Source organism: Hyperolius riggenbachi, chromosome 3, assembly GCF_040937935.1.
Source record: "Hyperolius riggenbachi isolate aHypRig1 chromosome 3, aHypRig1.pri, whole genome shotgun sequence".
NCBI lineage: Eukaryota > Metazoa > Chordata > Amphibia > Anura > Hyperoliidae > Hyperolius > Hyperolius riggenbachi.
The window spans coordinates 194,885,658-195,029,836 of NC_090648.1; the positions used below are offsets into that span (position 1 = coordinate 194,885,658).

At 43.0% G+C, this 144,179-nt stretch overlaps 2 protein-coding genes and 1 long non-coding RNA gene across 5 annotated transcripts in view; 2 read left to right on the forward strand and 1 right to left on the reverse strand.

The window, feature by feature from the left end:
* The first annotated feature begins 6,030 nt into the window (after positions 1-6,030).
* Positions 6,031-70,546, forward strand: TEX9 (testis expressed 9). 3 transcript variants are annotated; one of them, XM_068275498.1, is made up of 12 exons: positions 6,031-6,099; positions 11,497-11,588; positions 13,255-13,318; positions 16,489-16,568; positions 25,102-25,150; positions 26,051-26,136; positions 26,352-26,530; positions 30,146-30,228; positions 33,609-33,782; positions 44,000-44,134; positions 56,759-56,893; positions 69,826-70,546. In XM_068275498.1, the coding sequence occupies exons 1-12, from the start codon at positions 6,061-6,063 to the stop codon at positions 69,898-69,900; spliced, it is 1,191 nt and encodes a 396-aa protein (XP_068131599.1). In that variant the 5' UTR covers positions 6,031-6,060; the 3' UTR covers positions 69,901-70,546. The 3 variants fall into 3 exon arrangements, with proteins under 3 accessions (XP_068131599.1, XP_068131601.1, XP_068131600.1); XM_068275500.1 differs by lacking the exons at positions 6,031-6,099; positions 11,497-11,588 and adding an exon at positions 12,851-12,874; XM_068275499.1 differs by lacking the exons at positions 6,031-6,099; positions 11,497-11,588 and adding an exon at positions 12,886-12,955.
* Positions 70,547-77,377: 6,831 nt separating this feature from the next.
* Positions 77,378-119,919, reverse strand: MNS1 (meiosis specific nuclear structural 1). The gene is made up of 10 exons (XM_068275501.1): positions 119,808-119,919; positions 108,188-108,403; positions 105,087-105,214; positions 103,002-103,104; positions 97,396-97,625; positions 90,563-90,779; positions 89,044-89,151; positions 87,747-88,004; positions 83,454-83,579; positions 77,378-77,666 (listed from the first exon to the last, which is right to left on the reverse strand). Exons 1-10 carry the CDS (start codon positions 119,811-119,813, stop codon positions 77,559-77,561), a joined length of 1,500 nt encoding a protein of 499 aa, XP_068131602.1. The 5' UTR covers positions 119,814-119,919; the 3' UTR covers positions 77,378-77,558.
* A 175-nt stretch (positions 119,920-120,094) lies between these two features.
* The window catches only part of LOC137561266 (uncharacterized), a 31,604-nt gene continuing 7,519 nt past the window's right edge, over positions 120,095-144,179 (forward strand). The window contains exon 1 of the long non-coding RNA XR_011029958.1: positions 120,095-120,169. This is a non-coding gene — a long non-coding RNA (uncharacterized lncRNA). The remainder of the gene's footprint in view (positions 120,170-144,179) is intronic.

The following is a 144,179-nucleotide window of genomic DNA, read 5'->3' on the forward strand; positions in this document are numbered from 1 at the left end:
CCAGGTAGAAATTGCAGAAGCCCGAAAGTCGGGATTGGCCAGAACTTTAACCAATTCTGATATAAATTTGTCTGTAACTTCAGGACCAAGCTTTTCAAATTTTTTAAAGGAGCAGGACCCCTGACAAACAGTGTCATAATTTCTGGAAATTCCCCCCACAATAGGGATTGGTAATGGGGTTTGCATAATGTAAGGCTTGGTGGTGTATTCTCCACAGTCAGCATGCAACGCATGAGCTGGCGTGGAGGAGGTACACACACTAGCACCAGGAAACAGGCTATCCCTAGTATAGTGGAGGGGAGGACTGACTCCAATAGGAGATTGTGGCGCACAGAGCCGGTGCAGATCTGACAGCCACAAACAATGCTTTCGTTATAACGTCTCAGCGCAAAGTAGCGCTGAGCGCACAAACCAGAACTGAGGAGATCAGGACAGGTAGACAGAATGAACGCTTGCTAGCAAGCGGCTACTTAGCGACAGCAAGCGTCCAAAACCAGACAGACTGGAATGAGGCAGCCAATGCGCTGCGGCGATGGCGTGCCTCACAAAGACAGGACAGGACAGTCAGGAAACAGCAGGATTAAGATAGATGAACGTAAAACAGATAAATATACAATAAGTATGTTTTCCTAGCGTATTACAATTACAGCTATCAATGAAACTATTTGTAACGTCTGACTAACATATGTATATATCGGCAATGAACCGATATATGACATAAGCAGGAACGCTGACTAGGACTGGAGTAATACAGGGAACAGGACTCAGAAGGATTCGCTATCTCTTCGCAGAGATGAACGCAATCCACAAACGGTAACAGAACAGGATTCAGAAGGATTCGTTATCTCTTCGCAGAGATGAACGCAATCCACAAACGGTAACAGGACAGGATTCAGAAGGATTCGTTATCTCTTCGCAGAGATGAACGCAATCCACAAACAGAACCAGAAGCAGGGTAACTACCTCAGCACGGGTGGTCACGGTACGCGCAACCTACCAAAACGTGCTGGAAAGCTGACTAACTGCACACAGGATATAAACAGTTCGTGTACGTATACATCAGCGACACTGATGTATTAACGTAACACAAATACAAGGAAAATAATAAACGTGCTGGTATGCATATATATTGGCAATGAACCAATATATGATGCAAAGACCAGCAAAGTATCTTTATAACAAGAAACACGATCGGGGGCTAAAGCGACAGCAAGACTGGCTTACACTGAAGCTATGCAAACCCAAGGAAACCCTGCAGGAAGCAGATCTTTATACTGAGGTCATCCAATGGGAGCAGACATGCAGATTCCCACACAGGTGAATGATAATCAGTCACAAGCTGACAGCAGGGAAAGACAGACAAAGCTATGCAGTTTGCATGGAAATAGATCAGAACTGCCTGAGCTGCAGCACTACTACTTCCAGCAACAGCTGCTGCAGCAGCGATCATCACAGCTTTCTGGCTAAATTCGTGCAGCCATTACAGGAACAGAAATGACATTCCTGGGTTTTTTTTTTTCCTTTTTTTCTCTTTCCCTCCTTCCACCAAAAGGACACTAGCCTGCTGCCGAGTGTCCCTGGCTTCAAGCTGTGCTGATGGCCCATCCATCAGGTATAGTTGATAAACACCATGACAGAAGCAATCTAGTTGAGGAAAAATTAGACACTCTGGCTCCTTTCCCCAGCAGGGGAGCCAACATGTGGCTTGCTCCTGCAGGCTTCAAAAGACCCATCACCTAGGGATGACCTGCTGTCAATCCCAGATGTAGATCATATTCCATAAACTGCTACATGTGTCATATTTTCTGTATTGCCAGGCTGGCAGACCCTCCAAACTAACAGAGCATGTAGGGCCCTGTCTGGCGCTGGTTCTGAGAACATTTCAGAACATTCTGAGGTAAAGACTGCCAGTTAGGCAGTTCGAAAGTGCCCTGATGATACCACAGGGGTCCCAACCCTCATGTTTGGTATCAGGCTGCTGGGTAAATCGAGGCAGACCTGAAAATATTAGTAAATCTGCCCTGACCTGTACGGTTCTGTGAGATAGAGCCCATATATGGTTAAGACATGATTTCTGGTCCCCAGGACAAGGGGAGGACTCATCTCATGTTCTAAAGGGGTGTGTGGCCCCGCCCTCACTCCCTCCTACTGGATCAGGGGCATAAGAATGGCAGAGGAGACAAACTCAGTGTCCACCACCCTGAACCACCATCGTGATCTCATCTGTGCCTGCTTAAGGATATGCTGGCATCCACCTGGTCTGAACTCTGAACTTTGATTGAAACCAAGAACTTTACAAGTTTTCCCACTAAAGGACATCTTTCCAGGAACTAAGTATTTTTCTCCCTTCTTTTATTTTTCATACTGGCTATTACTGTCTTAATAATTGTTGATTTTAATAATTGTCTGTATATATTAATTATTTATATTGCTTTCAATAAACCGACGCTATCGTCAGTAGTTGTTCTAGCTACCCTATTATTCAGCACACACAGAACTGATCCCAGGTCTCTGAAGAGACGCTACTATTGTTTGTTGTTGGCTAGACAGAATACAGCGTGTTTTAACCGTTTTTATTTGTAGATCTAGGCTCAGACAGTCAACGGGCTCCTCTGTCCCATGGTAACAGAGGTGGTGGCAGATACCCTGAACTAGTGTTTAAAGTTGTAATTACAATACCCCACAGGCTCCCTTCTGGTTTGTCTGCGGCCAATTCCCAACGGTTCCTGCGCATTGACTGCGACCAGAGTTCGCACGATCCGTGTGCTGGCACCGTTTGGAAGGCCATTTGCGGTATGACCACTAGGGCATACTGTGACAACTCATATGCCGGGATACCCCTGCTTGCCACCAGCCAGATCCCCCCTCGCTTGCTTTCCCCACTCCCGACGCTGCCCCACTGCAGTGTAATAAAGTCAGTGGGAGAGAGACACACTCACCTCCCGAATGATCCAGGCTGTGCAGCCCTGTCTGCCCTGTAGTGATTGTCCTGCACTTCCTGCTAATCCGTTTGTGCTCTAGTGCCAGAATGGAGAAGCAGGAAGTGAGGGACAATGACTACAGGGCAGACAGATGGGAGCTGCACCACCTGGATCGTTCGGGAGGGGAGTGTGTCTCTCGCCCACTTACTTTATTACACTGCAGTGGGGCAATGCGCAGGGGGAGGAGCGAGCAAGGGGGTGATCTGGCTGGTGGCAGCCGCGGGGGGGGGGGGGGGGGTAGTTGGGGTATTGGTGGCGGGGGGCCCCCGGATAACTTTTGCCCCGGGGCCCCATCTTAGCTAGAACCAGCCCTGCGGACATAGGGGCTGCTCCCTTCTAGTTACGCTCCTGATCTTAGGCCTCTTTTCCAGGGCCACCAAGTGCCTTTTGGCTACAATTACATGTAACAATTTGTTACAAAAATACATGTAGCGGACACACAGTGGTGTTACGTGGCAGTGAAAAACCATCTCATGTCTGAGCACAGCTACTGCCTTCAGCTGCCCGTAGAAAAGAGACCTTATTGACCAAAGGCACAAATGTGGTAGCTGTGTCGGACTGGTAAGTGGAAAAACTGGGGAAATCCACCTGCTGGCCAAGCAGCAGTAATCAGGTGTTGCTGCTCACAGTGAAGACTTGCTACAGTTTCTATTGGGAGTGATAACACTGCTGCTTGACCAGCAGGTGGATTTCCTCACTTTTCCCACCTCCCAGTCCAACACTGTGTGATAGCCCTTGAATTTCATGGACACCGAAGAACAACAGGTTGAACTCGATGGACGTATGTCTTTTTTCAACCCAAATAACTATGCAACTATATGTAACCATGTAACTATAATGCCTAGTACACACCATGCAATTTCTTGTTAGATCAGCAGGTCAAAACAATAATTTCCAACATGTCCAATCTGCTTTTGATTGATAGAGGGATTCATTTTCAGATAACTGCTGCACAAAAGCGATAGAATAACAGTTCCATGTCCACTACTCTGGCTGCCTTACTTTGCTTTAGAGAGGCAAAGATCTGATGAACTTGATGGGAGACATAACGGGGTCTCTTCGGCTAGCCACACCCACTTTTACAACAAGCAGGCATCCATAAAGTCTTGAAGACAGAAGCAAAAGGTGAGGCCTTTTACCAGAACTACTAAGCTTTCAGCATCTGATGTTGTCTCTGAGCCAAAAGCCTGGTACACACCTCTAATTTTGATTGGCCAATTTTACCATCTCCATGTTGTATGAGGGCCAACAAGTTTAGTATGCTATGTCTAGGTAAACTCTCATACTACATGGAGGTGGTAAGTAAAATTGTTCATTGATTGGTAAATCAAAATTGAGTGTTTGTACAAGGCTTTAGAGGAGCAGCTCCACAGTTTTTGTAGCAGGTTTTGTTCAATCTGCCCCAGTCTGCTGTCTCTTTGCTGGTGTTAAAGGACAACTGCAGCAAGAGGGATGTTGAGGCTGCCATATTGATGTCCTTTTAAGCAATACCAGTTGACTAGTTATCCTGCTGACCCTCTGCCTTTAATACTTTTAAGGTAGCCATACACTGGTCGATGTGCCATTAGATCGACCAGCTGACAGATCCCTATCTGATCGAATCTGATCAGAGAGGGATCGTATGGCTGCCTTTACTGCAAACAGATTGTGAATCGATTTCAGCCTGAAACCGATTCACCATCTGCTGAGCTGCTCCTGCCGCCTGTCCCCCCCCCCCGTATACATTACCTGACGCTGGCTCCCGGGCATCTTCCCCGCATTGTACGGCTCTGTTCCGGATCCATTACGGCGCTTCCTGTGTTACTCCGTGACCAGGAAATTCAAATAGAGCGCCCTCTATTAGAACTTCCTGGTCACTGCAGTGACACAGGAAGCGCCGGGATGGATGGAGCCGGAACAGAGCCGTGCAGCACGGAGAAGACGCCCGGGAGCCAGCCTCAGGTAATGTATACCTGATCGGATCGGCCGCCGCTAGCGACGCGCACTTTACCGGCGGGCGATCGAGGGTAATTTCCCGCACGGCGCGATCGACGGACCGATCCGATTCCGGGAGGGAATCGGATCGGCGGCTGCGTTTAACGCGAACGATTGGCAGCAGATTCGATCCCAGGATCGAATCTGCTGTCGAAACGGCCGGGAATCGAGCCAGTGTATGGCTACCTTTAGCCGTGACCAAGCATGCAGCAGATTGTCAGATCTGACAAGATTAGCTGCATGCTTGTTTCTGGTGTTATTCAGACACTACTGCAGCCAAATACATCAGGTGGGCTGACAGGCAACTGGCTTTGCAAGTGAACCTGAGACGAGGGGGAATAAAAGTTTTATACATACCTGGGGCTTTCTCCAGCCCCCTCCGCGCAGATCGCTCCCACGCCAGCATCTAAATCCTCCGTGGCCGGTCAGCACTCTGGAGCCTGCGCAGTACTACAGCGTCGACGCTGAATGGTCCCAGCCGCGAGAGCAAAACGTGGAGCGCGCTTGGCCACACTCCGCCTGCGCCGACTGGCCCTGGAGAACGAGGCTGCTACCGGAGCATCTAGGAGGCTTTGGATACCAGCGTGGGAGCGATCTGTGTGGAGGGGGCTGGAGGAAGCTTTTATACTCCCTCGTCTCAGGTACACTTTAAAAAGAAATAAGTATGGCAGTCTCCATAGTCCTCTTGCTACAGTTGTCACCCATAATACCCTCACCCATAAGCACAACTGACACAGAACACTGAATGAAGTAGAGAATTAAACTAAAAATACACAGTGGGGGTGGGGGTGGGGGGTTACTTAGGTAAGCTACCAAAAGCAAATGGTATACACTTGTAATATTAATATTGTTATTCAAAAATCTGCTCAGCTGAGCTCACAGTTACATGACATCTATGTCTACTTATGTGAGCTTATATAGCTGTATAGTCCGTGTGGATTTCACACAAAAAAAAACATGCCCGATTCACAGAAGCGATTTATTAGTAAAATAAACAAAGAAATCATTCATGTCACCTTGCCGTGTGACAGTTTTCTCGCGAGATGCAGTTCTGCGTCAGTTGCTTGGCAACCAAACGCCGGCGCGTAAATGCAACATACGTACGATGGCGGACACCCGTAGACCTTCGCTGGCATCTCGTAAGGTGAGCGGCTCTGTCAGTGTATGCCCATGTGTTCTGTGTGATGTGGCCGAAGATGGCGCAGCCCGGTTCCGTATTTGCCTGTTCGCTTCAGCCAGGTGGTTCTTCCTCCCCGTTTGTTAAACGTATCTTATCTGTGACGTATGGTGGGATGAAGCGCGTACGGTAGCTCTGCTCAGTGGCGTAGCTAAGGAGTTGTGGGCCCCGATGCAAGTTTTACATTGGGGCCCCCAAGCACTCTATACATAGCAATTGATACGGCGCACCAAAACCTGCCAATGGCAACTACAGTGTCAGAGGTGCAAGAAGGGGATGGGGAATAGTTTGATAATAATTACCACTATTCAAAGTTTCTATAGAAGTGATTATTATGAGCACAGGACCACTAGAGAGCTAATACTGCAGTTGAAGAAGGGTCCTTCGGGGCCCCTCTGGCCCAAGGGCCCCGATGCGGTGGCTACCTCTGCAACCCCTATTCCTACGCCCCTGGCTCTGCTGTATAACTGCTTACAGATATACGCAATCTATCCAACTGGAAACATGCGGGGACCTACCCTCAACTGAATAGAAAAAAAAGACATTTTTGCAGAGATGACAACCTAGGTGGCTGTATTTATAAAATTGGTAATCAGCTGAACAATTCAAATCTTTACTTTTATAAGATCACAAAAAATCTGTATATTAGGGCTATGGCCCGCTGCATCGCTTTTTAACTGCGTTTTTGAATCCCAAAAGCGCTAGGCTAATTAAAGTCAATGCAGGGTAGCGGTAGCCCCTAGAGCAATTCCGAGGTGCCGACATAGTAAATGCAGAATTTGCAGCATTTTAAGAGTGATTTAATACAGTGATGGTCCAAAATAACTTTCCGGAAAATCACTGCAGAATCGCTTGTTTTTAAGTTGCAAAATCACTCTCAGTGTTTTGGGAGTGATATTGTGATCGCAAGTGGGCGTCCAGCTAGTTTATAATGGCATTTGAGGGCCACACAACCACACTGATCACCATTTTATGGACCTCTAGATAGCATTTCCCCTGATACAGTAATGGGCACCATAGGCTACATTGGAGAATAGTGATCTTGCCAATTTCCCTGGAACTCATATTTCATTATTTGAGATAATAGAACAAGGTCCAGGACTCTGGTTGCCATGGGCAACACATTCATGTTTGCGTTGAGAAGTGTCACAGAAAGCCGCTAGGATCTTTTGGAGCGTGTCTCGTTGAGGTGATTCATTGGGAAACCTCAGAGCGGAGCAGTGCTTTTCAGCGATGCTACCTTTGGGCGCAGCCAGCGCCGCCATAGACTGTAATGGGAATCAGTCTATAGCGGCGCTCAGTGAGAAAGGTCGGCTCCGTCAGAAGACCTTCGTGTTACACACTCAGCTGCTATGTTTGAATGTGCTCATTTAAGTTCAAATCATTGGTAAAATAAGTTTTAAATGAGCACATTCAAACATAGCAGCTGAGTGTGTAACACCAAGGTAGTATTCATTTAAATATGGAGGGAATAGCAAAAAACAGCATTGAACTGTGGAGGATTGCACGGCTGTTCATGCCGGCGTCCATGTTTTAGTAGTCCTTGATCTGAGGACAGGGAGTTTTTATTCATTTTCCACCAATAGAACCAGTAGTGCAGTATAAAAGGACGGAGCGCGCCAGTGACGTCAGCCCCTGATGAGTCTGACTAGACGAAACGCGTAGGGCGGAGCTACGGCCGGCGCGTCTGACGTCACTGCACTATGAAGTGGTAGAGTAACAGCACAGCGTGGAGGACGCGAGCCAGCGCAGACCAGGCGAAAGGGATAGTAGGAGAGAGACGGGACGCCGTTCACCCCATGCCCGGAGGCCAGGACAGATCTCGCTGCCGCCAGTATATTTGATGCACTATATCTCAAGAAGACATAAGTGAGTGCGCATTTATTGCGCGGGCTATTTCAATTTTTATGCAGTGTACACTATGATATTTTATGTGTTTATATTTTATGAGTCCGGAGAGTGATATTAAACTAAGAACTGAAGATTTTAAAGCGCCTGGAGCTTGTTTGTGAAAAATACGCTAGATCCACCTGGCTCTGAGGTGGTTGTGATTTGGTGAGCGCAATCGAAATTGGGAGTGGAATCACGAGTGCGGCACGAGCACACTTGTCACAGTGGTGATTGACTGTCTGTGGAACACTGTATGTTTATGGAATTACGCTATGTACTATCTGTCTATTGATTTATAGGAAAGTGGAGAGCGCAGTTCAACTACTTGACAATGAGCTGTTGTCAGTGGGTGGGCTGGTAGCCACTAGTATCCTGCTTGCCATTTGCACTCTATTTTACACCTGCATGGATTATCTCAAATGCATCAGCCGGTGAGACCTATGCTTCCTGTGTAAGCTGCTGCCTGATTCCTGAGGGAATTGCTTGTTACATGTGATTTGCTTGTGCATGGCTGCAACTCTACATTATCATCCAGGCTGCACAGAAATGTGGATTGAGGAGCACACTATCAGTATTGACTACTGTAGGGGGCTAGGGGGGGAAAAAGAGTTGAAAGTGAATGTTTACCAATTTAAAAATAAAAAAAGTCAGATACTCTCCTAAGGAGAGGGAAGGCTCGGTCCTAATGAGCCTTCCCTCTCCTCTCCTGGTGCCCTCGGTGCTGCGCTGGCTCCCCCGTTTGCGTCCGCCGCCGCAGGGACTTCGGAGGTCTTCGGGAGCACTTGGGCTTCCCGAAGACGGGCCGCTCCATACTACGTACGCGCGAGTGCGTCATAGAGGGCGCTCGCGCATGCGTAGTATGGAGCGGCCCGCCTTCAGTAAGGTAAGTATGTAACTTTTTTGTTTTTTTAAGGGCCCTTTCACACTTGCAGGGTAAACCTGCATTACGTTGTCCTAATCTGCCGCATGGTGCCGCTAAAGCAATGAATGGCGAGCCTTTCACACTTAATACGGTACTATGCGGTGCGCCGGAAGCTGCCGTGGCGATGCAAGGGCAGCAGCGCATTCCAGCTGTGGGTGCTTACCATACAGAGCCGCTTTTAACTTCTTAATGTCCGCCTCATGCCAATGGGCGTGAGAGGAGCGGCAGCCCCAGGACCGCATAACGCCAATCGGCGTGCGGTCCTGGGGGGGCATGATGGGCGTATTTTGCTTATCAGTCTCCCAGCAGCGATCGCCGCTAGGGACTGTTAGACGGCGAAAAAGCTGTCTAATACACCGTACATTGCTGCGGTCTAAACCCTATGATAGCCGATCGCGCTGATTGACTGGCAGGGGGAGGGAGGGCGGGGATTTGAAAAAAATAAACAAATAGGCATTTTTATTTTAAAAATTAATAAACCTCACAGCAGGGATCACAGTCCACCAAGAGAAAGCTCTGTTGGTGTGCAGAAAGGGGGGGGGGGTATCACTTGTGGCTGTGGGAGCGGCATGCGGCCGGACAGCGCTGACTGGCTGAATTACCAGGACTCATAGCAGAAGATCCGGGTGGTGGAGGACAGCGAGGGACTGATTAGCCTGAAGGGGGCTGCAGGAAGCCCCAGGTATGTATAAAACTTTACTTTTCATCCGTCTCAGGTACCCTTTAATTTGTAGTCACCAAACCAAATTTTAACAACATATCAAATTATTTGATTTCATCAGCAAAGGGAGTGCATACATTTGCATAAATCAGCATCAGTGCAGAATTATTTCCATCTCATTGACCATCTCTATTAGTAACACAGCTACACATCAGGCTTTATTCTTACAGCCTAGATGTTGTTTAGTATATATAAGAGATTCCTGTGTACACATATATACAGTCACAATCAGATATGTATATCTGACCTTAAAAATACGGAGACTGCTTTATTGAAGCAGCACAAATAACTAATTTTGATTGGTTTATTTCATTTTTGTGGACTAAGCACAGCTATTACTGTATATATACTGTATATATACATTATTTTTAATGACTATTATCTGAGAAATAGAACATTTTATCATATTTTCTATTTTAATTACAGTTACAAATTCATTAGGAGTCGGAGTCGGTGCATTTTTTCCCGACTCCGACTCCAGGCACCCAAAATTGCCCGACTCCACGACTCCGACTCCACAGCCCTGGTTTTAATGCACTGCACAGCAAATAAACAGCTGACATGCTAAGTGTGTACAATGCTTTCACACACGTCCATCTGGTTTGCTAGTGTGCTATGTCACAATGCTGCATTACATATTTTCTCATACAGCCGATACACAATGGACAGAACTCAATTCAAGTCTAAATTAATGTTTAGAGCACTGTTTACATTGTTAACAGAAGTCATTTTTTGGACTCTACAGGATATGGTTACCATGGCCCTTGTTCAATTAACTTTTTCTTCTAGGACAGGGGGGGGGCAGTCAAACTCCAATACAAAGTGGGCCGAAATTGTACACTGGGACCAAGTCGCGGTCCAACCTCAAGGTCTTCTAGCCACTTTTCTCCCTTATAAAATTCCCTGGTGTCTAATGGCCCCCCCTCCAACCCCCATACAGTTCCCTGGTGTCTAGATGCCTCTATGCTCCCCTATACAGTTCCCTGGTGTCTAGAGGCCCCCACGCTCCCCTATACAGTTCCCTGGTGTTTAGTGCTTTCCTGCTACCTCCCCCTTATGGCTTCCCTGGTGTTGTAGGGCTTCACCTCCAATATAGCTTCCCTGGTGGTCTAGAGTGGGCCAAATATAATGCAAAGTGGGGAAACCACTTGAGGGCCAAATTCAATGGCTCTGAGGGCCAGATTTGGCCCGCGGGCCGGAGTTTGACATGTATGTCCTCGGAGATCATTTTACATCTTTTCAAATTAGTTTTCAGCACATTGTTACTGAAAAAGTACAAAAAAGTACTATCAGAATTTTTTTTTGAATATTTTCTGGCTTGCTGGTGGCTTAAAAGCATTTGACATACGTTTAGAGTCATCTGCACTACGCCCTGGACCATGCACTTTGTGTAACCCCGCTAAACATTGAAGTTGGTTTTGTTTGTTTATTATTGTCATTGCTTTATACCATATAAGTTGAGAAATGTTGTCTTTACACCTATAAAGTTTTGTGTACTTTTTATATTCATGCTTTGTTTCTTATTTTTCTCAATAAAAAATGAAAGGTGAAAAAAAGGCATTTGACAAATTGTGAAAATGTCACCTAGGTGAAACCCCAGGAGAAAAAAATAAATAAATAGTATGTCTAATAACTGATTGGAAAAACACACTGCAACTGACAGAACAACACAGAATTGACATAAACAGCATTGGCACACATGCATTTGCACACACACATATATGTGTATCAGTCTTTTCCCAAATTTTTGATCAATGCCTTTATTTGGTAGAAATTAATGCAATATTCAAAAGGTTTTTTTTTTTTTTAACATTGTAAATATTTCTTTTAGGGACAGAAAACTAGCAACACTACTCAAGCAATAACTGGACCTGTTCAAAAAAATGCACAAGACCGTCTTTTAGCAAAAGAAGAGGAGTACAAGTATGGTTATATCTCACCTATGATGTGTTTTGTCATTTTTTGCATCTGTTTGTTGTGTAATATGCGGGAAATGTGCGGGTAAAGGCATAGTACCTTTTTATGTACTTTCTGTTCAATCAAAGTGTAACACATTAGTCATTACCCCTGATGTGCAGCGCGGTGGCGTAGTGGTTAGCGCTCTCGTCTTGCAGCGCTGGGTCCCCAATTTGAATTCCAGCTAGGTCAACATCTGCAAGGAGTTTGTATGTTCTCCCCATGTCTGCGTGGGTTTCCCCCGGGCACATCAGTTTCCTCCCACATTCAAAAAACCATACAGATAAGTTAATTGGCTTGCCCCTAAATTGGCCCTAGACTATGATACATACACTACATGATACATACATAGACATATGAGTATAGTAGGGATTAGATTGTGAGCCCCTCTGAGGGACAGTTAGTGACAAGTGACAATATACTCTGTACAGCGCTGCGTAATATGTCGGCGCTATATAAATACGTAAATAAATAAATGTGCAACCTGATTTTGTGCCAGGCCCCTTTAACACTAGGGTACTTGTTTTGCATTGCGTTACCCTTTCTGCAGGCAGGGTAACGCAACAGCAAAGAAAGTGTGTGACCCACCGCAAAGTCAGCAGCGTGTTATTGTGCGACTTCCTGCTAGTGGTTCTTTTTGGTTAAATGAATGTTTAACCGATGGCAATTTGTATGCTTGATTGTCTGGTGATTGAATGAATGTTTCTCGGATGTGAGATGTCTAAATTGGGGTGTTTTCTCTTCCACACGGATTTGCTTAAAAAAAAAATGGTACACAGGTTTGTATGATTTAATGTATTAAAATAAACATACTGATTTAAAAACTTGAACTCTAGTCAACAAGTTATATGCATTAGGTCCAATTGCTTTCCATAAGCATTAGGTACAATTACTTTTCATAAGTTATAATGGTTCTTGAAAGCCAGAATTTGTTAAGCAGTCCCTTGGATTACTATATTTCCTTTGTGGGAACCCTGTTTCTTATCCCAGAAGATTTAACACAGTACACTGGGCCTTCTTTCCTCCCACTTGATGTTATGAAGGTGCTTTGCTCTCTGTGGTTGCCAGATTTATCTGTTCAGGAAGCAGTTATCAATGATCATGTGACCCAAATTTAAACTGAAGTTTAATGCTAGGCACACTCCATACAATTTTCTGTTAGATTTACCTGCCAGATAGATAATTTCCAACATGTTGGAAATTATCTATATAACCATCTATCTGCCTAGCAATTAGGCATTGTTCTACTTAAGGTGCGTACACACGTCATATTGTTACAAACGATGGGTCCGTCAGACCCTACCGTGGGGCGGTCGTTCTGCTGAAAGTAGCACGTGAGTACAGGCTGTTGGCAGACTGATAAGACTGTTTTTGACTTATCCACCCGGCGGAGGGTCTGACGGACCCGTCGTTTGCAAAAGTACGGCTCGTGTACGCGCCTTAACAGAGATGTTAGATGTTAACACTCTGACTGTGTTCTCACTGTTTAAAAAACAAGTTCATTTTAAGAGTGAACATGGTTGTCCCAGAGTTCACCGCTGCCGAGTACTGTGACAACTGCCAGTCAATACAATTTTTTGGGTTTTATAAAAACGACCGTTAATGGTAACCTAACACATTTTTATTTACGCAGACGTCTAAATGCTGAATTGGAAGCAAAAACAGCTGAGCTAGTTCGTGAGGCTGAAGAAGTGATGGTGAGTAAGTTGGACCAGTGCTCATCTACGTCAACCGTAAAAGCTATATTTAAGAATATTGGAGCTGCTGTTGCTGACTTAAAGTAAAAATCATCTTTCGCTGTAAAGAGAGTCCCTTAGTTTATTTCTGTACAATGATCAACAGTTCATCTTCCTTACCTTGTTTTTGTGCATATAAAATAGAACCATTCTACAGTGTTAAAATTACTGTCAGAATTTGCTACCTAGTTCAATCATTTATGTTCACTTCCAGGGCTTTAGTACGTGTTAAATTGCGTACCGGCTAAGGCCTGCACACTCCCGGCACAAGGAGCATCCCAGACAGTGGAGGGTAACCAGTAACCACAGATTAACACTTTCAGTCATTTTCAAAATGTGATCTAAGGCCCCATTGATGTAGATGGAGTTGTGGATCACTGTTCTAGGGTAGGCAGTTAAACTTTGGCTTTCGCCTATGTTAATACTGCCAGAAACAATTGTAATTTTTTCAAATATGTGGACAAAGGAAATTCAAGTGACACTTTTTTTTTTTTTTTTACTGTGTGGCAGCAGTGCTCTGCATGCTGTACTGATCCCTACCTTCCAGTGTACAAAATATACCCAGAGTTCCATCTTCCAACATAGGTAATTGCTGTACAGAGGAGAAAGTAAGTTCCCAGCATCTCTAACTCCATCCTTAGGTTTACTGACAACAGTTTGGCGATAGGATTTCTATTTTTACACATATTGCAGTGGTATGAAACTCAGCATTTATTCTTTGCTTTAAAATATTTAAAGCAAATAAAAGGTACTACCAGAAAAAACACTGGTGGCAGAACTGCATTCAAACAGCACTTTCTTCAGTGGGAAGTTTATGCTGGGAACACATGATGCAATTTCCTGTCCGATCGACAGGTAATCTGACAGGAAGTTGTATCATGTGTACATGTCCAAACTGGTCCCGATCCATAAAGGGATCAGTTTTTTTATTATAAATTTGCAAAATAGATTCCTTTATCGATCAGGAACAGATCGAACAGGTCCGAAATAACCGTGTGATTCCCATCGATCGGACCAGAAGTTGCATTGTGTGTTCCCAACATTCGTGCCGTTGCCGACCTTGAGGAAGTGATTACAATAGTAGCTGAAAACAAACAAGATAATATAAACACTGATAGCAGATTAGCAGTGTCTTGGCTGAATACAAGCCAGAATTGTACACAGGAGAAGACACATTCTCCCTGGATATATTATAATATATAAATACTCTAGCTATGCAATAAATTACAATGGCAGCTTTCAGTGCCGATAAACTGTACTTTGGAAATTTGTAATTTCTAAACATATGATAATACTTGTGCACAAAAGCAAATATGATAACTGTATGGGTAATAAAATATAGGAAAGCATGTTTTTACTGAATGTTATGTCAGAGTTTAAACCACCTAACCACTTGGGGGTTTTTATCATTACGGACCAGAGCAATTTTCACCTGTCGCCACCCCTCCCTTTCATTAATAACTTTATCAGTACTTATCACATTGAAATGATCTATACCTTGTTTTTTTTCACCACAAATTAGGCTTTTTGTGGTTGATGTTTGTTTTCAGTAATTACTTTCTATTCATTTTAAAGGGAAAACAAGGGAAAAATGGAAAAAAAAATACTGTTTCTCCAATTCCATCCCCTATAGGTTTAAAATAAACAATACTATTTTTAACAAAGCCCACACATTTTATTAACCCATTTGTCGTGGTTATTACAACGTTTAAATTATGTCCCTGGTACAATGTATGGCGACAATATATTATTTTGAAATAAAGGTGTATTTTTTCTGTTCAGTGAGAACCCGAGGTGTGTTTAAAGAATGTTATCTGCATACAGAGGCTGGATCTGCTATACAGCCCAGCCTCTGTTGCTATCCCAAACCCCACTAAGGTCCCCCTGCACTCTGCAATCCCTCATAAATCACAGCCATGCTGTGAGGCTGTGTTTACATCTGTAGTGTCAGTCTCAGCTGCTCCCCCGCCTCCTGCATAGCTCCGGTCCCTGCCCCCGTCCCTTCCCTCCAATCAGCAGGGAGGGAAGGGATGCAGGCGGGGACTGGAGTTCTGCAGGAGGCGGGGAGAGCAGCAGACTGACACTACAGAGATAAACACAGCCAGCTCTGACAAGCTGTTTGTCAGCAGTGTGGCTGTGATTTATGAGGGATTGCAGAGTGCAGGGGGACCTTAGGGGGGTTTGGGATAGCAACAGAGGCTGGGCTGTATAGGCAGATCCAGCCTCTGTATGCAGATAATATTTTTCAAACCCACCTCGGGTTCTCTTTAAACAGAAGACCGGAAGCGCAACGCATACTCTACCAATAGAACCGTTAACATCCGTCTGCTCGAACGGATCCCTTTGATGTAGCACCAATTTTTCCAGACCGCTGAACCCAGCAGACTGGAAATGAAAGCTGAAGCCCTGCATTGGGAGAACGGAACGTTTCTTCAAACTAAAGAAGAAACGGACCATTCTAGGGCCAAAATCCTTTGGGGGTGGGAGTCTGGGGGGACATGAACTGGGCCATACCTGAGCCAGGGGGTGGGTGAGGAAGGGGGCTGCAGCCGTGCGAAAGGGTGAGGAAGGGTTAAAACTTACCCAGGCATCTTCTTTATTTCAGCTGGGCGGTAGAGAGGGTTTCTTCTAGGTTTCAGCCTTCTGTAGTTACATGACGCGTGTAGTCACATGACACAGAAGACAGAAGATGGAAGCCTGGAAGAAACCCTCTCTACCGCCCGGCTGCAATGAATAAGACGCCTGGGTACGTTTTTAACCCTCCCTCACCAGCCCGACTGCTGCACCCTCCTTCACCTGCTGGAGTAGTAAACGGAGTGAAAACTGATCCGATCGGCTGGTGATCAGATCCTTTTTCACGAATCTGTTTGCCAGTGTGCACCAAGCCATCTTGATCCAGTGAAGCAGAGACTGGATCCGCTTTACCGGATCTGTTTGGCTTTATAATACAGTTTGAACCGGCCATAATATACCCTCATGACATGCATAGTAAAACAGTCCCTAACTTAACTATTTAGGCATACAGGCAGTGTTGTTACAGGAAAGATCATTGGCTTCTCATTGAAGCCATGATCATTCCCTTACAAGCACTTTGATTTGCTCAGGGATGTTAACAGGTTTTCTTGTTCTAGAAAGAACAGCAACAACTCCTTTCACAACCAGCACTAACACAAGTTAAACTTTTTGATGAAGATGAGGATGATACTCTAAGGTACTTTTCTTTTCTGAATTTGACTTCTAAGTACAATTATGTAACCTTTGTGTTCATCTGCCCCTTTCACTTGATGTAGGATAAAGCAAAGGTACGAATGCGTGCCCAAACGATATCTAATATCTTGATTAGTTTTGACCAATATCACTCACTTTTGCAGTTTGCAATACAATTACCCAAGGAAAAGTCACATTCCCTTATCATGTTTTAATTTAGTCTAGTTTTTGTCTGGGAAAAAAATCTCACCTCCTATCTGAGCAACAGCAGGTCAGTGTGTGAAGAAACATCTTACATAAATTTTAATTTTTTAAGGGGTTGCTGTTTGTGTGTTAAAAAGCTTTCTTGTGCTTCATAACAGGGTTACCAATAGGAAGTCGGGGCAGTGGAGGGGATCTCCCCAATAGGAGACATGAACAAAATTAAAAATTAAGCTGTTCCAGCAATTTGCCAGTGTTATTTAAAGTGCACCTGAACTCTTGCACAGGACAGAAGGAAAACCTAGAGAAATGCACCCTGTATTTATTTGGAGAGTTTAGCCTGTCTAATTCCCCCTCATCTGTGTCTAAACACAAGTTGTAATGTGATACTTCACAGCTGTGTCAGCTGACTGCCACGGCAGAGAGGTTACCACCCTGAGGGGGCTACAGTTACTCCTTTACGCTGCTGCTAAGCAGAAGGGAATTTAAATCACCGCCACAACTTGTTTAAGAATCCCTACAAATTAAAGTTAACAAATCACTATTTTTGGTGCAACGGTCACCAAGACGCAGAACTGGAAGCAGTTTTCCTGGTGCAGTCAGTTCTCAGTCCTGCCTGGTCTAAATAGTATAAGTGTATGGGCCTATTTACATATTCACTGCTACATAGCAACCTGGAAGGAGACCTATGGACTTAAGAGATGTTCGTTAGTAGTATCATATTTATACTTAAATGTGTTTGGAATATTTTAAAATGAGGCCCTGATCAATAATGTAATTGTTTTATTAATTTTCCCACTTTGTAAGATGCATGTCATAATTTTCATTCCCAACATGTACAGTATGTACAGCTATTATACCGTGGTTGTACGAGAGTAATGGCTCATACACACGAGTTACGACTGTCGCCGCAACCACGTGGCACGCGCGTGTTGCGGTGACAGGTCCCCCGTGTGTATAACACGCGCGCCATGAACCGTCGCTAGTTAGAGCTGTCGCCAAGCAATTGGCGTGGCCAATCGCCGGCAACAGCTTTCGCCGCAACTGTCGCTAGTCCGCCGTGTGTATGCGGTCTAGCGACAGCAACCCACTTACCATGGACGGAGCTGCCGGCGGGGGGAGGAACCTTCGGTGACAGCTTCCGCCGCATCTCTGTCCCTCTGCGCCGTGTGTACGGCTGCTGCACAGAGGGACCTGGCGACGAGCTGTCGCTACTTTTTTTGGGGGGGGGGGGGGGGGTCTCTTGCTACATTTGTGTCTCGTGTGTATGAGGCTTTAAGGAGCACTGCGTTCTGATATTTTTGTGACATGCTTTGAAGATGTTCGCACTTCTTCTACAGTGCCTGTACACAAACTGTTTTTTAAGCGATCAATATTTGGTTCGATACCTTCTTACAATCCAAATATTAATGGTTGATTGAAACAAAATCGAGCAGTTGGTTACACACAAATTAAAGAGACTCTGAAGTCTATAAAAAAACATTTTTTTATTTCAATAATCTGTTTAATAGCTTAGCCCTAACTAAACTGCCACATCCCCGCGGCTATAAACTATCTAAATCCCCCCCTAACGCGCCCTCCCTCTCCCCTGCAAAATCCACGACTTTCTTGGTCGTGGATTTTGCTGCCCTAAGCGCTTCTGTGTGAGGCAGAGCTATGAGCTGCAGCCCTGCCTCACACGCGTCTATCAGTGGCAGATCTCCGCCTCTCCCCGCCCCTCTGTCTTCCTTCGCTGAGTGGGGCGGGGGAGAGGGCGGAGATCCACCGCTGACAGACGCGTTGGAGGCAGGGCTGCAGCTCAGAGTCCTGCCTCACACGGAAGCGCTCCCCGTAGTGTGCCCCGTGGAGTTTGGGGGTATTTAGATAGTTTACAGCCGCGGGGATGCAGCGGTTTAGTTAGGGCTAAGCTATTAAACAGACTACTGAGATAAAAAAACGTTTTTTAGTGACTTCAGAGTCTCTTTAATATCTGATAAATTTCAATTAAAAGTCGATTGAACCTGGACTTCATAGTAGTCATTCATTTAATGACAAAGTGATTGCCATTAGGCTTGGTTCACACATAAAAAGGTGTCCTGTAAGTTTTTGACAGTTAACATCAGTTTTGCTTGTGTTTCTATGTCTGTGTTCACATATAAATCTGTACATTTCAGGTCCAGTCCTGTCAGTTCTGTATCAGTTTTGTATGGGTTTCTATGGGTGTGTTCACATATAAAAGCTGTACATTTCCAGTACAGTCAAATTAAACTGATGGAAAACTGATACAAAACTAACAGGACAGTACTGGACCAGACCAAAAAATGTGCAGATTTATGTGTGAACCAGGCCTAACACAATCATTAGCATATACCTGTAAAGCCCCATCTACACGATACGATTCTTTGTGCGATTCGATTACGATTCTATTTACGATCCAATTAAATCTGACATGTCCGATCGGGATTCGATTCACTTCGATTTGCCATCCAATGGCGAATTGAATTGAATAGAATCGAATCGAATCCTGATCGGACATGTCAGATTTAATCGGATCGTAAATAGAATCGTAATCGAATCGCACAAAGAATCGTATCGTGTAGATGGGGTTTTAAACTGCTGATTGCATGTGCACACACCGAATACAAAGATTATACTGATTAAACTGATCACACACTTCTCAATGAGTTCTGCTACACATGAGCAAAGGTTCATACAGACACACTAGATGTATGTCGCCCTGCAGGGATTGTGACCCCAATCTCTCAGGCGAACTTGCTGTTTGACACTGTACAGATGCAATTATTATTATTTTATAGCACCAACATATTCTGCAGCGCTGTACAATGTGCAGAACATACAGCAACGGGGAACATAGATACATGCGTAGTTCAACATACTGTACAATCAGAAAACCTGTGACCAAAGTAACATACAACTGATGTGTAGTTTGAATAACATCACCAGTACTGATAGATCTTCATTTGATAAATTGCACAAAAACAGGAAACAAAAAAGGGAGTTCCCTGCCCTTGCTATCTTACAATCTAGGGGGTAGTGGGGTTGAGATACTGAGGGAAAAGACAAAGGAGTAAGCACATGAGGCAGTGAGCTTTAAAGGATACCTTAGTGCTGGTAAATTTAAAAAACTAGGGAACAGGCATGTGTAGGAAGCAGTCCTCATGTAACACCCCCCCCCCCCCCATTCTTATCTAAAGGCCTTTCAAAGCTACTTCCGGGTCGGCGAGTAGTGTGCAGCCGCTGCCCGGCGGTGCGCGTCCTTGATCATGCACCCGTGGCCGGGAGCACTTTGTGCTTGTGCACTACGTAGTTGTGACATCATGCACAGAGCCTTGGGCTGTGTGCACGAGATCAAGAACGTGCGTTGCCAGGCAGCGCCTGCACACTAATCACTGACCTGCCTGACCCGGAAGTAGCTTCGGGGGGACCTTTAGAAGATATCAGAAGGGGACGGAGGAGAACGGGGAGAGCAGTGGGCATAAGGAGTGATGTCTGTTTTTAAAATTTACCAGCACTTAAGTTAGCCTTTAAATTTTAGCTTTAACAAATTATAAGGTTGTCTGAAAAGGGTGTCTTGAGGATACATTTAAAAATTTCCAGGCTCAAAGCATGACGAATAGGCTGTGGTAAAGCGTTCCAAAGAAGAGTAGACATTCTTGAGAAGTCCTGGATGAGAGAGTGAGAGGAGGCAACCAAGCTGGATAACAAAAGGGTCTCTTGGGAGGAACAAAGGTTCCAGGATGGATGATATCTGGAGATGAATAAGGAAATGTATGGAGGGGATTGCCTATGTATAGCTTTGTTATGATAGTGCTAGAAGTTCGAACTGGATCCTTTGGGGGATTGATAGCCAATGGAGGAATTGGCAGAGGGGGAGGCATCAGAGCAGGGGGAACGGAGGTGGATTAGATGAGCAGCAGAGTTCAGTGACGCTAGCAATGTGTTCTGTTGCTAATTGGGGGTGGTTTGGGGGAGGGGAGCGACGGTGCAGCACAAGTGTGACGTCATGCAGGAGATAGGTACGTGGACAGAACAATGCCCTTGGCCTAATCGATCTGCTAGGTGGATCGATGATTAGAGATGGCTAGAACCTCCGATTTTTCAATTCGCAAACCTCAAACGCAAACTTCCGCAAAAGTTCAGTTTGCACGAACTTTCGTGAACCACAATAGACTTTAATGGGGAGGCGAACTTTGAAAACTAGAAACATTTATGCTGGCCAGAAAAGTGATGGAAAAGATGTTTCAAGGGGTCTAACATCTGAGTTTTTGCATGGATGAGTGGGATAGACGCCAAAAGTCCCGGGGAAAAATCTGGATTTGACGCACAGCAGCATTTTAAGGGCAGAAATCAGATTGCATGCTAAATTGGAGGCCTAAAGTGCTTTAAAACATCTTGCATGTGTATACATCAATCAGGGAGTGTAATTAGAGTACTGCTTCACACTGACACACCAAACCCACTGTGTAACGCACCGCAAACAGCTGTTTGTGTAGTGACGACCGTGCTGGACTGGTGCGCACCATGGCGAGAGTGCAATGATAGAACAACAGTGACTGTCCAGCTGATCGAATTTGGTCTGTCCACAATGAAGCAACGACCTTATTATCTTGGGTGTGTCCCCCCCCCCCCGCCCCGAGACACCCATAAAGCCGGCGGTCATTGCTTCATTGTGATACGCAAGCCCCTTCCCCGCGGCAAGGTAACGATCACGAAGGGGAATTGACACATGTATATGCCTTTTTGTTTTGTTGTTGCAGCTGCAGTGCAGCCGGAAAAATTAGGCAGGCATGTACACGCACCAGAAAAATTATTATAGCGGCCGCTGCTAGCAACGGCCTTAAAAATTCAGGAGTCCACCTGGTGTCCTGGACCCTGTAGGTGGTAGGTGTACCCTGGACCCTGTAGGTGTAGGGAGAAGGCAGTCAAGCGGCCTGCAGGCAGAGATGCTGTGTGGGGAGCAACTTAGTCTTGGGGCAGGCAGTCACAAGGCGTGCAGGCAGAGATGGTGTGTGTATGGACTGACTTAGTCTTCGGGCAGGCCTGACCGTGCTTTGCAGACCACGTGGTCAGATAGACCCTTGACCCAACTGACACCACTTGCCTTTCAACATCACGGTACAGTTTGGGTATCGCCTTATTTGAGAAATAATTGCGGCCTGGTTGCTTCCACTGCGGTGTGTGGCATTGCTTTTGTGTGCTGCTTTTCCTCAGGTGGTCATCCCATTGCAGTTTGTGTTTTGTCATCATGTGCCTTCGTAAGGAAGTTGTCCCTACTTGGGCTCAATTTTTGGTGGCAGGGAGTACAGATGGCATTTCTCTCATCTGAGGCAGACGCACGAAAAAAATTCCACAACGCTGAGCCCTGGGGTGATGGCACTTTGGTGGTGGCGGCCGACTGAGTGTTAAAGTGACTCTGTAACAAAAATTACAACGTTTTTTCTACCATCCTACAAGTTCCTAAACCTATTCTAATGTGTTCTGGCTTACTGCAGCTCTTTCTACTATAACCATCTCTGTAATAAATCAATGTATCTTTCCCCTGTCAGACTTGTCGGCCTGTGTCTGGAAGGCTGCCAAGTTCTTCAGTGTTGAACTGTTCCTCTATGCACACTCCAGTGTGTGTTTTATTTACATAAGCCAGCAGCTTCTCTGCTATCTTATCAGTGATAGAAGAGAGCTGGATAAAAATCCTCCTCTGGAGGCTGTGAAAGGAGCTGGTCTGTCACATACTGAGGAATTAACGACATAGGCAGAGCTGTCTGCAGGAAGCCTGTAATGTTCAGTGCATGAGAGAAGCTGGGGACAGAAGGTAAACACACACAAGTGATCTCTTGAGATTCAGAAGTAAGGCTGTATACAGCCTGCTTGTGTATGGATGTATTTTCTATGTGTGGACATATTGTACATCAACCTACTTCCTGTTTTGGTGGCCATTTTGTTTGTTTATAAACAAACTTGTTAAAACTATTTTTGACTACTTTTAATGCGGCGGGGAGCGGTGAAATTGTGACAGAGGGTAATAGGAGATGTCCCCTAACACACTGGTATGTTTACTTTTGTGCGATTTTAACAATACAGAATCTCTTTAAGTGTTTTCCTTCAAGCCTGGTGTGACAGACCCAACTCCAACTATAAACGCCTGCTTACATGAACTACAGCAATGGATGAATGACAACTGGCTGAAACTAAATGCAGACAAAACTGAAGTCCTTCTGATCGGAGGGCAGCGCATGACAACAAAACAACTTAACTTGCAGTCTTCACCACTGGGAATAGGAAGCACGGATCTACGCAGCTCTAATCATGTGCGTAGCCTGGGAGTTCTACTTGATGGGGATTTAAACTTTAGAACTCACATCTCTGCTGTGGTGAAATCATCCTATTTTCACCTTAAGAACATCGCAAAAATCAAGCACCTCATCCCCCCAGAAGATCTACCAACTTTAGTTCATGCCTTCATTACATCCCGACTGGACTACTGCAATGCTCTCTACACTGGCCTTCCAAAAAAGGACTTGTACCGCCTACAGCTGATACAGAACACTGCTGCCAGACTGTTAACCAACCAACCCCGTCACTGCCACATAACGCCAATCCTGCACTCCCTTCACTAGCTACCTATAGAATGGAGGGTTCTATTCAAGATCGGCCTACTGACATTTAAATCACTGAATAATCTGGGCCCTGGATATATGAAAGAAATGTTGCAGCTGCGTAGCAATCCCCGCATTCTCAGATCCACAGGTTCTAATAATCTAGTCATACCCAGAGTCCACTTGGAAACTGTTGGTCCCAGAGCCTTCTGTAATGCTGCCCCTAAGTTTTGGAACTCCTTACCTCAACAGATCAGGACAGCTCCATCTCTAGAGGTGTTTAAATCTAGACTGAAAACCCACCTGTTCAGTTTGGCATTTGCAGAAATATAACTTTTGTTGTGTGAATACTTCATCCTACTACAAATTACTGAATCTGAGAGAGCCTAAGCGCTTTGAGTCCTATTGGAGAAAAGTACTATAGAAATGTTATTGTATTGTATTGTGTAAGTGGGGTGCCAGAATCGGAGCAGGAGGAGGAAGATATGTCACGCTTCCATGCGGAAGCTGAGAAAGGTGAGGTGTTTTGTGTTAAATAGTCAACTACGTCCTGACAATCTTGGGGGTTGATGGCACACGCCTTCTGAACACTGTACTTTGGTCCAGGGCCGCACGACAGCACGACCTCGAACAGACCTGCCGGGTGGCCTGCCTCTGGCTCTGCCTGTTTTGCCCATATTGGGGGGATGAAGTGAAAGGTATGCACTGACTTGACTAATACAATGTGCAGTCACACAGGTGCAGTGAACAGGTATGCAGTGAGTGACTGGTATCAATACAATGTGCAGCTGTCACACACGCACACCCAGGTATCGTGAAAAAATGCAGTGACACTGTGTGCGCTCACGTAGGTAGGTGGGTGCACTGTAAAAAACAGGTAGGTATATGCAGTGATGGGTATTACAAATGTGCAGCTGCCTGGGTACCGTGAACAGGCACAGTGACTGGTGGTATTAAATATCACACTGCGTGCGCTCACGTAGGTAGGTGGGTGCACTGAACAGGTAGGTATATGCAGTGATGGGTATTACAAATGTGCAGCTGCCTGTCACACACACAGGTAGTAATCACTGAATGTGCTGGGCCTGGCAGTGGCACAGTAGGAAACAGTAGGAATTACCAAGGAGCCAAGTTCCAGCAGCTAAGACTGACAGGGCTGTATATGCAACACAAGTGTCTGTGGGAAACACACAAAAAGGAAAAAAAAATAATCACAAGAACAACATTAGCTCTCAAAAGAGCTGTTGAGGATGAGGAGTGCTTTTTAGCAATAAGGATCAGCAAGAAAGAGCACCCTAACAAGCCTAACTAAGCTTTCCCTAATGTCTCTACAGCAAGCTCTCCCTTCTCAATTAGTGCAGCCCCACGAGTGAGTGAAAAGGCTGACACTGCCTGCCTTTTATAAGGGGGGTGGGGCTCCAGGAGGGAGTGTAGCCTGATTGGCTACCCTGTGCCTGCTGACTGTGATGTATAGGGTCAAAGTTGACCCTAATGATGTAGAATAGGAGGCGGGTCGAACCACCATAAAGTTTGCTTTCGTACGCGAACCACCGAAGTTTGCGCGAATAAGTTCTCGGTCGAACCGTTCGGACCATCTCTATCGATGATGAGGGGGTCAGGGGCTGCTGTTCATACGCTGGCCAATCATTATCGGCTGCCTCGGACAAGTTTCATCTAGCGTGTGAACAGGGCTCAACTCTAGTGATGTTTGTGTGATGTGTTTCTATTTTTTTCTTTCTTTAGGCTTTTACTATCCCCAGAAGTGCCAATTTTAACCCTGCCAAGGAATAACGTAAGGAAATATATTACTTATCTACAATCACTATGTGACTTGTTATGTAAATCAGAGGAGGAATTCTCTGAATACAAAGTTTTGAAAACTAAATCATTGATGTCCTTAGATTTCATTTCATTATGTTAATCTATGTGAAATTGAGAAGAGAAACAAAAATAAAGTGTGATACTGTGTATAGTGTATGTACAGTATGCTATACCATGTGTACATTGGTTTTCTTTTACATTCTTCAATGTTTTAAGGCATGACAAGAAACAAGTTATTTGGTTGTGTGTTTACACCTTTACACTATGGAAGTCCTTCTCTATCAGAACAGCTCCATCTTTAGAGGTTTTTAAATCCAACTTGTGCAGACTAATGTTTATAGGTATGTAGATCTCTCGTCTGTGACAGAATTCATATTCCCACCAATTACTGCACTGAGATATGCTATGTGCTCTTTAAGGACAACTGTAATGAAATGGAGGCTGCCACATTTATTTCTTTTTACACAATACCAGTTGCCTGGCTGTCCTGCTAATACTCTGCCTCTAATATTTTAGCCATAGACCCTTAATAAGCATATGCAGAGCAGGTGTTTCTGACATTAAACATCTGTGATTCAGACACTACTGCAGCCAAATAGATCAGCAGGGCTGCCAGACAACTGGTATTGTTTAAAAGGAAATAAATATGGCAGTCTCCATATTCTTCTCACTTCAGTTTTCCTTTAAAGTCTATGAGCAAAATGTAGAACGACTTTGTGGTGGAGACACCTAAAATGAATAAATTAAATATAATGTATATGACTATGCTGGGGGGATGTGCTAAAATGGACATACAGGCTTTTTTTGTATGTGTAACCAAGTAATTGAGAATTCTGAACAATTGCCTAAAATTCACTTCTTCATTTCACAGAATGATCATAAAACTACTATAGCCGCAAAGTCATCCGCTCGGAGCAGACCCATTTCTGCAAATACTGGGAAGAAACCCGTACCTAGGTAGTAAATAAGTACACTTAATGTTTACTCTAACAAACATACTTCACTTGTAGCTCTTCTGGATTGGAAATGTTTTTGTTTATTTATATTTTTGTTCCAATAACATTGCCACTTGCCATTTTGATATGTTTTGGTCTGTTTATATCTTCTGTTCCAGTAAGTAACATGGGCACTTTACATTTTGATAAAATAAATTTTTCTGTTTCGTTTTTAAGATCCCGACCGAAGACCGCAGACACCCAAGCTGCCAATGACGTTGCAATCCCTACATATATTGCAGGCTTCTCGCTTGCAAAAACCATTAGCAAGATTGAATGTAAGCTGGAGGAGGGGGAGCTGCCAGAAAACACTGAAGATGATGTCATTCCAGGAATAAGCAATGAAATTGGTGCAGGTATTTGGCTCTCAGTCCTAAGCACAGAGGCACACAGTGTTTTAAATATATTCCTTTCAGTTTATTGATTTGGCTTTGCTACTTGTATGTGATGTCTATGTACTCTAGTGGCTGCATTAAATTAGGCTTGAAGACTTAAAAGCACAACTAAAGTCAGAATTGAACATGGCAAATTCTAATATCAATCATATTAATAAGTAAATAAAAAGGTGTATAGAAGCAAAGTGGTGGATGGACACCTATTTCCTGGGCAAGGTGTGTTCTGTCACACTATACTACATTTCATTTGTGCTTCTTTCAGCCCGTGGGCAATTCACTCACATGGGTCCATGTGACACATAGTAGGAAGGACATGAGATGCTAGACTACATTTCCCAGCAGTAGAAACCATTGCCTTGATACATGATGTGGCAGTAAAATGTATGTGTGCACACAGCAAGCATACATTTTACCAGTATTTATACAAGAGACTGTGATGGTTGTATAAACAGCGCAACTCCAGTTATGTATAAAATGCTCACATTGCTTGTAAACGGCGTAGCGCACGTTATACTAGCGAGGCGCACTGCATACATAACAGGAGTTGTGCTCATTTGCACACTGCCTGTTTATGTTGTTTGTTTAAATGCCAGTAAAATGTATGCACGCCGTGAGTTTTATTGGTGCATCAATTATGACCCATGGGAAAGATTCACTAAACTGCAGTAATTATTATTATTGATTTATAAAGCACCAACATAGTCTGTGGCGTTGTGCAAGTAAGAAACAAACATTGGGTATGTTGTAATACAGACAATGGTATACATACACCAATATACATAGCTGGTACAAAATACAGAATTGGTAATTACAGTGACAAAAGTAACATTAATAAAATGTTTAACAAATTCCAAGAGACAAAAGGAGCGAGAGAACCCTGCCCTTGTGAGCTTACTGTCCAATGGAATGGGGGGAACAAGAGGTGGGGTCATATACAATAATCATACCTAGAGGCAGTGTGTTTTTAGGTTATCTAGTAGGAGTACAACTTGACCAAAGGTCAAAGGGGGAATGGCCTAAGGTACGAGGCTATGCTTGTCGGGAAAAAGTGAGTTTGAGGGGAGCATTTGAAGATATTGAAGGTTGTAGAGTGACGGATGTGTTGTGGAAGGGGATTTCAGAGGAGGGGTGAAGCACGTGCGTGAATGTGAGGAGGTGATCAGAATAACTCACGTAAAGTCTTATTGCATGTGATGTATTAGACTCTGCTCTACTTATTGTATGGTAAGACTTTATGCATGTTATTCTGCTTACCGCAGCTTGGTGAATCTACCCTAACGTGTCTAAAAGAGAAGGCAGATTTGCAGCTCACATAAAGTAGTTGGTAAGGGCCTGAATGTACTTTTGCATTGCAAATGGCTATGCGTTTTCACAAAAACACAAAACATGTTGTCTGCTGCAGTGCTGCATAATCTGTGAACAGAAATGCATGCAGCAGTGCGTTATTTGAATGCCATGCTACACACCTTATAAGTAGGACTATGAATGGTATACACTGTCTGATTTCCCTCTATATCGCACCTTAATATGTTTCGCTTGAAGTCAGCACAGCAATGTGTATGCAGCAACATGTATTTTATTCCAGAGAAGGTTAAGTAGGGTGTGGAAGCCCCAGACACCAAATTACTGCACTGTTTAAAGTGAGAAAAGTTGATTGTTTTGACAGCAGTGCAGCAAAGCCCATGTGGCTTTGAGTTGTTGGCGTGTGAGTAATAGATTTGCTTCATGTCTCGTCCAAAGGATGTCTGTCACCTCCGCTACTTCTGGGCTCCCTTGATATTGTGCTGCAGTGTCAGCATTGGGCATGAGCCAGGGCAACTTGTGTGTGTGATGAGACCATGAATCTCAGACTCGGAGCTGACAGACAGCGCTGGCACATGATGCATATAATGCTTGACTTTCGTGTTGGAACAGTCATCAAGGAAATATTTTATTAAACGTTTTAGTCAGTAATAAGTCAAGGTTTTGAAAAGGCTGCTTTCTGCCAGAAAGTAATATCGGGTCACAGGATTCTGTCATATCTAATTCTGGCTTCTGTGTGACTCTTCTGTTGCTTGCTGACAGGGATCCTTTCTGCTCAGCAGCTCTGCAGGCTTGTCACATTTAGTGAGGTGTCACTTATTTGATGCGTTGTCCTGCCTGTTCATATATTCGGTAGAGGTAAGTGCAGTAAGTGTTTTCTGTAATCATCCAATTATCTTGGATATGCACTTAAAGTGGACCTGAACTCTCGCATGGGACGGAATGAAAACATAGATATGCACTCGGTATGTACAGTATTTAGAGAGTTTACCCTATCTAATTGCCCCTCATCTGTGACTAATCACCACTGTCATTTGATCTGTCAGCTGTGTCAGCTCATGAATCTCCTCTGCCACAGCAGAGCGCCTAATTTGTAAATACAGGATGTTAATATGTCTGCTTCCATGAAAGCAGGAAGTAGACACACTGCAGATTTATTGCAGCATTTGTATCATCTGTAACAAAAAAATGTTTTTCTTTAATGGTTATTATGCTGTTGTGTATCTTTTAGAGCAGAGAGGAAATTCTGTGTTCAGGTCTGCTTTAAAGCTAAGTACATTCAAACCTGAATAAGGCATATTTTTAAAACACTGATTGATGTAAATTAAAAGTATTACCTTTTGGACCTGGGCTTTTCAAAGAGAAAATCCCATTGTATAGATGTTCTTGCCAGCAGCTTTGCACACATCCATACTGGTACACATATCCAGGTTTGATCGGCCACTTCCATGTAGTATGACAGCTTACCTAAGCAGTCTGTATACAATCAAAATCCGTTGGCACCGATACTACATGGAGGTGGCCTGTGAACAAAATTGGCTTCTGATTGGCCAATTAAATATGGATGTGTGTATGCACCCTAAAACCTGTTTCACACCTTCATTTTTGATTGGCCAATGATAGACCAATTTTCCACCTCAATGTTGTATGAGGGTCAACAGATTTTGAATTCTATGAGCAGATTGTGTAGGTAAACGCTCATTCTACATGGAGGTGGTAAAATTGGCAAACCAAAAAATTGAAGGTGTGTACCAGGTTTAAAGTGGACCCGAACTATAGTACAGCACACAATGAAAAGTCTTTATTGCGCATATGGTTGCTGAATAAATTCACTGGACTGTGCTCTGTGTCTGTTTAGCTAGATCAGAGTGTCTTATCAGCAGCTGTGAGTCAGAGCTGAAGTGTAGCTCTGTACAGGGGAAGAGCGATTGCTTTGCCAGCTGAAGCCATGCCTGCCTACTGACAGCTTATGTTAGCTTTCAGTTTCTACTAGAGAGGAATGGTTTCAGATTGACTTTAGGTGGAGTGTGCAGACAGCTGGAGGCTGGTTAGGAGAAATAGTGCAGCGATTCTCCTAACCAATTTTGTGTAATTTATTTTTAAATTAAGTTTATTCTGAATGCTTATGAAAAAACTGCCTGAATTTGAACTTTAAAAGCTATTTCATTTTTGAAATTGAGCATGGCAGATTGAAATCTGGTAGATTCCATAAAGTGTAATAATGTAAATATAGGCTGATTAGAATGATATTTGTGATGTATGTACTTTTCACAGAAGCTCAGATCCGGTTTCTGAAAGCAAAGCTACGAGTTATGCAAGAGGAGCTGGACAATATAACGCATGAATGTAATAAGAAGGTAACGTCCATAACTGTGCTTCTAGACTCGAGTCCTATTTTCAGTTCTGATTTAAGTTATAAATGACTTTGATCCTTAAAGGGGCTCAGAGCTTATAGTGATAAAAAGATTTATACATACCTGGGGCTTCCTCCAGCCCCATCCGCTCGGATCGCTCCCACGCCGCCGTCCTCCGCTGCCCACTGCTTCGGTAGCGGTTCCCGTCACTGCAGTCAATCGGCTCCAGTCTGACGTAAGAGAAGTGCGATCTTTGCGTATCTCTTCAGCAGCTGCTGGAGAGATACGTAGAGGGTGCACTTCTCGTGCCTACACTGGAGCCAACTGACAGCAGTGACGGGAACCGTTCCGAAGCTGTGGGCAGCGGAGGACGGCGGCGTGGGAGCGATCCGAGCGGTTGGGGCTGGAGGAAGCCCCAGGTATGTGTAAAATCTTTTTATTACGATCAGCTTCCCTTTAAAGAGGAAATCAGAGTTCTTGGAAAATCTCTCAAAAGTCTCTGCATGCACAGAAGACCCAGGCTGGACGTGACTGAGCCTATTACCGGGGCTGATCGCGGCTGAACGTGAGACCGCGGGAGGATGTTAAGGGACTCGCACATCTTAATGAGTTGGGAGGAAGTCCCGGGTAAGTATCAAATCTTTAGATAGCCAGATCTCTGGTACACTTTAAGGTGCCAATTAACGATACGATTCATTGGACAACTGATTCTCTAATTTGATTGTAATATTCGAGCCCACTAACAGAAGTAAAGCTGCTCTCCAATTCAATCAGATTGAGGGAATCAATCTAAAAACTGGATCAATATTACGATCGATTTTTTTTTTAGAATTGAGCCTCTGAAGAATGGTATCATTAATGGCCACCTTTACCCTTCTCTGATTAGGTCCAACTTGAAACTTTTTTTTATAAAAGAAGACTTAAAGGGGTTCTGTGGGGGTTTGCTAAGGATAAAAACCGCCACTTACCTGGGGCTTCTATCAGCCCCATGTAGCAGTAATGTCCCACGCCGTCCTCCTCCGATCCACCGCCTGCCGCCGGTCTAGCGCCGCACGCTGTCCAACTGCGTCTGCGCAGCCGTGCTCGCTCCCGCCCACGTCATCAGAAGCCTGCGCAGTAAGCTTCCGATGATGCGAACGGCAGCGCGCATTATTCGGCTATGACAGACGAATAATGCCCGGTGCCAGTGGCGTGGAACAGCAGATCGGAGGAGGACGACGTGGGACATTACTGCTACAGGGGGCTGATAGGTAAGTGTTGGTTTTTATCCTTAGCAAACCCCCACAGAACCCCTTTAAGCCTTGTACACATATATGATTCATGTTGCCAGAAAGAAATCAGGACTCAATCCCTTGGGAGACGGTTCAGGACCGAGGGAACAGACACATTGCTAGCCTGCAAGCTTGTATCCCGTTCTGTTGCTAGGCGAGGAGGGCGGAGGGCCGACAGAGCTGCACACAAGGAGTGTCAATAACCGAGCCATCAGTCGGTGCTTGGCTGAGTTAACCCCCCCAGGTTAATCGCTCGCTGACATATGGGGGGGGGGGGATTGGGGGTCTGCTGCAGGGATGGTCAAAGTCAGCCAACTTCGCTACGCTGGAACTATGCATATTTTTACGCAAATACGCTTCGCAATCTACGGCTCCGAAATCAGCAACTTTGCTACGTTAGCATACCGTAGACTAAGCGGTAACATACGCAAGCTTCACGTAGTGCGTAGCGTAGTTGATGCGACCGCTTACGCCCTTATGCGGAAAAATTTCCGCAATAATCTAACTATGCGCATATATAAACTAATATAAGCATACATTCCACCATCCAATTCGGAATTGTATGCGTATAAAGGGCAACAAAATTTCTGCGCATGCGCAATGATCTATGTAGATGCAGTTACCGCACGCGTAGTTGACTTCGCAATACATACGTCAACTACGTGTAGCGGGCGAAGCTTCGCATAGCGGGACTACGACTACAAGGAAATGCGTATGTGTAGTTCTTAAACTTTGCCTAAGAACTACGATGCGTAGATTCGTGCTGGGGTAGTTTACGAGCAACCCTGGTCTGCTGTACACACACTAGACTCTTGACAGAGGCAGATTATGTGATTCTAGGAAAGTCCGGTTTAGCAGTAGGACTATATATACAGTTGTTTACCTCAACAGTTTATTTTCACTTCAGGCTTGCTTTAATGTGTGCAAAACACTGATTTCTTTAAGGCTCGTACACGCATCCAACAAAGCGCACGACCAACATGATGACATGACCGACCGCACAACCAAGCGTTTGCATGACGACCAACTATCTAAATACTGCGTGCACAAGCTGAATGACAGATTGCACGATACGGCCACATTAAAAGCAAGTACAAGTCATTCAAATGACTTGTACACAGCCTAACAGTCATGTAAGTTAATCCGCTGGTTGGATCGGGTAAACCTCCCGTTATTAGTTGCTCATCTACTTGTTTACCATGCATGTACAAGCCCAACTATCGTCCAACAGACCAAGTTTGGGCAATATTTAGGCGGAGTAGTTGCACATGTGTACGAACTTTTAGAGGATTTTGTTCAATCAAGCCTGTCATTATAGTGAGTGGGATCGCGGGTGCAATCGCCCCAAAATGCATGCAACCATGCATTGCGATTTAGTGGTGAATTGCAGCGCATGTATGGAAACATTAGACAGTGCAGTCTATGCACTCTCTGTCCTTGCAATCGTATTTCCATAAGTGCGGCTAAAAGTGCGTATATGGAAACGAACCCTTAAGGCTCGCGTCAGAAGGGCGAATTTGCTGATGAGGCATGTTGTTGCATGTCTAAATGGTTTGAATTGCAGCTAACAATAATCTTGCATTAAATGTGACCTTTGCAACAGTGTTGTTCCTCTGAAAGGCTGACAGGCAGTAGTCCCTCAGCATTGTTCCACAGAAAACTACTCAGCAACAGGAGAGAGAATCTGCTCAAATATTGTGCATGTTCTTTACATTTGTCAGGGCCAGTTCACATGGGCTTCATTCTGCATAACAGTGCAGCAGGCAGTGGACAGGTAAAACAGATCCACATTTTCACATGTACCCTAATACAGATGTCCATTGCAGTTTGGTGCACGGTCTGCTGTACAACGCAACCCAGCTCATTTTTCTCAAACAGCAGTTGTGTTAAGTCAAACAACCCTCAAGCTGTAGAGATAAGTCACAGCAGCAGTCACTATTGGCAGGGTAGCCTAGGCATCAGACAGCCTTTACTAATGGCTGCTGATTGAATGTCTAATAAAGAAAAAAAGACAACTTCAATTGTAATGACTTGCAAAAGTTTACTTACTGATGTACATTGCCCATGTCATTTATGGATGGCTGTTTATGACTGTTTCCATGCAATTGTCAGGATGATGAGAACCGAACACTCCTATCCAAAGTGAAAGAACTGGAGGAGGAGCGTGCAAGGCTGCAGAGAACGGCGAACATACAGCAGACGCAGGCAGAGAAGTATAAAGCTTTATCCGAAGACGCGAGTAAAAAGAATGATGGATTACAGCATCAGCTTTCCTCCCTGGAGAAGGTACTATAGCAGTTCCAGTGTAGCTGTTCACATCATTGCAATGTGTGCCAAGTAACTATGACAATAGTTTGCCTTTTAACGGAACATATATTAATTCCTATGCAGTTTCAGCAGACAAAATCCTCCAAAACTCACTGCTTTTTAAATTTTGCTGACAAAATAACACATGCTCTGTGTATGTCCAATACATCTGTATATGTGTTTAACACTTTGTTCCTGTAATGCAAGTTGGTCTATATTTAGTATGAACATTGTAAAAAGGCACTCCAGAATTTAGTGCTGGGTAATGTCGATAGTAGCACACCGGTAATGTTAGAGATATTATACCATCGCTTTCCCTGAATTATCTCTCACACTAACCATCCACTAACTACTGCTAATGCTAATTCCAACCCACCTACACCTAACATCCTAACATCCCCCCCACCCTACCCCACTCACTTACATCTAACAGTTATTCATAACAGAGGAAAAATATAACCAGGGTATACTGTAGTTAAGTGCCCATTACCGTAACAATGCTCTTCCGAATAATAGCTGAATCTCCAGCATCGGACGTTCCAGGAACGCACTGCACCAGGTCCGTATATCTTACATCCTGTCAGGTTTAAACAACCACAAACAGGACATAGAATTTACTATGGGTGATTCCCAGGGAGTTTGTTCAGAACGCAAAGATATGTAAATGGCAACCTACATGTGTGTCCACAGTGTCCACACAGTATTTATTTTATATACAGTAGTATGCCACAAAGGTTACATAGGGAAGTACTGAAATATACTGGACTATTATGTAGGGATAAGCAAGAGCTACAAAGTCGCTACATATACAGAACATTACTACTACTAATAATAATAATAATAAAAAAGGGAAATTTAGTTTAAGGCAAGGGTGTCAAACTAAAATACAAAGTGGGCAGTAATTGTACACTGGGACCTAGTCTGGGCCAACCTCAATGTCTACTGGCCACCTTCTTCCCTTAAGCTCAACACACACCATACAATCTTGGTTGTACAGATTTACCAAATCTATGTAGTATAAGGGCCAACAGATTGAAAATACCTTGAATGCTTGATTGGATAAGCTCTTATACTACATGAAAGTGGTAAGATTGAACAACTAAGATTGTATGGTGTGTGTTGAGCCTTATAAAGTTCCCAGGTGTCTTACGGCTAACCTCCAACTACTATGCAGTTCCCTGGTGTCTAGTGGTCCTCCCTCCCCTATACGGTTCTCTGGTGTCTAGTGCCCCCCGCCCTCCCCTATACAGTTCCCTGGTGTTTAGTGCTTTCCCCCTACCTCCCCCATATGACTTCCCTGGTGTTCTAGGGCTTCTCCCCCAGTATAGCTTCCCTGGTGGTCTAGAGTGGGCCAAACATAATGCAAAGTAGGGAATCCACTGGGGACCAAATTTAATGGCTCTGAGGGCCAGATTTGGCCCGCGGGCCGGAGCTTGACATGTATGGTTTAAAGGGAGAACAAAATGAAAAAAAAAAAAAGATGAAGTGGGAAACAGCGGCATAGAGTTGTTACTTTGTGATAACTATGAAGTTCTAACAATGTGGTTTTATTTATGCACATCAAGATTGTCTAAAAGTTTGTGGTAATTTGTTCCCTGCGGTATGTAAAATTAAGGCCCTGTTCACATTACAAACGCGGACGGCCGTGCGTTCGGAACGCAACACATATGAACGCACGCCATCCGCGTTTGAATGTGTTGTGTGGCTGATCCCATTCACTGAAGTGAATGGGTCACCCATGCGTTTCTGTAAAAAAATGCGTGCAGCTTGCATTCCCAGACCGCACTGGTCCGGAACGCATGCAGTGTGAACATCAGACAGTGCTCTCTATGCACTGCCTGATGTCGCGCGTGTCGGCCTCCTGCACGCGTTCCCAAAACACGGCTGGAAACGCATGCAGTGTGAACGGGGCCTAGTCTATGTTCAAATTGTATCTGTCAGGTAAAGTTGTATTTCTGGTCTAGACATTGAATCCTAGTTAGGGTCTGATCAATATGTTGTATTTATTCACACTTACCCAACAGAGTTTATAGTTGATCTCAGAAGTTTACATACACCTGGTGTGAATTATTTAAAACGTATTTAAAACTTCACAGATTTAATATCAACAAGATAAATTAGACATATCATTTAAGGGCCTGTACATACTGCTGCGCTTTTAAAATCGCATGCGATTTTTAAATTGCAAAGCCTTTATGAAAATGGAAAAATCGCATAGCACCAGTGTGTACAGGTCTTCATGATTTACATGGTTTTTCAAAAGACCTTGCGATTAAAAAACGCATGCGATTTTAAAAGCGCAGCAGTGTGTACAGACCCTTAAACATCTTTATTGTGTAAGACCAAAGTCAGTTTTTCCAACAATATTTAGACAAATGATTTTGCCTCACAAAATCACAATTTCAGTGGGTCACAGGTTCACATACAGTCTGCCTTGTTGCCCTCAAGTTATGTTGCCCCAGTTTTAAAGGTATGCTTAGAGTCATTGTCCATTTGGTAGACCCATCTGTGATTGGGCTTCAACTGTCTTGCTGAGCTCTTGAGTAGTTGCTGCAGTATATCTACATAAAGTACATTTTCTTCCTCCTGATGCCATATATTCCCCTCCCCACAACATCATGCTCCTACCCCTATGCTTGATGATTGGATGGTGTTCTTGGGGGAAAGGGAAGGTCAGTATTCAGTCTCTTCTAACTACCATGCAGAGCCTTCTGGCACTGGAAGGCCATGTGGCTTCTGCTAGTGGAATGTGAGCGTTATGCAGAGGTGTTTTTATTTTGATGCTGCTTACATGGGCCATCATCGTTAATATGTGTGCTGCTTGTCTGCCATTGGTAAAATGTGTCTTCTCAGCTTTGTGCTGTTTCCAGCCATGTGTTCTCTCCCAAGAAAGTAAATCCTCTTTAGTAAGCATCAGATCATTACCTTGTGTAATACTGGCTATGGAGTTAGCCTTTACTGCTTGGCATTCACACAGTCTTGTTTATGTGCTATAAAAATAAAACCTTACTGTGAATGATTACTCTTGAGAGGATGTTGTTTTCAATGTGTTAAGATACAAGAATTCTACCACTAAAATCATAAATCAATCATAATAAAAAAAATATATCACATTTTTCTCCTGGTTTTACAGTGCTTCAGGGCTGTAGCCACTTAGGGCTCACTCCATAGGCGACCAGGATCAGTAGGGAGTCTTGTCCAATTACTCCTTACTGGTTTACTTACTGGATTGAGGTGGGATTCGAACCCTGGTGAGAGACTCAAACCTTACACGTTGCTGGATAGCAGCTGGATAGTACGCTATCCAGCTGGCAGGACAACAGGGGGCGGGGAGCTCCACAGTGCTAGTCAGCTAGGGTGGATCACAGTCCTGCCATTCCCAGCACTTCAGATCCATATTTTTTTCTGCCATCTGATTTTCTTCTCATTCAGTTGAGACACCACTAGCCCAAGGTTAATAAATAAATATAAATGTTCAATAAATCATTCTTTATGTAATTAAATATCATGAGACCGCAACTATAGCCATTGCGTCTGCCATGCACTGTAGCATACTATGACTACACAAAATCAAGGTATGCACAGTGCAGAGTATACCCAGTGTGGGAAACAATTGACATTTCCCATACTGAAAATTGTTCAGGTAGTTATCATTTTACCATCTTGCACCACACAATATATATCTGATTTCAGCACAAATGTACCCAAATATTTATTGCGCCAGCACCATTGCTAGCTTTGTTCTACTGTGCAGTATGAAGCTATGTGGGCCTCGATCACACACCACTCATGCAGACCCCATTTCAGTATGAACAGAAGAGACACAGTCCAGACATTAGGCATAGCCACACCCCCAGAGCCAGTAATCTGACTCACAGTAACTTATAGTTATGGGATCAGTTTCAAGACAGAATTTTTAGTTGCACAAACCTCTTTTTACACAAAAAGTTGCATTTTGAGCACTGCGTTTATTTGTTCATTCAAGGAGTTTGTATGTTCCCCTGTATAAGTCATGACCTGAATACAGCACCAGAGGACTGGCTTTGGGCACCTGACATCACATTCAATGAAATGACGAGGGCCATTTATAAAATATTTTACCTTACCTGTGTAGCTAGACTGCTATTGTGTACTATTGCTTTTGTCTGCAATTTTCTTTCTCTGGCAGTACATGCTAATAAATGGAAGCTCATGTACCTAAAAATGCTTCCCATTATAAGTACAGAACATGATTATGCTAATGAGTTTCCAGCTCTGAGAAAGGCAGATATGGAGAGGAATGTCCTACTTTCCTGGCTGGCAAGTTCGTCAAGATGAATGTGGGTGCTCTGAGGACACTTCCTATACTCTGATGTATAAGTAGGACATTGATGATATACCGTCCCCCTCAAATGTTACAGTCTGGTGCATACATCCACAGAACTACCAGAAAACAATATTTGTCTTATGACTGATATTGAATACAAATAAAGTGCAAGTGAGTTTGCCCACTTTTATCTGCCAGGAGCCAAATGTGTAAATGTTTAAACTGGAATAAATGTGGGTCCATTTAGATGTTTCATTATTCTCATCAGTTAACATTCAAGCAACCTGCTGTTCACTCCTGCATGTCTTATTAGTACCTCTGCAAACAAGGAATCCTAATTCACATATATTCACTGACCTCTTCCTTACATAATATGTGTTGTCAGTATCTTGTGATATCCTATTCGGCCTTACCATTTACTGACAGCAAATCATCAACTAGATTATACAGTAGATTGCACTGTATGGGCCTGGCATAACTAGGTGAAGGATCAAGGCCAAGTTCAGATTTGTTACTGTGATTGCTCTGACAAGCAGATGTTTACAAAAGCCCACACATTAGTACACAATCAACCTGAATTGGTAAAGACTATGATACTATGATTTATTAGACAGGTGGAAAAGGAATTGAAGCAATGTTGATTTGTTAAATAAAAATAGGAGATTGACTGTTTACATTTAGGGGCATGCTCCACTTTAGTGCACTTTTTGCAATTTTCTTTATAGTTGATAAATCAACCCTTTTATATATATATATATATATATATATATATATATATATATATATATATATATACATAGAAAGTAGTTCTAAAATTCTGGTTGTTTGAATATGGCTGTACCAGGAGGCACAATGTCTTCAGAGAACAGGCAGATATTGGAAACCCCACTCCTAGTTGGCCATCCCTGGCCTCAAAATGCTATGTTCTTGGCCATTTAAAATGTTGGCATTGTGTTCCATTTTAGACAGAAGATGACATTGTTTATTGGTTACAATTGATTGGCCTGAGTAGACACAATGACCGAATCTCTGAATAAGCCAAGGAAGTACATTTTTTTCCCTTGATGTAAATTCGGAGTCAAATCTGGTAACTCTGCTATATAAATACTAAAGCAGGGGTCATACTTGTCTTTCTGTTTTAAGCGTGGTTTTTTTTCTGTACACTATGTGTGACATGTGCAGAATTATGCTGCAACATGATTAATATAAGTTCCTAGTTGAAATCAGTTTTTCTGTGCAGTAAAAGCGCAAAAAAATAGACAAGTGTGACCCCTGCCTCAACAAATAACAAACTAACAACAAAAAATCACAAATATATTAACATTATTCAGAAGACTCCATTTTCAAAAATTGCAATACACCTAATTTACTTGCTTGCAAATAAAAAATAATTTGGGTTAAGAAGTTGTAAGTTACAGGTAAGGATACAAAATATATACAAGAAGGTAAGGATACAAAATATATACCAAGTGCACTGGTGTACTGTAGTTGCAGCCAGATTAAGCATAATAATTACTGATTCGCCCTTGTCAGTCAGGCTTATTCAGTGGGATCTACATGAAAATCTATGCATCATATTTTCTTCACTGAAAAAAATAGGATAAACATGGCACACTGCTGTAGCCAGTAAGCAGTCATTGAGACATTCCACTCAAATCAAATAAGAGAAATGCCATCTCTTTATTCCATGATGTTTTTCAGCTTGGCTTAAGACATCCTGTTTATTCCTTAACCTTGTAGTTCTCTTCCTTGTAGAAAAGGGTTAATCCGGGATAATTCCACATTCCATGTGTAGCAATACTCGCTCTGCCTCTGTAGTAGTCAAACATTACAATACAGATGAAGGTTAAAAGCAAACTATTCCCCCAGGAATGAAAGCCAGCAGGGATATGAGGTCATTTTCTATTTTCTTGCTTTTGAAATATTAGCTGAGGTAGGACCTTGGAAGAAACTCAGTAGGACTTGCTAATAAGGGATGATGTAATGATGCCCATGATGCTTTTGCAGTGCTCAGAACATAGGGAGAATACAAATGAATAATGGGGCTTTTGGTGGGGAGGCAGAATTTGGTATTTTTACTGTAAAAATACCACATAACTCCTGAACATTTGCATTTCAGTGCCAGACGTTATTGAAGGAAAGGATTTGCTGTGAAGAAGGGGCTGTTAAAATTTGGGAGTTTGAGAAAGTGCCCATTCTGTGATTACTTCATGTGATAATTGTTTTTTTTATTGCGTAGTTAGTTCAGTGCTGGGAATGATACTTTGCAGAGCATACCGAATGCTGTAATTGTATATCTTTTGTAAATGTCATTTTCATCAGTAGGTGCAGTTGGTGTTGATTTGGGGAACGGGTTCATTCCTTTAGAGAAACCTGATAGTGAGAGTAATAGGTTAGCTGCCATTGCTGACTTTTCCTAACTGTCCCAACTATCTTCTGCCTTTTCAATTGTGAGTGCATGAGCCACACAAAGTACATATACCAGGTGTTCACACTTTATGGTCTGCAAGATGGTCCAAGTCCATGAGCATTATAAAAAGTCTACTGCAATCAATATTTTTAGATATCTTCTCCAGATGTTTGTAATGTGCCTATAAAGTGCACTAAAAACATTTTCTGCCCCTGTGAAGACTGTGTTATGTCATGATTTCCAATGCATGTTTAGTGGGCTTTTGTACTCCCCACAGCTGTGTGTAGTAAACTGCATTCTTTTCTAGGTAGTACTCACGCATTTTGATCCTTGAGATGCTCTCACCCAATAGTGATCCTACTTGTTCCACTTTGGAGCAGTCCAGTCTGTCAAGTATTAGAGGCGATCTGACTAACTCTATAAGAGGCCTGCGTGGGTCTAATTTTTCAGGCCCGCACCCAACCTCCAACACGCTTTCTGGTGAATCTGGTACCCTCCCGCACCCGCAGGCCTCCAGACCCGTGACTGCTTTTTTCCATTTTATTATAAAATATACATTGTTAGTCTCACTGGAAGGCTATTAAGTAAGTGACATTTAACCTATTTTTATACACAAAGCCAAAGACTTGTTTAAGATTTTTTTTTTTTTACTTTTGATTAAATTATCTCATGCTTGCTTGCTTTCACTACCCGTGACCCAACCCACAGTCCGCTACCCACAATGCGATTAGAAACAAAATGGGTACCTGAACCAGACCCACAATTCCGGTAACCCATGGGTACCTAACCTGACCCGATGCAGGCCTCTAATTTCTATAGGTAGAATCAGGCAGCTGACTAGAGAGCCACTGTGGGGAGAAACAGTTTGTAATGTTTTAAAGTTGAAATATAATTTTAAAATGTAGGAATATAATTTGTACTCTTATTCAGACTCAAATCTAATGAAACATAAATTGTATTCTTTAAAGTGGTCCTGACATGATGAGATAAACATGGGTTCATGCAGTTCTAGTCCTACTAAGAAATTGTCTGAAGTCCCTTTCTGTTTCAGGTACAGGAAGATTTGAAAAACTAGAGTTGTAATCGATGTAAATGAGCTTGTCAGCAGCTAGTGAAATTCAGTCTAGTTTCCTAAAACGTAAATAGAAGCTAAAACACCTGAGAAACCATGGCTTCTGTTAATGTTTTAGAGCTGTATAGTTCAAAGGGTCATTACTTCTATTTCTTTTTTTTTATCAGAACAGCAGATTTGTTTGCTGCTGTTCAGAAAGAAGAAGTCTAAAATGAAGCGTTTAAACTGAACATAAAAATATGACTCAGACTCAGTTATGCACTTAATTTACCTTTAGTAAAACAAATACAATTAATCATCTCCTAAGTTAATTTCATCTCAGGTTTACTTAAACGCCATTCCTACTAAATTAGGTTACCAAATCTTTCCACTTTATTCATCCCCTATAAGCACTGAAAGTCATAATAATCCAGACTGCATTGCTCACCTCATTTCAGGTGACCGCTTTACAGCTTCTGTTGTATTGTTGTGTCCAGTGTACTCATGGCAAGGGTGGCAGGACTTCCATACTAGGAAAGCCCATGTCGCATTGACGACCTGTTTAAAGGGAACCTAAACTGAGAGGGATATGGATGTTTCCTTTTAAACAATACCAGTTGCTTGGCAGTCCTGCTGATCTCTTTGGCTGAAGTAGTGGCTGAATCACACACCTGAAACAAGCATGCAACTAATCCAGTCTGACTTCAGTCAGAGCACCTGATCTGCATGCTTGTTCAGGGGTGATGGCTAAAAGCATTAGGGCCTGTTCAGACTATCTGCGTATGAAGAATGCGTTTAAAATCAAAGAAACGCAAGTTGAAAAACGCATGCGTTTTTCTTGCGTTCTAATGCGTATTCTATTGCGTTTTGCACACACACGTGACCCAGGGGGAAAAAAAGAATTATGGGAACCGCAGAGGAAAACGGACGCTAAAAACGCAATAGTACGCGTTTTTGATACGCGTCCATAGACTTTTATTGCGTCCGTTTCTATGCGTGATGGACAGAACTGCGTGCAGCAATGCGGATGAGAAACGTATGCGTCTCATACGCATACATGTGAACTAGCCCATTCAAAAGCATTAGGAGCCGTTTCTATGCGTTTTTGGTACCCGTACATGTTCCCTGAAAACATCTAGGAATGCGCATAGTCTGAACAGGCCCTAAGACACAGGATCAGCAGGAGAGTTGGGCAACTGGCATTATTTTAAAAGTAAAAATCCATATCCTTTTCAGTTTTGGTTCCGTTTAACACTCACTAAATATTAACTTTAAAAGGTGATTCATTAGTGAAGATATTTGTTTTGCAGTTCCATTTCATGATCACTTTACTTAGATAATATGAGAACAACATACTATTGTGATATAACTATATGATGATTTCCACTATCTCTAATATTGCTGTAACATACTATTGTCATATCATTTATATAAAGGTAGCTACAACTTGAAAATAAATTGCATTTTATGGCATTGAACATAATAAACAAAGGTAACAATTCCATAAGTTACGTGCTACAGTCATATAGTTAAAGCGGTTTAACACCCAGCATTACAACTTTGCTTTAAAAGATTGCTTACAGCTACAAACTATTATGCCAGATTTTTTTTTAAGCAGAAATTCACTGAATGGGTTAAACATGACATTTTAGTGTTGGATTTAACTAGGAATCCGCATCCGTTCTTATCTTTAGTTACTAATGTATCTTTATTTGGAATACAAATAGACCTTTGAAAAGCCTGCCAGGGAAGCCCTCTTTGTTCTCTCAGCAGTGTTTGTTTGTTACATCGTAGATAGATACATTTGTAACTAAACAAGCAAGCACGGAGGAGGATTTCTAGCTAAATGCAGCACTAAAATGTCATGTTTAATCCATTCAGTGAATTTCTGCTAAAAAAAAAAATCTGGCATAATAGTTTATAAGCTGTAAGCAATATTTTAAAGCAAAGTTGAAATGCTGGGTGTTAGACCACTTTAAGGTAGCTACAACTTTTGATATCACTTCACATACAATTATATCATAGAAGCTAGTATCTCATGTAAGATGAGCGAGCTAAAGGGAATATTTCTTGTTACCATGGAGACAATTTGAAGGTCACCTCCTACAAATGTTAATTAGTTTATATTGCTTAAAATGTGTGAAGTGTCTGAAAGATTTGCTTGCTGCTGTTACTTTCATGTTCTATAAGTAGTGTTGTCTGACCCTAGTGGTCTACATTTATGTGATCCTAGTGGCCTCACATTACATTTATACTCCTCCGCTCTGTAATATATTGCATAGCCTGCCAGTCTGTGGGAAAACCTCTTAGCCTAGGTAACCTCATTACACAAACTTCTCTGGCAACAAATCCTACACATTTACTTATCACTTCTGTTTTCCCATAAACACTGTCAAACTTTTTGAAATTGGTATTTTTTTTTATTATAGGAAGTAGAAAACTTCAAGCGAATACAGAAGCAATTTGCAAGTAACCAAAGTGCCTTAGAGGTCCGTCTGAACAGAGCTGTTGAAGAAACAGATAAATATAAGCTGGAGCTCAACAAGCTAAAACAAAGTAACAAGGTACTCCATCTCTAACGGTAACTGCATGTGTGATTGAAGCAGTGCTCTCGTCAGTCCTGATCAGGAAGAAATGAGTGTGCTGGTGTTAGATACATTTACCTGTCTGAACTCTAATAGGCCTTATAACCATAGGCGCCCGCAGAAAATTTTCAGGGGGGGGGGGGGGGGGCAAAAAGGCGGGGAAGAAGCAGATCTTAGGAGAAGTTGTGCAGCGCACGGAAAAATATGAGGGTGAAGTTGTACCGCGCCGAAAAATAGGTGTGGCCATGGACCAGAATGTGGGTGTGGTTACGGGTGGAGACACATTTACATAAACTTAGCAATGGTGGGACATTAGAGTAGGACAGTGGTGTCGAACCTTTTGGAGGCCGAGTGCCCAAACTGCAACCCAAAAGTCACTTATCTATCGCAAAGTGGCAACAGTAATTAAACTAAATACAAACGTTTTAACTCATACATGAACATTATGGAAAATCCAAGTTGAAAATAATCTGTGAAGATAAACAATTTCATCCATCTTACTCCTGAAAAATGTATTAATTTTTTTAGAACCTCCCAGTTTTATTTCCTGTTTTAAAAAGCTAAAAAAGTAGGTGTAATGCTATTTTCTCATATGATGATGATGATTCAGCTTTTCCCATAGTCTTGCTGTTAGCAATCATGTGACCCCCAACAAGACAAATTCAGCAATCATGAGGCCCCCAACAAGACAAATTCAGCAAACCTGAGGCCCCCAACAAGACAAATTCAGCAATCATGAGTCCCCCAACAAATCATGAGGCCCCCAACAAGACACATTCAGCAATCTTGAGGCCCCAACAAATCATGAGGCCCCCAACAAGACAAATTCAGCAATCATGAGGGCCCAACAAGACAAATTCAGCAATCATGAGGCCCCCAACAAATCATGAGGCCCCCAACAATACACATTCAGCAATCTTGAGGCCCCCAACAAATCATGAGGCCCCCAACAAGACAAATTCAGCAATCATGAGGCCCCCAACAAGACAAATTCAGCAGTCATGAGGCCCCCAACAAGACAAATTCAGCAGTCATGAGGCATATAAATAGACAGCATTTCACATAAATAGACAGAATGCCTCCTTAATATGGTAGACACCTCTCACCTGGCTTCTGAATTCTCCTCTACTGGCTGCTGTGCCTGGCAATACTGTTTTGGCTGGATTGGGGATGTGTGGGCTGAAAGGCCTGGCAGTGATGCTGTGGCTGGGCTGACGGTGATGCTGTGGCCGGGCTTGGCTGGTTGAAGTAAATGCTGGCCTGACTGGTGGTGATGCTGTGGCCTTTTTGACAGTGATTCTGGGATGGTTGGCTGGTGGTGATGCTGGACTGGCTGGCCTGGATAGTTTACGTAGCACCAGGAGACCCCCAGTTTATGTAGCGCCAGGAGCCCCCAGTTAAGGTAGTGACAGGAGCCCCCCAGTTTAGGTAGTGACAGGAGCCCCTCAGTTCAGGTAGTGACAGGAGCCCCCCAGTTCAGGTAGTGACAGGAGCCCCCCCAGTTCAGGTAGTGACAGGAGCCCCCCAGCTCAGGTAGTGACAGGAGCCCCCCAGGTTGGGTAATGACAGGCGCCCCCCCCCAGGTTAGGTAGTGACAGGGACCCCCCCAGGTTAGGTAGTGACAGGAGCCCCCCCAGGTTAGGTAGCGACAGGAGCCCCCCCAGATTAGGTAGCGACATGAGCCCCCCAGGTTAGGTAGCGACAGGGACCCCCAGGTTAGGTAGTGACAGGAGCCCCCCTCCCCCAGGTTAGGTAGTGACAGGAGCCCCGCAGGTTAGGTAGTGACAGGGACCCCCAGATTAGGTAGTGACAGGTGCCCCCCAGGTTAGGTAGTGTCAGGTGCCCCCCCCAGGTTAGGTAGTGACGGACCCCTAGATTAGGTAGCGATAGGCGCCCCCCTCACCGTTCAGTCAGACCTCAGGATCAGCCGGCGACCCGACCATTTAGAGCGGGCGCACGGTCGCACCATTCTCTAGGTCCTAGCGCCTGCACCATTGGTCACTGGGTGGCTGATTGAAGTCTGACGGTGGGCGGGGGGATGGGGAGCAGCTGCAGCCAGGGGGGGCAGCGGGCGCCCAGGGCAGGGCAGATGCCCCAATTTGCTCGACGTGCGGACGCCCATGCTTATAACATTGGCAAGTGCAGGTGCCCATACATTAATTGATTTTCCCCGCAGATTCAGATCACTGTGATCGAATCTGCTGAAGATGGCTGCCTGATTGTCATTACGATCTATTTTCATCCGAAATCGATTGAAATTATCATTTACTCCAGATGGAAGACCTCACTAGAAAAACATCAGAAAGGGGGCAACATCGATTGACGGCCCCACCCCAAGTTTTATTAGTGCTCCTGGGGCCCTGTTTCAATGCAGAGTACTCGCAGAGGAGCGCACACCTCATCACTTCATTTAAAGTGATGCTGTCATGGATCGCCATAGATATAACAGGATGAGGCAGTGAGACTGCATACCATGCAGCCTTTCCACTTTAATAGTGCCCGCTGGGTCTCCTATGCCCTACTAGCAGGTCCATGAGTTCATCTGATCTTCCTGACCTGTAAGCTCTAATGCCACATTTCCCAGCCTAGCCATGCCCTTCCCACATAAATGCATATATGGGGCAGTGTCATGTGATCTGATGGGACAGGACAAGAGTCAACACCTGTTAAGATTACAGTGGTCTACTACAAGATCACTTTGATGGATCCTGTATATTGGACCACTTGGATGTCCAAGAGCAGCCAAGAGACAGTGCTATAATTTTTAAATTCCCATACACATCAGATAACTGTCACCCAAAATGATTGTTTGTGATTGGAATGGATATAGTTTGATGCCAGTGCAGATATCTAGAGTCCCATTAAGCCAGCTGCACCCTACCTTAGTATAAGATGCCATCTTCTTTTGTTGCTCCAAGTCCATTTAAAGAGGCACTGAAGTGACATACTGTGTACACCTGTAGTAAAATGCAGTAGGGATGAGCTCCAGATTTTGATTAATACTTGCGAGGGGGTTAATGTACGCTTGTCGCTGCCTATAGCCGATGCACTCCACGTCATTTTCCATCACATACAGTCTCTCCAATGCTTCTTCCTTCAAACCCAGAAGGTAGAAGTATTGGAAGGAACGCGATGTGGAGCCCATTGGCTATAGGTGGCGACAAGGATAAGCTAAAGTATACCTGAAGGGGGAAAAAGTGCCCCTATGGGTTACTCAACTCCAGAGGAGGAGGAAGCCTCTGGATCTTTCCCCAGTCGTCCTCCACAGGTCATTTCCAGCTCTGGGACCCCTGAAAAAGAGCTGGTCTTCAGCAGAAAGCCTTATTGGGTCCGAGCTATTGCGCATGTATGAGCCACCTGTGAAGTAGCACAGACCTGATAGGGTTGGCTTTTTCCGCCTGAGCTTGAGCGGGTCTCTGCTACTGCATAGGCTGGATCGGCCTGGCTGAGGAGAATGGGGGAAGTCTCTTTAGGATCCAGAGACGTCTGCAACCCAAGTTAAGTATCAAAAATACAGAGTTGCAAATCTCACAGGTTTGCTTTAACTGCCCCCCCCCTCCCCCGCCAATTCCGAATTCCAAACATTGTAGCTCTGTGGAGCTCATCCCTGCAGAATGCAGCAAATTACTCAGGGTACCCACTTTTATGTTAATCTTCCTAGTTTCAGCTTCAGAAACACTTCCTGTAGCTACTATATATATTGCTGTATATTAGTATGTAGCCTTTCTCTCCCAGTGATGCTTAGCCATGGCAGTTTATTATGTGGAATTCTCCTCCCTAGTACATTCTAGGAGACCAGATATATTTTGCACTGGCTTCAGATCTCTCAGTAAACGAACATTCCGCAGACCTGCACCTGACAGGACTAAAGATGTCGCCATGTGATAAATGTCAGAATGTAAATCAAGGAGAGGAAAGATTTTACAATGGGCAAACCCTGACTAAATGATTTAAAAATGAATATTGTTAAAAAAACCAAAACTATTTTATTCATTGTTATTTTTAGCATTTATTTCAGTGTAGTGATAACATTTTTATAAGTTGTATATTATTTTCATTATAATGTTGACGTTCCTTGTGTGGAATTGTCCTGTTGTCTTTAGCAGATAGCTTATTATTAGAATATTGTAACTAATGTACAGCCTTGAATGATTACCATGCTGGAGATTAGCTGAGGAATGGAGTTTTTTCTAGATGTGTATTTTGTGCGTGGGTTTTACAAATAACAATACATATTCAGCTGATACAGCATTATACCAGATGGCTTTCTTGTTTGTGCGTAGAATTCAAGTTTTTCACATTTTTATTTTCCTAATTTGTCATAAGTTCCTAAAGCCTTAAAGGGCCAGTTTACTTGGTGATATTTCAGTTATATGTGGTGTCCATTAGTCTGTATTGCTTAACAGCATTCAAAGTCATTTTTGACAATGCCTGGTCCTGATTTCGACATACAGTATTTGTGGGGTAGGGCTCTTTTACACTTAATCAGTTGGTGTGCGTTGGTACGCGTTTTTTCCATAGCAGTGCATAGTGAAAAATATTTAAGTTTAAACGCGTTAAATGTGAACGAAGCCACAGGAAAACATGGGCATTACTTTGAAAATCCGTTTTCTTTCAGTTATAACTGAGAGCAACTGATTAAGTGTAATGCTGGGTACACACTATGAGATTTTCTGTCCGATTTACTGTCAGATCGGTTATTTCTAACATGTCCGATTTGTTTTCCGATTGATTTCCGATCGATATCTGTGCACTTCAATAAGAAAACGATTGGAAAATGTAAAGTAGCATTATGTTAGGTACACACCATACGATTTTCTGTTAGATTTTCTGTTAGATTTAACTGCCAGATAGATAATTTCCAACATGTTGGAAATTATCTAAACATCTATCTGCCTAGCAATTACCGTATATACTCGAGTATAAGCCGACCACCTAACTTTTACCTAAAAAATAGGGGAAAATGATTGACCCGAGTATAGGCCGAGGGTAGGAAGTGCAGCACCTACTGAGAACCTCCTAAGGATGATCCACCAGGCAACCTGGGGCCTAGTGAATGTCAAGGGGCCCATCGGCCTTCTTCTCTGGCCTCTCTCCACAACAGCATACCAAAAACACTACATCTACTACCATGCCTGAGTCCCCATTACATCTTAATCCATCTCTGGTCATTACTAGTGACCCAATAGGTGACAGGTCTGCAGGAAGTCTATCATTGTTCAGCAAATCTACAATGCAAACAGCAGTCCTAGGAACTTTGCATTTTTTTTCAGTAAAGTTTGTTGATTGTTTTAAGCCTTTAAATTCAGTAACCTGCATCCCTCCTGCATGTGAACATGTGTGACATGTGCAGCCGTGCCCCCCTCCCACTCTGCTGGAGCTGTGTGCATTGCATTTTAGGCAGTGTTGTCTTTTCCCCCCCTCAGCTGCGTGTGTTTTCATCAGCAGACCGTCCCCCCGCTGGACCTGTGTAAAGCTGTCTATGCCAGCATGCATTCCCCCCCCAGCCACGTGTTCAGCTGCCACCAGAGCACTATACTCATCTGTGCGCTGCTGCAAGCATGTGCCCAACCCCTCCCCTCACCCCCCCCCCCCCCCCAAACAGAGCGGTGTGAAATTGTATTACCGGGTGGGCATTTGCAGAGCCCTCACTCCAGGATTCATCTTCCTCTCGTCTGTCCATCTCATCTGTATGATGCCCTCTAGTGGCTCGTCACATTTTATGCGCCACTGCAGGGAATCATAGAAACCCAAACGGACAGACGAGAGGAAGATGAATCCTGGAGTGAGGGCTCTGCAAATGCCCGGTAATACAGTTTCACACTGCTCTGGCTCGGGGGGGGGGTGTCTGAATTCAGCTGAACATGTAGCTGGAGGGAGAGAAATGCCGGCGCAAACAGCTTTCCACACCGCACACAGGTCCAGCGGGTGACATCGAATCACGTAGCTTCAACGTGGAAGTAGGAAATCAAATGCCGGCACAGACAGCACCAGCAGGGGATGGCACACACCACACGCAGCTCGGGGGGGAGGGAAAGATCGCACAGCCTGAGACAGTACAGTTCCAGAGGGCGGGGGGAGGTAGAGCAACAAAAGTTAACACCGCGAACAGGGTAATACACAGCATGCAGCTCCATGGGAGGTAAAGTCAGCACTACTCGAGTTAGTGACTCAAGTATAAGCGGAGACCCCCACTTTTGGGACACTTTTTTGGTGCCAAAACCTCAGCTTATACTCGAGTATATACAATAGGCATTGTTCTACTCAGCAGGAGATAACCAGAAGACAATGCACCAGAGATAATGACCAGTCTCTACAGAAAATCCAATGCTGGGGTTACACGTTACGTTTTTTTGTGAAGAATCGTTCCGATAGATGCCTTTGATGATAAAATTCCGACATGTCCGATGTTCCACACGATTCTTTTCCGCTCGATTTATCATAGAAGTGAATGGAAAAAAGATAAGAAAATGAGTGGAAGATAAGAGAATCGAGCAGAAAATCGAATGACTAATTGCGCGCAGAATTGAACTTGAAAAATGTAACGTGTAATCCCAGCATAACAGAAAATTGTATGGTGTGTACTAGGCATAAAGGGGCTGTAGACTTCCTGCAGCATAGAATACATACAGTGGGATGCGAAAGTTCGAGCAACCTTGTTAATTGTCATGATTTTCCTGTATAAATGGTTGTTATGATAAAAATGTCAGTTAAATATATCATATAGGAGACACACACAGTGATATTTGAGAAGTGAAATGAAGTTTATTGGATTTACAGTGTGCAATAATTGTTTAAACAAAATTAGGCAGGTGCATAAATTTGGGCACTGATGTCATTTTATTGATTCCAAAACCTTTAGAACGAATTATTGGAACTCAAATTGGTTTAATAAGCTTAGTGACCTCCTGACCTACATACACAGGTGAATGCAATTATGAGAAAGAGTATTTAAGGGGGTCAATTGTAAGTTTCCCTCCTCTTTTTTAATTTTCTCTGAAGAGTAGCAACATGGGGGTCTCAAAACAACTCTCAAATGACCCGAAGACAAAGATTGTTCACCATCATGGTTTAGGGGAAGGATACAGAAAGCTGTCTCAGAGAATTCAGCTGTCTGTTTCCACAGTCAGGAACATACTGAGCAAATGGAAGACCACAGCTGTCCATGCAGACAGCTGTCCATGCTCAGAAGCCATTAAACATGAAAGAACTAGAGATGTTTTGTAAAGAGGAATGGTCCAAAATACCTTCAACCAGAATCCAGACTCGCTTTGGAACCTACAGGAAGCATTTAGAGGCTGTAATTTCTGCAAAAGGAGGATCTACTAAATATTGATTTCATTTCTTTTTTGCGGTGCCCAAATTTATGCACCAGCCTAATTTTGTTTAACCACTTGCCGACCGCGCACTCATAACGCGCGTCGGCAAAGTGGCAGCTGTAGGACCAGCGACGCAGATCTGCGTCGCCGGCTGCAGGCTAATTAATCAGGAAGCAGCCACTCACGCGAGCGGCTGCTTCCTGTCAATTCACGGCGGGGGGCTCCATGAATAGCCTGCGGACCGCCGATCGCGGCTCGCAGGCTAAATGTAAACACAAGCGGAAATAATCCGCTTTGTTTACATTTGTACAACGCTGCTAACAGTAGCAGCGTTGTACCAGATCAGCGATCCCCGGCCAATCAGCGGCCGGGGATCGCTGTCACATGACAGGCAGGAGCCTGTTAGAGGCTGCACAGGACAGATCCGTTTCTGTGCAGCCTCCGATCTCTGGGGAAGGGAGGGAGGAGAGGGGGAATCCTGCGGTGGAGGGGGCTTTGAGGTGCCCCCCCCCCCGCCAGCCACACACAGGCAGGAGCGATCAGACCCCCCCAGCACATCATCCCCCTAGTGGGGCAAAAAGGGGGGCGATCTGGTCGCTCTGCCTGGTGTTTGATCTGTGCTGGGGGCTGTAGAGCCCACCCAGCACAGATCAGCGAAAACAGCGTTGGTCCTTAAGGGGTGGTAAAGGCTGGGTCATCAAGTCGTCAATTATTGCGCACTTTCAGTAAATTCAATAAACTTAATTTAACTTCTCAAATATCACTGTGTGTGTCTCCTATATGATATATTTAACTGACATCTTTTTATCGTAACAACCAAAGATTTATGCAGGAAAATCATGACAATTAACAACATTGCCCAAACTTTTGCATCCCACTGTATCAAAAACAGCAGCTTCTCCAGCAATGCCCACCACCTGAATTCCAATCCTTCCAAACATAGATCTCTCCATGACCTGTGTTTGAACAGTTGTGATTTTAATTAAATGTATAGTCACCAATGGGGCTAAATCCACTCATGTTAGCCACCACAGCGATTTAATTAAAGGGGAACTGTAGTGAAAATAATGTAATGAATAAACTTGCATTACAATATTCATTTATAAATTATCTAATAAGTTTGCCTATTATAAAATATTTCCTTACCCCGATTTTTATATTCTGAAAAGTATCACAGGTGGCAACATCTTTAGTCAGGTGCAGCTCTATGGAAAGTTTAGTTCTGAGGATTTTGAAGCCAGTGAAAATAATGCCTGGTGTCCCAGAATACTCTGGAAGGATAATTCAGCATTGCTAAACAGCCTAGGCTAATCATCACTGGGAGGGCGCGGCTTAATACTAATATACAGCAATATCTAGATATAGGAACTGTTTCAGATTCTGAAACCAGGTAAATTATTGTAAAAGTAAGTATCCTGAATAAGTTACTGCATTCTACTATATGTCAGTACAGTGTCTCTTTATAGGACATCCGAGGTGACATGTGACATAATGAGATAGACATTTATGTACTGTGCCAACCACATAAATAACTATGCTGAATTCCTTTTTTCTTTCTTTGCCTGAAAGAGTTAAACATCAGGTACGCAAGTGGCAGTTTTTGTTCGGATCGGGACCGGGTCGGACTACAGTGTAACCCTCACTGATGAGGAATCACAGCCATAAAACATTTTTCTGGCAGTAAATGGCTTTTGAGAGCGTAAAAGAGATAAAAAGAGTCAATAGTTCATAGATTTTAGCTCTGGCATACTTTAACCACTTCAGCCCTCAGTCATTTTCACTTTATGCATCCGTGCAATGTTCACCTCCCATTCATTAGCTTATAACTTTATCACTACTTATCACAATGAACTGATCTATATCTTGTTTTTTTCCACCACCAATTGGGCTTTCTTTGGGTGGAACATTTTGCTAAGAGCTACCTTACTGTAAATGCATTTTACAGTAAGAATAAGAAAAAAACAGAAACAATTCATTATTTCTCAGTTTTCAGCCATTATAGTTTTAAAATAATACATGCCTCCATAATTAAAACCCACATATTGTATTTGCCCATTTGTCCCGGTTATTACACCTTTTAAATTTTGTCCCTATCACAATGTATGGCGACAATATTTTATTTGGAAATAAAAATGCATTTTTCCGTTTTGCTTCCATCACTATTTACAAGCTTATAATAAAAAAAAATAGAACTATTTCATGTTTACATAGATATTTAAAAAGTTTAGACCCTTAGGTAAATATTTGTGTGTATTGTGTGTATTTGGGTATTTTCAGGAGGGTGGGATGTAAATAGTAATTTTTGTAATGTAAATATATCTATTCATTTTTTTATGTAGATGTAGTTTTACTTTTTGGCCACAAGATGGCAACCTTAGGTTTGTTTACATGACGTCACTCTAAGCGTAACATGTACGCTTAGAGGGACGTAGGAGGCTGAAAAAGCTAGGCTTCCGAGAGAAGCTGTCGCTTTTTCTGCGGGGGAGATGAATCAGTGATCGGGCACCATGGCCCGATTCACTGATTCCCTGGCTAACGAACCGCGGGACGGGAGCGCGCATGCACGCGCGCGATCGGCCGCGGGAGTGCAGATGGCCTCCTGGACGTAGCTTCTACGTCCAGGAGGCGAAAGTAGTTAATGAATGTGTCATTGAGCAGAGACAATAGAACAGTAATAACTTAAAAAGTAAGTAAAACTGTAGGATATCTTAAAGTCATTTTTAGGATAAGGAGGATGTATATAATTGTTTATCTCGTCAGTTTATTTTCACCCCGCATGTCCTTTAAAGTGAACCAGAAACGAAACACCCTCATGTATTTTGTCATATATATTAGTGGGAACATCAGAAAAAACACCTACCCTGCTCTCTGCTTCATCTTTCACTGCTCAGCCTGCTTGTTATCAGCCTTGATAAAATCCCCCACTGAGCATTCAGTCTGGCTTTGCTCAGGAATCTTTATAGCTGATTCTGTCTTCTTTGATGTCTTTTCAAGCCCAAGCCTGCCCCTTCTGGCTCTGCTATGATCAGCTATAATGATTCCTGAGCAAAGCCAGACTGAATGCTCAGTCGGGAATTTGATCAGGGCTGATAACAAGCAAGCTGAGCATTGAAGGCTGACACGGAGAGCAGGGTAGGTGTTTTCTCTAATGTTCCCACTGATATATATGGTAAAATACATGAGGGTGCTTCATCTCTGGTTCACTTTAAGCAAAAGCCTTGGTGTGAACATCCTCTTGCTGTATGTTTTTTTCCTGGATTTGTTTGTCCTTCCTAGTACTTTTATTCTCTAATCTCTAAGATAAGTAATGAACAAAAAAAAAAAAAAAAAAAAAAAAAAGGACAGCCTGTGGAGAATTCATGGAGAAATGTGATCGACTTGACTCTGTGATCAATTTCTACATCTTTGATTGGCTGTTTACAATCATGTGATCGTATATTGCTTTTGCTTCCTGTTTTTTCTCATATAGGAAGCAGAAGTGGTAATAAAGGTTGGCACAGATGCAGAGTAAGGCCCCTTCCCCACCTGAAAGCATTGTAAATTGGAAATGCTGACGCAACGCACGGCACTTCCATTCAGTTGCGATTTCCGGCAATGCAATAGTGATTCCAGTCATACACTGAACTGTTATTAAAGAGTAACTGTAGTGAAAATAACATAGAATGGACATCACAATACGTTTGTATAATTTCGTCGGCAATCATGCGCTGCGTTTCCATGGTGAATCCCGACGCACATATGGGGACATCGTACAGTGCACTCTATGCACTTGTGATGTCCCTACGGAAACGATTTGCATTGCGTTTCGATAAACACGGCGGAAAGTGCAGCATGTGGGTAAGGGGCTCAAGTTTCACCCAAAAAACACGAGGTATAATGCGAGAGGTATATGGAGGTTGCCATATTTATTTCCTTTTAAACAATATCAGTTGCCTGGCAGTCCTGCTGAGCTTTGGCTTTAGTAGTGTCTTAATCACACACCTGAAACAAGCATGTGGACAATCATGACATTTTTGCCGGAAACATCTGATCTTCATGTTTATTCCAGGCGTATGACTGAAAGCATTATAGGCAGAGTGATCCTCTAATGCAGGGCAGTCAGGCAACTGGAATTGTTTTAAAGGGACACTTAAGTCAAACAAAAAAGCCCCCTGCAGCTGTCCGGTGCCCTCGCCGTCTCCCTCCAATCCTCCTGGCCCCGCCGGCAGCCACTTCCTGTTTCGGTGACAGGAGCTGACAGGCTGGGGACGCGAGTGATTCTTCGCGTTCCCAGACACATTAGCACCCTCTATGCTGCTATATATATGCTATAGCAGCATAGATGGCGCTATTGTGGCCAGGAACGCGAAGAATCACTCGCGCCCCCAGCCTGTCAGCTCCTGTCACCAAAACAGGAAGTGGCTGCCGCCGGGGCCAGGAGGATCGAAGGGAGACGGCGAGGGCACCGAACAGCTGCAGGGGGCTATTGGAAGAAGCCCCAGGTGAGTAAAACTCATTTTTTTTTTTACTTAAGTGTCCCTTTAAAGGAAATAAATATGTCCGCCTCCATATCCTTCTTACTTCAGGTTCCTTTTAAAGAGCAGTCTCTATACGAACACCCTACTGCAGTTCTGTTCTATGGACAGGGAAGGGGAGGTTGAGCGAATGCATCCATTTTCAGGAACTACAATAGCCTAACAATATCAGTTGGTTGCTAGCTATCCATCATGACCATTTATTTATATTTCATCGGATAGCTGTACTGATGCTAGACTTTCACCTGAGGGTACCACAAACGATCACCCCGGGGCAATGAAAATCTAAAGTCTGTACGTAGCTACAATCACATAATCTTGACCAACCAGTTAGAAAAGTACAACATGGTTGCCTGCTATTCCTTGAATTCTCCTTGTAGAAATTCTACTGGGAGGATCAGTCATCTCTAATCAGCAAAGGATCACTTTAAGAGCCATTTCACACCTGTGCACCATCATGTTTTTATACAGTACAAAGAATAGTCTGTTACTGATATCGCCAATGTGGAAGTTTCAAAGTATAGCCTGTAGGGGGTTATGATGAAATACTACTTGGAAAAATGCCTTTCATATTTCTACAAGTGCTTGGAAAACCACACGGCCTGTTTCCCTGAATTACATTAATTCCAAGAAATGTGCAAATGATCTTTCAAGTATGAAGCCTACATTACGTACCCAGGTTGTAAAATTCTAATGGATTTTTATAAAAGAGGGTAATGGGTATAACAATATCAGACTTTCATTAACCTAGCATTGCTTGTTGTCATTAGGATAATTCTAACCAAGAGCACAGAAAGATTGAGGAACTGAAAGTGGAAAAAAAGAAACTGGAAAAGCAAAAAGCAGAGCTGATGGCTGGATTTAAGAAACAACTGAAACTTATTGACATTCTGAAAAGACAAAAGGTGAGCTTCTGGAGAGAACGGTTTCTATTTGCAAAGCCGCAAAACATAGTTCTACCATCACTTTACAACAGAAACACATTAAAGGGATACTTAAGTGAAAATAAAAAAATGACTTTTACTCACCTGGGGCTTCCCTCAGCCCCCTGCAGCTGTCCGGTGCCCTCGCAGCCTCGCTCCGATCCTTTTGTCCCCACCGGCGGCTACTTCCGGGTTCGGCAACAGCCACCGACAGGCTGGGAACGCGAGTGATTCTTCACGTTCCCAGCTACAATATATCGCCCCCTATGCTGCTATTGCCTTCTTGCCGCAATAGCAGCATAGGGGGCGATATATTGTGACTGGGAACGCGAAGAATCACTCGCGTTCCCAGCCTGTCGGCAGCTTTCGCCGTACCCGGAAGTAGCCGCCGGCGGGGACAGAAGGATCGGAGCGAGGCTGCGAGGGCACCGGACAGCTGCAGGGGGCTGAGGGAAGCCCCAGGTGAGTAAAAATTTTTTTATTTTCACTTAAGTATCCCTTTAAGGCGGGGGTCAAACCAAATACAAAGTGGGCCAAAATTTAACAGTTTGACAAAGATGTGGGTCAACCTCAATGTCTAGTGGCCACCTCCCTCCCTTATAAAGTTCCCTGGTGGTAATGCCCCCCCCCCATCCCGTACAGTTCCCTGAGGTCCTCCCTCCTCTATACAGTTCCCTGGTGTTTAGTGGTTCCCCCCTCTATACAGTTCCCTGGTGTCTAGTGTTTTCTCCCTCCACCATATGGTTTCCCTGGGAGTCTAGAGTGGGCAAAACATGATGCAAAATGTGGAAACCACTTGCAGGCCTAGTTTGATGTCTCTGCGGTAGAGTTTGACATGTATCCATCAGGGGTTAACATATAGGGGAGGAATTTTGTAATAATTGTTGGTTGATATTGTACGATGTTGGGGTGAGCAGTTATATTATTCAGAGCTCATGAATTAAGGACTCACTTGTATCTGGTATGGCAGCATTTGCAAGAAATTAGCTAAATAATGCTTTGGAGTCTTTATAAAGATCAGACTTTACCATAAATCTGATTCTCCACCATACTAATCTGAGCTAGTAAAAAATACTTTGCTCACTTAATACTGGAGTAGCCTCTCATGTGCTATGCTATGTATCTACATGACACATTAGAGGTGTGTGTACAGATGCAAAGTATTCCAGGTTGCCCAGTTTTGGAATGCACATATTCTGGTATTCATTTAGGCTAAGATTCAAGGTCATTTATAAAATGAGGATATTGGCAGCTAAGAGACTAGACACATTGCCCCATCAAGAGAATTGTGCATGGAGTCCTGCAACTTAATTCGCTCTAACACTGAGATAGTTGGAGGTACAATTTTTCATCTGTTATCAACAATGAGATTGGTTTGTAGGACTCGGCCAGCTGTAGGCATTTATTAACCTGTTTCCAGAATAAGGACAATTATCGTCTACTTTAGTGTAGGTGGCAGAGGGCCTATTTTGAAGACCTGCTCAAACCTGTTGAAGAGCTTATGCAGCAGAACCTCTGCATACCATTTATATATCTCTGTAAAGTCACAGTCCATCCCCTGGTAATTTATGTTGTGGAGATGTAGCAATTGCAGACTCTTGTCTCACATAATGTGATTGGAGCATCTAACATTTTCCTGTCTCCTCCACTCTAGGCAGTTCCTAAAAAGACCAGCAGCAATTTATTTGCTGTAAAATTGTGAAAACGCCACAAAAGTATAGTTAGGCAAACACACTATGGTATTTTTTTTATTAGATTATACAGTATATTAAATTCAGTATAAATATTCAGTTTAGAGAGACTTGTATCTATTAAAATAAAGACATGCCGATTGAGGATTGGTTTTGTTCTTAATTAAAATATTGATCCATTATGTATGTTCTTTATTGCATTGATGCCTGTGGGAGAAAATGCTGGTTGCAACAGTATGCGATTTAGGAGCCCATAGATTTGTACTGCATCAAACACTACAAAGCTATTGGCAATGTGATTGATTTTGTTTAGATTTACACTGATATGATTGATATTTAGTTGTGTTATATCAGGGAAATGTCAATGAAAACCAACATCAAGCATATGCCACGTAATATATGCATAGCTTAAAAGACTGTTCTCTACTCACTTTGACAAGATTCTGAGGAGAGAACAGACTTGTAGCAGCATGTGTTTTCTCCCTCCAGAATTGATTATTGTGAATAGTCACTTTAACTAGTGGTCAGTATGCATAGTAAGCATCCTGGCAGTGTCTTTGTACTGACTCAGCAGGGGGTACCCGAATAACCTAATCCAATAATTTATTCCCTTTAAAAACTGTCAACTGCCTTTCTATTCTGCTGATCATTGGACTTCAGCACTGTGTATCACACACATGCAACATGCATGCATGCAGCCAGTGGAGTCAAACTTTAGTTAGAACTTTTGAGCTACGCACTCATCTTGCCAGGCCAGCAAGATGGAGAAAAAAACCTGGTAGCTGCTGTATCCCTCTTACTATAGGTTTCCTCTAAAGGTGAAAGGGGAGCCAAAAGGCCTTTTTCCCACTGTATAGATAGCTGTCAGGGATTATACTCAGTCAAATGAGTGACAGGATATTATTTGATCATAAACACCTTTAGCATGTTTAGCATGAGTAATTGTATAGAAAAAAAGAATGCAAGACTTACATTGTGACACTAGAAACAAAATGTGAATATGCCACAGACCCCAGAGGCCATATGGAGAGGCAGGAGAGCTAAGCTGCGAGCTGTGTGCAGGCTTAACAGGAGGGAAGCAGTATAGGCTGAACTGATTAAACACCCCCATTCCAAAAGGATTAGTTGATGGTGCCAGCAGGAAAGTCATAGCCATCAAATCATTGCCTCTTCCAGCTGAATCATTACATTGTCATCTCATCCCAGTCTTACTGTACACTGGTACCCTGCCTGGATCTGCACATCTCTGACATCATACTACTTGTGCATCACCTTGAGCCATATACTTTTCACTATGAAAAAGTATGTTTGAGCAGATTTTCAGCCAGTAAACATAAATAAATCTTAAACCTTGGTATTAATCGTTTTTGTCATCTGCCGACACATGATTTTTTGCAGAATTATTAGGCAAATGAGTATTTTGACCACATCATCCTCTTTATGCATGTTGTCTTACTCCAAGCTGTATAGGCTCGAAAGCCTACTACCAATTAAGCATATTAGGTGATGTGCATCTCTGTATTGAGAAGGGGTGTGATCTAATGACATCAACACCCTATATCAAGTGTGCATAATTATTAGGCAACTTCCTTTCCTTTGGCAAAATGGGTCAAAAGAAGGACTTGACAGGCTCAGAAAAGTCAAAAATAGTGAGATATCTTGCAAAGGGATGCAGCACTCTTAAAATTGCAAAGCTTCTGAAGCGTGATCATCAAACAATCAAGCGTTTCATTCAAAATAGTCAACAGGGTCGCAAGAAGCGTGTGGAAAAACCAAGGCGCAAAATAACTGCCCATGAACTGAGAAAAGTCAAGCGTGCAGCTGCCAAGATGCCACTTGCCACCAGTTTGGCCATATTTCAGAGCTGCAACATCACTGGAGTGCCCAAAAGCACAAGGTGTGCAATACTCAGAGACATGGCCAAGGTAAGAAAGGCTGAAGGACGACCACCATTGAACAAGACACACAAGCTGAAACGTCAAGACTGGGCCAAGAAATATCTCAAGACTGATTTTTCTAAGGTTTTATGGACTGATGAAATGAGAGTCTGTCTTGATGGGCCAGATGGATGGGCCTGTGGCTGGATTGGTAAAGGGCAGAGAGCTCCAGTCCGACTCAGACACCAGCAAGGTGGAGTTAGAGTACTGGTTTGGGCTGGTATCATCAAAGATGAGCTTGTGCGGCCTTTTCGGGTTGAGGATGGAGTCAAGCTCAACTCCCAGTCCTACTGCCAGTTTTTGGAAGACACCTTCTTCAAGCAGTGGTACAGGAAGAAGTCTGCATCCTTCAAGAAAAACATGATTTTCATGCAAGACAATGCTCCATCACACGCGTCCAAATACTCCACAGCGTGGCTGGCAAGAAAGGGTATAAAAGAAGAAAAACGAATGACATGGCCTCCTTGTTCACCTGATCTGAACCCCATTGAGAATCTGTGGTCCATCATAAAATGTGAGATTTACAAGGAGGGAAAACAGTACACCTCTCTGAACAGTGTCTGGGAGGCTGTGGTTGCTGCTGCAAGCAATGTTGATGGTGAACAGATCAAAACACTGACAGAATCCATGGATGGCAGGCTTTTGAGTGTCCTTGCAAAGAAAGGTGGCTATATTGGTCACTGATTTGTTTTTGTTTTGTTTTTGAATGTCAGAAATGTATATTTGTGAATGTTGAGATGTTATATTGGTTTCACTGGTAAAAATAAATAATTGAAATGGGTATATATTTGTTTTTTGTTAAGTTGCCTAATAATTATGCACAGTAATAGTCACCTGCACACACAGATATCCCCCTAAAATAGCTAAAACTAAAAACAAACTAAAAACTACTTTCAAAAATATTCAGCTTTGATATTAACCACCCTGGCGTTCTGATTAAATCGCCAGGGTGGCTGCGGGAGGGTTTTTTTTAAATAAAAAAAAAACTATTTCATGCAGCCAACTGAAAGTTGGCTGCATGAAAGCCCACTAGAGGGCGCTCCGGAGGCGTTCTCCCGATCGCCTCCGGCGCCCAGAATAAACAAGGAAGGCCGCAATGAGCGGCCTTCCTTGTTTTGCTTACATCGTCGCCATAGCGACGAGTGGAGTGACGTCATCGACGTCAGCCGACGTCCTGACGTCAGCCGCCTCCGATCCAGCCCTTAGCGCTGGCCGGAACTTTTTGTTCCGGCTACGCTGGGCTCAGGCGGCTGGGGGGACCCTCTTTCGCCGCTGCTCGCGGCGGATCGCCGCAGAGCGGCGGCGATCAGGCAGCACACGCGGCTGGCAAAGTGCCGGCTGCGTGTGCTGCTTTTTATTTGACAAAAATCGGCCCAGCAGGGCCTGAGCGGCAGCCTCTGGCGGTGTTGGACGAGCTGAGCTCGTCCAGACCGCTCAGCAGGTTAATGAGTTTTTTTGGGTTCATTGAGAACATGGTTGTTGTTCAATAATAAAATTATTCCTCAAAAATACCACTTGCCTAATAATTCTGCACTCCCTGTACAATGTGTATATGTTATAGTTACTGAAACAAACTTCTAGCTCTGATTTACTTATCTACTATTATTTCATGTAATGGTAATTATCATCCATGGAAAGTCATTGCTAAGAACACCCTGTGAACTGAAGCCAAATATTGCATTATCAGTTGGTGTTAGTTAATCCACAGCAACCTGCTAATTGTTTTGTGCTTTCAAAAATGTTTTATTGAGACCATAAAAGAAAAAACACCAATGCAGTGAAAACACTTAATAAGGTTAATTCATTATCCATATCGCGCTGCAACAGCGCAAGTTAAATCTTCTTACGTGTGCTTATTAAACTAGCACAACTTAATTATAGTGCAGGCATGCTACTGACAGCGTAGCGTGCGTTCCTTAGCAACGGCAGCTCCTTGTAAGTGCCGCGCAATAGTGACGTATCGCTACAGCGATACTTAACTAGCGTGCCTGCTTCTATGTAAATTTACATAGTAGCGGCCGTGCTAGTGAACTATACGTCACTATCAAGGAGGGGTTGTTGCTAAGGAATGCAATCCACGCTGCCAGTAGCGCGTAGCATGCCTGCGCTATAATTAAGTAGCGCTACTTTCATTAGCGCGCATAAGAAGATTTAACTCGCACTGTTTCAGTGCGATAGGGATAGTGAATCAACCCCCATGTAGCATAGTCAAAACAGTGAACATTTTTTTTTCTTTCCAAACATCTGTGAAACAGGTTAAACAAAGATGTGCAACAAACCAAACATCAAAACTATAACCACAATATATTATACCAACAAAACTAGTATAAATGTCTACTCTAGGGGAAAAAGGGTAATGATGAAAAGCCCGAAACTAAATCCATAATTGGAATTGAATATCAGGAATGAGTAATTAGAGAAAGAACTAGTTGTCAGACTGCTCTAGTAGGTGGATCAGGTGTCTTGTGCTTGTTTTTAAGAGGACATCGAGACAACTAATTGTTTTTGTAACAGAGACCGCTAAGTTCTGTTTAATATATGAGCATTCTTCATTTTTGTTTCCTCTTGATTTATCATTCACTGTTCATCCTATAAATTGCAGAACTGATCAACATGTTGGTCCTTTATTAATAAAGTATGATGATGATAATAATAATAGCAGCTACTTATGAAATACAATTTTGTACTGCAAAAAAAGAAAAAGTCAACAGAGGTTTAAATAAAATCTCACAAGTTGTTGTAGGCAGTGATGGGCGGGGACTATGCCAGGGAATGTGACATTTGACTTGTCCAAGGACAGCAACAAGTAGCTAGGACTTTGTGAAGTGAATCCCATTGTCATAAAGGATACATTTGCCTATTGTAAAGCCGTTTATTTGCATGATTTTTTTACAAGCTGTTCCTATGGCATACAGGGAGGGAGAGTGTATTTTATGTGGGGAAAAAAAAGGAGAGAGACTGAGGATGACACTTGTAGCTGAACATAACCACGCATAGAGTAGGCTTCTCATTTACCACAAAAATTATACATACTATATGTTAGACTAATAAGGGAAAGATTAAAGGACAACTGAAGTGAGAGGGATATGGAGGCTGCCATATTTATTTCCTTTTAAGCAATACCAGTTGCCTGGCTGTCCTGCTCATCCTCTGCCCCTAATACTTTTAGCCAGAGATCCTGAGCAAGCATGCAGCAGATCAGGAGTGTCTGACATTATTGTCAGATCTGACAAGATTAGCTGCATGCTTGTTTCTACAGGGAGAGCAGAATTATTAGGCAAGTTGTATTTTTGAGGAATAATTTTATTATTGAACAACCATGTTCTCAATGAACCCAAAAAAACTCATTAACCACTTGCCGACCGCACACTCCTACCGTGCGGCGGCAAAGTGGTAGCTGGAGGACTGCCTCCCTAATTAATCAGGAAAGGCCGCTCGCGCGAGCGGCCGTTTCCTGTTAGATCACGGAGCGGGTCTCCGTGAATAGCCTGCGAGCCGCTGATCGCGGCTCGCAGACTAAATGTAAACGCAGGAGACGTTTGTCTCCTTTGTTTACATTGAACGGCGCTGCTGCTACAGCAGCGCCGTAAGGCAGATCGGCGATCCCCGGCCAATCAGCGGCCAGGGATCATCGCCATGTGACAGACGGCAGCCTGTCACAGGCTGCACAAGACGGATAGCGTCCTGTGCAGCCCCGATCACCAGGGGTGAGGGGGGGGGGGAATTTTGCCGCGGAGGGGGGCTTTGAGGTGCCCCCCCGCAACACCCAGGCAGGCAAGAGCGATCAGACCCCCCCTGCACATCATCCCTATAGGGGGGAAAAAGGGGGGGGTGATCTGATCGCTTTGCCTGCAACCTGATCTGTGCTGGGGGCTGCAGAGCCCACCCAGCACAGATCATAAAAAACCACAGTGGTCCTTAAGGGGGGGTAAAGGCTGAGTCCTCAAGTGGTTAATATCAAAGCTGAATATTTTTGAAAGTGGTTTTTAGTTTTTTTTTTAGTTTTAGCTATTTTAGGGGATATCTGTGTGTGCAGGTGACTATTACTGTGCATAATTATTAGGCAACTTAACAAAAAACAAATATATACCCATTTCAATTATTTATTTTTACCAGTGAAACCAATATAACATCTCAACATTCACAAATATACATTTCTGACATTCAAAAACAAAACAAAAACAAATCAGTGACCAATATAGCCACCTTTCTTTGCAAGGACACTCAAAAGCCTGCCATCCATGGATTCTGTCAGTGTTTTGATCTGTTCACCATCAACATTGCGTGCAGCAGCAACCACAGCCTCCCAGACACTGTTCAGAGAGGTGTACTGTTTTCCCTCCTTGTAAATCTCACACTTTATGATGGACCATAGGTTCTCAATGGGGTTCAGATCAGGTGAACAAGGAGGCCATGTCATTAGTTTTTCTTCTTTTATACCCTTTCTTGCCAGCCACGCTGTGGAGTACTTGGACGCGTGTGATGGAGCATTGTCCTGCATGAAAATCATGTTTTTCTTGAATGATGCAAACTTCTTCCTGTACCACTGCTTGAAGAAGGTGTCTTCCAGAAACTGGCAGTAAGACTGGGAGTTGAGCTTGACTCCATCCTCAACCCGAAAAGGCCCCACAAGCTCATCTTTGATGATACCAGCCCAAACCAGTACTCCACTTCCACCTGGCTGGCGTCTGAGTCGGACTGGAGCGCTCTGCCCTTTACCAATGCAGCCACGGGCCCATCCATCTGGCCCATCAAGACTCACTCTCATTTCATCAGTCCATAAAACCTTAGAAAAATCAGTCTTGAGATATTTCTTAGCCGTCTTGACGTTTCAGCTTGTGTGTCTTGTTCAGTGGTAGTCGTTTTTCAGCCTTTCTTACCTTGGCCATGTCTCTGAGTATTGCACACCTTGTGCTTTTGGGCACTCCAGTGATGTTGCAGCTCTGAAATATGGCCAAACTGGTGGCAAGTGGCATCTTGGCAGCTGCACGCTTGACTTTTCTCAGTGCATGGGCAGTTATTTTGCGCCTTGTTTTTTTCCACACGCTTCTTGCGACCCTGTTGACTATTTTGAATGAAACGCTTGATTGTTCGATGATCATGCTTCAGAAGCTTTGCAATTTTAAGAGTGCCTCTGCAAGATATCTCACTATTTTTTACTTTTCTGAGCCTGTCAAGTCCTTCTTTTGACCCATTTTGTCAAAGGAAAGGAAGTTGCCTAATAATTATGCACACCTGATATAGGGTGTTGATGTCATTAGACCACACCCCTTCTCATTACAGAGATGCACATCACCTAATATGCTTAATTGGTAGTAGGCTTTTGAGCCTATACAGCTTGGAGTAATACAACATGCATAAAAAGGTGATGTGGTCAAAATACTCATTTGCCTAATAATTCTGCACTCCCTGTAGTGTTATTCAGGACACTACTTCAGCCAATTAGATCAGCAGGGCTGTCGGGCAACTGGTATTGTTTAAAAGGAAATAAATATGGCAGTCTCCGTATATCTCTTACTTCAGTTCCCCTTCAAACTGTGCAGAGGATGTTTATTGGGTATATGTGATTTTCTTCCTCATTGGAGTATATTTTTAAACTAGAACAAACACAAAAAAATTGCCTTTTAGTGGCCCACATATTTGAGCAACAGTCTGTATGCATGTTGGATTATTATGGCTCTGTACAAATTAACAAGCTGACACATCATTGCATGCCATTGGTTCTGGAGGTGTGTTTAGCTTCTAAGGGTACAATGGTTAATTTGCATATACTCAGCAGTGTTGCACTGGGAGGCATCTCATGCTCACTCCAACCTGAATTATCGCAAATTCTTTCTGTTTTAAGAAAGCAAACTTTTGTTTTTCTTAACATCTTAGTAAGGGGGCTTTTAGGACCATTGTAGTCCCTTACACACTCCAATGAGTTCTGGGACACCATGAGCTTGCTGGTTAGTCTGTACCTCTCGGTGTTACAAGCCCTACTGCATAGATGTGTAGTAAGGAATCAAAATGCTCAAAACCCCCTTCCAGTTCGACTAGTGGATGCAGGATCTGGGAAGCCAAGCCAGTTCAGGAATATGCACAAAAGGATCCGCAAACCAACGGTAGTAGAAAATGCTGGTAATTCTTTATTCAGGAATTCCACAAGGCAAGTATAAAAATCACAAGGTTCAACTGACGCGTGTCGGGCTTACAATCTGCCCTTAGTCATAGTTCATATGACTAAGGGCAGATTGTAAGCCCGACACGCGTCAGTTGAACCTTGTGATTTTTATACTTGCCTTGTGGAATTCCTGAATAAAGAATTACCAGCATTTTCTACTACCGTTGGTTTGCGGATCCTTTTGTGCATATCCCTACTGCATAGAGCCAAATTAATCCATGCCATGCACTGATGAGGATCAAACAATCTGAACCAGTCTGTATGCATGTTTGATTATTCTGGCTCTGTACAAATTAACAAGCTGACACATCATTGCATTCCAGCGGTTCTGGAGGTGTGTTTAGCTTCTAAGGGTACAATGGTTAATTTGCATATATTCAGCAGTGTTGCACTGGGAGGCATCTCAAGCTCACTCCAACTTGAATTATCGCAAATTCTTTCTGTTTTAAGAAAGCAAACTTTAGTTTATATTTGAGTTAGAGCATTAATATTTTAGTATTGCAAAAAGGTGCAGTATTGTCATTTATTTATATAGGGCCAACATGTTTTGTGATGCCGTGCAGATATTTCATAGATAAATTACATAGACAAACAAGGGTATTGTTGAACAAGGCGCATTTGTATACAACATCTTGTGCTAAGTCAGGAAATACAGCAATACCGAACTACAATAGGAGAGATCCTCCTACAACCTACCTGCGCTGAGACCCTCTAAACAATCTTGGACTTTAATGTCAAAAGGAAAACAAATAAACAAAGGTGGACAAAACTAAAATGCTCACTTGTAATACTCCCACTGCTGACGCTAAACAGCCCGTACATTTTGGTTCCAATATAAGCCCCACTTTCTCAGATACTAGGGTATCAACATAAGTAACCGCATTGATAACATGTACAAATGGAACTGTGACCAGGTCATACCCAAACTTATGCAAGACCTAGTTCCATGGCACTCCTACTCATTATCATGGACAGGCCACATATCAGCGGTCAAAATGACCCTCCTCCCCAGAAAAACATAATACTTCCGTGTACTCCCGATACTCCTAGTTAAAAATGACATCCTAGCCCTTCAGAAAAAAAATTTCTCCTTCAGCTGGGCTCATCATGTTTGAACTTTAAATGTAGTTTTCTTCTCTTTTAGACAGTATTATATAAGGAAAATCAAGAGTTATAGTCTTTAGTCTTGTATGCAAAGTTTTAATCAAATACTAAAACAGTCCAATCAGTTTACACTACTGGTGTTATAGAATTAATTAAAAATTTAAAACCTGCCTGTTTTCTTGTTGCCTGCTTGAACTTAGAATTTGCAGCCATTTTGTTATTGCCTGGGGGGAACAAAGTACAAGTAACACCTGTCAGTATATGGTAATCAGAGAGTGCAAAGTTCTGTTCCAATTCAGGTGTTTTCTGTATTTGCTCTAAAAATATATTTGCCTTACAAGTTCGTCCAAGGGCCATTTTTTCACATAGAATTCCCACAGGCCTCTGAAAGCTAAAACAACTTTCTGCTGCACTACAGGCTGGAATAACTGAGCTGTAAACCATATTTACGCTCTGACCTCTTTAAAGCTGCAACACTTTTATAAATGTGTTTATTTACTTTGTACAGATGGCGTGGAACATTAAAGAATGCTGTATAATGGTTTGCTATTTTTCTCATGTAAAAAGTGTCAGACTTGCAGATAAAAACATTACACCTGCTTGTTTTTCTTTTCTGTTCACAGTTGTCTTAAAACTGTCGGTCCTATTAATAACAAAAACTAGACATTCTTGTATGGGCTGCATGGTGGTCTTTTTACATTTTTTTTTACAATGAAAATATGTTACACGTTATTTCTTCTGTGTCTTGCCACCTAAGTCAGCTAGCTATAGGGAAGAATGAAAACATAAGTCTTATAGAATCATGTGCCCAAAGCTAGTCATACACTGGGAAAGTGATCAATCTACCTACCACCTTGCATAACTTGACCGCAGTCTGATTTTAGTAGCAATATGATCGATAATTAATCGGAGCATCATCTCCAGTAGTTTTACTTTGCTTAAAGAATATTTGAAGTGAGAGAGATATGGAAACTGCAATGTGTATTTCCTTTCAAACAAAATCAGTTGCCTTTCAGTCTTGCTGGTCATCTGCCACTAATACTTTTTTGTTATAGACTTTGAACAATCATTCAGATCAGATGTTTCTAACTGAAGTCTGACTAGCTGCATGCTGGATTAGCAACATGCTTGTTTTGGGAGTGTAATTTAGAAACTACTGCAGCCAAAAAGATCAGTGGTACGGCCAGGCAACTGGTATTGTTTAAAAGGAAATAAATATGGCAGTCACCATGTGGTTCTCACTTCAGGTGTACTTTAACCACTTGAGGACTGCGGTGTTAACCCCCCATAGTGACCAGGACATTTATTACTGCTGTAAATATTGAATTTTTCATCCAGGTTCTGGTCTTCCTGAAGGACTTAACGGAAGGCAGGAACTTAGCTTGCTATCTTTTAATTGCTTCTTTAAGATAAGTAGTAGCAGTAGGGTATTGTACTGTGCTAGCCATCAGTAAAAGCAAGAAGTTTTAAATCTGGATGATACCATTTATTGGCTAACTAAAAAGAATAAGAATAAGCAAGCTTTCGGCTTTGCAGCCTTCGTCCAGCTTAAATCCTGTTTGCTTGCAACATCAAAAGGGAAAACATAGATTTTAAGATGCTTTAAGTGAAACAGAACATCTAAATGGGGTGAAAGGTTGTTAGCTGAGATAAGGATCCTTGTTTACACCATGCTCCCAGACCTGTGAGTTGGACTGACACAGAGGTATCGTAAATTCTGAGTTCACAAGTTTAGCTATACAGGCTGAGAAGGAGTTTAAATATCATCAGCCTCATACCAATATAAAAAGTGTTTGTCCTTATTCAAGCCCTTGTCCACTGCTTTGATTTAATTTATACATTTTATTAAGATAAGTAGTTGATGGATGTATACTTCATGGATAGCTCGTGTAATTGGTATTAAGTGAATCATATGGTCGCTCGGAAAATGTCATAAATATACCTCTTGCTTTTGAATGCTATAAGGATTAGTTTGATAGCGATTTTCTGATGCAGTTTCAACTCTGTTTTGTTCCGCAGATGCATATTGAAGCAGCAAAGATGCTTTCTTTCACAGAAGAGGAGTTTATGAAAGCATTGGAGTGGGGAGTTTAACTTCAGAAGGGACAATTTATAAAAACTGGATAAATACAGACATATTTGTCTGCCTGGATCTGCCTTCAACATTTGCAACGTAAATAGAACTTGGAGCAGGTTGTAATCTGTGGAAACAAAGAAGACACAATGGCACAAAGCTGAAGTGGATCTGACCTACACTGTATAAGTCATAGCCTTACTTAGCAGTCCTCTTTGAAAAATGTTCCTTTTCTAGGCCTTGGTTGGATTATTGGATTCCTGAAAATATCTGGGTTGTAAGGTGTATGCGCATTCTTGACCAACACCCCCCTTGGTTAAACCATGTATTGCAGTGAATCCATTACAGTTTAAGGGCTGGTGCACACCACAAGAGCTTTTTAAACGCTAGAGATAATGCTTTGGGGGATTTTCACAAAATCCCATTGCTCCAGTGTGCACACACACATAGGATAACATTAGCAGAAGCTTTTAAAATCACAAAGCGCTCAAAAAGCTCTTCTGGTGTGCTGGTGTGCACCAGTCCTAAGGCATGTTGAAATATTATTTAATCATTTTTGGAGTATAAAGCAGTTTGTAAAAGGTAGACGTTGTGTATGTATTTCTTATTCATTGTCCAATAAAGTGTTACTGCCGCAAGTTGAGTGCAGTACAGAATTCTGAAGAATTTGAGTTGATTAAAATCTTCACCTGATTGCTGATCTGCTCCTCTAGCAATCAATGACTAGTTGGCATAATGCAGAATAAGGAATTCATTCGCTTGTAATGGCATAAGCGTTCACTGACTAGTGGAAGGACATAACAGGGAAGGTAGCCCACTAGTAGCCGATGACATATGCAGCCCTCCATTATAGGATTTTGGGGAAAATGAATGCTGTTTGACAAGCATTCTGAGTTGCATTTAATTTGTGTGTAATGTTCCATATGCAGACTTTTCTGTTTTCCTGAATTTGGAGTCGATTTTTAACTGCTTTGGACTGAAGGGGAGACAGACTGAGACCAAACATATTGTGAATGTACCTCTAAATGTTTAATCATCTTTAGAGATTTCTTTTGATTCTGTTTCTATTGTCTGTGTTCCCTTGGGGCAGAGTTCCCTCCTCTTTCACCTGAAAAGCAGGGAAATCTGGGTGGCATAATGGATACCATGCAGCAATGTAGATATTTTCCCTAAATTTGTGTAGGTTTGCTCCAGGCAGACTTTTTTCCTCTCAGATCATAAAAACATGCTGAAAAGTTAATTGGAGATGCGGATTGTGAAATGACTATGCACTAAGCCCCTTAAAGAGGAACTGTAACTAAGGATTGAACATCATCCTAATCAGTAGCTGATTACATGGCGAATATCAGTTATTTCTTGATTTTCTATTTTTTAACTTCTCACTTTGCAATGTATTGACTTATTTTTCCCCTTTTTGCTAAAGTTCCTCTTTAAAGCTCAACACACACCATACAATCTTGGTTGTACAGATTTACCAAATCTATGTAGTATAAGGGCCAACAGATTGAAAATACCTGGAATGATTGATTGTAAGAAAGTGGTAAGATTGTACAACCAAGATTGTATGGTGTGTGTTGAGCTTAAGGACTAGATCATTTTTTTTTTTATGTTTGCACAGTCAGCTTGACCAGCAATATTGTTATTTCTTATGACAACAAACTGATTTTTGGATTGTGGTTTGAAAAATCCAGTTAGTTTAATACTTGCCAAAGTAGAGGGAATACTCAGGATAGTATAGAGCAGGGGTGGGCAAACTTAGGCTGTGGGCTGCATTCCTCTAGAATGCGGCCCACAAACCTCTGCTGTTCTCCCTTCCTTCCGTGCAGAGTTGCGAGTGTGCAACACTGATGGGTTTCTCGCAGGAACAACTCTTCAGAATTACTTGCTAGTTCAGAGGATGAGAGCATTGCTACCACGCATGTACAAGACCAAAAACACATGTGCAGTAGTAGTGTACTTATTCCAACTACTACGGAGCTACTTGGGAGCACGAGTAGTTCTGAAGAACTGTTTGATCGAGTAGGTCAAACAGCTTTACCGGCGCACAGGGGTGGAAGTAAAGGAATTTCCACTTCTACAGACATGTCACTCAGATACTCTGTAAAAACAAATTTAAAAGTTTCTGACAGTTTGGCATTCATATTACAGCTATACTAATAAATTGTAAACTGAATTGTTAATATAGCTTTCTACAAATCTTATGTGTGGCTTAATTTTCCATGCTTACCATGTGTGCCTTACCTATGTATGTACATTTATGTTGTGTTGCTGCTTTTTCAAGCATAAGTTGGTAGAGCTTCTGCAATATATTAAAACTAGAAATTTGTTTGGCTGATTTTTGTGGTCCACAAATGTGATTTGGATTCTACAGCAATTACAGATCGAGGTAAATTTAGGACAGAGAACTACGAGTGTGAAGAGTGGTGACCAAAGTGGTCTCACAAGTTCAAAGATAGATGTTTGTTATGTGTTGTCAAAGTTCAAGAGGATAGTCTGGCACTGAAAGGAGAAAAAGTGGCATAGGAACCAGGAGGACAAATAATATACACAGTTCAGCAACACTGATTGCTACATTTTTTTTCTTAGCATTATTAATGATACATGACCACATTTGCCATGTTGAAGTTTTGTGCATTCCGCAGCTCACAAATGTATTTAAATGGAAAGTACAGCATTGCTCCTGGCTTGTAAACCTCTTGAACTCACTAAAAACCTAGTTATCATTACAAACAGACAAGCCACATAATAGCATACAACAAAAATGTATTAGAAGAAAATGATAGTGATTACATTTACTAGACCCAGTAATAGTGGAAAGAATTTAAAGAGACTCCGTAACAAAAATTGCATCCTGTTTTTTATCATCCTACAAGTTCCAAAAGCTATTCTAATGTGTTCTTGCTTACTGCAGCACTTTCTGCTATCACAGTCTCTGTAATAAATCAATGTATCTTTCCCCTGTCAGACTTGTCGGCCTGTGTCTGGAAGGCTGCCAAGTTCTTCAGTGTTGTGGTTCTGCTATGAACTCCCCCTTCCAGGCCCCTCTGTGCACACTGCCTGTGTATTATTTACATTAGAGCAGCTTCTCTCTTATCTTTTACAAGCTGGATAAATCGTCCTCTGAGCTGGCTGGGCTTTCACATGCTGAGGAAATTCAGACACAGGCAGAGCTATTTGCAGGAAGAAAAGAGCAGCCTGAAACTTCAGTGCATGAGAGATGCAGGGGGAAAGAAACACACAATGATCTCTTGAGATTCAAAAGGAAGGGTGTATACAGCCTGCTTGTGTATGGATGTGTTTTCTATGTGTGGACATACTGTACATCAACCTACTTCCTGTTTTGGTGGCCATTTTGTTTGTTTATAAACAAACTTTTTAAAACTGTTTTTAACCACTTTTAATGCGGCGGGGAGCGGCGAAATTGTGACAGAGGGTAATAGGAGATGTCCCCTAACGCACTGGTATGTTTACTTTTGTGCGATTTTAACAATACAGATTCTCTTTAATGGCCTCCCCTTTCCCTTACGCATGTAAAAAGGGTGCAGGAGATGGCCCCCTAGTAAAATGACCAATATTCTACTAAATAGTTATGATAGTAAAATGTTGCCTAACCTCAACATCGAAGAACCCGTCCAATACTAACACTAAAGACCCCTGCCTCCTAATCCCCAATATTTTCACTGCCATAGGCTGCCATGTTAAAAACCGCAATTAGCGGCTATAAACAGTAAATAGCGGGTATAAACTCCGGGCACCAAAATTACTGTTTATAGCTGGTATTAGCAGTAGGGTATTGTACCGTTAGAGATCAGTAAAAGAAGTTTTAAATCAGGATGATACCATTTATACCACATTTGAACTGTGCAAGCTCTTGCTGTGACCAGTATGTTTCCAGTGTCCCTCCCCTCCTCTCACTACTGTCAGCCCCGCCTCTTTCTTTCCATTCAGCTGCACCCTTCAAAGCTCCGCTCCCTCCAGCCCAAAACTCTTGGGAGCTTGGCACTCCACATCCACATAGTTGGACAGCATTCTTCTACACCAGTGGTCTTCAAACTAAGGCCCGTGGGCTGGATGTGGGCCCCCCCAAGGCTTTTTCACTGGCCCCCCAAAAGACAAAATGTATATTGCACATATATATATATATAAATAAATGTACCTGTAAATATCGGCGGCCCACATATAGAATAGCAGTGCTGGCACCACCCATCCACATACTGTAGAAGCCAGCGAGCAGTTATTCTCTGGCTTCCAATTCTGCATCAGGTGACACTGCTGTCCAAATGAATGGCAGGATGTCACCTGGGTATGCTTCAATTGGTGCACAAAAACGTTCTTTGGGGCGCCACATGACTGAATGGCTGCTGCTGGGAGTTCTCCTCCGGGCATGACTGGAAGGGAAATCAATACCTAGATTCAATGTAATGTTTTTCAACATCATTTTATGTATGTTCCGGCCCCCCAACAGTCTGAAGTATGTTGACCCGGCCCTTGACCAGAAAAGTTTGGGGACCTCTGTTCTACACCAAGTGGTACTTCCTTCTGTCTTTAGTTCCAGTCTCCTAGTAGTTGTGTACATTTCTGAATTATCCAGCCACTATCCTTAGGGCCTGTTTCCACTACACGCAAATTGGATGCAGAAAAACTGACTCCAATGAATGCCTATGGGAAAATCTGCAGCAGAAAAATTGTGTTTAGTGGAAACAGGCCCTTAGGCATTTCTTGGAGTCAGTTTTTCTGCATCCAATCTGCATGTAGTGGAAACAGGCCCTACTCCTGGTTATTTCTTTTCAGAGGTTTATGAACCTCCTATGCTTGGCACAGGTTCTATTCTCCCTTAGTGTTTATGGTACATGTTGTACTTTGTAGCATAGCCATCATTTACTGTAGCACGTTTATTCAAACGCCTTGATCTAGGCAGCATTAAGCAACTTTTTCCACTTTGTAAATATCTCAGAGCTACAATTCACAGCTAAGTGTTGGGAACAGCACAGGCAGATTACCAGAAGACAGAGATATAGCTGCAGAGCTCTGCAGTCCAAGGCTGAAAAACAATGCAGGGGGGTTGGGAACAACAGATGGTTTCCTGACCATTCCTGTGATGACTGCAATGTTCACAAAGCTGTGCATATTTCTGCTCGCTACTCTTGCCAAAACAGGGAATGGGGTAGTTGTGCAGCTCCTAAATACTCTGCAGCACATTTGCTTTGGTTGGCTTCCATCTGCTGGTGGTCAATGTAGCTCCATAATGATAGCACTGATGTGCATTAGTTTTTTTTTGTGTTGTTCCACTAATAAAAGCTCATTTTCATTTGAGGTTTGTGCACTCCTGCTCAAATAAACACTACAATTTGGATTAGCGTTCAGTTTAACCTCCACTAGTAAAATCCACCATCTGCATTGGTGGTCAGTGTGTGATCCACCTAATAATTCACCAGTTTGCACTCACCTCAACATTTCTTTTCAGTATGCCTCCAATTAATAAAACACATTTTACATTAAAGAGGAATTGTAGAGAGAATTTTCTCTGAGAAATCTGCCATCTTCACACTGGTAGTGCGTTTATTTCCACCTTACAGTTCCTCTTTATGTTCAGTGTGTCAGCCATGTCATCAAGTTCCAGATTACTGGTTTGTATCCCAACTTATAGTATAAAGGGAAAAGTGTGATTGTATACATAGAGTACCCAAGTTGCCATTTAACCTAATTGCACCCCCCCCCCCTCCCCCGGGCGGTCCTGGGGTTGCCGCCGCGGTCACACCCATTGGTGTGACGCGGTCTTTAGGTAGTTAAATGATGGAGTATGTGGCTTAACATTCAAGTTTCTGTGTACTCTTTATTATGCATTGTACATGTAAGCATCTATCTGGATTTATGGTGACACTAATTTGCAGAAAATACGGCAACATTTAAAGAGAACCCGTGGTGGGTTCTAAGAATCCCCCATAAATCAAACGCCGTGCTAGCAACATCACTAGCCGGCTGTTTACATGTACACTGTCACTCTCGCAGCTCCCCCCACCTCCTCTGATTGGAGGGAAGGGACGCAGGCGGGGAGCAGAAAAATAGCAGGGGAGTGGCGAGAGTGACAGTGTAGATGAAAACAGCCAGCTATCTACACGCTGCATGTCGCTAGCGCGGCTGTGTGATTTATGGGGGATAGCAGAGTTCAGAGGGGGGGGGGGGGCTGGGGGGAAACAGTATAGCAACAGAGGCTGGGCATTATATGCAGACTCAGCCTCTAAGCTAATAGGATTCTTAGAACCCACCTCAGGTTCTTTTTAAATGCACAAACCACTCAGAAAATGCTCAAAGCCATTAAAGAAACTCACAAAATTTTCAGCCTTATTTCTTCTATCCTATAAGTTCCTATACCTGTTCTAATGTGGTCTGTCTTACTGCAGCCTTTCCTGGTTGCACAGTGGCTGTATTATCTCTGTTATCTAATCTTTTTTCCTTTGCCGGCTTTGTAGGCTCAGGCAGTAATATGCTGTGATAGGATAGAAGTTATGCACACCCTCTCCACGCCCCCTGCAGGCTCTGTATGACTCACAGACAGAGCTTCTCTAATCCTGTCACATGCTGGTTAGCAGCCATGTTTTTTGTTTGTAAACACTGCCTAAAACTGGCAATTATAAGCCAGGATTGCAGCAGGGAGTGGCAGAAACAGCACCGGGGGGGCCCATGAGAACATAATTAATAGAATGATAGGCTTTTTATTGTAAGAATTTTAGAGTACAGATTTTCTTTAAAAACAGCAAAATGCATTTCCCTGGTTCTTTCTACATGGTCAGGAAAATCACACTTCTCAGGAAACAGGCTCCATTTGTTAAGTTTAAATTTATTAATTTAAAAGCAGAACTGAAAGGTGTAAAAAAAAAAAAAAGTTTCACTTACCTGGGGCTTCTGCCAGCCCCCTGAAGCCTTCCTGTGCCCTCCTCGCCGTGACACACCGATCCTCCATTCCCACACCGCAGCTCACTTTCACTTCACACAGTGGGTGTCCACTGCATCCTCGTTCACACTCCCATCGCCGGGAGCGTACTGCGCAGGTGCAGTAGAGATCTTCTCATGCTGCGCCTGCGCAGGACGCTCCTGGCCACGGGAACACGTAAGAGGATACGCATGACCAGGGCGCAGTGGAGGTCGACTTAGAAGTCAGCTTCCACAACGAGAAAAAAAGTGAGCCGCGGTGGGGGAACGGAGGATCGGTGTGTCATGGCGTGTGCACAGGTCGGCTGCAGGGGGCTGGCAGAAGCCACAGGTAAGAGAAACTCTTATTATTGTAACACCTTTCAGTTCCGCTTTAAGTTTAAATTCACCCTCTATTTGTTAAGATGTATTTTACAAAAAAAATAAAAATAAATCATATGCAGTATTAGATTAACTAATGGAAGGACCACGCCAGATTTCAACACTATCCAAAAATGGAGCATTTCTTCCAGGGCTCTTGCAGTTAAATTTATGTAAGGTTTTAAGTTTATAACATTTAAATTAGTGTATATTAAACATTTCAACACTTTATTGAACATTTCATCTGCAGAAAGATATTGAAAACGAAATGGTCTGCACATAAAATGTTTTTACAAGAAATGTGCATACATAAATAAAATCAAATAGACCATGGTTGATACAGCAACAGACTGCCATCTGCTGGCTGATCAGTAAAGGACATCTTCACTTACAAACCCCAATCATCATCAGAAAACATATCTGTTCTTCTCTTCTGAAATGTTTTCCGGAATTCTTCATCAAACATGTTGAGGTCTTCTTCACCTTTAAATATACCCTAAGTTTCAAAGGAAAAAAAAGTTACCGTAGTCTATGTGAATACTGTATTTTTAAAGTATAAGAAAGGAATGGAACGGAACTGTACTGTTTAGATCAGGGGTGCACATTAGGTAGATCGCAAAGCTCTTCTGGATAGGTCCCACACCGCCTGCCTGACTGACTTAGGCATGTCTCTGACTTGGATGAGCTTAGTGCTGTCCTGAAGTTTTGCACAGCAGTGCAGAGGATCATGATGTTGCAGAGGGAGCCCTACATTTAGAACCATTATATGCTACTGCCAATACGCATGACATTTTGACTATTTGGTCAAGTACTTTTCTATTTGGCTCACTGAAGAGGGCTCTACAATATGCATCTAATTGACTGGCAACTTATGGTAATTATTAATGGACTGCTGCTGTGCATGTGCTGTAGCATCTGTAGGGCGATCTACCTGAGTGCTGTAAAAACAGCGCAGGAGATTTGGGCACAGCCGGCGCCACCATAGGCCGTAATAGGAATTATGGCTATATCAGCTCTCTGTAAGCAATTTGTGCGTCTTCAAAAGACAGCACGAATTACTACAAAAACACTGTAATTCGGCCGCCAGTAATAGCTAGAAGCCAAATTACATCTTTCCTCCATTATCCATGGCGGCCTGGAGGGGAATAGTAATTAATGCTGCAGGGACTTGTGCAGGAGCAAGGTAAGCCGTATATCAGCTTTACCCAGCACCCAAATCTCCCGGCGGCCGATTCATAGGTATGCAATAGATCATTTTCAATTTGTAATTTTCAAAGTATCTCGCAAGCTGAAAACGTGTGGGCACCTCTGTTGTGAATGTAAAACCTAGAGTAATATGAGGAAACAAAGCAAGGTAAAATGAGTAACGGGAAGCTCTATATACAGAGGCTGTGAGCTCCTGTGTAAGATTGTGCAGGAAGCAGAGCTTTGACAGTGACTGAAAGCAATGACCTAGGTTAAAGTTATGTGCTTGCTTGTCAGAAAAGGTCATAGTTAAGGTTGTGCTTAAAGGTTTTAATGGTTAAAGAGAGACAAATGTGTATTAGAAGGTATTTTCAGGGGCGCAACAAACTTGTGAGAAAACCTGTATACCTGAATGTGAGGAAATTATTCGAGTTAAAGACAGAAAAAGGTCCAAGAAAAAGCAAGACAGTTTTATCTGTGTAGATGAGTGATTTGAGGAACAGATGGTAGTCTAGAGTGTCAAATGTGGGGGACAGATCAGGGGGAATTACTATAAAATTAATGTTTATTATCTTCCTTCTCCTAAAAATGACTTAAGATATTCCACAGTTCTATTTTATGTTTAAATCTACTTTTTAAGTTAACGGTTTTATTGTTTTTGCTCAATGACACCTTCATTAAAGTATGCTAGAGCTAAAATCTATGAACTATTGACCCTTTTTATTTCTATCTTTCCTGCACTCAGAAGCAATTTTCTGCAAGGAAAGTATTTTATAGCTGTAATTTATCAGTGAGGGTTACACTGTAGTCTTTTCCTGTCTGAGTCAGGACTGAGTCAGCCACTTACATACCTGATATTTAACTCTTTCAGGCAGAGAAAGCAAAAAGGAACACACCTCAGTTATTTGTGTGCTAGGCACTGTACATACCCATGGCTATCTCATCATGTCACATCGGGTATCCTGTTAAGGCCTTTTTGTGTGTGCTGGGACTGAGGCAAACAGCTGACTGGAAATGATCAAGCAGGGATTTTGTAATAGTTGCTTATTTATGCAAGTTGATGTCATTTTTGGATGAGAAGGGAAGAAGTGAATTAGGACACTAGCTAGCGAGGGCTGTTAGATCTGGAAATGTTTTCTCAAGTAGGTGTGCAATGAAAGCCTTTTTAAGAATGAGAAAATGCCTACAAAAAGCAACAGGTAAACAGGATCGGTAGTGCTGACGAATGAGATGTAAGAGAACAGTATAAAAGGCTCAGGTAGTGATGTGGAATTTGGAAAGGATAATCTTTTTTTCCAGAGAAGGAAATGAAGCCTGTTCGAGTATTGTCAAGTGCACAGGTGTCAAACACAAGACCATGGGCCAAATCCATCCTACCTCCTCAGTTTTTGTGGTCTGCAAGAGCTTCAAATGTCCATTATTGTTTCTAATAAGGTCTATACTAATTTAATGTGCACATTGCCCATAAACTACATCTCCCACAATGCACTTCAATTTTGTGAACTGTAAGGCGATGTACCCCTGCTAGAGTGCAGTGTTTCCACTTCAGCATTTCACAGTTGTTGTTTTTAACAAGTAGAAATTAGAATATCAGACAATCCAAAAAAGTCCAAGAAGAGAAAATTTGACGCTGACGACAAGATATTGAAAGATGGGAAAGAGAGTATATGTTCCTGCTTCGAGAAGAAAAACATAGTACTTTGTATTATGAGACCGTGTCAGTGGTGAAGGAGTACAACATACATCAGCATTTTGACACCAGAGGTAATTATGCCAAATATACTCTTCAAGAAAAACATCAACTTGCCCACAAATTAAAAAGGCAGACAACACATATAGCAGGAAAGGTTGTCTAAAGCTACAGCCCAAAAATGATGCTGCAGTGAAAGATAACTTTATTGTGGCTAAATAAATCGACTGAGCTTCAAGAAGTTTTTTTGAAGGGTGCCTTACTAAAAGTGTGTGAACAGGTATATATTTTTTATTTAGTTTATTAAGGGAAAAGGTTGTTGCAAATGTATATTTCTGGTTGAAACTTAAACAATTTTGCCCACAACTAAGACTTTTTTAGATGTTGGTCTCTTAGGTGATTGGAATACAGAGTAGAAGGTGCTGAACCGTTACTTTGGTTTGTAGGACTGTGAAGATATGAGGGGAGAGAAATACAACTGCTTTGCACAAGAGTGCATTCCTGAAATCATCCACAGCTTTGTTATAAGACAGGAAGTCCTCATCTGTGTAATCTCTGTGACCAGAGTTGTGATCGTGTGGGGCTATTGTCTCAGTGCAAAGAACAAGATGAGTAGAGGTTGCAGAGTATCTGAGAGAGAATGTAGATCCAGGTTTGCGTGCGTAAAGAGAATTTGCAAAATGAGAAGGTTATATATGCAGCGTGACTTGGGGCAGAGGACCATTGAGCAAGTCCATGGGAGGAGGTCATGTATAAAGGCACTTCCTGCCACCAAGCAGCAGTTACAGAAATCAGAACTTGGTTTATTATACTAAAAACTGCTGGGGTGTTACAATACACCACACATACAGGCATATTTATCAAAACCCCACTTCCTAGATTAGAAAAAATTAGCATATTAAGAATTTTTGATTATCACAAGTTACTGTAAGACCATAGCAGCCACCATATTTATTCCCTTGCAAATAATAGCAATTGCCTGGCTGCCATGCTATTTGAATTCAGCAGTTTCCGAGTCACACATGAAGCAAGCATGCAGTCTGATATACATAACTCCCAGTAGAGAATATGTGCATATTCAGTCTTATTCACTGACTAAGAGGCAAAAGATCAATTGTAAAAGACATCTTCCAAATTCCTTACATTTTACTGTACTCAGATACAGGGGAATACTTCAGAACAGGTGTTTTTGTGGCTACACTTGTTATGGGTGTGAAGATCATGATGGCCACACTTGTTTAATGACCCGTGTGAGATGGGCCCCCAGGCTGTGAGGGTCACCATGGGGAGGGCAAAGGAAGGGGTGTGAACATTGAGGGGCTCCATCAAAGTTTTGCTGGGGAGGGGGTCCATGAATTGCAGTTGTGCCACTCTTGATATTGTTACATCATTCCAAGGGAACAGACCTCTGTTCTAAACAGTTTGTGGTTCACTACCATTTATATTCCCCTGCAGAAAGATGCTTTGCAGTGTGATGCTGGCTAGATACAGGTAAAAGAACATGGTCTATGCTGTCCCGTCATTAGAGGAGCAGCCAGGCACATATTTACATCACAGGAGCCTATAAGGCACTGTAGACGTTGCCCTAGCACTGTACACACATCTGCCGAACCGCATATGTGCTGGCTGGACCGTTGTCACTTCTCCCTTACAACTCTAGCCTGCGGCGTAGGTAGCTACAGGAGCCCCTTAGTATTAGATAGCCAGAGCTATCCTCACTATTAAAGCGGTTTAACACCCAGCATTACAACTTTGCTTTAAAAGATTGCTTACAGCTTACAAACTATTATGCCAGATTTTTTTTTTTAAGCAGAAATTCACTGAATGGGTTAAACATGACATTTTAGTGTTGGTTTCAACTAGGAATCTGCATCCGTTCTTATCTTTTAGTTACAAATGTATCTTTATTTGGAATACAAATAGACCTTTGAAAAGCCTGCCGGGAAAGCCCTCTTTGTTCTCTCAGAGCAGTGTTTGTTTGTTACATTGTAGATAGATACATTTGGAACTAAACATGCAAGCACAGAGGAGTATTTCTAGCTAAATGCAGCACTAAAATGTCATGTTTAATCCATTCAGTGAATTTCTGCTAAAAAAAAAAAACCTGGCATAATAGTTTATAAGCTGTAAGCAATCTTTTAAAGCAAAGTTGAAATGCTGGGTGTTAGACCACTTTTTTTAAGTAGCTAGAGGTGCCTCTAAGTATTAGGTAGCTAGAGGTCCCCTGACTGAAGGGAGATATCTGGTCAGTGGAATGCTGAGACTTGGGGGCGAGTAACCTCTCATTTAGACTCCGCTCAGGGCTGTGCATAGATAAGGCGGGAAGGGAGTGAGCTGCTTTTCCATCATCAGGCGCCTGTAGGCACGCGCCTACAGTGCCTTATGGTAAATCCAGCACTGAGAGCAGCCCTCTCTATTGGGATGTGTATAGCACTAATGGTGCAGTGCTGCTAAAACACATTCAAAGCAGTCTTACTGCAGTGGCAGTGCACTCAGCCCGTCTGTCTTTACGGTGTTGGGTGAGCAAGTGGCAGTGATATTTATGGAGATTTTCTTTAAAGGAATACTACCGATTCACATATTTTTTTCAATTGACACAGGAATTGTTTGGGAAGTGCTGCTAAGTACTGGTGTATACATTTTAGTAGCGACTTCTTTGTTTACTGTTAGCAAAATACATTCAAAGTTTACTGACGCCAAAACTGACGGCTGACTGAGCCATGAGGAGAGGGGAAATTCCCCTCACACTTGATCAGTTAACTCTGTGTAGCTCTGTGTGTGACAGAGAGAGACAGGACACAGGAGCTGCAGCTGTTGGGAGCTCTGTTTCTGACTGAAGTGTCTGAAGAGAGCAGAGGAAATGTAACTGTTTTTGCTTTCAGAGTTTGATATTTTCTTTCTGTAGTCTGATATGCAACTCTGGCTGTGCATTGAAGCAGACACCCCTTCTGCAATTGATTTGTCCCAATATAGCTAAATCCTACCCTCAATAAATTACAGCTTTTGCCTCTGATATTTAACATGGAAAGTAGGAAAATGTTTACACAGCTACTTAGACATTATTTTCACACTGTCATTTTAGGAAACTTGGGTATCGATAGTATTCCTTTAAGGGCAACTGAGTGCTGTGTGGTCGATGTTATCAGTGAAGTGAAAAAGCAAGATTAGAGCAGGCTGTGGGCAGTCCACTGTGCTATTAGTTTCTGGCTTAATGTATATTAAGCAATCCAGGAAGATGGTGACAGATGTGACATCAGTGTAAAGATCTCACAGAGTGTTAATATGGTGACTTGTCTGAAAGGGAGCAAGCAGGTGCATGCCCAGTGTTAGTAACTGTACTCATCTAGCAGGGTTGCACTAAGAGACAACCATTGCACACCTCTAGTTTAGTGAATATCAGAGACTTACTTTTGGAAGGTAGCCCAGTAACTGTGTGGCGTGCTGCCTGAGAAGTTTCTGTCTCTCCTCCTCAATGATGGCCCGCCGAAATGCTTCTCTTTTCTCTTCATCCTGTTTTTCCTGGAGATCACGTTCCTGTACACAGTGCCAAGCATTAGTACACAATCTAGATTTTTTTTTTTTTAATATATGTATTACCCAATGTCAGAATAATATTAAATCTTCGGTTCAGCGCCGCAGTGCCGAAAATCTCATGCATCCGAGCAACGTTCACCTCCCATTCATTCGCCTATAACTTTATTGCTACTTATCACAATGAATTGATCTATATCTTGTTTTTTCCGCCACCAATTAGGCTTTCTTTGGGGGGTACATTTTGCTAAGAGCCACTTTACTGTAAATGCATTTTAACAGGAAGAATAAGAAAAAAAAATGGAAAAAATTCATTATTTCTCAGTTTTTGGCCATTATAGTTTGAAATTAATATACGCTTCCGTAATTAAAAACGCATGTATTTTATTTGCCCATATGTCCCGGTTCTTACACCGTTTAAACGATGTCCCTATCACAATTTATGGTGCCAATATTTCATTTAGAAATAAAGGTGCATTTTTTCAATTTGCGTCCATCCCTATTTATAAGCTTATAATTTTAAATAATATAATAACATATTCTCTTGACATGCATAATTAACCACTTTGTCCTCCTTGACGTATAAAAACGTCAAGGAGGACAGGCGCGCTCCCGCGGCCGATCGCGCGCGTGCACGCGCACTCCCGGCCGCGGAGTCGGTAGCCACGGAATCAATTTATCGGGCTATGGAGCCCGATCATTGATTCCTCTCCCCCGCTGAAAAAGCGACAGCTTCTCTCGGAAGCTTCGCTCTTTCTGAAGCTGTGTCTCTCTAAGCGTACATTGTACGCTTAGAGTGACGTCATGTAAAAAAAAAATCGAGATTGCCATCTTGTGGCCAAAAAGTAAAACTACAAGTAAATTCCCAAAAACATTACAATACACCAATATTTCCCCAAATAAAACACTTTTATATCCCACCCTCCCAAAAATGCCCACATAAAATGTTTAATAAAAAAAAACAAAAAAAACATTACTATAAAAAAAGAAAAAAACAAATATTTACCTAAGGGTCTAAACTTTTTAAATATCTATGTAAAGATGAAATATTTCTCTCTATTTTTTTTTTTATAAGCTTGTAAATAGTGATGTATGCAAAACGGAAAAAAATGCTCTTTTATTTCCAAATAAAATATTGTCGCGATACATTGTGATAGGGACATAATTTAAATGGTGAAATAACCGTGACAAATGGGCAATAACAATACGTGGGTTTTAATTATGGAGGCATGTATTATTTTAAAACTATAATGGCCAAAAACTGACAAATAATGAATTTTTTCATTTTTTTTCTTATTCTTCCTGTTAAAATGCATTTACAGTAAAGTGGCTCTTAGCAAAATGTACCCCCCAAAGAAAGCCGAATTGGTGGCGGAAAAAACAAGATATAGATCAGTTCATTGTGATAAGTAGTGATAAAGTTATAGGCTAATGAATGGGAGGTGAACATTGCTCGGATGCATAAGCTGAAAACGACTGAGATGTTAAGTGGTTAAAAAGTTCAGACCCTTGGGTAACTATTTATGTTGTTTGTTTGTTTTTTTTTTTTTAATTTTTTTTTTTGTTTTTTTTTTTATAAAAAAAGTGTATGTCGGTAATTTTTGGTGTGGGAGGGAAACTGCTAATTTTAAATGTAAAATTATATTTTTTTTTTAATCAAAAATGTATGTGGGTGCAGTTTACTATTTGGCCACAAGATGGCCACAGTGAAAAAAGTCCTGGATGCAAACGATCTCGCATCCAGGAACTAAAATGCTGGGGAAAAGTTTCCTGGGGGGCAGAAATACCACGCTCTCCGGAGAGAAAGCGTCGGTATTTCTGCGGGGAAGTTAGATCGGTGAATGGGAATTATATTCCCATTCACTGATCGGGGGGCTAGCGGCGGGTGTGCGCGCGGGCCAGATCGCGCGCACCACGCAGGGAAAACAGCAGTGCCTATCTGGACGTGGAAACTCGTCCAGATAGGCCGAACTGGTTAAAGACATGCTTCCATATAGCTACATTTGTACCTATGATTTAGTAATGTAAAGCTTTTATAAAGTGAAAAAAAAAAAAGTAAATATACTATAAGTGAACCCGAGGTGAGAATAATATGTAGGCTGCCATATTTGTTTCCTTTTAAATCCTTTTATCAAGCATAGGTAAAGAGTTTTCAATTTGCAGTTCCATCCCCCCTTTAAAGGGTACCTTAGCCCTAACAATAAATAAAAAATGACGCCCTGTGTGTGTATGGGGAGTAGTGCAGAAGCTTACCGCACCTCCCTTGACCCGGCATCAGCCTTCTTTTTGCTGTAAATCTGCCCTTTCCGAAGTCCTGGTCGGCTGGGTTGGTTCATGCGCAGTATGTCCGCGGGAGTACTTGCACACTCCTGCAGTAAGACGTACCCTGCGTGCGAATGGGACGAGAGGACGGCTGGAAGCGCGTTCACAAAAAGCCCAGGCGAACACACTGTGCATGTGCAGCACATCCTCCAGGTAAGTCTTTGCACTGGAGTGTGCATGTACTCCCGCGGACATACTGTGAATGCGCTGACCCGGCCAACAAGGACTTCGGCACCGGGCCAATTTACAGCAAAATGGCGGCTGATGCTGGGGCAAGGGAGGTGCGGTAAGCACTACTCCCTATACATATTATTACATAATAATTATACATTATACACATACATAGGGAGTTATTTTTATATATGTTACGGCCAGAACCCGAAGTGTGGCCACTTCTAGTTCTGGTCGGCCACTTCGGGTTCTGACCGGCCAATGTGCGAAGTGGCTGCAGCGCAGCGGCCAATGTTAGGAATGGAATGTTTCCTTTGATTATTAATGTAGTTTTCCGGCCGTCTCTGGCCGCAAATGTAGCAAAACAGTTAGTTCATTGAATTAAATGAAGCTGGCGGCAATGTAGAAGGATGAAGCCGCCCGGCTTCTGCTCCGCCTCCTCTCCTCCGCCCCTGCCTCTCTCTCTCCTCCCCGATACTGGCAGCGGGGGACATGCTTGTCCCCTCCAGAGTCGTTCGTCGCGGCAGGCAATCCTGTCGTTCGTCCCTGCAGAGCGGGTGCCGGCAGAAGCAATGTCTGCAGCCTCCCCGCTCTGCTTTCCTGCCGCCACGAACGACTCTCGGGGACACGCGTGTCCCCGCCGGCTGCCCGAAGAAGAGAGAGAGAGAGGCGGGGCGGAGGAGAGGAGGTGGAGCCGCCAGCTTCATTTAATTAAATGAACTAACTGTTTTGCTACATTTGCGGCCAGAGACGGCCGGAAAACTACATTAATAATCAAAGGAAACATTCCATTTCTAACATTGGCCGCTGCGCTGCGGCCACTTCGCACATTGGCCGGCCAGAACTAGAAGTGGCCACACTTCGGGTTCTGGCCGTAACATATATATTGTTAGGACTAAGATATCTTTTTAAGAGATTAAAAAGTCTTCTACTATGCGCCATGACAGAGCAAGCCCTCCCCTGACCCCCAGTACAGATGGTCAATAAAATTCGAATTATTCCGGCTTGCATGTAATTTAAAGCATATTTCATGCAGCTTGGATTTGGGCCAATCAAATGCACTTCCTGATGAATTCCAGTCTGCATGTAAGCTAGTATTTTATCTCACTGACCATCTCTACCTCCCGAGAAAAGAGCCTTTTTGTCTGATTACATAGACTTCTGGCTTCCAGTATCTGCCTGGCATGCTTGTAATGAGTCCACAGCAAGGGCTGAGTGTCAGACACATTCAATCATTATTACCATTTAGTATGGATATAATGCCAACATCTTCCACAGTGCTGTACAGAGTACATTATCTTGCCACTTAATTGTCCGTCAGAGGGGCTCACAGTCTAATCCCTACCATAGTCATAGTGTAATATATGTGTCTAGGGCCAATTTTAGGGTGGAGCCAATTAACTTATCTGTATGTTTTTGGGCTGTGGGAGGAAACCAGAGTGCCCGGTGGAAACCCACACAGACACGGGGAGAACATACAAACTCCACACAGATAGTGCCTGGCTGCGATTCACACCTGCAAGGCGAGAGTGCTAACCATTACGCCACCATTCTGCCCAATCAATTGATGTATTCACACTTGTGTTTATTCTGATGGAACCCACCTTTTGTGGACACTCTTTATTCTAGACAGTGACTGGCTTTTCACCATGGAGGATTATAAAGACACTTTCTCACCTTATCCGCAATGAACTGTTGGCGTCGATCCTCGAGCAGCTTCTCCACAGCTCTTTTGTGTTCAAGTTGTTTCATCCTTCTCTTCTGAGCATTCATCTGCTCAATCCTGTCATCTTCTGCAAACTTTGCCAGCATTGCCTGCCTGAAAGCCTCCTCTTCCTCTTTTGCTGCTTGTTGGACAATTTGCTTAAAAGCCATCTGTTCTTCAAAGGTGCGCTGCAGCTCAAGTCGCTGGCGAATCCTCTTTTCCAATTCTGCCTACAGACGGCCAAACAAATGGTTATTGGAAGCTTTGGATTAGGGGAATAATTTCCCCAAAACAATATCCTAAGGGTTCAATCACACTTCACAACACTTGTACGAACGCAATTTCATGCACGCTTTTCCCAAAGCATGGCATGCGTGGTGCGTGGCATTATATTACAGACATCAACAGCCACAATACAGTGCACCTGATGGGAAACCCACATGCGTCATCTGCCATGGGTCACCACAACGCACAAGTGTAACAGGGCCTTCAAACTACTGTTCAGTTATCTACCCTTCTACATACCCATCCATTTTTTTTTAGAGTACTAGGACTATTAAAGTTTTGTATAATAATGTTCATGTGTAATTCACGACCCCCGCCAACACAATAATATACACATACAAGAAAAATCATGAATTTTTCTAAACGTTTCCTCATTTCTCTACCAGTGCAGTCAAAATTGCCACGATATTAACACAATAGAGTCAGGCACCAGTTCCACAATTGTAGACTTTACTGTAGCTCTTCAAGAAACCGAGCAGTCACATACACTGGGGGTGACCAAAGTCACACTGATGGACATTTCAATGGTCTCCATGCTTCGTCAGAGGTCAATTCACACATTACAAATTGTGTATTGGCCTCTGACGAAGAAAGGAGGCCCCTGAAATGGTTGTCAAGCTGATTTTTCCAGGTTATGTAACTGCTTGGTTTATAGAGAGAATCTAATATAAAGTCTATAAAATCTATGCAATTGTTGGACTTGTGCTCGGCTCTTTCTTAACGGTAATATTGTGGACATTTAGCTTCCAGCCGTTAAGCACGGTTCAGGACTGACTGATCCTGCAAATGTGTGTTTGTCAGTAGTATTTAGTGGCAACTAATTGGATCTTATTCAAAATGAGTGTGCTGTGCCTCATTAACAAATAGATTGTATTGCAGACTGCCAAGCTGTAGGTGTATGTATAATATGCACATCCTCCTTTAGAAATCTCCAGGTAAGTGTAATAAGCATGGCTTTATGAAGAAGTTAGCTCTGTAACTTACAATTTCTCTCTGTCTGGCCTCTTCAGCTTGTTCTTCCAGGTACAGCTCTTCTCGCATCTGCTCAAGCTCTTCTCTCTGCTGCTGTTCTTTGTGAATATGGTCTGCAAGCTGTTATCAAAGCAAGACAACTGGTTAGTCCACTCAAATACAGATGTAAAATTACTTTAAATGTGTCCCTTTATTTATCTACCTTCAAAACTGTTTGTAATAAAAAAAACAAAAAACATTAGTTTGAGGAAAGAACAGACAGTGAAAACAAAAAATCTTTAATAAATACAACTAGGGTGTAAACAATCTCAGCATTTTTTCCTGAATTCTTCCTTAATTTAGCTATTCTTACCTCAAAGGAATCCTGCCAGATCAAACCCTAATCCGTGTAGAGTACAGTCCTGTAAACAAGCTAGATGAAGGTCGGCCGAGGAAGGAGATAACGACTGCCTCTCCCGAGAATCTAGAACAGTGGTCCTCAAACTAAGGCCCGCGGGCCGCATATGGCCCGCCGCCAAGGCATTTTCACAGACCCTCCAAACACAAAATGTATGACTTATAGATGCTGCCTCTATAAATATCGGCAGCCCGCATATAGAATAGCAGTGCTGGCACCACCCATCCAGATACTGTAGAAGCCAGTGAGCAGTAATTTGCTGGCTTCCAATCCAATTCTGCATCAGGTGACACTGCTGTCCAACTGGACGGCAGGCTGTCACCTGGGTTATGCTTCACTGTCTGGTGCACAAAGACGTTCTTCAGGCGTGCATGACTGAATGGCTTGCTGCTGGGAGCTCTCCTCTGGGCATGATTGTGGGAATACCTAGATTCAATGTGAAGTTTCTCCACATCATTTTATGTATGTTCCTGCCCCCCTGCAGTGTGAAGTAAAAACGTTTGGGGACTACTGATCTAGAATGTGCACAGCAGCTCCCAACCCCTCTCAGCTGATGGCACTGTTCTCTACACTTACCTCGCCCTCCCGCGTGACATCACTCCCATGCTGCTCCGCCCCCCCACATAGGAATGTGTCACTAGTCTGCGGGCAAACAATGTGTCTGTCTGTCTGTCTGCCTCTGCATGTCACCCGAGGGATTGGGTACCGATCTCTGATGGGGGACATGCCTCGTACAACGTATATGATGCCTAACAGACACAGGTCTGATAATAATGATGGAGCCTTCCACAGACTTGCTTGGACAAAAAAAAAAAAGTCTTGCTATACTACAGATATTGAACCTGCATTGTAAGCATGGGCAGGGCAACAAGCACAACAGATTCTCTGCTGAGTGTAGCCCTGTACTTTCCATGCCTGCAATGTAGGCTGAAAGTCTGCAATACAGCAACACATTTTAGAGTGGTATCAGCTGACTACTCCCCTCTCCTAATTTAGAGGAGGTGTGGGAGTCCATTAAATATTTGGAAATATGTAAGCCTATGCGTGAATTCTACACCATTTATACTTCATAATCAGTAGCGGTCTACTTCTGTAAAATGGCTTTTACTAGATGTGTCAGAGAAGAAGGAGTACCATGTCCTGCAAAGCCTTCTTCCTCTCCTCCCTCTCTCGGACTTCTGCCATGCGGTCCTCCTCTCTTCTCTGCTGCATGTTGGCAAATGCCAGAATTCTTCGGTTTTCCATCTCCATCTTCTCCTTCTCCATCTTTCTCCAGGATGTCTGCTGATCCTTGAATTCTTCAATGTATCTTTTAGTAGCATTCATTTTTTCCAGCTTCAACTGCCTCTCTCTGATGATGCAACAGATATATAGACGTTAGAAAGTGTGTGCAGCACATTACTGGATTGCATTATTGGATGTACAAAAAAAAAAAAAAAAAAATTATTCCTGTCTATGGTGATTATTTATAAAGAATGAACATTTCTCAGATTAGCAAATTTCATACATTTCAAATGCTGTATGTGTTATTGATACAAGGTCTGCCTTTCAGTACACCACTACTTCTCTTACCAGAAATGGCACACAGAAATGCTTACACTGTAGCCAAGGGGCAGATAGATACCACATCAAATGAATCTACTAAACAGCAACCAAAAATAAAGTGTGCCACAGAAAGTTTTCCAGGCAATGTACTACGGTAATTTTCCCAGTTTTACAGTGAAATTCTATACTTGCTAAAATGTTCTATTCTATAAAACACTGTACCAATGCTGCAGAAAGGTTTTACAACTCATAATTGTCATTTAAAATTACCTTTCAATTTGCAGCCGTCTGGATTTACCAACACTTGACAAGTTGTACATTTGCAGCTCAAATTTTTACTCTGCGCTTTACCAGTTTTTAATAAAGACAGTTTAGTTACATTCCCCTTTCTGCAGGAGTAATTAAAAGACCACTATGACAAAAAAAAAAGTAAAATTTAAAATATATACAAATAAAATGTACATTTGAATGAAATCAGAGAAAGGGGGGGGTGTATGGTGTGGCACTTCCCACAGAATTGCTATGTGAGCTGGAGGGTATACACAGGTAAATCCCCTTGTGCAGTCCTGCTATATCCACTGTTTGTACCAGAATATGCCTTCAGACGTATGCTCCGCACCATATAAAAGGAAACTGACAATTGTATTTAGAAACAAGAAAAAGCAAAATGTCCGTGCACCTTCCGTCTTGCAAAACAATTTGTATTGGTAAAAATAGTGACAATTCACATTTGCAGTCCAAACTTTTCTTGATATATTCAATCAATCATACTTGTGGAAAAAACGCTGGGTGTAGCTTACGTGTCCCTCGGCATGAGGCAGGTTGTGCAGTTGGGAGGTGGGTGTCAGGCACTAGGTGGGAGAGCGACGGCCGTTTCGCGTCTGGATGATGCTTGGTCACGCTGCAGACATGGTAGGAGGGAAGTGACGCGGGCGGGTAGCGCCGATGCGGAGGAGGCGGGGGAGCGGCGCTGACTGACAGCGCTTAGGTAAACCTTGTGCTGGCGACACGCTGCGTGTCGCCAGCACTGCGGGGGGTATAGCGGCGCGCAGGGGGGACATGGAGGCACACCATGGGGCAACGGAGGCTGGTCTTAGTGTGCATAACCAGCCTCTGTGCCCCAGTAACATAATTAAATACCACCTAGGGTTCTCTTTAAGTTTAACTTTTTTTTTTTTATTCAAATAAATCAAATCTTAAGTAAGGCTATGTTTACATTATAAGAGAGAAGAAGGTGGACACCGCTACACCCCACTAACTTCTATCATAGTGCTCGACCAGGTCAGTGAAGCCAAATGACATGTAGAAGAAGAAGGTCTGCAAATATCAATAGATCCGATCTCTTGATATATACAGACCTTCTCCTTCGTTCACATTAAAAATCGCCAGCGCTATCGCAAGCACTGAGCGGTTTATTAAGCTTCTTTAAAAGCTTTTTTCCCTGCACTTTGAGCTTAGAAAAGCGTTTTTGTAAGGACTTTTCTTCTAAGGCTTTTGATGAGTGATTAACATTTTTCCCTTCCTGACATCGGTAAAGAAGTGATCTCTTTGAGCCGGAAAATAATAAATACAATGTATTTATTCTTAAAAGAGCTCGGGAAATCGTTATACAAAGTGCTTTTTAAAGCGCTTTGCAATTTCTCTATAACTTCCATTGAGCCAAACCGCTCAGAAAATGGTACATGTAGCGCGTTTGCGATTTTACTAAAATCGCAACACTCACATGTGAACACGCTTATAGGAAATCATTGCACAAGTGCTTTAACCACTTGATGACCCAGCCTTTACCCCCCCCTTAACCACTTGCCGACCGCACACTCATACTGTGCGGCGGCAAAGTGGTAGCTGGAGGACCAGCGACGCAGATCTGCGTCGCCAGGTGCCTCCCTAATTAATCAGGAAAGGCCGCTCGCGCGAGCGGCCGTTTCCTGTTAGATCACGGAGCGGGTCTCCGTGAATAGCCTGCGAGCCGCTAATCGCGGCTCGCAGACTAAATGTAAACGCAGGAGACATTTGTCTCCTTTGTTTACATTGTACGGCCGCCGTAAGGCAGATCGGCGATCCCCGGCCAATCAGCGGCCTGGGATCGCCGCCATGTGACAGCGGACATCCTGTCACAGGCTGCACAGGACGGATAGCGTCCTGTGCAGCCCCGATCACCAGGGGTGAGAGGGAGGGGGGAATGTTGCCGTGGAGGGGGGCTTTGAGGTGCCCCCCCCCCCACAACACGCCACCAGCAGGAGCGATCAGACCCCCCCCCTGCACATCATCCCCATAGGGGGGAAAAAAGGGGGGCGATCTGATCGCTCTGCATGCCAGCTAATCTGTGCTGGGGGCTGCAGAGCCCACCCAGCACAGATTACAAAAATCAGCGCTGGTCCTTAACCTCCTGAGCGGTATGGACGAGCTCAGCTCGTCCATCACCGCCGGAGGCTGCCGCTCAGGCCCTGCTGGGCCGATTTTCTTCAAATAAAGTGCAGCACACGCAGCTGGCACTTTGCCAGCCGCGTGTGCTGCCTGATCGCCGCCGCTCTGCCGCCTGAGCCCTGCGCAGCCGGAACAAAAAGTTCCGGCCAGCGCTAAGGGCTGGATCGGAGGCGGCTGACGTCAGGACGTCGGCTGACGTCCATGACGTCACTCCGCTCGTCGCTATGGCGACGATCTAAGCAAAACAAGGAAGGCCGCTCATTGCGGCCTTCCTTGTTTATTCTGGGCGCCGGAGGCGATCGGAAGAACGCCTCCGGAGCGCCCTCTAGTGGGCTTTCATGCAGCCAACTTTCAGTTGGCTGCATGAAATAGTTTTTTTTTAATTAAAAAAAACCCCCTCCCGCAGCCTCCCTGGCGATCTCAATAGAACGCCGGGGAGGTTAAGGGGGGGTAAAGAGTGGGTCCTCAAGTGGTTAAGGACCAGCGCTATTTTTTGTGATCTGTGCTGGGTGGGCTCTGCAGCCCCCAGCACAGATCAGTTGGCACGCAGAGCGATCAGATCACCCCCCTTTTTTTCCCCCTATGGGGATGATGTGCAGGGGGGGGGGGGGGGTCTGATCGCTCCTCCTGGCTGGCATGTTGCGGGGGGGGGGGCACCTCAAAGCCCCCCTCCACGGCGAAATTCCCCCCTCCCTCTCACCCCTGGTGATCCGGGCTGCACAGGACGCTATCCGAACTGTGCAGCCAGTGACAGGCTGTCCCCTGTCACATGGCGGCGATCCCCGGCCGCTGATTGGCCGGGGATCGCCGATCTGCCTTACGGCGCTGCTGCGCAGCAGCGCCGTACAATGTAAACAAAGGAGACAAAGGTCTTCCTTCTGATGGAATTAAACAAACAATATAAGATTAATGAAATTATGGAAAAGAAACAGGCTCTCCAGAACTGCTGGCAGAAGATTCCCTCAGAGAAAAACAAACTTTTTATTTTTTCTAATTCTTTATCAGTAAATGCCTCATTGACTTGATAGACAGACATTTTTTTTTTCAGTTAGGAAACAGGCTAAAGAATGCAGGTAAACCAATTGTACCATCCAGGTTATGACTTAAGAAAAAAATTGAAAAAAATCCCAATTCTCTGGACATAAATCTCTGAAGCAGTGGCAGACACAGCCAACAGAGGGCCCCTGTGCAAAATACCAACTGTGGGCCCCTGACACGCAGCTAAAAGTGGGTGTGGTCATAACAAAAGTAGGTGTGGTTACACATTTGCATATATCTACAATCAGTAGCAACCTTCCCTGAGGCCCAGAAATATTCCTTGATGTATACATGTAACAACTGCATTATACCGCTGTAGGGGATACAGGTAGATTATTTCCTAAGCTTTTCATGTGGTTATGTTTACCACTCCCATTTGCAGGTTATAATAAGCATGCTCAGCAGTGATCTGTTTTTTGTGGTTAGATTTCCCCATCAGTTATTGGCATTGCCATTTGTTTGAGTGACAGTGACTGCCTGGGCCTGGCCCAGTCACAGTGTGGCCCTGTCCCTGACTGCAGCCCTGCACAGTGTTACTATCCCTATTCTCTACCCTTCAGGACTGTGGTGATTCACCTATGCTCAGTTCAGTCACCAATTTCCATCAATTATGTCATAATGCAATAAATTACCAATTACTAGCAGCTGCAAAACCAAGCCGCAGACCACCATGGCTTGGTTTCTGCAAATATCACACTTTTTTTTTCTCATAAGTACACTTTAAACACCATAAACAGGCTAGAATTGCAGTTTATGACAGAACCTAATTTAAACAAACCTGTGAATTCAGCAAAAAGAATAGTCAGATACTTACATCATTAGATGGAAGCCTGTGGATCCTCCAGAGGCTTCCCACAGCCTACTTCAGACCACTGCTGCTGCGCAGTGGTGCTCTCACGAGTAATCACTCGTGATTCAAATGAGCTTTAATTGGCGCAGGTGTGCGGTGGGGATACAGGAGGTTAATTACCCATAATGCCACCATCCACCCTGCGTTTCAAACACCCTGCGTCCTCACCACGGCACACTTCCTCCTTCATGCCGGAAGTGCGCCATGGTGAGGCTTGCAAGGCGACCAATAGGACGCATGCAAGCTGTTTGGATTGGAACTCAGGGTGGATGGTGGCATTAGGGTAATTAACCTCCTTTATCCCTGCTGCACACCTGCGCCAATTAAAGCTCATTTGAATCACGATTAATCTCTTGTGATTACTCGTGAGAGCACCACTGCTGCTGAGACCCCGTTCATAAATAAGCACAGCCACACTGTACAGACGCAGGATGGCTCCTGTCTGCGCGGTAGCACAGAGCCACATGTCTTGTGCACAGCAGAAATACCGGGCATGAGCAGCTCCATGCTTTTGCGCAGGCGAAAGCTGCCTTGCACCTGCGCAATGCGGCTGTGCTGGAACCCAGACAACAGAGTTTTGAGGGTGTCACAAATGCTGTAACAGCAAGGTGGAGGGGGATGGGGGAAGCCTCTGAATTATCCAGTGGTTTCCCTGTATTGATATACATATCAATTTGGTGCACTTGTTTCCACTATATACACATAGCATAGCACAGCACATGTGACCTGCATTGTTGTCTTGCTTCTGCAGACTGACTGGCAGGCTGACTTGCTTCTGTTGGCTGGCAGGGCACTTCAGATGTCCGGCTGGTGAAATCTCTGATGCTGGGTATGGAGACACATGCTCGCTCCAGCATTCGGGGGGGCGAAGCTACAAAAAGTCACACCAAAAGCACTGCCTGTAACTTTGAAGCCGGTCCCCTACGAAGATTAGCACTGCCAGCAGCAAATAGCAATGCTTCCTGCTCTGCAGTGTCCAGGAGGAGATCAGCTATTGGCTGGGGGCGCGGCTTAGATGTCCTGGTCTCCTGGAGTATAATACAGTTTTTGCCGGGGATGCAGGCGAGGAGAATTAAATCTAAATATGCTGTGCCGCCCACCATGATGCTGCTGCTAGCCGGGCACTATGAATCCTGGTAAGCTGCGTGTGCGCAGCTTTTTAAACATTCGGGGACTGTGATTAGCTTTGGGCCCCTCAAGAAGCAGAAATTGAGGGGCCCCTGTGCGGGTGCACGGCCCTATGTCCGCCACTGCCCTGAAGACAGTAGACTCTAGATCTGAAACCCCTGTGAAATCCTAACTTGCATGATGGGTACCAAGTTAGTGAGGTTTGCCATGGTCTGGAGAAAAAAAGCTTTGGATGCATCAGCTGTTCCCACCATCCGGCAGGTCCAATTCTGGAAGTTCAGTGAGTCCCTATAGATAATTGTGTTTGAAACAAGATACCCACATCTCATGACATAAATATCATCCTTCATTGTTGACATCAAGTGTTTATCTCAAAGGGCAGCAATGTATGTTCTTTCAATAAGAGATTTACTGGTGCGCACACTCTGATATTTCTGGTCAAGAGAAGTCTGGGTCCAAGACAGGACTCAGTCCTCCTAAGATTCTGAACGATCTCAATGTTAGCATTAAGAAGATCAATACTGAGTCCTTCCAGTTAATCTTGGTATTCTAAAGGGGCGTGTACAGGCACACAATTACTATCCATCACAGAGATTAGGACTAGATCTATCGCGCCACAACATAGGACCAAATTCTGTACAGACACGTCGCTAACCAGGAGGCTAGCATCACATTCTGTTAGAGAGCAGGACGAAAGGGACCACAGAATGACCGATGAGAAGAATGGGCTTGGCATGGGCTCAGCTGAGATGGTCCAGCACTCCGAATCTCTCAACAATACACTGGTCAAGAACCATCCAGCATGTGTATAAAGCTTCAGGGGGAGATTGGATGCTTTCTATAGTATTTTTAGCATCCTACCCATGTGTTTGAAAGGACGGAGTCCCCCCAGGTGTACACTGCCATGGAGATGCACAAGGAAAGAAATCCCCTCCCTCCTTTTTCCCTCCCTTTCTTTATAGAAAGAACAATCACTTACGTTTGATTTTCCTCATAAATTTTCCTAACAATTTCATCAACCAAAATTTTCTCCCTCAGGAACTCCTGATAAGCCTCCTGTCTCTTCATCTCCTTTTCTTCCAACTGTGTTTCCAGCTGTTTTTGATAGTGCAGTTTCTCTTCATAGCGTCTAGTTTCCTTGGCTATTTCTTCTTCTGAAGCCCTTTCATGTTCCTCCTTCATTTTACGAGCTATTTCAGCTTCATGTTTCTGTGCAGTAAGCAAATGCAAACATTGGTCAACAGCACATAATCATGAACTCAGGAAACACATGAACAATAAGCAAGTCCAAATTACCACCACAGGGATTATCTATTAAAAAAAATTAAAAATTAAAGCAAAACAGTCATGGCAGCTGCAGCTCACTAAACAACTGCCACACAGATATACTGTATGCCCAGGGCATGCCTTCAAGGTATTAAACAGTTAGTGTAAAGTTTTTACACCAATTCACAGTTTAGAGCATACAAGTATTGAAACTCTTGAGTTACATTGGCCACAGCAATGTTGTTGCTGGCTTTACACGCTATACAACGATTTTAATAGACTAGACGTTAGATTCAATATAAGCAATTAATCCAAGTCAAATGTATGAAAAAGGTCCCCTTCATTGATCTTCAATTGTTTTATCAACTGCACATGGATTTAAAAAAATGTTTGGGTAATATCGGGGACCACAGACAAAAAAGGCACAAGACCAAATCCCCAAAACTGCAGCAAGCGGAGCAAAGACTGCTGCTGTGGTGGGAAGTAGGGATGATGGGATCTGATCTAATATTGAGTACAGCTATGTGGCAAGGTGGTAAATGATCAACACCAGGGAGATATCATTTACCACATCTGCTATATGTATGCTCAGCATTAGTAACTGCAGAGATCTGTTGTAATAATGCTAGTCTGCACATTTATGTATCCACTACTTACAGTATCAAGGCTTTATACTAATTGCATCGGGTTCACTTACAATTCTGGAATTTATCAAGGTTGCGAAACAGTGCATACATAACATTAGTGATCCAGCAAAACTGGACTGGGACTTTTAAAAATTCCTGCTATTATGTGGCAAAGGTCTGCAAACCAAGCGCACAGTCAAATATTGCACCCGCAGCAAAAAAATAAATATATATATCTTCAAGTTCTCACTGTGGTGCATCATGCATATATGACTGCAGTCTCACAGGCCCCAAGTGACCAACCTGGAAGATGTGGGATAACCCTCATGTGGGTCACTATCGAAGCAAGTGCTTCTATGCTATAATGTAACAATCCAATAGTGCACACCCCACACAAGGGTAATTCGGGAATCTTGCAATCGCTGGACCTCAAATTACTTCTCCCTCCGAGTTGCTTGGACTCAGAGGGGGAATAGCATTTAACGCTGCCGGGAAATTGAGCGGCAGCATGGTGACCAGTCATTCAGCTCACCCTGTGCCTAACTCACTGGAGGCGGAATAACATGTACGCATCACTATGGCCTGAAGTGACCCATGCGAGAGTTGCACACCTCTGTCACCTAATTGTAGATAATGTTTGGGGGGGGGGGGGGGAGGAATCAGTCCACACTTGCTGGATTTTTACTGTTCTCCAACCTTAGTAAATCAAAGTACCTCTCTACCAATCAGTGAACAAAAGACCACTGCAATGATTTGTGGTTTTTGTATATTGGGTTCACAAATTAATGTACAATTCAGGGGCTACACAAAACCCTTTATTTGCAAACACAGAACTTTGATTATGCACATCCAGTCACAAATAAGTTCTATATTAAACCAGCCTCCACTCTGAAAATGATAGAATGGGGAATAACTACCATACTTTCTGTCCTGTTATTATATGGTACTTTTTTCAGCTTTCCAGTGCTGCCAGGCTGGAAGGGCGTCAATAATATGGTTTAATGTAATGCCTGAGCTCATTGCTTCTAACTGAATTCTCACCCTATTGATATTGGTCAAATATTTTACAGATTTATCAATTTTTCTAATTAAAAAACAGGTTCTGTAAGATAAGATAACTTGTAGGTCAACAAGCTGTCAGGGGTGTCAGCAGGGGCGTTCCTAGGGTCCTTGGAGATCGGGGGCACCTGTGGGCACAAGGTGGGGGGTGTATGCACCGCGGCAAAAAAATGGGCGTGGTCATACAGTGAGTGGGCGTGGCCATGGGTGGGGCCACATTTACATGAACTTAGCAGTGGTGTAAGCTACAGATAACGGGCCTGCCCATCAAAATATTGGATAGAGCCCCATGTCCTTTATTTGGATAATTTACAGTCAGTATAGGCATAGATCAAAGATGTATACGCACATACAATTTTGATTGGTCAATCACTGACCAATTTTACCACCCCCATGCAGTAAGTGGGCCAACAGACAATGAATTTGACGAACAGAGCTAAAATTGGCTAATCAAAATTGTATGTGTGTACCAGGCTTCACAGCTAATACTGTACATATTATAAGTAGCAGGGATCAACACACACTGCAGCTAGTTTACTATCAGTACAGGCACAGAGTAACAGCTTATGCTGTACATACTGGAGGCAGCAGAGATCAGCACACACTGCAGCTAGTTTACTATCAAGACAGGGACAGAGTCACAGCTTATAATGTACATACTGGAGGCAGCAGAGATAAGCACACACTGCAGCTAGTTTACTATCAAGACAGGGACAGAGTCACAGCGTATAATGTACATACTGGAGGCAGCAGAGATCAGCACACACTGCAGCTAGTTTACTATCAATACAGGCACAGAGTCACAGCTTATAATGTACATACTGGAGGCAGCAGAGATCAATACAGGCACAGAGTCACAGATTATAATGTAAATACTGAAGGCAGCAGAGTTTAGCACATACTGCAGCTAGTTTGCTATCAGTACAGGCCAAGAGTAACAGCTTATTATGTACATATTGGAGGTAGCAGAGATCAGCACACACTGCAGATAGTTTACTATCAATACAGGGTCAGAGTCACAGCTTATAATGTATATACTGGAGGCAGCAGAGATCAGCACACACAGCAGCTAGCTTGCTATCAGTACAGGCCCAGAGTAACAGCTTATATTGTACATACAACAGCTTATACTGTACATACTGGAGGTGGAGATCAGCAAACACTGCAGCTAGCTTACTATCAGTACAGGGACAGAGTCACAGCTTATAATGTACATACTGGAGGTAGCAGAGATCAGCACACACTACAGCTAGTTTACTATCAATTCAGGCACAGAGTAACAGCTTATACTCTACATATTGGAGGTGGCAGAGATCAGCACACGCTGCAGCTAGTTTACTATCAGTACAGGCTCAGAGTAACAGCTTATAATGTACGTGCTGGGGGTAGCAGAGATCAGCACACACTGCAGCTAGTTTACTATCAATACTGGCACAGAGTCACAGCTTATAGTGTACATACTGGGGTAGAAGGGCTCAGCACATCCTGCAGCTAGTTTACTATCAATACAGGCATAGAGTAACTTATACTGTAATGGGGCATAGTAGATGGGGCACAGACACACGCAATGGGGCACAGAGGTTGGGGCACAGATACACACACTGGGGCATAGAGAATGAGGCACAGAGCTTGGGGCACATATACACACACTGGGGCATAGAGGATGAGGCACAGAGCTTGGGGCACAGATATACACAATGGGGCACAGAGGTTGAGGCACAGATACACACAATGGGGCACAGGCACACACAATGGGGCACAGAGGTTGGGGCACAGGCACATACAATGGGGCACAGATACACACAATGGGGCACAGGCACACACAATGGGGCACAGAGGTTGGGGCACAGGCACATACAATGGGGCACAGACACACACACAATGGGGAACAGATACACACACACAAAATGAGGCAGACAGACACAAAATAAGAAAGACACACACATACAACATTACACAAACACACACTCACCATGGGGAACAGAGAATGGGGCATGGACATACTACCTCCTCCCGGTCTGGAGTCTCTGCACTGCAGTGTGGCACACACAGGGTTAACACTAGCTGCTGCGGCTGCATCCTGCCTGTGTTCTGACCTCCTGGCTGGCTGTGACTGTTCTCCCCCGAAGTTTGAAGCTCCGCAGCAGAGGCTCTCTCAATTGCTTCTTGTTGTGCCTCTCAAGTCCCGGTAGAGCCTCTGATTCCATTCCGGCGCGTTGGCACCCAAGATGTGAGGCAGGTCCATCTGTGGCTGTGGCTGGGCCTGTGGGGGGACGGAGCCCAGCGCAGCTGCAGGCTGAATTGCACTGCCAGTCTGCCATGCGGAGGGTCAGCGGCAGAGGGCACCAGGCGGGCAAATGGCATCTGGTCTTCTCTATACGTGCAGGGGGTGGAGCTACTCACGCTCTTTCCAGCCCCCTGCCTTTGCAAATCAATCTCACGCCCCCTGCCTGGTGCTCCTGATTGGGCAGGGGGCGGATGGACCAGGGCAGCTGATGTTTACAAGCGGCGAGTGCCGCCCACAACATGGCGGCCGCCGTATCGCACAAACGGCAGCCGCGCTGAGTAAAATATTCGGGGCACTCTCGTTGGGCACCGCCAGAGACGTAATTAGGGGCACCCCAAAGCCATATCCGTGGCACGGGCCACGGACATGTGACGCTAGCGACGCCCCTGGGTGTCAGAACTAAAAGAAGCAAGAAAATAGAAATTCACTAGTCAAATAGCCGAGTCTGGCTAGTAACATTTTATTAAAATGTAAATGCTTTGGCAGATTTTATTTAAAGAGGAACTGCTGTGAAAATCTTAAAATTTAAAAACACATACATATAAGAAGTACATTTTTTTCCAGAGTAAAAAGAGCCATAAATTACTTTTCTCCTATGTTGCTGTCACTTACAGTAGGTAGTAGAAATCTCACATTACCAACAGATTTTGGACAAGCTAATCTTCTCATAGGGGGGTTCTCAGGGTTTTCTTTATTTTTACTTAGTGAATGGCAGTTCCGACCAACTGCCAAAATTGTGTGCAGTAAGCAGAGAGGCTGGCCAGCATCTTTGTATAAAGATTTTTCAGGGAATATCTTTATAAAGAATAAAGGCCATGCTGAGAATCCCCTATGGAGAGATGGACTAGCCCATAATCTGTCGGTAATGTCAGATTTCTACAACCTACTGTAAGTGACAGCAACATAGGAAAGTAGTATTTTATGGCTCATATTATTCAGGAAGAAATGTACTGCTTATCTGTATGTGTTTTCAATTTTAAGATTTTCGCGACAGTTCCTCTTTAAAGTGACACTGAAGCGAAAAAACCCCTAATGATATAATTAATTGTATGTGTAGTACGGATAATTAATAGAACATTAGTAGCAAAGAAAGAGTCTTTAGGGATAATCAATGAGATGCAAATATTTTTGAGTGTATGCAAATTTATGCAGTTTGAAAATGGACCAATCATTTTAAACCTAGGTTTAAAGTGATTGGTCCATTTTCCAGCTGTAAATATTTGCATAAAAAAAATAGCATAAACTCAAATATTTGCTTCTTTTTGATCATCCCAAATCCTGTCCCAGTTGGAAACTAACATTCTGTGCAATAGAAGATGAATTTACAGAAGATACAAAACACCTTACCATCTTCTCATAACTGAGAAGATCCTTCTCTGCTATTTGAGCAGCCCTCTCTCGGTTTAGATAGGCAGACTTCAGTTTTTGTTCTAATTCCCTGAGTTCCAAGCTGGAAAAAAAGACAGACAATCAAGTATTGTACTATATATTTAGACCAAAACTTTTTCTTCAAGGCAAATTATTAGTGCATATTGTTTCCACCCAATTACAGAATCGTGTGTGAAACAAGAAATTTCAAGTTGTTACAATCATTGGCAATCCTGTGTGAGACCCAAAAGACACACTCAGTATTATCTCTATAAAAAACGTAATTACCAGAACTGAGTGTCCATGGTCAAGCATTCAGGTGTACCTATTATTTTGTAGAAATGACAGTTGGACTCTAACTAGTGTCTCTTCCAGGTTTCCTTTAGCCAATATTTAAACAAAAACCCAAATGAGAAGAGGTCAAGAACACCTTAATGCAAACAAATTTGGATTACAAAAGCACAATTCTTGCAATTACAGTCTTCTGAATACAGTACAGTATATCTTTAATTTGAAATTCAGAAGGCTCCATATCCAGCCATGTTTTGAACCATAAAGTACTCTCACTTCCCTGCAGCTATATTCTAGCAAATAAATTGAAAGCCATAGCTCACCATCTCAGTTCTCCCTTTACAAAGACATTATTTAAAACAAAATAGATATGTGACTAAGGATTTCTTCACAAAATTGGCAGCTGCAAGTAGAGCAGACAATCCTTTACTAGTGAATAGTTCTCACTGCTGAGCACACAGTGACTTCCCACACATCCTCCCCTCTGCTTGTGAGAGGCTCTTTGAGGTCAGCACTGCAACTATCCTTATCACCAGACTTTGCTTAGCTGCAGCACCCCCAACAAAGAGTTAATGTTTCAGGAGTGGTGGGCTCAGGTGATCTGTGGTGCCAAAAAAGCATGATTGCTGTATTCTCCCAACTACCTTATTTGAGGCAGTGATGGGATAGGAAGTGGAGTCTGGTGCACTTTGTGTGCAGCAAAACTGCACTGTTGTCTAACCAGGAAATTAAACTACAGGAGATAATCAGCCAGGTAATGTTAATATATTTATTGCAAAAAGAAGAAATGGGCAATGTTCAAAATAATTGGTATTAAAACAAACTTGACGATATCTCACCTTGCGTGTGTTTTTTTTTTCTACAAAAGATTTGTTAGCATCAGGCTTCTTTTACTCTACAAATTGCAATTCCAATTTTTCACTGGATGCCAGTAACACAAGAAAAGCGCAGCATAGCTGCATTAAGCCAACTGGTAACATTGATATTTGTGTTGCAATCAGATCGAAATGGAGTAGTGCACTCCAGTAAAACAATCAATACTCCCAATCAAGTTAAATTACTCCTGAACTGAGAGGGATATGGCGGCTGCCATACTTATTTACTTTTATACAATATCAGTTGCCTGGCTGTCTTGCTAATATATTTGGCTGCAGTAGTGGCTGAATCACAAACCTGAAACAAGCATGCAGCTAATCCTGTCTGACTTCAGTCAGAGCACCTGATCTGCGTGCTTGTTCAGGGTCTATGGCTAAAAGTATCAGAGACAGGATCAGCAGGATAGCCAGGCAACTGGTATTACTTAAAGGAAATAAATATGTCAGCCTCCAAATCCCTTTCATGCCAGGTTCCCTTTAGGTTGGGGGGGGGGGGGGGGGGGGGAATTGAATGAATTACTGCGTTGTACCATTTTCATCAAATTTCAGTAGTAATCTAAAAAAAAAGAAGAAGATCAGAACACAGAGATGCTAGCTTTGTGCTTATGCAATACGAAGCTGTTTGGCCATCTATCCCACACTGTTCCTGATCGATTAAAAGAGAAGGTTTTCCTTACTGGTTATTGATCAATATTTCAAACCGAAAACTGAATTGGCCATCGTTTTCAACAGATATTTGTTTGCTTCAATGTTTTTTGAATGAATCTGGATTCAAAAAAAACCCTTCCACATAGCAATGAGTAGAGTTTTTACTTAAATAAAGCAAACAATAATGAATAAGCAGTCTGTTTTTCTTAAGTAGGAAGTGGACCTTTGGGAGGTTTATTCAATAAACAACCTGTTCTCTCGTATCTGTTGCCTCATCTTCTCATCTTTCAGCTTTTCATGCTTTATTCTAGCCAGCTCCATTGCCATTCTTTCTTCTTGTTCCAGCTGTAACTCTTTCAGCCTTTTGCTTTCCTCTGCCTGAAGTTAAACAGAAAACAATTATGAAGTTATTGGATTTCAGAAACCAAAACAGCAAATGTTTATGAGAAAACCCCAATGCCTCCAACATCCACACAAATGCAGAGGATTAAAAAACAAAAACAAAGGGTGTGTGTAGCCTCCCTCAATGGTGGTGAAGGTGGTGGGGGGGGTTCAATGGTGGGAGGGTGAGGGTGGGGGGGCAAGCATAACCACAGAGTACTTTTAGAATGATTTTAAATTTTAAATGGTGGGAGCACATACATAACCCCATATAGTTTTTCTAATACATGCATTTTAGAATTGGTTTGCTAAGTGTTTCCAAGGCTGGAGAATCAAGGTAATCCTGCTGACCTGGCCTGCATTTATTAACAATTGTATGCTAATGGCGGGAAAAAAAAAAAGTTTGTAACCCTCAGCAGAGTCATACAGAACCATAAAGAGTGAAGCTGATCACACACACACACACACACACACACGCACGCACGCACGCACGCACGCACACACACACACACACGCACACGTTTGACAGATCAGTTGTGTTCTCCAGCCTTTGAGAAGCTTTGCCAGATTAGGCACTAAGGCCCTTATTCAATTGACTTGTTCTCCTAAGTTTTCTCCAAGGCCTCAATTCACAGAGCTTTATCAAACACTTTATCAAACGTTTGATAATTTTCCTCATGGGTAAAATCTAATTTTGAATTCACTAAGGTGTTATAGATTTATTGATCATTTCATTGATAAAACATTAGATAAAGCTACGCACATGTGGTGGTCCTGCCCTGTTATTAAACCTTTTTGGCAGGAAATAATAGATTTTTCAAGTACCTTGTTGAAAGGTTGTTTTAAGCTAACAGCATCAGAAGCTATCCTCAGTTTTGCTGATAGATATGACGGCATAGGTTGCTGTCTTATAAAAGAAATTGGAACAGTTGTAGCCAAATCTATGATAGCTTTGGGCTGGAAAGGCTCTACTCCATCAACATTGATTGAATGGATTAACAAGATAAACACATTGTATGATTGTGGGGAAAACTTGTGGAACCATCTGGTTGAAAATTTGGAGGAGTCCACTTAGAGGATCAGGGTTTAATTAATTGATCATAGTGATCTGAGGTATACCCTTGGTAGAGATGGGGGGGCGGGGGCACGTAAAAGACAGGGAATGAGTAATGAATGTGGTAGATGTGAGTGGGAGTTGAAGATACAAATGCAAAGGATGTTAGATGAGAGAGTAGAGATGGATATGTTGTACAATAGTGGAGACGGTTATGATGTGATGAATGCAGTAGATGTGTGTGGGAATGTGTAGGAGTGAGGAGTATGTTAGATGGAGGAATGGAGCTGGATATACTAGTGAAGGGATGGGGAGGTGTTCTTTCCACTGCACTATAAAAAGGTATAAAGAAAGATTAAAGTGAACCTAAAGTCACCCCCAAAAAATGAGATGAACTCAACCGGGGCTTCCCTCAGCCCCCTGCAGACGATCGGTGCCCTCGCAGCTCCGCTCCGATGTCCCAGGACCCGCCGTCACCGGCCGACAGGCATGGGAACGCGAGTGATTGTTCGCGTTCCCAGCCTGTATATCGCCCCCTATGCTGCTACTGCGGCCAGGAGGCCGCAATAGCAGCATAGGGGGCGATATACAGGCTGGGAACGCGAACAATCACTCGCGTTCCCATGCCCGTCGGCGGCAAAACCGGAAGTGCTCGCCGGCGGGTCCTGGGACATCGGAGCGGAGCTGTGAGGGCACCGATCGTCTGCAGGGGGCTGAGGGAAGCCCCAGGTGAGTTCTCATTTTTTGGGGGTGACTTTAGGTTCACTTTAACTTTAGAAAAAGGTATACTGCTTTACAAACTATGATGAAAGCACCTCTCAGCTCAAGTGTGCGGCAAATAAGCTGTTACGCGAATAGTTGAGATCAGGGCCGGGCCGAGGCAGAGGCTGGAGAGGCTCCAGCCTCAGGGCGCAGTGTAGGAGGGGACGCACAATTCATTCAGCTGTCATTCCTAATTGTGTATGAAGCAGAAATAAATAAGAAAAGGGGATACATAGCAGTGACTGCAAGCCAGATAACTAGATATTAAGGTGTTGGAGAGGTTGTGGGCCCTGTGGCCCTCTTAGTCTAATAGCAATCAGTGTGTGACGGCTGGGGTGGGAGGGATGGAGGGGCGCACTTTGGTGTCTCAGCCTTGGGTGCTGGAGGACCTTGTCCCGGGTCTGGTTGAGATTATACGTGCGCTGAGTTTAAAAAAAAGAAAAAAAAATCATTAGATAAATCTATAACACCTTAGTGAATTCAAAATTAGATTTTACCCATGAGGAAAATTATCAAACGTTTGATAAAGCTCTGGTAATTGAGGCGCTAGTTTATATTTTTACACTTTATCAACAATATGCATTTTAAGCCACCAGCAAGCAAGAAAATAGTCAAAATAATTTTGACAGTACTTTCTAACCTACTTTTTTGGTACTTTTTATAGTTGCAAAGTGCTGAAAAGTTAATTTGAACAGAAGGTGACAATTTATCTCCTAAAAGAAAAACTTAGCAGAAAAATTGATTTGAGTTAGACCCTTTGGCCCATATGCAATTCACTGTTTCTCTAAGTTGATATTTTCACACCTTGGCCAATATGCAATTGAATTTTTCTCCAAGGAGAGAATTCTTCATTTTCTTTATAAAATAGTTTTTCAGAACTCTGCAATTGAAAAAGTGCCAAAAAGTAGGTGAAAAAGTACTATCAATACTATTTTGAGTATTTTCTTGCTTTCTGGTGGCTTAAAAGTCATTCTATTTCAAAATATCACCTAGGAGAAAACTCAGGAGAGAAATTCAATTGCATATAGGCCCTTGTCCATAAAATGCTTTTTAACCGCTAGGAAAGCAATAAAGTACTCAGAATAATTTTGATAGGACGTTCTCTACTACGGTTAGTACTTGTTCATTCATAGCAAGGCCAGAGGAACGCTTACTTGTTGAATGGCATCCTCCATCCGTCTCTCATGTTCTTCATCTTGCAGTCTTCTTAGGTAGCGTTTTTTCTCCACACGCTCCTCACTCTTCAGGGATGCTTCCTGCTGTTGTTCCTGGTTTAATTGTTTGATCTGGTCTTCCCGAATAAATTCTTTACGCCGTGCTTCAGCTATCATCTTCTCCCTCTGACTGTAAGTCATCCCGCTCTTTGAAACCTAAATAAAAAAAAAAAAAATACATGAAGACTTTAAAAAAATAAAAAGGACAAAAGAAAAATGAAAACAAAGATACCAAGCAATCATCATTCTCATTTAATTTTACATTATAAATAGGAAAATTAAGCTTGATTACGTTATTTACATTTTCTTCTAAACACTTTTATCAATTACATTCAGAAATATACCACCAAATATCTGAATTTTTCACCTCTTGCCCCACATAATGTGCAACAGAGGTTACTATTCCCTATCATGGACATGAGATGCTTGGTGAAATATGGATCTGCCAATAAAAATACTTGAACTGTTTAAGATGCGTACATATTACTACTAGGTAGTAAGAGGAGTGTAGACACTGGGGAACTTGAAGCTGTAAAATGTAAAGAGCACCACGGTGTGCCTTGGTCTTACACACACACAGCACAAACAATGACAATCAGAAAAGATGAATTTGTCAAATAGTTTCACATTGAAATATATTAACAATAGCAAAAAGAGCACTTCTCCCCAAAGTTAGTAAACAATACAATATATCCTGTGCCATTAATTTTGAATGATATGGTAACAAAGTTGTACCTTTCCTTTTTAAAACCATGTTAGGAAACTCAGAATCCAGCAACATTTAAATCAATAAGAGCATATACATTTCTGCAGCAGCCACATTTCATAGAGTATTTTTTTTTTTATTATTGATTTCAGGATACAAATATGGAAGAGGCAACTCAGCTAGCCCCTTCCAAAAGCTGTTTCCCACATTATGCACTTTACCAAGGAGTACAGTTAGGCCTTGTTCACATCTAAAATCTCAATTGCTGATGCCAGCGGTTTGCGATTTTGTGCGTGATTTATAGCGCCTCCCGGGGCTTACCTGCGCGTTGCAATTTTTTGTAAAGTGCTTTTCTATGCGCTTTTGCAGAGTGATTTGTTTTTTTACTTCCTGGCGCACGGTATCCACCTATGTATTTTTGCTGAACTTGCTGGACTACTTTCATGGCAAGCCTGCCACATATCTGATAGGATGATTGAATATGGGCATTTTCGTACTAAGTACAGGGATTGGACAAAATAATGGAAACACCTAATATTTTGGCACCATAATCTTTGAACATGTTTTAACCTCCTTGGCGGTTAATTTTTTTTTTCCTAATTAAAAAAATCCTTTTTTTAAAAAAAAAAAAAAATTTTGTTTCATGTAAAGCTACCAGAGTGGTAGCTACATGAAACACCACTAGAGGGCGCATGTGGCCCTCTAGTCCGATCGTCGCCGGCATCTATAGCAAACAGGGGAACGCGTATATAACGCGTTCCCCTGTTTGGCTACTCCTGTCGCCATGGCGACGATCGGGATGACGTCATGGACGTCAGCCGACGTCCTGACGTCAGGCACACCCGATCCAGCCCATAGCGCTGCCCGGAACTCATTGATCCGGGCAGCGCAGGGCTCTGGCGGGGGGGCCCTCTTCAGCCGCTGTGTGCGGCCGATCGCCGCAGAGCGGCGGCGATCAAGCTGTGCGCGCGGCTAGCAAAGTGCTGGCTGCGCGCACAGCAATTTACAGCACAGAAATCGCCCCACCAGGGGCTGAGATCTCCCCCTGCGCGGCATAGCCCGAGCTCAGCTCGGGCTTACCGCCAGGGAGGTTAAGCAATCAAAACTTGACATATGTTAAATTTTTTTTGTTTATTATTTTTGTTATTTGATAAGTTTAGGCTAGATTCACAGTGGGACGTTGCGTTTTGATGCCACGTTAAAGTCGCACCGCAAGCTTACAACGCAACGCGCCCAAAAAGTGGCAACGCAGCGTTACCGTCACATACAGCAGATACAGTAAAAAATACAGGCAATGAAAAGTATGCATCCAAGTCATTACTGAGCGTGTGCAAACAGTCCAACGCAGCTAATAACGTGTATAACGCACTGCATGCAGTACTTTTACTTAACGTGCAGCGTTAGACACCAACGCAACGTGTGCACTGTGAATGGGGCATTTATTTTTCATTGCAGTGAGTTATTCTGCGTTAAATGCTGTTTTAACGTGCGACTTTAACGTCCCACTGTGAACTTAGCCTTTAATGAAAATAGTTTTTTTTTACAGATATTTAAACCAAAAGTTGGTTATAATTTATAAAAATGGCAGATGTCTCAGACTTTCAAAGAGGCCAAATTGTTGGTGCTCGTATGGCAGGCTCTACTGTAACAGAAACTGCCCAAATGTTTGGCATTTCAAGAGGAACTGTCTCAAAAGTAATGACTGCCTTTGAAAGAGAAGCAAAAACAGTGTTCTCCCCAGAATTTTTTTCCAGCCGGGTGGTATGAAAAAGTAGCCGGGTAGGGCAAGATGAGAGAATGTAGAGGTAGTAGAAGACAAAAACACAGGAGATCCGGGAGCCCAATTTGTGCAGTACGTTATTATGTACGGAAGAAATTTCATAAAAACAGTAGGTATTATACTCACAAGAGTAGGTTGCTGATAGAGGCAACCACTCATTTTCGCAGGTGGGGAAATACCGTCCCCTCTCGGCCTTTTATTCCTTTTTGGTCGCTGCTCCTAAAAAGGCAGATCCGTCAGAGATTTTCTAACGTTGATCTACCCCTAAATTCAAGGGGTATTGACTGTTTTTTTGGGTACAGTAGGAGGTGCCCGGTAAGAAAATTATAATCTAAATAGTTCTATATGGTAGGTACAGCATTAGGTAGAAAAAATGGTGTAGTCCTACCTTCTAGATGTCCCTTGCGGGAAATATACAGATCGAGACGTATACTTACAGTATATAGTCAGATTTTATTTGGGGCACAGACAACGTGTTTCACGGTCAAAACCGCTTGCTCAGGTCAATTGAAGTGCATATATTCCAGAATTGCCTGGAGTCCGAGCGCTCGGAGGAAGCGGTTTTGACCGTGAAACGCGTTGTCTGTGCCCCAAATAAAATCTGACTATATAAGTATACATCTCGATCTGTATATTTCCCGCAAGGGACATCTAGAAGGTAGGACCACACCAAGATGAGAGAATGCAGGGCTGGTGTTTCTGTGCACAACTCTGCTTATAGTATAGGAGGAGGTGAGCCAATGACAGCCGGGTGCTCACTAAAACTAGCCGGGTGGAGCACCCGGCTAAAAGAGCCTAGGGAGAACACTGAAAAACATCCTCAGCAAAGCACAGTTGTGGCCGAAAGTCGAAGTTGTCTGAGAGAAACCGTCGAACTCTAAATCAAATTGTTAGAAAAGCTCGCATGACCACAGCTCCTAAAATCGCTGCAGAGCTGAATGAACACCTACAGAACCCAGTTTCCACAAAAACTGTTCGTCAGGAGCTGCACAAATCTGCATTCCACGGAAGAACTGCAATTAGAAAACCTCTGCTCTCAAAGACAAATGTTTCAAAGCGTTTAGAGTAGTGTAGAAACCACTAGAATTGGTCCCTCAAGCAGTGGAAAAATGTGATTTTCTCTGACAAATCATCGTTTACCTTATTTCCGACCTCAGGCAGAGTATACATATGGAGACAGCTGAAAGAAGCATTTCATCCAGACTGCCTTTTCCCAACCGTAAAACATGGCGGGGGTTCTGTGATGATCTGGGGTGCCATTTCTTGGAAATCCGCCGGGCCAATAATTTCCCTCCATGGAAGAATTAACAGCCGAGACTATTTAGGAATTTTGGGCGACCAAGTTCATCCTATGGTTTAAGAACTGTTTCCGGGGGGGAATGCCATCTTTCAAGATGAAATTTGCCCCAATCCATATAGCTAGAATTGTTAAAGAATGGCACGAGGAACATTGTAATGAAGTTGAGCATCTCATCTGGCCACCACAATCCCCAGGCCTCAACATTATTGAGCATTTATGGTCGTTATTAGAGGTTCAAGTAAGAAGTCGATATCCGCCGCCATCTTCTCTAAAAAAAACTGGAGGGTGTTTTAACTGAAGAATGGGCTAAAATTCCTTCGGAAACAATTCACAATTTGTATGAATCAATACCCCGGAGGATTGAGGCTGCAATTGTTGCAACAGGTGGACCTACACCATATCAAAATATATTTTGTTGATTTTCAAGGCTTTTCCATTATTTTGTCCAATCCCTGTACATACATTTTCTCACGTTCACGAAAAAAACCCAATATAGGTTTGCGAATTTACAAGTCATTATTACACATCCTTATTACGATTGTGTGCTGGATAAATTGTGTAATAGTTTTAAAGAGAATCTGTATTGTTAAAATCGCACAAAAGTAAACATACCAGTGCGTTAGGGGACATCTCCTATTACCCTCTGTCACAATTTCGCCGCTCCTCGCCGCATTAAAAGTGGTTAAAAACAGTTTTAAAAAGTTTGTTTATAAACAAACAAAATGGCCACCAAAACAGGAAGTAGGTTGATGTACAGTATGTCCACACATAGAAAATACATCCATACACAAGAAGGCTGTATACACCCTTCCTTTTTAATCTCAAGAGATCATTTGTGTGTTTCTTTCCCTCTGCAGCTATCTCCCACTGAAGTGTCAGGCTGTTTCTTCCTGCAGAGTGCAGACAGCTCTGCCTGTATGTAATTCCTCAGTATGTGAAAGCCCAGCTAGCTCAGAGGAGGATTTATCCAGCTTGTAAAAGATAATAGAGCAGAGAGAAGCTGCACTAATCTAAATAACACACAGCAGTGTGCAGAGAGGGGCCTGGAGGGGGGAGATGCATCACAGAACCACAACACTGAAGAACTTGGCAGCCTTCCAGACACAGGCTGACAAGTCTGACGAGAGAAACATAAGTTGATTTATTACAGAGATGGTGATAGTAGAATGTGCTGCAGTAAGCCAGAGCACATTAGAATAGATTTTGGAACTTGTAGGATGGAAGAAAACCGGATGAAATTTTTGTTACGGAGTCTCTTTAAATTTCACTTTACGATTTAGCATTGAAATTTTACATTTCTCATTAAAAGTACCATTATGCAGAAATTTGAGCTCTTAACTACCAGCAACTCCATGCTTCTCAAGCTCATGACTACCCCCACTCCCCAGTTCCGCACTTCTTTTCTCAACCCCACTGTGTCGGGGAGGCACAGCTCACGGTGACCCAGAAGTCTTAGGAGTGCGTAAGGAGCCACAATGCACCAAACAGCCCTCTTACTAAAATGCTATAGAAAACAAAAGTTTGCTTCTTAAAACAAAGTATATGCAATAATTAAGGTTGGAGTGAGCGCCGAGATGTCTCCCAGTGCATCACTGCTGAAATATGCAAATCACCCATTATTGTCCCTGTAAGCTAAACACACCTACAGATCCGCTGGCATGCAATGATGTGTCAGCTTGTTAATATTACAGAGCCACACTAATACGATATGCATAAAGACTGTTTCAGATTGGTTGAGCCTCATCAGTGCATGGCATGGATTAATGTGGCTCTATCGGGTAGGACCTGAAACACCCAGAGTTACATAGTACCCAGCAATGGATAACTTGCATATTTCAGCAGTGATGCACTGGGAGACTTATCTGAGCTCACTTCAACCTAAAATACTTTCTGTTTTAAGAAGCAAACTTGTTTTCCATATTTCTCTAAAACGCATGTAAAACGCACATAACATATATTCCAATAGAGATGCAGAGGATGTGCATTTTACTGTGTTTTTTTTTTATAAAATAAACATGATACTGTATTTTACTCCATTGAAAAAGGAAAAATATTGAAAAACCGCAAACACACCAAAAACGCAAAATGCAATCTCACACATAGATGCACCGAAAAAAAATGTAAACCGCACAATGCAGAAAACGCATGGTTTTCTGCACAGCATAGTGTGCTCCTAGCCTGAGGCCATGTTTGCAGTAGCCGTGGCATCACCTGTAACAGCAGAAAAGCAGCACTACAGATCAGGACAGTGGTGCCACATTGAGCTCTATTCATAAAAGGCTTTGTGGTAAAAAAAAAAAAAAAAAAAAAAAAAAAAAAAAATATTGGAGGGAAAATACCACATCAGTATTTTAGACTTTTGTGTGCCAATTCATAAAAACAAGTTTACAGTTGCGATAAAAGGTCGGGGATTTCCCGAACTAGGCTGGTGGTAGGCTAGCGTTAACATGAGAAGCTGCCTGAGTTGATACATTTTCTCCTTGCAGAGACAGCCTTACAATAAAAGAGGCATCCCCAACTTCCCTTTAGATGTGCATTTTTTTAAACTGCCTCTGTTTGCGCTGAATCTGTTTATTAGTCTTTTTAAACAATCTATTTAATTGCCACAGCTTAGAAGAACTTCAAGAAATGTTACACATGCAGGATTACTGATGTGAAATTTATCTTAAAACAGGTACCCAAGGGGTAAAAAAAAAGAAAAAAAAACACAGCCTGGGTATTCCGGAAAGCCTTTTTTGTTCCCTCCTCTCTGCTGCTGCCTGGGAGATCTGTCCCCATTAGCTTTGCTGTTATCCGCTCTCTTATCACCTTTTCTAAACAGACGTTATTCTCCATCTCAATTCCGTCTGCTCTAATTTTTATGAATAGACATTTAGTGACATGTGTTGAGATAATCACCGCATAAGGCGGCAATTTACCGCTCTGCTCGGAAATGCAGGGCTGTGGAGTCGGTCCAAAAATCCACCGACTCCGACTCCTCAGTTTAGGATTCCACCGACTCCGACTCCTCGACTCCCACTCCTCTAATTTGCATATTACAAATTTGTTGATTAAAAGTATGTAACATGAATTTCGTCTCTTAACTGCCAACGCTTAGGAAGTTTACAAGACAACTGAAGTGAGAAGGATATGTAGACTACTATATGTATTCCCTTTAGACTAAAACTAGTCCTTGGTAAGAGTACTTGTAAAAGGTACAGACCGGAACAAAGAACATCTATCAGGCCCTAGGCAATGTAAGTGTGGGTACATGTAAGAATTATGTGCAGGTACTCTGCAGGGGAATGAGGAGATTCTTCCTCTATTACACATTCTTCATGCACAATCTGAACAAGGTTTATGGGTGATAGACAACACCTCTGTGTTCAATGTGCACAGCATTCTCAGTGGATTCCCTGCAGCTCTGTGGGTAGTGCATATGTAGAGTATAGTACTACTGTGTAACAAAGTAAACCTGAGACAGATGAAATTAAAGTTTTATACATACCTGGGGCTTCCTCCAGCCCCCTTCAGTCTAATCAGTCCCTCGCTGTCCTCCTCTGCCACCTGGATCTTCTGCTATGAGTCCAGGTACTTGAGCCAGTCGGGCATAGTGCGCATGCACACACTACGCCGCCGGGAGCGTACTACACTGCGCAGCACTATTGCGCAGGTGCAGAATGTTCCTGGTTGTGGGAGCAGCATGCGGACGGACAGCGCTGACTGGCTGAATTACCAGGACTCATAGCAGAAGATCCGGGTGGTGGAGGACAGCGAGGGACTGATTAGCCTGAAGGGGGCTGGAAGAAGCCCCAGGTATGTATAAAACTTTACTTTTCATCCGTCTCAGGTACCCTTTAATTTGTAGTCACCAAACCAAATTTTAACAACATATCAAATTATTTGATTTCATCAGCAAAGGGAGTGCATACATTTGCATAAATCAGCATCAGTGCAGAATTATTTCCATCTCATTGACCATCTCTATTAGTGACACAGCTACACATTAGGCTTTATTCTTACAGCATAGATGTTATTTAGTATATATAAGAGATTCCTGTGTACACATCATATATACAGTCACAATCAGATATGTATATCTGACCTTAAAAATACGGGGACTGCTTTATTGAAGCAGCACAAGTAACTAATTTTGATTGGTTTATTTAATTTTTGTGGACTAAGCACAGCTATTACTGTATATATACATTATTTTTAATGACTATATCTGAGAAATAGAACATTTTATCATATTTTCTATTTTAATTACAGTTACAAATTCATTAGGAGTCGGAGTCGGTGCATTTTTTCCCGACTCCGACTCCAGGCACCCAAAATTGCCCGACTCCACGACTCCGACTCCACAGCCCTGCGGAAATGTCAGCTTTTCATGCGGAAACCGCTTTTATGAATTGACATTTTGCTAAGTGGTCGGTAAAGTCAGCTGTTTCCAGCATTACCGCATACGGGAATGCTTTATGAATAGCATAGCTCCCAACTGTCCCTCTTTTGGAGGGACAGTCCCTCTTTGGGAGTCCTGTCCCTCTGTCCCTCTTTCCTCCTCATTTGTCTCTCTTTCAGGACTTTGTCCCTCTTCCTATGTAAATATATATATTTCTCTCCTAAAAATGTGTTTGATTGACTCTAAACTTTATTTTCATCCTTTAAATTGATATATTACTAATTTTAAAATGTTACCATGAAGAAAAATGAACCAGGGTAGAAAGGACCAATGTGGTTTGAATTATAAAACAACATATTCTTCTTATGAAATCTTTGTGGTATGCGTGGCTAGGGGTGTGACAGGAGCGTGATCAGGGGTGTGGCTTAAGTCTTCCTCTTTCTCATCTCAAAAAGTTGGGAGGTATGGAATAGAGCCCATTATGCTCACGTTGCGTACAGTGAAGCATTGTCCCTCCCGCAACCTTCGCTCCTCCCAAGAAATTCTCCTGGCCTCTAAATGTGGCCACACACGATACAATAAAATGATCTGATTTTACAGCAATTTGATAAAAACGATCGGATCTCCCAAAAAAAAAAAAAAATAGAAAGCTTTTTTTTTTCAATTCGACTGAAAAATCCGATCGGATTTCCCCTTTTCTTCGATTTTTATCGATCTGGAATGCCAGATATTTTTCTTCAATCTTTCAAAGGATTGTATGGTGTGTGTTAGATTGTCAATTTATTAACCTTCCTGGCGGTAACCCCGAACGTAGTTCGGGGTAAGCCGCGCAGGAGGTTTTCTCAGGCCCTGCTGAACGCAGCTAGTTTTTTTTTTGCTGAACGCAGCTAGCACTTCGATCGCCGCCGCCCCGCGCTCGATCGCCGCTATCCGCGTCGCAACACAGCCCCCCCCCCCCCCTAGACCCCTGCGCTGCCTAGCCTATCAGCGCCAGGCAGCGGCAAGGGGTGGATCGGGACTCCCTTAGACGTCACGACGTCCATGACGTCATCCCGCCCCGTCGCCATGGCGACAGGGGAAGCCCTTCAGGAAATCCTGTTCTTTGAACGGGATTTCCTGATCGCCTATCGCCGGAGGCGTTCGGCGGGGCTGGGGGGATGCCGCTGAGCAGCGGCTATCATGTAGCGAGCCCTAGGCTCGCTACATGATTTAAAAAAAAAAAAAACTGCTGCGCTGCCCCCTGGCCGTTTTTAATAGACCGCCAGGAGGGTTAATATACAAACCCTAGCAATTTTCACAGAGTTTCCAATTATTTTCATCATAATTGGGGAAAAATTTAACATAGGTGTGTGGTACATTGGTCATATTTTTGAAATGTTACAATCAGTCAGAAAAATGTATTGAATTTCTTAAATTGAACAGATATTTAAAAAAATTGTATGGTGCCTGGCCACCTTAACCTCTTGAGGACTGCAGGGCTAAACCCCCCTAGTGACCAGGCCATTTTTAGTAAAATTGGCCACTGCAGCTCCTTAAGGCCAAGCTGCAGGGCCGCACAACACAGCACACAAGTGATTCCCCCCCCTTTCTCCCCACCAACAGAGCTCTCTGTTGGTGGGGTCTGATCGCTCCCCCCATGTTTATTTTTTTTTTAATAAATATTGTTGTTAGTGTTTTTAATGAAAAAAAACACTGTTTCTTTAAATAACTTCCTCCCTCCCTCCCCACAGCCAGCCAATTACAGCGATCGGCTGTCATAGGCTTCTGCCTATGAGAGCCGATCGGTCTCTTGTCCCCCAGGGGGACAGCCGTGTGACACGGCTGTCCCCAGTACAGCGTTGCTGCCGATCGCATCGCTGTAAGTGTAAATAAACGGCAATCACGCCGTCTAACAGTCTCCCGAGCGGCAATAGCCGCTCGGAGACTGAAGGCGGGGCGGAGCTCCGCCCCCCAAGCAGGAGATGCATGCGCGCGATCTCCTGCAAAACAGAGCCCCAGGACTTTACGCCAAACGGCGTTAGGCGGGCCACCTCCATCGGCGTGACGCGGTCGGCAAGAGGTTAAGCTGATCATCTCCTTGCATACTCGCATCCAGGACTTTACATGAGCATCATCCCTCATTTGGAACTCTCTTCCACAGCCTGTACGTTATGCTCCAAACTTGGACATCTTCAAACACACTCTTAAAACACACCTTTTCAGACAAGCTTATAACATTTTATATCCCCTATTTACTTATCTGTTCAAAATGTGATCAGATGCAAAGCGTCACTGCCTCATTCATCCTCCACCCCCTTACCTAGTGTGTCCCCCACTACCCTTTAGATTGTGTAAGCTCACAAGAGCAGGGTCCTCCTCCTAATGTTTACTGTTTTTGTCGCAATATTTGTGCTGCTTGAGACTCTGCTGTTCATTGTTTTGGTTGTATCTATGTTCCCCTTGTCGTCTTATTGTGCTTTGTAAAGCGCTGCGGAATATGTTGGCGCTATATAAATAAAAAAATAATAACAGTTGATGAAAAGTAAACTTCACTCTTACGGTTTATGTGCATGTTTAGTGGTAACACATGCCATGCAGTGCAGTGCATCACGATGCCCCAACCCTTTATACCACGCTGTGCTATGAATGTCGCATAGGTGGTGCCTTGCAGTGCGGTATGCCGCGTTACAAAACGGCTGTTACACTGCAACTCACCACTGGGAACATGGCCAGGCCTCGTTCAGACTATACACGGTGCCGTGCGCATTTTGGCAGCGCATATAGTGTGCAACGCACAAGTGTCTATGCCCTTCTACAGTTCCCATCATATGCGCTGCATGGCAGCACGATTGCGCTATCGCGTACTGCACGCATTTTTGGGAATCGCAGCGCAGATCCCATTAATTGTAATGAATGGGATCTGCAGCGCATAGTAGCGCAGATGGCGTGCGATCGGACGCATTGCGTTCCGATTGCACATCCATCTGCGCTAAATGATGTGAACGAGGCCACACGAATGAATTGAAGATGAAAGATCACTTGCACCGCATACATCCAAACTAGGTACAGAGCGTTAGTAACATAAATCTTTCAATGTACTGTAAAAATCTGGGGAAAGTGCTAGTGCTATATAAACACATAATTATACAAAAAGGGACTTTATTTTTATTTATTTATTTTTATGCTAAACATGCAACAGCTGATTAATGTGTAAGACATGTGATTTTTTTTTTTCAAATCTATATCGATATAAATCTTCAATATCTGGAATCATCCTCTAAAAATCAGAACCCTTATCTATACACACAGTACACTTTCTTAATCCAAACTATAGGCAGACACTACGAGATTATCTTGGGAACAATCGTGCCATCGCTGCATTAAAACAAAGGCTGTTAGGTGGCTTTAGCCTACCATCATGGTTGCCAGCAGTCAGAATGGAGACCCCGCGCTTTTCCCACATCCAGCAGATCCTCGCTCGGAACCCGCCGCTCCTGTTTGCCCGCGTCACCTGGGTAACCGGGTTTCCAAGGAAGTATTCCACACGCTCCCGCCCACCATCTGTCATGTGACTGCTCGTCGCTTCACAGTTCACACCTGAGAATAGCTGTCGCTGCTCTAGGGGGAGCGGCCATGTTCTTGGTTCCTTCGCAGTTTTTACTATGAAAATTGCAGCCTTGGTAACGTTGTGTGCTGGTGGATACCGACTGCGCACAATGCATATGTCAGGGAATGCAGACGTGGAATTACAAGTCATCTCTTTGTTTTAAAAACAAGTAAATCAGTTCCTTACTATTCCTTATTAGAGGGACAGACTTTTGTAACCAAATCCAAGTATCCCACTTTCTTCCTCATTTAAGGTGGCCATACACTTATAGATTTGCAGCAGATTCGACCGTCAGTCGTCAGATAGATTCCTGGCAGATGCCTGTCAAGTCCAATCTGACAGGAATCTATCTGATGTGTGCCACACACTAGGAACAGATTGCCAATAGATTTCAGAATGAAATCTATTGGAAATCGATCTAAATGCATTACTGGACCATTAGATCCAATGCAACTCTATGGGCCATCGATTTGCTGCCAGCAGCATTCCGACCTAAATTTTCCATCCTGTCAGATAGATCAAATCGATCGAAATTGTTCACAAATCGATCAGGGAATTTGGGGAATAGAATTGATGGATGAAATTGACCAGTGTATGGGCCCCTTTACTCTAAGCACTAATGTGTCTTGCAGCACAATGCTGTTTAGATACGTGTCTCAGTATAGATAGCATGTACCATCATAATGGACGGAAATCCTCATGGAGCCAGTCATCTCATCCCTATCCTGGTTAGTGATTGAGTCAGAGACAGGTGTTCATGTTTGGTTACACTATCAGGACTATGTGAATGAACTTCACAGTTTAGTTTTTCTTTCTCTAAAATAACTTTGCTGTGGAAAAGGTGAACTGAAATTTTGCATGCAGCTAATCAGATTTGGGCGTGAACAAGCTGAAATTTAATCATTCACTCTGTAAAGTTACAGCAAAGTCCCCGTTATCTGGAGGGGATGAGTTACAGCAAATTCCCCGTTATCTGGAACTCAGGAAAACGTCTCAACTAACCAGTATGCCTGAGGGATTACCGGGACTGGCTTTTTTTTTTTTTTGGGGGGGGGGGGGGGGGGGTTGGGGCAGGTTTATTAAAATACTTATTGAGCCTCCAGTGACATCTTCCTGCAGCTCCTAGTGGCTTTCCGACGTCTGTGCATGGAAGCCGGCGTGTCACCTGACCTGTGCACGGAGGATGCTGGAAAGCCGCTAGCAGCTGCAGGAAGGTTACAAGACATCGCTGGAGGCTCAGTAAATATTTTAATACCTCCAAACCTGCCCCAACACCCCCAAAAAACAGTCCTCGTTATCCTTCAGGCATGCCGAATGAAACGCAAATATACATTTTTGTTTTGAAACATTAAACACAGGGAAATATGAGGTAGAAGACTGCTCTGATGTCATTTGAAGGCATATTTACACTTCTCTGAAGGTCATTGATAACATTGTCACAGATCAGACTTACTTGTAAATTAGTAATTACTGAGTAAATAAAGGAGAGAAAGTAACAATAACATTTCAATAGCGCTTTTCTCCCAAAGGACTCAAAGCACTTAGGCTCTCTCAGATTTAGTAATTGGTAGTAGGATGAAGTATTAACACAATACAAATTATATTTCTGCAAATGCCAAACTGAACAGGTGGGTTTTCAGTCTGGATTTAAACACGTCTAGAGATGGAGCTGTACTGATCTGCTGAGGTAAGGAGTTCCATAATGTGGGAGCAGCATGACAGAAGGCTCTTCGACCAAAAGTTTCCAGGTGGTTATGACTAGATTATTAGAACCTGTGGATCTGAGATTGCAGGGTGTTACGCAGCTGTAACATTTCTTTCATTTATCCATGGCCCAGATTATGTAGTGATTGTAATGTCAGTAGGCCAATCTTGAATAGGATCCTCCATTTTATTGGTAGCTAGTGAAGGGAGTGCAGGACTGGTGTTATGTGGCAGTGACGGGGTTGGTTGGTTAACAGACTTGCAGCTGTATTCTGTATCAGCTGTAGACGGTACAAGTCCTTTTTTGGAATGCCGGTGTAGAGAGCATTACAATAGTCCAGTCGCAATGTAAAGAAGGCATGAACTAAGGTTGACAAATCAGGGCTGCTGGCGTGTTACTGATAGAGGCTAACGCTGCAAGACCCACTCTCCCTGTACGCCTGCACCATCACTTTCCGCTGCCTAGTACTGCCCTGAAGCTATCTCCAAATAAACCTACCGCTTGCTGAGCCGCCATGGTTAGATGCAGAGACTCCATCTATACACTACTGGCGAGTGCTGTTTGCACGGCAGTGACTTACTGTGGCCTGCTTCTCTTTGCTTGGTGGACTTCCTCTGTTTCCTGCTTGTTGCTGCTTCCTGGAACCCTGTGTGGTTGGGTCAGGCGGCCCTATACTAGGGGCCCAACGCTTCTCTGTGCTCACAACTTTGCGGTCCCTCCCCTAGCCGTGAGCTCCGGCGGTGGGTTAAGCGACCAGAAGTGGAAGCTGCCCTCTTCCAGCGGACCACCATTGCACCATACCTGGACCTGGTACAGAATGGCTTATCATCTCTGCTGTTGCTCTTATGGAGTCTGTTTGGGGCTTATTAGCTAACACTGCACTGCTTTGAACAGGTGAAAATAGGATGATTTCACCACAGCAGAGATGTGAGTTCTGAAGTTTAAATTCCCATCAATTAGAACTTCCAGGCTACGCACATGCTCAGAGCTGTTTAGATCTGTGCCTCCTATTCCCAGTGGTGAAGACTGCAAGTGAAGTTATTTTGTTGTCATGCACTGCCCTCCGATCAGGAGGACTTCAGTTTTATCAGCATTTAGTCTCTGCCAGTTGTCACTCATCCATTGCTGTAGTTCGGCTAAGCAGGCGTTTAAAGTTGGAGTTGGGTCTGTCACACCAGGCTTGAAGGAAATACATAGTTGGCTGTCGTCAGCATAGCAGTGGTATGTCAGGCCGTGTTTCTGATTAGTTTTCCAAGTGGTAAGATGTAAATTGTGAAAAGCAGGGAAGAAAGGATTGGGCCCTGGGGCACCCCATACTTAAAGGATACCCGAAGTGACGTGTGACATGATGAGATAGACATGTGTATGTACAATGCCTAGCACACAAATAACTATGGTGTGTTCATTTTTTTTCTTTTTCTGCCTGAAAGAGTTAAATATCAGGTATGTAAGTGGCTGACTCAGTCCTGACTCAGACAGGAAGTGACTACAATGTGACCCTCACTGATAAGAAATTCCCCTTTTTACCTCTTTCTTGCTCTCAGAAGCCATTTTCTGCTAGGAAAGTGTTTCATAGCTGGAATTTCGTATCAGTGAGAGTCACACTGTAGTCACTTCCTGTCTGAGTCAGCCACTTACATACCTGATATTTAACTCTTTCAGGCAGAGAAAGAAAAAAGGAATATAGCATAGTTGTGTGCTAGGCATTGTACATACACATGTCTATCTCATCATGTCACATGTCACTTCGGGTATCCTTTAAGTGGTACAGAGGTGGATAGGAAGGGCCCCATAGACACTTTTTGGGTTCTGCCACTCAAGAAGGATTTGAACCACTGGATTACTATGTCATCAACGCCGCAGTATTCCTGTAGCCTGCTTATCAAGATGTCATGTTCAACTGTATCATGGCTGCAGAAAGGTCTAGCAGTATCAGGATAGAGCACTCACCTCTGTCTCTTGCCATGAGCAGGTGGTTGCAGATTTGGATGAGGGCAGTTTCAGTGCTGTAATGTTTCCTGAAGCCAGACTGGAATGGGTCATAGATGTTGTTTTGCAAGCTTTTGGCTTCTAGCTGGAGGTATATGGCTTTTTCAATTACTTTACCCAGAAATGGAAGGTTAGAGACATGTCTGTAGTTGGTCATTGTATCTGGGTCCAGGGAAGGTGTTTTGAGGAGAGAGTGTTCAATAAAGAAGGAAATATCCCCGATTGTAAGGAACAGTTTACAATTTTGAGGAATACTGGTATAAACAGGTCAGGGCAGTTCAACATGAACTGTGTTGGGCCAGGATCCAGGTCACAGGTAATTTGGCGGAGGTGATGCTTGATGTGACTTCTTCATCAACTTCCTTGAAGTTTGACCAAGGTGTTACTGCTAATGGTCTTTGGCGCTATATTAGGATCAGATGCTGGAAGTTGGATGGCAGACCGTATTGCAGAGACTTTGAGAAGAAATGTGCAAATTGGTCACAGAGGTCCTTTGTAGACTTGATATTACATTTTGGCATGCCGGGTTGCAGAGTTTTTCTACTGTGCGGAACAGTTGGGCTGGTTTGTTAACTGCATTTGCAATCTCATGTCATAGAAAGGATGACTTTTTCTTGGTGATTAACTTTTGGTAGTTCTTTAAGTGGAGGATTAACCATTTCAGCCGCCCGGACGTGATCATCACGTCCAGGCGGCTGCTCTGTTGCAGTGAATTGCTCCCACGCGCGGTCGCGGGCGCGCCCCCGTGTCCCTGTGCTGTTCCCCGGTAGCCAAGAGTTTAGTGGTGAACGGGAACATGGTTCCCGTTCACCGATGTAGGTCCCCAGTAGAAAATCAGAGACCGCAGTTTTTCTAAAAAAAATTCCCCGTCCTTCTTGTGCTTCCGGGAAGCAAGAAGCACAAGGAAAGAAAACCAAAAACTCAAGGTGGCCATCTTGTGGCCAAATAGTAAAACTACATCTACATACATTTTTCAAGCAATTTACACACGTTATGACATTAAAAATTAACTGTTTATTTCCCAACACCAAAAAATTACCAAAATAAATTTTTTATTGGGAAAAAAATTACAATTAAAAAACAAAAACAAAACATAGTTACCTAAGCGTCTGAACTTTTTAAATATGCATGTGAAGGGGGTATACTACAAACATTTTTTAAACTATAAGCTTGTAAATGGTGATGGACGCAAAACTGAAAAAATGCACCTTTATTTCCAAATAAAATATTGGCGCCATACATTGTGATAGGGATAAAATTTAAATGGTGTAATAACCGAGACAAACGGGCAAATAAAATACATACGTTTTATTTATGGTAGCATGTATTATTTTAAAGTTATAATGGCCGAAACCTGAGAAATGATGAATTCTTTCCATTTTTTTTCTTAATATTCCTCTTAAAATGCATTTATAAAAAAAAATTCTTAGCAAAATGTTTCACCCAAAGAAAGCCTAGTTAGTGGCGGAAAAAAACAAGATATAGATCAATGAATTGTGATAAGTAGTGATAAAGTTATTAGCGAATGAATGGGAGGTGAAAATTGCTCTGATGCATAAGATGAAAAATCCCCGTGGGGTGAAATGGTTAAGGTATGTTTGTCTTCTGGGGACTGAGATTTGCTTCTCCCCTACTGGATACAGCAGAAACATTGCTGGATTGGTTATACAGTTTAGTATACTTCAACTCAATCTAATAATTTTGGGCAGCAACCGCAATCTTATCAATTAGCAACAAAAGATCCATACACATGCTAAATAACGTCCACCTCTGCCAAGAAAATAGTGTGTACAGCAGCGGAATGCTTTGGCTGAGCAACAGGTGAGAGCTTTGATCTTTCCACTCACCCAGCTTCCGCATGATATTACTTCAGTGCCACTCTGCCAGCCCTCCACCGCACCCCCACAAAGCAACGGAACACGCAAGTGTCGGCCCTACAATAATACCCCAGGTATCAGGTCCCAATACCCACCAGGCGGCCATCATTGAGCGTGTGTACTGGCCTTAAAATGAACCTAAGGTAAAAATAAACAGATGAGATAAACCATTATATTTATCCTCCTACAAATGCCTTTTTTTAAGTATCCCTTGGTTTTCTTTTATATTTAAACAATTACAAAGCAGGTTGAATGTTTTATTATCTTTAATCAGTGACAGCCTATTAAGTATCCCAGACTTAAAATACATGAACTACTGACCTTTTTAACTCTCTCCCCTGAGCTCAGAAGTTGTATTCTGCCCCCAAACTTTTATGACTGTAATTTGCTTATCAGTGATGTTTACTATATTGCTGACAAGGTACCAGCAAGACAAAAACTGTCACTTCCATGCCTATAAAGTAACTCTTAGAGGCAGCAACATAACACACGTAAAATAGCCTGGTTATTAATATAATATGTTTTGTACTGTGTACATACATATGTTAATCTCTCTCTTCTTTGTTACTAATGGTCTATTAATTATCCGTACTACACATACAATTCATTATATCATAAGTTTATTTTAACTTCAACTCAGCCACATAAGGGGCTAAAACCCAGGCTAAGTTTCAAGCTAAATTGTTTACTAAAATTTAACAGAGGGAGTTTCTGGTGGGAACTCTAACACATCAGGTGCAATATCTGATTATGGTTAATGCACGTTAGTCCTTTGGATGGGAAGGCAACGTGTTGTCAGCTGCAGTAAATGGAGAGCACCAACCTATGCTGTATATGTCATACCATGAACATGCTCATAGTAAACGGGAGGGTACATTTGTATTGTAGGATGCCCAGGCAGGTGGGTGATAGGGGCGGCAGCTTCAAACTGCTCACAACTGTTTTGCATATTTAAGAACACTTGCTTGCATCTTGAGAAGGTATGGATGAGAAGGGCACAGATGCCGGGCTCTTAAACGTGCATTGCTTAATTGAGCCAACTGTAGATCTGTCCTGTTCATGTTTATCACTTATCTCAATGGTAGATAGGGAGGATGCACAGGTGCATGCATAAGGCCAAAATTATGTGTGTGTACATACTATATAGCTGAAAATAATTGCACACCTGGATCCCCAGGCAATAGAATGTAATCATCAAAGTAGAGAGCCGCACACAGGCTTTATCAGGAACAGTGAGAATGTATTGTCCCATCACTCACATGTACAATCGTCTGACCTTACACCAAACGTGTATTGTTGGACAATTGTACATGTGTGTGATGGGACAATAAATTCTAACTGTTCCTGATAAAGCCTGTGTGCGGCTCTCTACTTTGATGATTGTACATACTATATGTCGGCTACCGCTCACTGTTTCCATGGAAGCACCAGATGCTTCCAGTATAAGCACTGGGGCTTCCAGGTTGCTGTAAGCATGTATGTTATACAAGTTGGTGCTCTCAATTCCTTTATTGCAGGCCACATAAAATGGCAAGACAGGCCGCATTCTGGCCTTGAGTTTGATACCTGTGCTTAGACCATAGATGAAATCTCAGTTTCATGCCATATTAAAGCACCTTTAATAAGAAAACACAAGAGAAAAGCTTATTGAATCAGCATTCTTGTGTTCCTTCTTCTATCCTATCTGTATAATACATCCGCATAATATGTAAGACCCCTGCGCAGATAAATATGTTTGACTGTATAATAAGAGAAAGGGACATTTAACAATGTTATGATTCCATACGTTCTGCACCTGGAAATATTTATAGTCAGAAGGCTGCAGTGTTATAACTGCGCAGCTTTACCGCGTGGAAAGTTAATTACTGTGCAGGAGGTTAGTACAAAGGCAGCCCAGCAGCTGTTCCACATCCTTCTCTGACACTTCACATTTGATGATTTAGAAATATCTTACACCTGTATAGAGGAAGTAAAACCTATTTCAGCTCCCAGTTATTTATTTATTCCCTGGTCTCTGATATGATATAATGCATGTGGCATGTGTTTCCATTAGTGAAAGCAGCAAATGTAAAAACAACAACAGCTATGATCAGTATGCTGCATTGCCTATTATTGAAAATGTACTTCGTTCTCAAGCTTCTTGCTTGCTAAGTAATGGAATAAAGCACAATTGCATCTCATGTAACTGCTGCAGGACCCATCAGCAAGGGATATATGACTGGGAAACTTTTGTCTTATGGTAATTTCCGTCAGCTGTACTATTGAGCACTCCCTGCCTTCTTTTTATATGTGAAGATGCAGCATGTCTAGAAAAAGAAACACAGGTGGTAAGGCTGCATACTACACAGTGATTTATTAGATGGCTGCCTGTTTATTAACCAGCAGCTACATGCAGGGCCGGGCCGAGGCATAGGCTGGAGAGGCTCCAGCCTCAGGGCGCAGTGTAGGAGGGGGCGCAGAATTCATTCAGCTGTCATTCCTAATTGTGTTTGAAGCAGAAAGAAATAATACAAGGGGATACATGGCAGTGACTGCAAGCCAGATAACTAGATATTAAGGTGTTGGGGAGGTTGTGGGCCCTGTGGCGCCTCTTAGTCAATAGCAATCAGTGTGTGATGGCTGGGGAGGCAGGGATGGAGGGGCGCACTTTGGTGTCTCAGCCTTGGGCGCTGGAGGACCTTGTCCCGGCTCTGGCTACATGCTTTAATTGACTGCACTTAATTATACGCTCCTCGAGATAGTGGATATTTGCATGTTAGAGGATTATTTTCCATTTACCATTGGTACATACAAATAAATGTTCTATCTACTGATCATCATTCGCAATAATCTTCTGTAGAGAAACAATCATTGAAAAGTTTGTTGGGTTGTAAAACATAAGACAGAAGCAGATTGGGCACTGGGTCAGGGCCCGACGGCTTAACCTAGTCCTAGATGATAAAACAGAAGTATCAGGATGGGTGGCCCTGTTCATCACAATGCTAAAGTAGATCATTCAATCTCCTTTGTGTATCAGTTGTTACTATGCTGCTATGCTAGTTATAGTTCTAGGGATGATAGATGCTGGTGGGAATGTGGAGACAGGGGAACCCTCCTTCGCCTGTTATGGCCATGCCCTAAACTGAGGGGGTTTTGGTCATACGAATATGCAAAAAGATAACCGTACAGAGGTTGGAAGATTCTCCTAACTGTTTATTGTTACTCATGACTAATTCAAAGGATATAAACAGACCCTTGTCCCCCACATGCTGAATGCAGCCAAACGCTTAATACCACTACCTTGGAGATCATGTTCATTAGTAATCAGTATGGCGCAATTACTGTCCTTTTGACAGTTCTTCCTCTAATCATTAACTTCCGATTCCAGACAGGTGTTCCACCACCTCACCCAAATCAGAAAGCGACTCACCCTCCACTAAGACCTCCACTCAGTTCTCAGTCAAGCTTTGAGGTTATTCCCAGGTCACCAATGACCTTCTCAACCAATTATCTTTAGGTTTATCGGTGTCTCCACTCTCGAGGGGTATCCAGTATGGCTTGCTTACTCCACCTCCATCTACTTTTATGATAATGCCTCAAAAATAAAAAAAACGTCCATAGCATAATTGTGAGAATCCGCTCAGCTGCCTGCGCAGGCAGGCAGCCTTTCGACCATTGTTTAGGTTTGCTTGCTGCAGGACTCTGGAAAGGAGACTTTCTGTCAGTTGTGCAGCTTGTGTTGCTGAGGGATTTGCATACATTAGTCATGCAAATCCGTTACCTGCCTTCTTTTGATGACTGGAACGCAGCGTGACCAAGCGTCCTGTTGGACGCGAAATGGCCGTCGCCGATCCCTTCACACCCTAGGCACCCACCAGACCACTGCTACCAGCACCAGTATGTATATGCAACTATACTAATGTGTACACTGATGTTACCCCGTTTGTATGGATTTGTTCTGGAGGATTAAAAGGCGAGATTCACTTGAGGACATTAGTGCACGCTTCTGCTTCTTTATGTGCATTGTTGTTATACCCTTCCTTCTATGGATATTGGCGGAGCACATGTCTTAGTATCCCTCGGATCCTTTTAAAGGGGTATTGGTAGCAAAGAGGTCAGCAGCTTCATTGTTTTCTCCTGCATACTGGTCACATCATTCAGGGAGTGCCACACTGAACTGCTTCTTTCTTTCAAAAATTCTTTTGATGACTGGCACTATAAAAGCATTCTGCTCCCAGAATGCTTTGCTGGACATTTCCCTTTCATAGTCTGCTCCTGATGGACACTCCTGGAGTGTCAGCCATTCCCGTTTGTTAAAGTTATCTTAGTGTAATTCGTGGGAATGCACTAGGCAGGTTCCCTAGTGCAGTTAGGATTGCATTATCTGTGTTGCCTGTTCCGTCTGTCTTGTGTTTGGATCGCACAAGCCCTAGCGTTAGCGGCTGTGGATCCTTCTGATTGAGTCTGGAGTGTAGGTTGGAACAGCGGTTGTTTCTGCCTACCTCATCTGTTCTGTCTCCTGGGATCGCGCTAGCCACTTTTCGCTAGCGCTGTGGATCCTTCTGTTCTGTCTCCTGGGATCGCGCTAGCCACTTTCCGCTAGTGCTGTGGATCCTATCTCTCGCTTGTCCCTGTTTTCGTGTGTCTGTCTTGTCTGCTACGCTTGCTGGAGGCTCGGTGAGGTAACCGTTAGGCAAGCGCTCGCGTCCTCTGTTTCATGTTTGTCTGTTAATGGTTAGTTAGGCGTGCTTGTCTCTATTGTGCTTATCACGTGGAGACCGCGCATAACCGCGTGCACTGTTGCGAATGAGTGCGGTGTTCGCGGTTAGCGTTTGTTATTTTCCGTATCTCCTCATTGTATTATTTGCTGTGCCTTTGCTAACCTCGTATTCTGTTCTGATCTGCCTTGTGTCACGTCTGGCGATCGCACCTCTCGCGATCGCGTTCCTGTTTCATATCTGCTCTGCTGTTGTGTGCGCACTGTCGCGGGGTGGCGACTAGTTTGGTGCACACACATACATCCTGTCCCTGTGCTCTTTCTCTTTACGGGCTCTTCAGCCCCGTTTATCGGGTTCTGTACAATTCCCAACTGGCATCTGTGGCTGTGCAGTGGCGGTGTTCGCCTGCACTCCACAGCGCCATCTGCCGGTGGGAATTGCCCTCTGCGGGTGCATAGCACCTAGCCTGGGTTTCCCAAAATCATACGCTGGTGGAGGGTTTTCGTTGTGTCAGTGCGCGTCTTGTGCGCTGACCACGAAAACGACCCCGCCACCGTTACAATAATACTGTATTTTGTATAAAATATATAAAAGTTAATTGCACTATACTATCTTCAAAGCATATAGTTTTATCCCATGGGCTCTCCCCTGCTTCTTTGGCTGCTGGAGGGCTCCTTTTAGTGTTGTGGCTTCTCACCTGCTATGGGATTGGGGTGCACCACGTCTCAGCCTCTGTCCCCAGCCTCGATAACCTCCCTGTGTGTACCCTGGGGCAGATCCCTGAAGTAGACATGGAGTAGACACGAGGGAAGCTATCGTGGCTGGGGACAGAGGGTGAGATGAGTGGCAGCAGAATCCCATAACAGATGAAAGGCCACAACACACAAAGGAGCCCTTTAAAGGCCCAAAACTCTATGCTTTTAAGGTGACCAAGGATATTGTGAGTGCAATTTTACTGCCCAAGGCCCACTATCACAGCCGCCCAGACTCACGCACACTTTTTCCCCGGGCTTTGAGCAGCGGGTGGGGTCATGAGCAGGTGCCCAGCTGTGGGCGTTATTAAACTGGCTTTGTCATTAGTAGTTTTATAAATTATAAATTTCACAATCTCAAAAATATTATTTTAAAAAATGTTTGTTGGTGCAGGCTGTTTACCTTTTATACATAGCCCCCCCCCCCCCCCCCCCCATGCAGACGCAGCAGGCATTTTGTGTCTCCTATGGATGGTCACATGACTGATGAGAGCTATTCTGATATAAAATACCAGCGCCTTGCTTCTGAATAAAACATTCAGCCTTCGTTACAAGCCTTTTAAAGGAAGAACATTCAGGCAGATGAAAAGAAAGCATATACTATATGAGAACTTTTAACTTTATTCATTAATGAACCATAACTAAACTAAATTGCTCCAGCTGGACACCACCTGCAGAAGACTCTTTAAGCACTCTCTGAACATTGCACACATATCCTTAAAATATTGATAACACCATTTTTCACTTATGTGACATGTAGCCCCACAGGGAATAATTATGCTAATAAACCTTAATGATTCTTGCAAATAAATGATCAAACCAAATTGCTACTGTTGATTTATATTAATGAATGCCTTTAGGAGGATATCTGTCAGGACGTACGGCTTCCTGAATCGTGATTCCGCTGCATTAGCAGCGCGCAGTGTTTGGCGTTTATTAAATGTGTTAGAATTATTTGTAATGGAATGCACATGCGGGGCCCTTTCCTAATAATCCCAGTATCCCTCCTCATGGCAAGCCTGGATCAGTATTATTAGTGCAGTTACGGTAACTTTCACATACTTTTTCCAGTATTTTATTTATTTTCACCCATCTGTGCAATTGTTTGTATATCTGTCACTGCTCAAGAGTGTTTATTGTTGTAAATTTCTGTTTGTTAAAGCCGAAGCACAAACTGATATTGGAGCACGTAAAAAGATATGTTGAAATAAAAAAAGTTTGTTTCCTATTAAAGTCGTGCTTAACTCTTTAACTGTAGATATTTAGAAGTGCAGTGAATGGAGGCATTTATACAAATAGGCAGCCTTTGGGAGACAGAATCTTTCTATGCTGTCTTCCATGTGACTTGGTGCTTAGTGTTTCTTTATAGGAACCGGGCAAAGTATTATTATTACGTTTATATATTTATTGTGCAGTATTGACTTCTTAAAACAGTAGGGGATTGCTGGTTATCACTTCCATGTATCTGAAAAGCCATAATATGTCACTTTAGGCAGTAAAGTAGGATCAACCTTGAGGGGATTGCATGAAATGTCTCTGCATGCAGAATCACATTAGATGTGACAGCCCATGTAAATTAATGGGCTTGTTCACATTAAAATGTATTTTCCGTATTCGGAAAAAAAATGTACATGAACAAGTCTCTAGACTGATGATAATTGGTATTGGAGGCATCCTTATGTACCTCAAGTTTTGCTTGTATTTCTTATTCATTTCATGATGACCTTGTGGTGTCAAGTGATAGTTACAGCTCTACTTCAAGTTCATTAGATCTATATGTCATTGATCTTAGTTCTAAAAAGTCAGTATATTTTCATATCCTGTAAAACCTCATTTACCTATGATAAGCTTCAATAGAGTTATCTCGTTTGAGATAAGTGCATTACTTTTGACCTCAGTCGGCAGAAATCCTTGTGCTGGTAATTTTTGGTAAGCTTTGATCTCTCTCTAGCAGAAAATATAGAGAATTAAAGCAGAAGTCCTCTGTTATTGCCTCACACTGCTCCCTAGTGACAAGTGGCCATGAATACACAGTACAGCAGTCCTAATTAGAAGAAAGAAAATGTAACTAATAAAAAATAAAAAAATGTGCTGAAATAAATTGGCCTTTCGCACTTGCAAGGCTCTAAATAAATTGGCTTATTAAGGGTTAACAGGAGATTAAGTGGATGTTTACACAACCTTTATACACACATTACTATTGCTCTTGAGAGTACAATCCCAGGCCCCTTTCCAGACATTAGGCTGTATTCAAAAATAATGATCTCTTGTAAATTTGGTGTCCAGCATAAATGACACAGTGTTTGGACAGCTTCTTTTTCTGCCTATGCTTCCCCGGACCCTGCATAAGGTAAATAGAGTGCAGCTGAGATTTTTAAAAAAATGTATACGAAAACTACTTTCTGTGGTCCCATCATGGCTGTTTGATGGGTTAAGCCAAACACAGATAACTGATTGGCCACAATTCTGTCCAATATACTAAGATCCCCTTTCCTGCTCTTCTTATTGATTTCTCCCCTTTTAGAGGTTAAATGGTAAACAAGGTCAACAGGGTTATCAACCTCACAGCATTCATACATGTAAAAAAGGCGCCCAGTAAAAAGGGTGCCAGAGATAGCTGCTAGTAGAATACTAGTAAAATTACCGATATTCTACTACCTAATCACAATCACAATATTAAAATATAGGTGGTCTTTACTGATATTTTACTATGACCTAACCTAAGCTTTCTCTCACACAGAACTCTCCTTCTACCACTGCCTAACCCTAAGATCCCACTCTTGGTGCCTAACCTTAACCCCCTCCTCCTGGCAAAGTTAAAAGCCGGGCTATAAATAAGTTGCTATAAGGTAAATAGCAGCTACAAATGTACAGTTTATAGCCGCTTATTGTGGCTTTTAACATTTCTGCTTATGGCAGTGCCGCTTTTTTAATGGGGCACGTCCGGCGCCCATTTTACCTGCTTTGTTTTAGCAGAAAAGACAAAGAAAATCGTATTTTTACATTCATGCACAAAATGTTGGCATCCAGGCGCAGACGCAATGATAGCCCTTCGGAGCTATCACATTGATCATGGTGCAGTGTAGTGCAAAGGGTACAGATGCAGTGCAGTGTGTTAACATTACAATGGGCTTGATTCACAAAGCGGTGCTATCTGTTAGCACGCCTGTGAAAACCCCCTTAGCACGTCTAAACGAGCTTTTAGCGCGCAAAACTTTATGCGCGTAAGACTTTACGCACATAAAACTTTACGCGCGCACTGCACAGAGCGCAGGGCGCTCCGCGCGAAGTGCTCATTAAAGCCTATGGGACTTAGCATGCGCATAGGTCTTTGCGCGCGTAAAACTTTGCGCGTAAAACTTTGCGCGCAAAACTTTGCGCGCGATCTGATTGAGAAATCCGGTGCTAACCTACTTAGCACCCTGGTTAGCACGTCTAAAGACTTTAGACGTGCTAAGTAGGTTAGCACCGCTTTGTGAATCAAGCTCAATGTGTGCGTTTACATGGGAAAATAGGCATACTTGAATGGTATGGTATGGCTCACTGTATGACCACACAGAACTGTCAAGGTGTGATGTGACCTTGACCCATTGAGGTGTGATTGAAGAAAATTTTTAGCATAGTGTGTAAGGAGCCTTAACCACTTTGGGACTGCTCAGACCGCTGGTACAAAAAAGGGGGCCTACTGACGTCTTGCCACACGGACCCGCCACTGTCACTGATCGTGCTGCTCTCCCGTTGCTGAAGCTCACTCACTCTCCCATCGCTCTGTGAGCTGGTCAGGAGCCGATTTCATTGGCTCCTGATCCTGTCCTCAATGTGAGCCAATAAGATTGGCTCACAGCGATCATGGGGTCAGGAGCCAATGGGGTCAGGGTGAGTGGGCTGCAGCAGTGGGAGAGCAGTGCGATCGGCTGTAGCGGCAGGAGCGTGTGGTGAGCTAATTGAAATCTGTGCCCTGACAAATCCCAAACTTGTAGATATCAGTTAGCGTCGTCCGGAATCGGTTAAGGTCCACTCACACTGTGTCAGTGTGTTGCTTTGTAATGCAGGGGATAGTGAGCAAGCATAGGAAAAGCAACACTGTCCCATTTCTGGAAGTGGAAATTTTATAGGGCATATATCTGAGGCACAGTATTCTAGAACCACCAGAATTTTATATAGGCTAAAAGGAACTCAGAAGTCCCATTACTAAAAAAAAAAAAAAGCTATGCTAAGTATGTGTTTTAAAAAGGCAACATTTAAAAACAGTTAAAGTCAATTTACTTTAAAAGTATACCATTTCAATTATTTAAAGGTCTACAAGCACTGAGAAAAAAGAGGGAAAGAAGAGATTTTATTTACTGCAGTTGATTAATAAGTTGATGAATAATTAATTATTAATGATGAAAATATACCATTACAAGTCCTGTCCCAGTGGAGATAACGCCAGGTATCAGTTTGTAGATAAGATAGCCCTGGGAGTTTGGGAAGACATTAATCTTCTGCATTACACTTAGCTGACACTGTTCATTAACTACATTCACACTTAAAACAAGGCATTTGCTGATATTATTCGTGCACACGGTTTGTGTAAAACTCTTTTCCTGCTGACACAGCTTTCCTGAGATTGTTAATACAGTTCTGTATAGGCTGCAGACATGCTGGGATCAATGCCAGAATATATGAGCCATTCTGTGGCTCTGTCTATTGAAGGACTGTAGAATGTGCACATCGTGATGTACAGAGGAGGCCTCTATCCAACAGCTAAGGAGTCTGTGCTGTAAGCATGCACTTACAGTGGGTTGCAAAAGTATTCGGCCCCCTTGAAGTTTTCCACATTTTGTCACCTCCACAAACTTGCATCAATTTTATTGGAATTCCATGTGAAAGACCAACACAAAGTGGTGTACACATGAGAAGTGGATCGAAAATCATACATCATTCCAAACATTTTTTACAAATCAATAACTGCAAAGTGGGGTGTGCATAATTATTCAGCCCCCTGAGTCAATACTTTGTAGAACCACCTTTTGCTGCAATTACAGCTGCCAGTCTTTTAGGGTATGTCTCTACCAGCTTTGCACATCTAGAGACTGAAATCCTTACCCATTCTTCTTTGCAAAACAGCTCCAGCTCAGTCAGATTAGATGGACAGCGTTTGTGAACAGCGGTTTTCAGATCTTGCCACAGATTCTCGATTGGATTTAGATCTGGACTTTGACTGGGCCATTCTAACACATAGATATGTTTTGTTTTAAACCATTCCATTGTTGCCCTGGCTTTATGTTTAGGGTCATTGTCCTGCTGGAAGGTGAACCTTCGCCCCAGTCTCAAGTCTTTTGCAGTCTCCAAGAAGTTTTCTTCCAAGTTTGCCCTGTATTTGGCTCCATCCATCTTCCCATCAACTCTGACCAGCTTCCCTGTCCCTGCTGAAGAGATGCACCCCCCGAGCATGATGCTGCCACCACCATATTTGACAGTGGGGATGGTGTGTTCAGAGTGATGTGCAGTGTTAGTTTTTCGCCACACATAGCTTTTTGCATTTTGGCCAAAAAGTTCCATTTTTGTCTCATCTGACCAGAGCACTTTCTTCCACATGGTTGCTCTGTCCCCTACATGGCTTGTGGCAAACTGCAAACGGGACTTCTTATGCTTTCTGTTAATAATGCCTTTCTTCTCGCCACTCTTCCATAAAGGCCAACTTTGTACAGTGAATGACTAATAGTTGTCCTATGGACAGAGTCTCCCACCTGAGCTGTAGATCTCTGCAGCTCGTCCAGAGTCACCATGGGCCTCTTGACTGCATTTCTGATCAGCGCTCTCCTTGTTCGGCCTGTGAGTTTAGGTGGATGGCCTTGTCTTGGTAGGTTTACAGTTGTGCCATATTCCTTCCATTTCTGAATGATCGCTTGAACAGTGCTCCATGGGATGTTCAAGGCTTTGGAAATCTTTTTGTAGCCTAAGCCTGCTTTAAATTTCTCAATAACTTGATCCCTGACCTGTCTTGTGTGTTCTTTGGACTTCACGGTGTTGTTGCTCCTAATATTATCTTAGACAACCTCTGAGGCCCTCACAGAGCAGCTGCATTTGTACTGACATTAGATTACACACAGGTGCACTCTATTTAGTCATTAGCACTCATCAGGCAATGTCTATTGGCAACTGACTGCACTCAGATCAAAGGGGGCCGAATAATTATGCACACACCACTTTGCAGTTATTTATTTGTAAAAAAATGTTTGGAATCATGTATGATTTTTGTTCCACTTCTCATGTGTACACCACTTTGTGTTGGTCTTTCATTTGGAATTCCAATAAAATATGATTCATGTTTGTGTCAGTAATATGACAAAATGTGGAAAATTTCAAGGGGGCCGAATACTTTTGCAACCCACTGTACATATTACATGCATAGTGCTAATACATTGAGTCAAAAAGTTTACCATACATACCTGGAAAAAGAGATTTGCTATATGAGATGTGCTGTTTTATGGACATTTGATTCATATGAATGGATATAAGTGTTTCAAGGCACTACAAAATACATAACCTTTATACAAATTAAATAGACCTAGGATGTATATTTTATAGGAAACAACTTTTTTTTTAAATTAAAATGGTGCTTGCGCCATCAAAAATCATGTGACAACATTTGATGGTAAATGCCAACAACAGTACCATACCTAAATATCTTATACTGTTGTACGGATTAAACATTGAAATGCTTCTCTCCTTTGGATTGAATACTTTGATCATTAAAGAGAACCCGAGGTGTGTTTAAAGAATGTTATCTGCATACAGGGGCTGGATCTGCCTATACAGCCCAGCCTCTGTTGCTATCCCAAACCCCACTAAGGTCCCCCTGCACTCTGCAATCCCTCATAAATCACAGCCATGCTGTGAGGCTCTGTTTACATCTGTAGTGTCAGTCTCAGCTGCTCCCCCGCCTCCTGCATAGCTCCGGTCCCTGCCCCCGTCCCTTCCCTCCAATCAGCAGGGAGGGAAGGGATGCAGGCGGGGACTGGAGTTCTGCAGGAGGCGGGGAGAGCAGCAGACTGACACTATAGAGATAAACACAGCCAGCTCTGACAAGCTGTTTGTCAGCAGTATGGCTGTGATTTATGAGGGATTGCAGAGTGCAGGGGGACCTAAGGGGGGTTTGGGATAGCAACAGAGGCTGGGCTGTATAGGCAGATCCAGCCTCTGTATGCAGGTAATATTCTTCAAACCCACCTCGGGTTCTCTTTAAGAATAAATAGCATATGATGTTTGTTTTGCAGATCAATCTGTGTACAGTATCTATCTATCTATCTATCAATCAATCATAGTATCCTTCCCCAGTGGTCCACCTTTTGGAGAGCGACCAACAATAATTCAGAAGAAGTTTCATCCACAGATCCGTGAGGAGAAAGGATTCTCCACTTGCTCATTACCGTGGTTGCCTTTAGCAAGTAAAGTAAAGTAAAGTAGTAATTTACTTGCCTTCTTATGCAATTTATATTAATACTACATTACAGTTGGATGCGAAAGTTTGAGCAACCGTCATGATTTTTCTGTATAAATCGTTGGTTGTTACGATAAAAAAATGTCAGTTAAATATATCATATAGGAGACACACACAGTGATATTTCAGTAAAATGAAGTTTATTGGGTTTACAGAAAGTGTGCAATAATTATTTAAATAAAATTATCACTATTTACAAGTTTAAAATAAAAAAATATAGAAATATTTCATCTTTACATTGATATTTAAAAAGTTTAGACCCTTAGGTAAATATTTACATGATTTTTTTTTTATTGTAATGTTTTTTGTTTTTTTATATTAAACATTGTATTTGGGTAGTTTTGGGAGGGTGGGATGTAAACAATAGATTTATAATGTAAATGTGTGTTTGAGTTTTATTTTTTTTACTTTTAGTTGTAGTTTTACTTTTTGGCCACAAGATGGCGGCCATGAGTTTGTTTACATGACGTCACTCTAAGCGTAACATACGCTTAGAGAGACGCATGGGGGACGCTACAGCCAGAAAAAGCGCAGCTTCCAAGAGAAGCTGTCGCTTTTTCAGCGGGGGAGAGGAATCAGTGATCGGGCACTATAGCCCGTTCACTAATTGCCTGGCTAACGAGCTGCGGCCAGGAGCGCGCGTGTACGCGCGCGATCGGCCACGGGAGCGCATGGTTCCTGGACGTAGTTTCTACGTCCAGGAACTAAAATAGGTTAAACAACTATTGCACACTTTCTGTAAATCCAATAAACTTTATTTCACTTTTTAAATATCACTGTGTGTGTCTCCTATATGATATATTTAACTGACATTTTATTATCGTAACAACCAACGATTTATACAGGAAAATCATGACGATTAACAAGGTTGCCCAAACTTTCGCATCCCACTGTATAAAGGCACTTCTGGTGTTTTCTGTCTTTTTCCTTTCTGGTTCCTGTAGTTCTTCTACCGGACACACCTATTATTGCATATTTAAGCAGGTGCATGGATACTTAAATACTTGACTTTTGGCAACCAAAATAATATCATATCAGGTGTTACCAAAGGACATCAGTTAATCGGGAACATTAAATTATACAGCTGGTAGATATCACCACTAATAAAATAATGTCATAGTGCAAAAAAAGCAGTGTGCAAAATGAAGCATAGCCCAGCTTAGTGGGGTCTGGTTATAAGTACTTTAATCTCAATTAACATAAAATGACATGAATCAGTTGGGTGCTAGTGTGTGTGTGCGTGCGTGCGTGCGTGCGTGCGTGCGTGCGTGCGTGCGTGTGTGTGTGTGTGTGTGTGTGTGTGTGTGTGTAGGGTTTAGCAATCAGGAAGCAATTTTCAGTAGGTTGAGCTTGGGCATGGGGATGGAGAATGAGCTCAATGAAAAGCCCAGTCTCGAAGTCAATAGTAAAAGATTGGAAAAATGACTTTATCGATATTCTGTTGGACTCAGTCAGCAGATGCCAAAATGAACAGACTCCTCAATAAATTGCATAAAATGATACCATCTAATGATAGACCTCCATGGATTGCAAAGTAACATATGTAGCTTACGCCAAGCACAAGAAGCAAATGCATGACAGCAACTTGCCATTTAAATTGGTTCGCAGACAGCCTGTCAACCAATAAAAAGATGCAAATACTTGCACTGTGTCTGCAGTACCAAATCTAGCTGAAAAATGAGAAGAGAGCTCAGTCACACATAATCATAGATTATGTGACCAGCAGGGGGCAGCAGTGCAGGTATCCCTCTTAAAGGAAACCTAAACCAAACTTAAAGAGAATCTGTATTGTTAAAATCGCACAAAAGTAAACATACCAGTGCGTTAAGGGACATCTCCTATTACCCTCTGTCACAATTTCGCCGCTCCCCGCCGCATTAAAAGTGGTTAAAAACAGTTTTAAAAAGTTTGTTTATAAACAAACAAAATGGCCACCAAAACAGGAAGTAGGTTGATGTACAGTATGTCCACACATAGAAAATACATCCATACACAAGCAGGCTGTATACAGCATTCCTTTTGAATCTCAAGAGATCAATTTGTGTGTTTCTTTCCCCCCTGAGGGGGGAGTGCATAGCAGAACCACAACACTGAAGAACTTGGCAGCCTTCCAGACACAGGCTGACAAGTCTGACAAGAGAAAGATAAGTTGATTTATTACAGAGATGGTGATAGTAGAAAGTGCTGCAGTAAGCCAGAACACATTAGAATAGATTTTGGAACTTGTAGGATGATAAAAAACAGGATGCAATTTTTGTTACGGAGTCTCTTTAAGTAAATAAACTAAATACCTTTTCAATTATATCATTTTTCAGCCTATTTTGTCTGTTTTCGCATCTCCAAATTGTATGTTGCGGCTGTATGGCCCAGGTTTTGTTTTCTCTGCCACAGTCAATATGGCGCTCAGCCGCTCTGCTTTCTATCGCAGAGCTGTTGACAGAGTGCGAATATCCTTTTCCGTGCTTGTGCACTGTTCAACTTCAGTGCACGAGCGTCTTGATGACGGGCACGCGGCGGCCGAGGTAGGAAAAGTGTGCGCATGCGTACTATTGAAAAGGGGCCGGCTGATGCGTGCATGCTGGCCACACACTGTCACCGCTAGTTGATCACGTGAGCGCGCGCTCGCAGGAAAAAAAAGCCGCATGTGTGCTGGAAAATAAAGAACCATCGGCGCATAGACCCTTTAATGAAATTATTCATTGGAATAAATTAGTTTACATTGGTTAAGGTTTCCTTTAAAAAAAGTCCCCTCCCTAAAAATTCCATTGCAGGTTAAACTCTGACTATCCAAAACTTGTTTATGATTAGCACAGAAGTATTTCTGGGAAGGTTAAGAACTAAAGCAGGAGTTGATACTTGAAGTGTTAGCATACTTAACGGAAATCTTAAGTGATGGAGAGAAGTTCAGTTTAACTTACCTAGGGCTTCTTCCAGCCCCCCTGTACTCCTTCACGTCCCTTGCTGTCCTCCACTGTGCCGCTGTCAGCCCCGGTAAAGTCTGCAATTGGCGGGCTTCTCTCGCCCATCCTGTGCACCTCTTTGATTGGTTTGTGCATGCACAGTTGCAAAGTTTGGGAAAGGCACATGCACAGAATGCTCCTGGCCACAGGAGCGAGATCGAGATGGCACGAGGCTGGGACAGCACATGGGGTGACAGCTGCACAACCAAGGGGACTGGGAGGACAGCAAGCGCCCTGAAGAATTACAGGGGGGTGAAAGAAGCCCTAGGTAAATAAAACTGAACTTCTTTCTGTCTCTGAAGATTTCCTTAAGTGTGCTTAAAGAGAATCTGTATTGTTAGGGGACATCTCCTATTACCCTCTGTCACAATTTCGCTGCTCCTCGCCGCTCCTCGCCGCATTAAAAGTGGTTAAAAACAGTTTTAAAAAGTTTGTTTATAAACAAACAAAATGGCCACCAAAACAGGAAGTAGGTTGATGTACTGTATGTCCACACATAGAAAATACAACCATACACAAGCAGGCTGTATACAGCCTTCCTTTTGAATCTCAAGAGATCATTTGTGTGTTTCTTTCTCCCTGCAGTTCTCATGCACTGAAGTTTCAGGCTGCTCTTTTTTCTCCTGCAAACAGCTTTGCCATTGTCTGTAATTCTTCAGTATGTGAAAGCCCAGCCAGCTCAGAGGACGATTTATCCAGCTTGTAAAAGATAAGAGAGAAGAGAGAAGCTGCTCTAATCCTAAATAATAAACAGGCAGTGTGCAGAGGGGCCTGGAAGGGGGAATTCATAGCAGAACCACAACACTGAAGAACTTGGCAGCCTTCCAGACACAGGCTGACAAGTCTGACAAGGGAAAGATACATTGATTTATTACAGAGACTGTGATAGCAGAAAGTGCTGCAGTAAGCCAGAACACATTAGAATAGCTTTTGGAACTTGTAGGATGATAAAAAACAGGATGCAATTTTTGTTACAGAGTCTCTTTAAGGTAACTTCAAAACAAGACTGTACAGTATTCTTTGTATGCACCTATGATGATTTGTAGACTGCAAGTGACTGGATATTATATTGCATTTACAGCAATTTAATAAACCCTAACCCCAATTGGGACTGTTGTGTACAAGAACACTAATGGAAATTCCTCCTTCTTTGAGAAATATTGACTTGGACTTGTGGTGCATTGTGGCTGGATAGTGTACTTGTTAAGGGCACCGCCTTTGACATGGGAGACCAGGGTTCGAATCCTGGCTAGGGTCAGTACCTATTCAGTAAGGAGTTCAAGGCAAGACTCCCTAACACTGCTGGGTGGCCTCTTGAGCGCGTCCCAGTGGCTGCAGCTCTTGGGCGCTTTGAGTCCAACAGGAGAAAAGCGCTATACAAAGTGTTCAGATTATTATTATTATTATAAATTTGTACGGAGACAATATTACACTAGGATGAAAAATGACCAGGATGCATTTCTGATCCATTTACACATGAGGGCGCCATTACACCATTTTAGTAGAGATTCAGTGTTTACACAACAGCTGGAATAACGATTAAAATAGCTTTGCCTATATACTGTACCATAACTTCCCTTATTAAAATGTGCTGGAAAACTTAAAATGAATTTACACCATAAAGTACCAACATTTTCTACACACTGCTAATAGAAAGTGAGGGAATTTTTTTTATCAATTGTGTCTTGAATTGTGCAATTCATGTATTGTTTACTGCAAATTCTACATTTCAGTGTAACATAAGCTGTTCTTTTCTCTATCAGGGATGAACATTTGAAATGTGATAAAACTGTTGAAATAAACAATTTGTAATTTGAATGATAAAGTGCCATAAGTACTGTTTGTAAATAATTAGTTTATTCTGAATAATAAATGGCACAATGAGGAGGACCTTTTAGGGGAGATTACAGTGGCATAGTGGATAGCACTGTCACCTTGCAGCATTACAGACTTCAAGGAATGGCTACCAGATCTTAGAATTACTTCCTAGTGGCAGGAAGAGTATTGCAATGTTTCAGCAATCAGCAAAAGTAGGAAGTTTTGAATCAGGATGATATCATACATTGGTTCAGAACTATAGATGGAGGCTTGATCAAGGATAGCAATTCTTTTATGCTGGTATGATGTTGATGCTATTTTAATGCCCCATTGCAGCCTATAACAAGTATCATATCCATTCTGCTTCTGAATTAATTTTTGAACTTGGGATTTACAATCTCTCCATGTCAGCCTGAGTCCTAGGTATGTAAGGGTTAAAACACACCTGAACTGGATACAAAACTGGAGATTTTAACTTCTTCCAGCCCCCATAGTCAGTTAGGTCCTCCAATGTCCTCTGGGTCCCCTCCATTTTCCCGCTGCCTGTTCTGTAAGGTCGCTGCTTGGAACGCCAGTAGTACCTACTGCGCATGCACAGTCCTGTATGTGTGCCCTCCTCAATTGTTGGTCATTCTTTTGAGAACCACGGGTGCGCAGAATACTACCAGCAGCAGGAGCGCAATGGAAAAGGGTGCACGGATGGGACTGCGCATGTGGAGTAGGCATGACTGGTTTGCCAGTTGCAGATCTTATGGAGCTGGCAGATGGGACTCAGAGGAAGCCGAGGGATTTTAAGTTAACATCCCCAGTTCTGTATCTAGCTCAGGTGTGCTTTAAGTAAACAAAGGGTCTTATCTATTTGTCATAAATTATCAAACATCCTTGCAAGAACCCT

Excerpts from the sequence above, each read along its gene's own strand:
- TEX9 (XM_068275498.1), top strand. The coding sequence starts at position 6,061 with ATGGCGGACACCCGTAGACCTTCGCTGGCATCTCGTAAG. Across the intron at positions 6,100-11,496 it reads CTTCGCTGGCATCTCGTAAG|GGACAGAAAACTAGCAACAC; the intron begins GTGAGCGGCTCT and ends TATTTCTTTTAG. Across the intron at positions 26,531-30,145 it reads AAGCAATGAAATTGGTGCAG|AAGCTCAGATCCGGTTTCTG; the intron begins GTATTTGGCTCT and ends TACTTTTCACAG.
- MNS1 (XM_068275501.1), bottom strand. Across the intron at positions 103,105-105,086 it reads CAACAGATACGAGAGAACAG|CTTGGAACTCAGGGAATTAG; the intron begins GTTGTTTATTGA and ends CTTTTTTTCCAG. Across the intron at positions 97,626-103,001 it reads TTCTCAGTTATGAGAAGATG|AAACATGAAGCTGAAATAGC; the intron begins GTAAGGTGTTTT and ends CTTACTGCACAG.